This window comes from Pantherophis guttatus, chromosome 3, assembly GCF_059756535.1.
Source record: "Pantherophis guttatus breed Tessera chromosome 3, ASM5975653v1, whole genome shotgun sequence".
NCBI lineage: Eukaryota > Metazoa > Chordata > Lepidosauria > Squamata > Colubridae > Pantherophis > Pantherophis guttatus.
The window spans coordinates 144,054,908-144,199,086 of record NC_142065.1 but is presented as its reverse complement, the minus strand read 5'-3'; the positions used below and the strand labels follow the sequence as shown (position 1 = coordinate 144,199,086).

Here is a 144,179-nt window from a genome sequence, read left to right as displayed (position 1 = left end):
GGAACAGACCTGTGATCTATCTTGGTTTCCACCATGGTCAACAGGATGTCCCTGGGGATTTTACAGCAAGACATGAATGACAGACCTCTGTGTTTAGAGCCAACCAATAAAATACACATTGATGTTTGCAAATAAATCAAACTATACTTCAAAATTGAAAACCTTCAGCCCTTGGACTCTGAAGGAGAAAAAAGGGAAGGGACTTGTGCCAATAAGTAGAAATATTTCAAGGGTGCAAGATGTTACCGTAAAGCTTTGGTTTAACAGACCTTGGTTTATAATTGATATCCTTCTTGGCTTCCTAACTTTGTCTTGCTTTCTGCTCTCCTGATTCTATTTCTGCCAGAGCAATTCCTCCCTATTTAGCAAGGACAAAATGTTTGTGAGTAAAGTGTTCCAGGGTGATATCAATTGTAGAAAATGTCAAACATCAGCAATGTTTTCTAAACAGTCATCTTTAGCTTACCACATTGCTTCAAAGTTTAATGTAGAGCAGGGCTGTGGAAAGTAGCATTTGATGTTGGTGGAATAATCATCTCACTGATCTTTTGGGTGTATTATCAAATGGCGGTAATTGTCCCAGTGGCTATTAGCACATTGTCAAAAATCTAAACAGAAATTTCAAAATGGATCCCATCTTCTTTCTTCTTGTCACTTCTGATTTCACATGTAACTATCGCTTTACTTTTTCCGTGAAAGAAACTTTCACCAAAAGTCTCTGCCCCGTAGCATTGAGGACCCAGTTTGTGGGGGCAATAAGTTGGCTTTGTATAAATATACAAAAGTATGAAGGCTATTGCTTAACGCATTGTAAGCCGCCCTGAGTCTCCGGAGAAGGGCGGCATATAAATCAAATTAAAATAAAATAAATAAAATAAAATAAAATAACTTTAAAATGTATAACAAGTGAAACAATCTACGCTCCCATACATTTTGATTCTTATTATTTATCTATGATTGAAAACATCTCTTTACTATTTAAAATTAAGAAAGTTTTACCTCTTTGAAGAGATACATCCAGTGGGATAGCACTACCCTGCTTTGATTTAGTGTACCGTTTAGGAGAACTTCTGGACTCACAACTCCTGCTTAAGGAGCAGGTGACAGTTATGGCCAGAAGGGCCTTTACACAGCTTTATGTTGTGTGCCAATTATACCCTTTCAGGGTTTGGCAGTCTGTTGATAGTCACTCATGCCTTAGTCATTTCCCAATTGGATTATTGCAATGCATTCTGCTAAAGGTTGCCTTTGAAGAGAACAGAAGCTACAAGTGGTCCAGAATGCAGCAGCACAAGTAATTATACTCATGTGACACTACTCCCAGTTGGCTTTCTCAGGGCAGTTCAAAATGTTGGTGATCAGCTTTAAAGCAATAGCAATAGCAGACTTATATACTGCCCCGTAGTGCTTTACAGCGCTCTCTAGGCAAATTACAATGTCAGCATATTGCCCCCAACAATCTGGGTGCTCATTTTACCAACCTCAGAAAGATGGAAGGCTGAGTGAACCTTGAACTCCATCAGGGTCAAACTCCACTCCAGGATGTGGGCAGAGTTTGCCTGCAATACTACATTCGAATAATTGTACCACCAAGCCCTACATGACCCAGGACCAGGCTATTTGCAGGACTGCCTTCTTCCCAGGGCATCTGCCTGCCCCAAAGGCTCCAACAGAGACTATGCCCTCTTGGTCCCTTCACCAAAACTATGTCGTCTTGTGAGACCCAGGAAGCTCACCTTCTCAGTGGTGCCCCTATCTTATGGAGTTATCGTCCTCCTTACACAGTTGATTCTGACCCTACTAATGTTTAGAAAGGGTGTTTATGATTTCTTCATGTTTATCAGATTATATATTGTAGTTTTGTATTCTTCTTGTTAGCTTTTGACAAGTGTTTTGTAAGCTGCTCAGTGTCCCTTTGGTTGAGATGGGCAGGCACACAAATGTTTTACCAGAAGAGAAATATTGATTAATCTGGCATTCAGTTCTAAATCATTCCCAACACTATATACAGTATAATTTTCTTACTAAGTCACATTACCTGGAACTTTGACTTGGAATTGGCAGCATAGACAAAATTTGAGTTTGCTACTTAAACAATAACTCTTAGATAGATAGATACGTAGACAGACAGACAGACAGACAGACAGACAGACAAACAAACAAACAAACAAACAAACGAAAGAGGCAGTCAGAGGATTCAAAAGGCTCCAAAATCCTTGGAAGAAGAGGTTCCTAATACTATAATGTATATCAGAGAATTCAGAAAAAGGAACAAAGTTACACCCTCCCCAGACAAACTTAAAATATATCAACATCTCATGAGACATTTGGACTCTCATGTGAAATCTTGCTGAAGTCTTATTTTCTGCAATCGAGTTTGGAGCGGTTTACTTTGAGTTTGTATCTACTGTTTGCCCATGTATTATTGCGGTTGAAGCTGAAGTAGTCATTGACAGGTAGGATGTTGTAGCAGACAATTTTGTGTACTAAGCTTAGGTCAGACCGTAGGCGGCATAGTTCTAGGTTGTCCAGGTCCAAAATTTCAAACCTGGTGGCATAAGGTATTCTATTGTGAGCAGAGAATACTCTTCTCGTGAAATACCTCTGGACAATTGTATTAATGTCCGTTATACAGTGTGGATTCTAGGCAGATAAGATTCCTAAATGTTGACTATGGGGGTCTGATGTTAGGACAATTGAGATATAGATGGGTGGGGGTGGAGATTGCAGTTTAAAACTGTAATGCAGCTCCAGAGAATCTTGGCAACTGGTTCTACAGATCAGATGTCCCCAAATTTGGCAGCTTTAAGACTTGTGGACTTTGACTCCCAGAATTCCCCAAACCAGTGCTGGCTGGGGAATTCTGGGAGAGGAAGTCCACTAGTCTTAAAGCTGCCAAATTTGGAGACCTCTGATCTATAGATATTAATATTGGCTGCATATGTTGTTGCCTTCCAAAATCTGTTCTATTATTTGCTTTGTCCAACGGGATGGCAATGCTACATCTTGACTAGCTTATTGTAAAAAAGACATGCTTGTGAGAGCATGTCAGTTTTCAAAACAATGGAATGGTCTGTGACGGCCCCAAATGAAGTTCTGTAGATCTCCATTGTGAAGCTCACAAAGGGGTTCTTATAGTTAGCCTTTTCTCTTTCGAGAAAAATATACAATGGGAGGGAGGGGCTCTCTGGAAGTTGAATTTAGTCTTTACTATCTTGCTTTTATACAACCCAAATTGAAATAATTGTTCAAATTAAACATCGAGGTCCCCTGGGAGACAAACATAACCTCACGCTTTAGGAAATTAGAGCATTTTACTGAATGCAAAAGTCAGTGCGGGTGGGTTTGTGCCTATGCACACACAGGTATTTTCTTACTTTCAAAGTCTGCAGGTTACACCTGTTATGCTTTGAGAAAGGGTGAAAAAGAATCAATAGAAGTCAAAACATAATTCTTTTTGCAGAAAAAGAATCCCCCTTTGACTTCTATTTTCCTTTGGACAAAATTAAGCAAAATTAAATGCTATAATTGCTTGCAGTGGGTGGTCTACAAATTTTCTTTTAACTAGAAAAAGGATCTGAATTGAACTGTTAATGGATATCAAAATATCTTAATGTTAGTTGGGAATTTGTTTTATATGCACAGCTACAATTTCTTGCCTAGGGCCATCAAGTTGAGAATGAAGAACTTCAAAAATATGGAGCATATTAATAAAAAATTGAGGGAAGGACAGAGAAAGAAAATTACTCAGCAAGCAGCTGCTTGTGGAGAATATAAGGCCATTGTAACATAATTCAGTGCCATTTTCAAGTATTCAGGTATATTCACAATGAAATTCATTTTCTAAATAATTCTTCTGACGTTCAGAAAAATGATTCATCTGCCCCTTGTATTAGTTTGTTTCCCCATTTGAGTTCTCTTTAACATTTTTTTAAAAAAAATTAAAAAACCCTAATCTTATGGAATTGTAGACCAGAAAGTTTATTTATTCACTATGTGTACTACAGTCCATTTCATCATGAAAGCAATAAATTGATTAGCCTTTAAGGTACCGCTGGATTTTTGTTATTTTTAATACAACATACGATTGTGGGTGCGTCAATAGAATCTTGTTGCTGAGGTAGTATCTTCCACTGTTAATATTTCACAAGATACTGCATTACTTATATACTTTTAAAACTACATTAAATGCTAGAAGGACAAGAAAATAGCTTAAGAGAAATAATAGTTCACAATATTAACTTCTGGGTCCAATAGCATATTCAGGTGGCCCTAGACATAAAACCATTTATTTAGTGACCATTCAGTTTCAATGGCACTGAAAAAAAGCGATTTATGACTGCTTTTCACACCAATGACCATTGCAATATGCCCATGGTCACATGATCAAAAATCAGACGCTTGGCAACTGGCATGAATTTATGAGTGTTGCAATGTCCTGGAGTTATGTGTTCACCTTTTGCAAACCTTCTGACAAACAAAGTCAGTCGGGAAGCCACTTAACAACCATGTAGTAACTAACTTAATAATTGCAGTGATTCATTTAACAATTGTGGCAAGAAGGGTAGTAAAATGGAGCAAAACTCACTTAATCACCATCTTGCTTAGCAATGGAAATTTGGACTCAATTGTGGTCGTAAGTGAGACCACCATGACCTGAGATGTTTATATCTTAAGGATTATCTTTTGCCCATAAGAACCCACCTGAAGTTAAGATAAGCTTCAGAGATCGATTTGGTAGAAATTTGTATAGTTATCACTTAAGGTCATTTCTTCTTGGTGGCAGCAACAAAATTAGCAAAGTTATTTTTTGGGGAGCCTCCCAAAAGCTCACTTGAGTTTTTATCTTAGATATGTTTCGATGACTTTCCTATTCCAGAAGCTTTCAGCTTTGGACTTCACTTATGTTATTGTTTTACTATTAGTAGTTGGAGCCAAATAAGAGCTTATAGACAGTATGCACAAATAAAGTTGTACACCTTACCTACTTGTGTCCAACTTCCTTTCTCATGGAATGGAATGGAATACTTTGTTGGCCAAGTGTGATTGGACACACAAGGAATTTGTCTCCAGTGCATAAGCTCTCAGTAGACTGAATTCCAATAGACTGAATTGGATATTTTCATTGGGTTCAGCCTAAATACAAACTTGTATATAATACAAGAAGCATTCTCTTCATACAAAACCTAATTTCCATAGATTCCTTTGCATGTGTCAAATGGAATGCCTAAATAAGTTTGAATGGATAGTCTATTAACAGCTGATAAAAGGGGGATGTCTCGCAAAAAGCTTGCAGAAAATAACAGCAGTAAACCAAATGATGCCCATTCCATTAAATTGAAAAACAGTGTTGATATATGATTTATAATTAAGGGAGAGGCTAGCTACTAGGACAGAGTTACTAATAGCTGGCTTTTTATGCAATTTTGCCTGTACTATAGATATCTGCAAATATTTTCACCTAACACAATACATTTTTGTGGCACCAAGGACAGGCTAATTTTTAGCATGGAATAATCCTCGCTCCAAACGAAATTCTTGCCCTGGCTCACTGGAACTTGACAACTGCCTTATGGGTCTCAAAGCCTGCTGTCCATAACTTAAAGAGGAGTCCACAGCAACACCTTCTCAATAGATCCTTGAGCTTAAGCACCATTGCCCAATTGATTTGGAAGGAACTAGCACAGGCAGGGGACTCATCACGTATTCAGAGCACAGCTCAGGTAAGAAATTATCTACATGACATATCCGCAGCTTTCCTCAAGTTCTTTGTAGCAGAGCTCAGTTGAAGCTAGCCATGCCTGTTGGGTGATTTACGAATGTTGAAAAGGAAGTGAAGGAGCGTGGCATTCTCCTCCTCATACAGATTAGAAGGCTGAGCTGCGTGCACCCAGGCGCCAAGCTGAGTTCTATTTCCTCCAGCCAATCAGAAGGTTTCCTTGCCCCTAGTTGCTGGGTAGCGCTAACCCTTCAAACACTGAATAATTTGGACCAAGCAATAACAAGTACAACAAAAACAGGTTGCAGATACTGTAGGCTCTCTTCCTCGGTTGAGATTTTAAATGCCTTCCTTCTCTTTTGGCAAATGGAGTGGCGGGGGGGGGAACCCACTTGCATTGGGAATGGACTGAAAAGAGGAGAAGAAAAGTTGAGGGGAACAAACCTTGATTTGTTTGTGCATTTTGCAGTAGCCTCCGAAGACTTTTAATTGGAAATGTTAATGAGATGCAGGAGTGGAGGGGGAAACTAAAGGATTTTGAAAGGATGAAAAACGATCCCCCCCTTTCTTAGAATTACAGGAAGCTCTGTTGAAGCTGCAGCTGTTCTTATCACTAGCAGCATTATTTCTCAAAACTTGCTAAATAAAACTAGCCTTTAACACCAGCAGAAAGAATCTTGTGAAGCCTTTACGTTTCTCTCCTAAGACAGGAAAAGCTTCCCATGTAGGTTTCTCCTCCTTGCAGAATTTGGCAAGTTTAGATTACAAGCATTAAGAAAACAGCAGCATCAGCAACCCGCTTATGGAAATAAGGAAATTATTTGGTTTCCCTATAGTGGCCTTTGGGTATGTTGAGAGCAACACATAGGAGGAGGGTGGGGGGAGGGAAATCCCATCTACCACAGCCAGGGTTGTAAGCTTTAGAAATGGATGCTACTGCAACATGACTGTGGTTTGAGCAGGTGAGCTGGTGATAAAATTGGCTCTCCCTTCCAAGAGAGGCTTGATCGGCTCCTTTTTGAACATCCAAAGGTAGAGAAGCACACCAGGTAATCCTCTTAATCAGTTGGCAGCTTTATATGCAGCATGGACTGCTAGCCTTTCTGAACTGAGCTTCCTTCCCCTCCAAAGCTATCCAAGACATTCCATAAGGTTATCACTTCTGGGCATGCATATTTTATTATATATTTTTAAGGGGGGGGGAATCCCCACCTTTTGAAATTTTGCTCATTATAAACCATTAAATGAGACTGGAGGTTAGCATTCTCAGTTGTAGCTGAATACATGCTAATGATCAAATGGTAGAGAAGAAATGGAAGCTTGTTAGCTTTTCAATAAGAGCCCAACATGGAATTAAAAAAACCCTAAAATTAGCCTGATTCCATTTTATGATTCTAATAAGTCAAGAGAGCCTTAGACCATGTTCAGTTTTCTGCTTACCTCTCAAGTAAGCCAGACAAATTTTGGAAATAGTAGGACTTGTTGAGTTTTGGAATTTGTCCTTGCTAAGCTTGATAAATCTGGGTAGGATAGGACAGGACAGGACAGGACAGGACAGGATCTTAGGCATAGACAGCATTGTCTATGTCCAAGGATATCTAACATGCAGCAGGACTGCATTACTGTTATCCTTCTCACCTTTCCTATTACCTATTCCTATTGGTATGTTATGACTATCACTTTGTTGGTTGTATCTTATGATTTATGATTGTATCTTATGATTTGTGATTTATCACTTTGTTGTTTGTATGTATACTGAGAGCTTATTTTGCACTGGAGACAAATTCCTTGTGTGTCCAATCACACTTCGCCAATAAAGAACAATTCAATTCAATTCAATTCAATTCAATTCAATTCAATTCTATTCTATTCTATTCTATTCTATTCTATTCTATTCTATTCTATTCTATCATTAGGAAATAGCAATAAGTCTAGAATTCTGTTTGAATGAAAAAAATCTGTAATTGCCTATAGAAAAACCTGAAGTTGTTCCAAAGATCAAACAAGCAACTTTCCAGAAAATAAGGATATGTCACCACTGTGCCACATCTCACTCTTACAAAGAAATCTGTATGTATTAAATTCCCATGACTGCTAATGAATTTGATTTGGATTGGTGAGGTGGGGAGGAAGGAGTTAATTCTTTCCACTTTTGAGTATTCTCCAATGCAAACTGGAGTCTCCTGCCTCCAATAAAACTATTAGACCATAAGGAAAACAATTGTGGTTTTGTTATGTCTTCTTTGAGTTAGTATCATGTACACAGAACAGGCTGTAACCTGTAACTACAACTTTAATAAAACATAATTAATTGCATATTATAGAACAGGCATTGTTTAAAGGGGAAGATGCCATTTTATGTGTTATTAACCTGGTATAACTTTGTTGCAATTCTAGCTGATCATGTTTATGCCTGTTGGTTTACTTTGAGCCAAGTAACCAGAAATAACTTTCTTAATCTTTTAATGTCTAAAAATGGAAGCTTCGTTTAAATATGGTGTCATACATGTTTTAAAAACAAACCTTTATTGCCTATGTGCTGTTCTGTGGCAGACATCTCATTTAAATTGTCACTTTGCCTACATTTGTAAGTCTGTGTGCAAGAAAACTATAATCCAAGCATTGACTTTCTTAATGACTTTCATCTAATAAATAATTAGATGACAAATATAAAATCCAAGGGGGAAACAATGTTTAAATAGAATAGAAAAAGACACTGAACTAAAGAAATCTTTTTTGCAATAGAACAGATTTCATTGCTCATTTCAGGGATGCCTATAAGGGAGAAGAATTCAGAGCAGAAACTCAGGGTCTCATTGGATGGAATGGACAGAGGAGCCATTAAGGCCAACAATATACAATTAACATCTAAAGAGCATCTTTCCTTAAAAAAAAAAAAAACCTCTTCATGTCCAAATTTTAAAATTACTTGTTCAAATAAAATCAAAGGTGGGCTCTTGTTTGGAGCTGTGATTGACTCGATCTTTCAAGCCAAGTGAGAGCAGATTAGCTACCCAGGAATGGTGGAACACAACTTCCATTACAAATGTATGTATTGGGGCAGAGTCATATATGAGAAAAAGATTCTTAAGGAACCCTGTCCAAGGATCATACAGAGTAGCCTTCTTCAATCTGAATCTGACTCAATCTGATATGTGGGCTGCCACCATCCCTTTGCACTGGCCCCATGGGTGACATGATAGCAGTCTTCCAATATTTGAGGAGTTACCACAAAGAAGAGGGAGTCAATCTATTCCCCAAAGCACCTGAAGGCAGGACAAGAAGCAATATGTGGAAACTAATTAAGGAAGAAACCCAACATAAAACTAAGGAGAAATTTTCTGACAGTTAGAACAATTAAGCAGTGGAATGACTTGCCTCCAGAAGTTATGGGTGCTCCAACAGTGGAGGTTTTTAAGAAGAGATGGGACAGCCATTTGTCTGAAATAGTATAGGGTTTCCTGCTTGAGCAGGGGGTTGGACTTGAAGACCTTCCAAGGTCCCTACCAACTCTGTTATTCTGTTATTCTTCAGTCTCATAGTGTAACTTGGCTCTGGGAAATGATAGGTAGTGTTGCAGGTAGCAAGAGGGGAAAAAGTAGCAACTGCTCACTTTAAATAGGTGGCAACTCTATGGATCATTCCATGGGTATTATATATTCAGTATCACATTACACTGAAGCAAAGAGGTCAGGGGGAAAATAACCTTCAAGGTCCGCTTTTAAGCAGACTTATTTTAAGACCAGGAAGGGATACATATACTTGTCTGTTAGAATGAGAGAGGACTGACTTCCAGTAGCACCGCAGGCGCTGACAGATGCTCCTTTTGGATTGTCAGCCCCGCGATTTCGTTAAAACCGCTAAGACAGTGCAAATCAGCTGTCTGGAGGTTTGGGAACCTTCCCCTCAGGAGAAGAGAGGAAGGCGAGCAGCCGGACAAAGGTAGAGCTCCCCAAAAGTCCTAGGAGTAATTCTGGGGCTTGGAGGGTGAGAGCTCCCTGGTAGTCCGACTGAGCTCTGAATCCGGGACTTCTCTGCTTTAAGCAGAACAAGATGCCGCGACCACCCCTGCAATCAACATTCAGATTCAAAATAATTTCAAAGCAGGCAGAACAAAAACAGGAATCCTAGCAATTGCAAGTACTGAACTTTAACTCTGTATCTATATTTCTTCCTTCTAAGACTTTTAAAAACGAAAGGAAAAATGGCGCCTGAATTGTAACAGGGCGTGAAAGTTAAAGTTATAGTGAAAGTGGCTGTTAACATTGTTAGCGCTTCTAAGGCTGTTTAAGATTATTGGATTCTACACCAAAGAAAGAAAGATTTAAAGTGGAAAGATTACAGTTTGGGCTTTAAATAAACTATAATACTTACAAAAGATTTAAAAACATTTGGACTTACTGATTTGGTTGCTGTAAGAAGTATAAATTGAAAGCTAAAAATGGCTTCTAAGCAAATAAAATCTGGCTTTAAAAGTGCTGGAGGATCGCCAGCACAACCATCAAAATTACAATCTTTGTCTACTTCAAACCCTTCAAAACCCTTCCATACTGACTTTGGAAGTTTTACAGGAATCTCTGCAGGAGGCTTTGAAGCAACAAACATCTTTTTTAGAGGGGAAAATTAAGGGAGTGTCTGAAGAGATGGTTGAAATTAAAGAGGTCATTCAAACTTGGAATAAGGAAATAAGAGAAGATATAGTAATGGCATTTCAGGGTCTGGCAAAACACATTGAATTGTTGGATGAAAGAGTAGAAGAGTAGAAGAAATTAATCAGTCTAATTTGAATTTGCTGAGCACATTGTAAGCCGCCTTGAGTCTCTGGAGAAGGGCGGCATATAAATCAAATTTAAAAAAAATGGATGAAGTTCAGACCTGTCACTGCGTTATTTTATTTACCAGCTGAGCTCATTATTTCTGGACTGTCAGACTCTCCGTAGCTTTGCCAACTTCTTATCAGTAAGCTACGTGTTTCCGTATCCACCCACATTCCTTGCTTCTTCACACTCTTTCCTTTGTTCTCTTTCCAGCAAGGTCCGGCTGAAAGATAGCCGGCCCGAATTACTTTCAAAAATGTAACAATTAACTTTTCTTAGTTAGTGAGGTGTTTTATTTTCTTTATAACAAATAAATGAGTTTTATTAGAAACCTTCCTTCGCGTTTCTTTATCAGAATAGTGCAACTTGGAATAAGCCTCGATTCATCTCCTCCTTTAAACCAGGGTAATTAGTCCCAGAGCCAAACATGGGATTAATAAATGCCCTGACATTCTGGTAGCAGAGGATGGTTTCGATCCATCGACCTCTAAACCAGGGTAATTAGTCCCAGAGCCAAACATGGGATTAATAAATGCCCTGACAAGACCAAGGTGGATAGGGCAGACGATGAAGTGGTGATATAGAGCGATGGAGTTTGCCCTGAGAGTAAGAGGTCTGAGAGAACTTGAGAGAGATCTTTGCAGAGGCTTTTGCAAAGATAACTGGGGAGCAAAAAGCAGATCTCTCATTGCAAATTGACAACATATATCATGTCAATTCCTGGTTTGCTAGACAGAATCAATTGCCAAGAGACACTATGATTTACTTTACAATGAGGAGGACCCGAAATGAAATTTTACAAGCTTTCTATAAAAATAAACTTCAAATGGCAGGACAAGAGGTTTTAGTGCTGAAAGAAATCCCCCCCAAAATGTTGAGAAGCAGAAAGGAGTTTGCTTTTTTGGTGGATGAACTTAGAAATCGACAGATTCAGTTTAGATGGGATGTTCCAGCTGGACTGGTGGTGAATTATATGGGAGAAAGGCATCGTCTTAACACAATTTGGAAGACAAGAGATTTTTATACTAATGTATTAAAGGCTGGATGCCCACCATCTCAGGAATTGGGGAGAAGAAAAGAGCTGGCAATACAGGGACAGAAGGAAAGTAAACAGCCTCAAGCTGCAGGAGAGACCTCGCTTATTGAAGAAGATTTATTGCAATTTTTTGGTACTGGTCAATCTTTGGAAGTAGCAGAAAAAAGAGAAGAACCAAAAGATCAAAGGCAGACTCATGCTGCAGCAAAGCGAAAAGAACAAGATTTAAAGATACAGCAAATCCAAATGAAAGTTCAAGAAGCTACAAAAACAGAAGCAGTGGGAGGAGCAAGGCCGAAGAGAAAGGTGCAGGAGGATCTTCAGCTGGCGCTCTTAAAGCTTCAATGTGCCAAGAATGGTAACTAAATTTTTGACTTGGAATGTCAATGGTTTAAATTCACCACAAAAGAGAAAGAAAATATTTAATTATTTGAAACAGTTTAAAAATGATGTAATTTGTCTACAAGAAACACATATTAGAGTGACAGATCAAAAATATTTGATAAATTCAAGATTGGGGACACATTTTGTTGCATCTGCTCCAGAGAAGAAAAATGGTATAGTTATATACCTAAAGACAGATTTAACAGCCAAATTAATTAAGGCAGATGCTCAAAGAAGATATTGTAATTGAATTTCTAATAGAAGGGAAGAAAACACTTTTAATTGGAGTATATGCTCCCAATCAACAGCAAGAAAAATTTTATAAGCTTTTGCATACCAAAATAATACAATGGGATTATAAATCGTCTGATAATAAATAAATAAATAAATAAATATTAATGGGAGATTGGAATGGAGTATTGGATACCCAAAAGGACAAAAAAGGATTACTTCAAAATACCCAAAATCGTGCAGGATTGCCCAAATCTTTTTTTGATATGATGGATGATATGGAGTTGAGAGATATCTGGTGGGAACGAAATGTGGAAGAAAAGGATTTTACTTTTTTTTCTGATAGACATCAATCCTTTTCTAGGATTGATTTTATATTAATCACTAATGATTTCTTTTCTAGGGTAAAGAAGACGAAGACATGTTCAAGAATTTTATCTGATGATAACCCAGTGTGGATGGAATTAGAGCAGGAAAAGGGAGATAGAAGATCTTGGAGGCTAAATGAAAATTTGTTTAGATATGAGGAAAATGTGAAAGAATGTAAAAAACAAATGAAAGAATTTTTTATTATGAATATGCACAAGGGTACACCTATGGAAATGGTTTGGGATGCAAGTAAAGCATATATGAGAGGAACCTTACTACATTTGAATAATAAATATAGACATAGACAAGAAAAGAAACGGAGGGATTTAGAAGAGGAAATAAAAAAGAAAGAGCAAGCACTTGCATTGAATCCAACAGATAAGAAAATAAAGGAAACAATAAATTTGTTGCAAGGGCAGTTTAATATGTTGATGGCAGACCAAGTGGCAACTAACTTACAATATGCTAAACATAATACTTTTTGTAATGCAAATAAACCAGGTAGATTGTTAGCCTACTTGTTAAGGAAAAAACAAAAGCTACGTACTATAGAAAAGATAGAATACAAAGGTAAAGAGGTATATCAACAAAATATGATTAAAAAAGCTTTTTTAGAATTCTATACAAAGTTATATGCTAGTGACAGATATGTATAGGAGGAGAATATTCCTGTAATTACACCAGAGCAAAGGGAAGGACTGAACTAACCAATAACTTCAGAGGAAATTATTTTAGCAATTAAACAGTTAAAGGGGGGTAAAGCTCCAGGCACAGATGGACTGACAGCTGTTTGTTATAAAAATTTGCAGTTAGAAATGGTAGAACTGCTTAAGGAACTATTTTGTAAGATTCAAGCCGGAGGAGATGTACCCCCTTCCTGGAGAATAGCTTTTATTTCATTGATTCCAAAGGAGGATCAAGATCGTAGTCAACCTAAGAATTATAGGCCAATATCGCTTTTAAATACTGATTATAAGATTTTTGCTAAAATATTAGCAAATAGGTTAATGGTAATCATGCAACAAATGATTCATAATGACCAATCTGGATTTATAAGTGGAAGACAAATGAAATGTAATGTAAGACAAATTGTAAACTTATTGGAATATTTGGAAAGGAACAACCAAGTCCCTGCAGCGCTTATCTTTTTGGATGCGGAGAAGGCATTTGATCGATTGAATTGGCAATTTTTATTGAAAATAATAGAAAAGATGCAGTTTGGAGAATACTTTACACAATTTATTAGGGCAATATATCAGAGACAAACAGCACAAATAATAATTAATGGTGGTTTAACAGAAACTTTTAAAATTGAAAAAGGAACAAGACAGGGATGCCCTTTATCACCATTATTGTTTATTTTAACTTTGGAACCTTTATTGAATAAAATACGAGGGACAAATAAAATAAAGGGAATTAAAATTAGACATCATGATTATAGATTAAGAGCATTCACAGATGACTTGGTTGTTACTTTAACTCAACCAGTACAATCAGGTACAGGTTTAATGGATATAATTAGCCAATATGGACAAATGTCTGGATTTAAAATAAATAAACAAAAAACAAAGATAATAACTAAAAATATGACGGTAAAGCAAAAAGAAGAACTAGAAAGATTAACCGGATTTGAAATAGTAAAAAAGGTTAAATATTTAGGGGTATATATTACAGCTTCAAATGTAAAATTATATAAAAATAATTATGAATTATTATGGCAAAAAATACAGAAAGAGATGGAGAATTGGAGAAAACTACAATTATCTCTGTTGGGAAGAATAGCAACAATAAAAATGAATGAGGAAAATTTGGTAAAACAAATTAGAGATCAAGGTCAAATGCATATAAAAAGATTATATAATATATTGATAGAAATAGATTCAGAAACAGAATTAGTTAAGGATTGTATGATAAAATGGGCACAAAATATTCAGGAACCAATAATAATGGAAACTTGGGAAAAAATATGGGTTAGAAATGTAAAATTTACGCAAGCACAAAATTTAAGAGAAATTTTTTATAAAATGTTCTATAGATGGCATTTAGATCCTAAAAAGCTGGCTTGCATGTATCCGAATTTGCAATCTAAGTGTTGGAGATGTGATTGTGATGATGCCACTTATTATCATATATGATGGACTTGTAAAAAAGTTAAAGCATTTTGGATTAAAATATGGTGGATTATCCAAAATATTCTTAAAAAGAAGATAAAGTTTACTCCACAATTGTTTTTGCTGGGCATAATCACAGATTATACGGTTATAGAGACTAAATTGATTTTAAATTTAATAACTGCAGCTAGACTTTTGGTGGCGCAATATTGGAAGAAGGAAGATTTGCCTACTATTGAAGAATGGACATTAAAAGTAGTGAATTTGGCAGAAATGGCGAAAATTTCAGCATATTTGAAAGATCGTTCACAAGAAAGATATATATCGGAATGGAGAAGATGGATTGATTATATTCAAAACAAATATCGGACTAAAAAGTATCAAATAGCTTATGAATGAATAGAAAAATCAAGAGTATTTATATTTAGTTGTAAAAGGGGAGTTAAAGTGTGAAGGGGGGAATAGGAATCTATAGTTAGTTAGCTTAGTTTAGCATATGATTGTTAATTGTTATACCCTGTATAACAATTTTGTATTTTGTTCTGGGAAGTTCGGGGGGTGAGGGGGGTAAGGAAGGGAGTGGGGGATGGGGAAATATTTGTAAAAAAAAATTTCTTTTTTGTAAAACTCTTTAATTAAAAAAAAAAATGAGAGAGGACTAGCTTTCCAAACCTGCACAACTCTTGCATTTAACAATCTGATACTTGAGATGTTAGGCAATGTGAACATTAATCTTTAACTTTTTTATGTTTTTAATTTTTAAATGTTTTTTATAATTATTTTAAATGCATTGTGAACCGCCCTGAGTCTTCGGAGAGGGGCAGCATACAAATTGAATTAATAAATAATAATAAATAATAAATAAATAATAAATAACTTCTATTAAGTATTGGTGAAGATGTGTGTTCAAATAATGGGCTCCAGGTTTCAAAATTTAACTATATTGGTTGATCATCAAGAGAGACAGATGCACAATTGTCATTCATCAGTTTTGCATTCATGTAAATCGTATCTTATGATTCTTGATGAATGTATCTTTTACGTACACTAAGAGCATATGCACCAAAGACAAATTCCTTGTGTTTTCAACCACACTTGGCCAATAAAGAATTCTATTCTATTCTGTGTTGTGCCATATACTAAATGATATGAAACCTTTTTAATAGTCTGCTGCTGTGGCTTTTTAAATAACTAGACATACAAAGCATCAGCCAATGAAGTTTTTTCCTGGGGGTAATGAAGTAAGCCATTCCCAAAACTTGATCTCTGAAGTGTGGTTGCTATCCTAGTCACAAGAGCAGCCATATGAGGTTGGAGATGACAAAATCCAGACTGCTGAAAACGTGTCTTTTTCTTTTCCAGTTGCACAATGCTGATATTCAGACCCTAACTATACTCATTGACTCACAGGCTGATTTGCTGCCCTAAAAATTAAATGAAGACTTTAAAGAAAAGGAGTAGGAGTGACACAATAGCAATCTTCCAATATCTATAAGAGGCTGCCACAAAGAACCTATTCTCTAAGCTTTGCTGGCTGGGGAATTCTGAGAGCTGAAGTCCACCAGGCTTAAAGTTGCCAATATTGGAGACCCCTGCTCCAAAGCGCCTGAAGGCAGGACAAGAAGCAATGTGTGGAAACTAATCAAGGAGAAAGCCAACCTAGAACTAAGAAATTTTCTAACAGTTAGAACAATTAATCAGTGGAACAATTTGCCTCCAGAAGTATTGGGTACTCCAACATTAAGAGATTAGACAACTATTTGTCCGAAATGGTATAGGGTTTCCTGCCTGAGCAGGGAGCTGGATTAGAAGCCCACCAAGGTCCCTTCCAATTCTGTTATTTTGCTGTTGTGTTAAAATGGAAAAGCCACATGTGAAAAAAACAAAAGGAATATATAATACATTGAGCTCTACTATGCATCTAGCTGCAGCTACATCAATTGAAATCAAATGATCAGAAGTGGACCAAAAGGGATTATTTTTCATGGTGAATTTCAGTGTAATTATAACTCCTATATGTGCCATATTATTTATTTATTCCCATGTATGAGACATTCTAAGTAGCTACCATTAAAAATAAATAAATAAATAATAAACTTCAAAAGTGCATGTTAAAAATGATAGTAAAATAATACACCATCAAAAAAGTCAGTTAATTGGTTGCTGGAGGATAAAGAAACCATTGGTCTACATAAGATAATAAATTGTGCCTAAATGAAGAATGGAAGCAAAGAAAGGGAGGGAATTTAAAAACTGGGTACAATTACTGATTCTCACATTACTATTTAGCCATGGTTTCCTTAATACTTTATGACATTATTCTCAAATGCTAGTTATACCAAAATATAAAGCTATGAATTATGGTTTATAACAATATAACAATATTCAGGCTGCTTCAAAGGAAGAAAAGCAATCTCTCAGATAATTTGATTCAAGCTAATTTGTACACACATCCTTTTTCATCTCTTCTTTTTACATGAGAATGTGTGCGCTTAGGGAATAAATTAAAAGAAATTTAATTAGCCAATACTGCTTCTGCATCCGATAGGTCCAATTTGCCTGTCTGCTCATTTCTTCTACTTTTCATCTAAGACTAATCTGATGTAGATGTATCTTAAACATTAGTCATTTTTTCCTCTTCTCCCATCTTCCAGATTTTGGGGAGGGAGGAGAGGAAGAGTCATTCTAACAGATGTTCTCAGAAATATGAACATTTCCATGCTATCGACTGTTGGTCTAATAAATCTATTTCTGTATATTAATTCCTCCCCTATCCCTGGAAGTGGAACATAGCTAACGTTCTTCTACATTTCTGCTGCAATCATATTATGGTAGTTCAATCTGAGACTGATACTTAGCATTTTGCTAAGCATTTATAGCATAATACAAATCTGAGCGGCTGAGATAAATATTTGTCCACAAACAGATAGTCCTCAATTTATGACTGTAATTGAGCCTGAAATTATGTTCATAAGTCACATGGTCATTAAGCAGGTCATCTTGTGACTGACCTGATTCTACTACCTTTTTTTGGGGTCCTTAAGAAAATGCCATGGTTAAGAGAATGCCATGGTTGTTAAGCACCACAGTCATTAAGTGAACATATTGTCTGGGGTTTTTTTTGCCGGAAATTGGAAATCAATGCCAGTTTCAAGCAAAAAGCACCAGAAATCATGGTCACATGACTTCAGGATGCTGCAAATGGCTGTAAAGGCAGGCGAGTTGCTGAATGGCCAAAATGTGATCACATGACCACGGGAGGGAGGGAAAGCAACCATCAGTATTTTAAATCCAGACTGTCAATATTTTGGGGGTGTCCATCATAACTTTGGATGGTTTCTAAGAAACCAGTTGTTAAGCAAGGACTACCTGAAATGCCAAGCAACACCCTCCCCCATTCCCATAAGGTAACTGGCTATAACAGTTGAATAAACCCTGAAGGGAATTGGATTCATGTTTGTGCTCTAACTAGGAGTAAGAAATCCAACACAACTCTCATTAAAACAGAACTTTTAAAGTAAATCCTTGACACTCAAAAGATGAGCTAACAAAATCTTATAACTAGCATGTAGCGCACAAGTCACTAAAGAAATTGTTGTAAATTGAGGATTATTTCTAATAGCAGAAGGCATTTTATTGCAATACATCTGGAGAGCACCAAGCAGAGGCAGGTTGAACATCATGCATGCATCAGGAATTTTGGCTACCTATGATCCTATTTTTATATATTTAAAATACAACTATAATTCAACTTCGTTTTGCAGAGCCCAGTGTTTCAAAAATGCTTTTCAAAGTTACATAATTCTTTCCCCTCCTGTAAAGAATGGACAATCATTTGTGTACAATACTGAAAAGAGTAGACAAGAGCCACATTTCACGTTGTGAGGCTGAGGATTTACAAAGTATATAGGACCGCATCATCCATGTGATTAAAAACGGGGTTGGGGGTAATCAATAAGTATTGGAAATGTAAATTTGTATATAAGAAGATGTAAATAATTTCTATTTTTACTTTCTGATTATTGATGTATATATACATGGATATTTTGGTGATGTTACACCGTGATAGAAAAACTATTATACATTTTGTTTTGTTTTGTTTTGTTTTGTTTTGTTTTTGAACTATAATAAAATTTTATTTAAATTTTTTTTAAAAAACGGGGTTGGGAGAGTTTATATGCTCTTAATTTTGTAACCGATTCATGCCAACTTTAGGATTGTGTTTTGCATTTCAAAATGGGAAAACTGCAATTGTCAGAGAGGTTCCCGAGGACCACCAAAGGGAGGTGTGGGGCTACCTGTGGTTTGGGATAATAAATGATCTATTCTTGGGTGGGAAGCCCCCCCTCTTGTAGGAGGATGAAATACTTTGGGAACTATTAAAAAGGCAGAATATTATATTTCACTAAAGGAGAAATATAATATTCTAATATTTTATAATATAAAAACAGAAAGCAGCCCCCAAGTCTTTCTTAATAGCCCACAGCAGATGCCAGCACTTAAGAGATAAAGAGCTTATTGAAAGACAAGTATCTAGATAGCTCTATTCATAAGCAAAGCAAATACTGCAGGCAGAAATCCATTCAAGACAGGGTATTTCAACATTCCTTGGCCAAATGGTAGGATTAGAAAGCAGCCCCTCACCCAAGATCCAACACAGGATGAAAGCTAATGGCTACAATAGGAATTGCCCAATACCCTTTCAGAACATAAGCCCCTTCATTGCACCATCCCAGGCAGGGGTGAAATCCAGCAGGTTCTGGAGAACCGGTAGCAGACATTTTGAGCAGTTCAAAGAACCGGCAAATACCACTTCTGGCTGGCCCTAGAGTGGGGTGGGAATGGGGATTTTGCAGTATCCTTCCCCTGCCACACCCAACAAGCCACACCATGCCCAACAAGCCACGCCCACAGAACCGGTAGTAAAAAAAATTGGATTTCACCACTGATCCAAGGGCAGTCCAAACTTCAACATCACAGAAACCTGGGAGCTCAGATAAACAATAAGCCAGAGGTTGACCAGATTAGCTCAGACAAACACCTAGAATTTGTGTTTCCTCTTTTGCCTATAGAGCCAGCTATGACCCCTACATAACCCCTACATGAACCCCATAGGAATCTGACAACAGCCAATAGAATATTAAAGGACATGTTCTTGCACAGGAACAGGAAGCTCAAATTCAAAGCCCAAAGAAGGTATAAAACTCCATTTTGTCAGCTGCCCAGAATCACATGTGGTTGGAGGTTCTGCTTTATCAATAAACCATTTTTCCAGTCAGCCTCCATGTTTCTAGTATATTTCTCCCAACATGGAACTGAACCAGATGGATATTTTCCTCCAACCCTTGAAATAGTTTACATTTTTGGCTATATCTGCAAGTTTCAACAGTTCTGCATTGTACCATCATTAGTTCACACCCTACGAATGAATAGCGCTAAGATGTTGGTTGCAATGACTAATAACAATTAGTCATTATCTTTTATTTATGTATTTATCAAATTTAGGTTGACCCTTTAGGTTTTTGTCAAATTTAGGCCCTTCTCCCTCTTGGAGTGACTGATTTATATTGTGGTACAGCATGATGTATATATATATTAGACCATCATGGCTTATGGTGTTGCATTGCATCAAGCCATTATTGTGTGGGCCATAAATTATGCTATATCAGAACATAGTTTATTATGACCAATGACAAATTATTATCCATTGCGATTAATAACCAATAGCGTTAAAGCATGCATTATGGTGCAAACCCAACCAATTATTATTCAGCAATACATGGCTAACAAAATGTGGTTTAGTATATGCGAACCAGCGATTTAATCTATGTATGTGGCTTTGGGAGTACCTTAATTACTGCAAAGCCACATCCCATTTATATTTATTTAAAAGTTCAGAGAGGTTTATTACCATGCCACTATATATAGAATTTGAGTCTTTAACTCTACTGTACTCTTAAAAAAAAAGAAGACAATTCAGTTGCTTAAACCTTCGTGACTTCATTAGAATGTGCACAACCTAGCTGTGGGCAACATTGCAGCTTTTCAATTGATGACTACGCTCATTATTTAGACACCAAACACTGAATCACATTCACCTGTGTAAACAGCTAACAGGCTTCCCTCCTTTTCAGGCTGTCTGAAAGGGAAATCGCTGATAGTACTCACCTTGTAATGATTGGTCTGGCAACTATTCAAACTTACAACAGCACTGAAAAAAGTGACTTATGACCTTGCACTTACAAGGATAGCAGGATCTTCACAATCATGTGATCAAAATTCAGACACTTGCAATGGGCAAATATTTATGACAGCTGCAATGTCCTGGGGTCATGTGATTGCCAGCTTCTGACAAGCAACGTCAATGGGGGAAACCAGGTTCGCTTAACAAATTGTGTGATTCGCTTAACAACCGTGACAAAAAAGATCGTAAAGATTGGTGCTTGACAACTGCCTTGTTTAGCAACCGAAATTCTGGACCCAATTGTGGTCATAAATTGAGGACTACCTGTGTACAAGAAATCAGTATAACCATAGGGATGCCGGGCAAAGAGAGGGAAAAGTCCTATTAGTCAAAAGTAGAAATAGATCTTTGTTTACAGAATACCAAAAACAGTATAAAAGAGTTGGAGGTCTTCTAATCCAACCCCCTGCTCAAGCACGAGATCTATATCATTTCAGACAACTGGCTGTCTAATCTCTTTGTACAAAGTCTAGTGATGGAGCACCTACAACTTCTGAAAGCAAACTGTTCCACTGATTGATTGTTCTAACCGTCAGGAAATTTCTCCTTAGTTCTCCTTGATTAGTTTCCACAATTGCTTCTTGTTCTGCACTCAGATGCTTTGGAGAATAGATTGATCCCCTCTTTTTTTGTGGCAGCCCCTCAAATATTGAAAGACTGCTATCAGGTCAACCATGGGACCAGTGCAAAGTGATGGTGCTTCTCCAGAAAGTCCAGGTTGCTTCTCTAGCCTTTGGAATGGTAAACATTTTAATCAGTAGAGCAGACCGGTAAACTTCCAAGCATTTACAATTAAAACTTTAAACCTCTTCCATAATATGTACCACGCTGACCAGAATTGTTGTAAGCTTCCAGGTCTGGGCTGAAAAATCTGAACAACCAGTAGATGGATAGACCAAATCTGGTAGTCCCTGTTAATAGAAATTGAATCTAAATCACATTAAAGGTTATTGTTTCATCATCCCTGATTAATATATCCTGATCCCTAGATAGCCTGGTTCACAGAATAAGTGAAATACCTGTTTTGTGGGACAAGCCCTAGTGGCTTGATTCACAAACAACAGACTATAGATAATGGTTTCCAAACAGAAATTGCACAGCATGATTATCCAAACAGAAACTCATTACCGCTAAGGAGGCTTTGTCCTAGAAAGCAAAGTGTTTTCTAGCTGAAAAGATTAAAAAGTTCAAAAGGCAATGTATCTTTAATTGTATTTGTGACACAGCTGCAAAAAAATAATAATAATGCAATCCTAGGTTGCATCCATAGAATTAAGAGTATGCAGATCAAAAGAAGCAATTGTTCCGCTAACATTCTGTTCGGAAAGACCAAAACATTCTGAGCATGATTCAGACAATATTCCATTCAGTTCTAGGCACTATATTTTAAGAAGGATGTTGAAGAAGTGAAGCACAAAGAAGATGGCATCCAATCTGATAAGGGGGCCTGTAAGGAACTACCTAGGTCCTTATTTGTTTAGTAATTTCCTCATTTGTGTACACTTTTATAATATTCTCACTTTTTCCCTTTTCCCCCTCCCCCTTTTTCCTTTACCTAGATGGATGCAAATAGATAATCAGGGCTGCTCAAATACCATTCTAGACTGAATTGAAAAGGGAAACAACAAGAGAGAGGGAAAGGAGTAGAGAGAAAGGAAGGGAGAAGAGAAGAAAGGAGAGGGAGAGATAGAAGAGAGGGAAAAGGAGAGGAAGAAAAGGGAGGAGAAAGAGGAGTAGGAGAGACGGTTAGAAAGGGAGGAAGGAGAGGAGTGGGGGAAGGGAAAGGGAAGGAGGAAAGAGAAGGAGAGGAAGAAAGTAGGAAGAGATGGAGGAAAGAAGAGAAGGGGAGGAAAGAGGAAAGGTTGTGGTAAAATAAAGGAGGGTAAATGGTAAAAAAGCAGCCCCGAACAACTAAAAATGAAAGTTAAAAGATAAAATGAATGGAAAATGATGGATAAAAGATTGTACATTTAAATATGTTTATGAGACATAAAAATAAAAACTCTTTGGAAAAATAAAAGGAACCATCTAGGTCTAGGACTAACAATTGGAGGCACTGAGATAATTTCGGGGCGGGGGGATTGTGGAGGGTGGATCTGAAAGGCTGAGATGTAGATAATGGTCTAATTGTTCCAGAAGAAAGGACTAGAAACAATGGGTTTAAAGTGCAAAGCAAGCAAGTATTGATTGGACATTAGGAAGACTTTCTAAATGGTAAGAGTTGCTCAACAAGGGAACAAACTGCCTTGGCAGTAGGTAGAATACTGGATTCCTATACTGGGCCAGCAATTGGACTAGATTATTTCTGAGTTTCCTTCCAACTCTTACATTCTATAATTTGATTTTCTGCTGGAAGAATGGGGCCAGAGCATCTTAGCTCACCAGTCTTGGAAACAACCTTAGAGAATCTTGCCTTGCCTCATACCAATTTTCTCATAATTTTGATTTAAACTGTCAGGTTGGCAAGACATTTTGTTCTATTGACCAAGTTCATGCAGATATTATATAATAGTTTACAATTATATTTAATTATTAATAATAATAGGAAATTATGTTTTAATGTATTAAGAACAAGATGATGGCTTGATCTTAGCATTGATCTTCAAAAAACAACAACAATGATTTCTCAACCTTAATGTTATATTAGATTGCACTTTTATTACAGAGAATGAAATGGTTTGAGTGGAAATGATTAAAATAGTTTTACTTTCAGCAAATTTTGAAATCACAATGTTTTTCTGGAGAAGAAAAATTAAAAGAGTGAATATTGGCTCCATTTTTATTCCTTTAATTACATTTGGTGCATTTTAAATCACCAATAAACAAATTTTTCTGGGCACTGTGTAAAATGCAGGACAACAATAAACCCATGGTGGTAACCCAGGATAATGACGACTAAGAGCACACAATACTGCCAAGAAGAAAAATAGAAAGTGTAAAATAATGCAGAGATTTTAAAACAGTTCCTAAAAGTCTCAGGAAAATAAAAACACCTTTTTTTTTTTACATTCCTAATCTGGAACAAGTACAGTTGATCCTTGATTTACAATCACAATTGAGCTGAAAATTTCTGTTGCTAAGTAAAACATTTGTTGAGCTCTGCCCCATTTTCATGCCACAGTTGCTAAAGTGAATCACTGCAGCTGTTAAGTTAGTAACCACATTTGTTAAATGCATCTGACTTCCCCATTGACTTTGCATGGCAGAAGGTCACAAAAAGGTGATCACATGACCCCAGGACACTGCAACTGTCATAAATGAAATCAGTTGAATTTAATCTGAATTTTAATCATGTGACCATGGGGATTCTGCAACAGAGCACACTTTTCATAAGTGTGAAAAACAGTCATGTGTCACTTTTTTCCAGTTCCGTTGTAACTTCGAACGGTCACTAAATGAATTGTTATAAATTGAAGATTACCTGTAATGAATCTCCCTCTTAATAATGTTCCTGTTCAGTGTTCCATTCCCTCCAGGAGAGTCACTCTGTTCTCCAGTTTTTCCTTTTCTGTTTTAATTAATAATCTGTGCCTACCAAATATGCCCTATCCACTTCTATTGCCCTTGATATGTTCTCTCCTTGCTTTGTTCGTTTTATTATTTCAACCTTAGAAATACCTCCAGAAAAATTGTTAAAACATTCAAGGAATTATATCAAACAAATTATGCACTGAAAAATATAAATTATGGCTGTAAGAAAGATGGCTCACAACACTGGTTATACATCTAACTAGGCATACGGATTTCGCACAATGTGCCTGCAATGTTATGCATATCTGTTTGAAGGTAAGATATAGACGGAATGAGATAAAGTGTACCTTGTTTGCTTTTTTGTTGCTATAGCAGGGTGTGGAAAGGAGAAATTACATCCACCCACTAATACATCTGAAATCTGTTTACTAAATCCAAGCCAAGACTTGAGCAATAACTTTTTTTAAGACAGTCTGACTTCCTGTTTCAACAGAAGAGCTGTGGTCAAAAGCAGCCATTCTTAATCAACTCAGGTCTGTGACCCATCAGGAAATCAGTTATGAGCATTAAAAAAGCAGGTTTAACAGGTTTAGGGATCAGCAACACAATTGTTAGTAGGACTTTCAAAAGCAAACTTTAGCAAAAATCTTATGCCCACCTGTTTTGGAGAAGCCTCCAGTTAATTAAATGAGTAAGGGATCCATAATATTGTGGTACAATGGGAAATGTACAATACAATCTCATTCATTTCCTTAGAAGTAAATTGCCCTGTGAGTTGGCAGTGGTCCCACGGAATGGGACAATTTGCCACAGTCAACTTGCTGCGGCCTATTCGCCATGGCCAACATGCCGCAGCCAAGTCACCACGGCCAACTCGCTGCAGGACAACTTGCCACAGCCAGCTAACTATGGAGGGACAACTCCGTCCCACATTGAGTTAGCCATGGCAAGTTGGCTGTGGAGGCTGTAGCGAGTTGGCCATGGTGAATTGTTATGGACCCGTGGGCCCAATGGATTTTGTTTCTAGGCAAATGTTTTTTGCACAATGGAATTAATTTACACCTTTATAAATAGATGCAAATAAGTAACTATCCATTTATTATTTTGCTTCTCTAAATGGGATTATTTTGTATTAATCCTCCTCCTACAAAAAGGAAGTGATGTCCACAAGAACAATAAAAACAAGAAATTCACCAATCATAAAAGGTATTACAGTGTAGCAATTTTAAAGAGTCTGATTTAAAAAGCTGTCCAAAATCGCCATCTAGTCCAGGATAACTTGTAATACTAACTGGTTTCAATTTAAAATACAACTGTCTTACCTTGATCTTTTAAAACAAGAGAAAGCAGTTGTAATTTCTTCGGAATAGAGTTCCATAACTGGAGTGCTGCCATTGAGAAGATCCAAATCATGGTCCCTGGCTTTGTGAGTTGAGCTCATTGGTGGACCATATATTCATATATTTATTAAAATATATTCTGCCTTTCATTCACAAGCTCAAGGTGGCCTATGCAGTGTTTCTTCCTTTCCTTTTTCTCCACAACAATGGTTCTGTGAGGTAGATCTAAGATGAGAGAAAGTGATAACCCAAATCATCCAGTGGGCTTCCATGGCTGATGGTGGACTCACCTGAACAATACCATTGTACCATATTGGCTCTTCACAAAAGCAGCATCTTTGAAGCTGACGTTAAAATATGTAACTTGGTGTTGGGAAGTGATCTTTTACATGCGTGATTCCAAGCCATTTAGGACTTTACAGATTAATGTTGACGCCCTAATTTGGGATTGGTCACTGACAGATTACAACTCAGTATTTCCATGACTGTGCTATTTGATCTGATTTGCCTGTCCCAATTAAGAATCTGTAGTTGCATGCTGTATCAACTGAAATTCCCAGACACTCGGCAAGAGTAGCTCCTTTATAGTGACTACTGTAATCCAATTGAGAAGTTTTAAAATCATGGATCACCAAAGCTAGCACACCACCGAAGTTGAAGATAGGCTTATTTAGCTACTGAAGCTACTTAGAATCAAGAGGAACCAGGAAGGTGGATCCTGGTTCTATTCTAGAGAGAAAGCTAGGTTGCCCGGGAACAAGACATATTTCTCTTTCTAATAGTTTGATGAGACTTTACAACTTAAGCGCCATCGAGATGAACAGGCATCTCCTTCTGTGACTCTCTGATAATGTGCTGAGAGTATAAAAAGAACCAGTGTTATATAAGCCTCCAATTCCCACTCCAACTATGCATCTTCAGCAGTATTTCATGATCAATAGCTCATGATTAAAGGCAACTGAAACATCCAGAAGAACCAACACAGTAGCATTCCTCTGTGTTCATGCCCCTATTGTAAAGTTCATCAGTCACTTTCAGGGCAACTAAAACTACTTCAATGTAATTTCCAGGCCAAAAGCTAATCTAAAATAGATCTAGATAATTGGTTTCTTTCAAGCATGCCTGTGCTTGAATAGGCATCCCTCTCTCCATTACTTTGTGCAAAAAAGTAGCATGTAGATACTAGTTATCTGCAAACACATGTATAAAGTGTTACAAAGAGACGGGTCTAAATTAAGACATTCAGCATAAATATCTATTGTAAGAAATCATACAGTCAGATTAATAAGAATTTTTAATAATTAATGTGATATCTATGAACTATACAAGAAAGCTAGATTCTGAAAAAAAAATAATCTATCATCTCTCTTTAAAAGATAGTATTTCCTATCTTCTGATTGTCCTTTGCTATCTCTCCTTTGCTATTTTTTTCAACTTCGGTTCCTAGAACACTTAGCCTTTCATATTTGTGACATCCTAAGCAATTTCTCCAACTTCTGTCCATCAATAAAACTAATGTTTGCATAAACAGGCAAAGATGACAGACTCTCCTTGCAAATTGATGCGTAAACTATCAAGAGGCTGGGTTCACACACAATTTTAAATGAGGTTGTTTGGTTTAGGAGTGCTACTGGATAGTGCCAATATGCATCTTGAAGTATTTAAGGTACTTATGTGCATTGTGGCTTATCCAACAAATCATAGTTTAAACATTCTGTCTTAATGTAATGTGAATTATGTACGTACTTTTCAGTAGGCACATAGGCACTGCATAAAACCTTTCTGCACACTTTCCTAAGCGTTAATCCCACCCAAAAAGTATCAATGAGATTTTAAGTACGGCTGCACAATTCTTTGAAGATATGCTTTCTATGAAGTTTCATGCAAAATAGCACTTTGAAGCAGCTTTATGAAACTGCAGAACACCATACTAAGCAGAGAAGGCACTAAGGAAGCACTTTTGGTGTTTCTGGTTATGTAAAGCACTTTGAAAAAGTAAAAGTTCTGGCTCCAAGCCCCATCAAGAGAGAACATATTATCTCTGCAACATGAACAGCCTTGTTAGGTATCATCCATCTTGCATTATTTCTACCTCTGGATTCACTTATATTAAACCCTAGTGAAAGGTCGATATGCAAATCCTTGGAAATCGAAGGTTTTTATTTATTTAATCTTCCACTGAAGAGGAAGCACGTGCAGTGCTGAAAGTCCTTTCACCTATCTAGACAGCAAAGTGGAATGTTTTGCAATGCCTTCCCTATCTCCCTATTTACTTTGCTTCTGCTTCCGTAAGGAAGCCAGAGAGTGGTATTACCCGAATTGTTTTAAGGCAGAACAAGTTAAGGAGTCTTCCCTCAGTAGCTGCGGCTGACTGTAATTGGAAGTAGCATGTGAAGTGAATAAAATAGTCCCACCCCCCACCCCCACCCCCACCAATAAAAATCCTTTTTAAAAAGCCCCTTGTCAGCAGAATAAATAAAAAATGCATTCTGGCAGCAAAACCAACAGCATGTGGCTGGTAGAACCTAGGAGTTTTTTTCCTAGTGGAATTAATGCAATGGAAGAAAATGCTGGTGTTTTTTGTTTGTTTGTTTGTTTTGTTTTGTTTTGTTTTAAACACAGGCCAAGCACTTTCCAAGACCTTTAAACTTGTGTATGCAAGGACCTCCTATGAGGTCTGAAAAGTGCTGGAGTAAAGCAGTATGCACAAAGAGACCTCTGCAGAATCAGGTAACTTGTTTGGTCCTGCAGCCCAAACAGCCAAGAAGGGCAATGTCTAAAGATTGGAGGGGAGAGGCTGTGCCTACAGCATCCTGGTATGGCCAATAGGGAACCCCACATTGACTACCTCATCAACCCTAATATACAGGTAGTCCTCCACTTATGACCACAACTGAGCCCCAAATTTATGTTGGTTGAGAAATTTGTCAAGTGAGTTTTGCCTCATTTTACGACTTTTCTTGCCACATTTGTTAAGTGACTTTGCTAATTGACTTTGTCAGAAGGTCACAAAAGGTGATTACATGACTCCTGGACAATGCAACTGTCATAAATGTGAGTCTGCTGTCAAGCATCTGAATGTAACTCATGTGACCATGGGGATGCTACAACGGTGTGAAAAACAGTCATAAGTCACTTTTTTCAGTGATGATGTAACTGAACGGTCACGAAATGAAATGTTGTAAGTCAAGGATGACTACCTGTACAGGGTTAGGGTCCACAGCAAAAAGGGTCTCTGGAGAAGAGGGAAAACGCTAGTTTTAAAGCTAAAGACCATTTTAAGGTGCCTCAGCTGTGACTGAGACAAAAGACACGGCATTGAAGATGGTTAGAGGATATCAAGATAAACCCCATCAGAGAATTACCTTAAAACAGATTCCATAGGCTTGGGTTACTTTTATAGATTGAGTGCACAGATCACATTGAACTACGACGGGCCTCATCCAGATTTATTATCCCACAATTGGCTAGTTTTCTACATCTTGTCCCTTATATACCACGGATTGGATACCAACCACAGTTTATGGCTTAGCCTGAGGTGTGGGTTGACCCAACATGTTTAAGCGTCAAACAATGGCTTCCAGGTTACAAATACCTCAGCTTCACAAGATATTGTGCCCTCGAAAACCCAACCAAGCCTCGCTGCAGTTTAGCTGGGTGAACCCAAGATACTTTGCTGAGGCGACCGACCTATTTTCTGCCCAGACGTTGCCTATCCAAGCCAAGCCGTCTTTCTCTCTCTCCTTCTCTTTTTTTTTTTTTCCCTCTGGCACTCGCCCCAAAGATTGGCGGGCCTGGCTGGAAACTCTTCCCTGCAGTCGTCGTGCCAAGCGGCCCGGTGTCGACGGCGTCGCGATCGCCTCCTGCAGGGGGAGCCGAGCGGCCGCAGAGGTTCAATACGGCAGGAGGAGGAGAGGCGGCAACAGCAGCAGCAGCAGCAGGTGCGGCGGCTGCAGTTGTTACCTTTACCTCCGGGAAAGGAGGAGACTGGGGCGGGAGCTGGGTCAGGGGGCTGGGCTTGCAGGTTGAGAGCCAAGCGGAGGAGAGCCGCGGCGGGAGAAAGAGAGAGAGAGAGAGAGAGAGAAAGAGAGGGAGGCAAGACGCCGCCGACGCGCCTCCCAACCCCCAACTGGAGAAAGGAGGCGATCCGCAGCCGCGAGAGGACCGGATCCCGCTCTGGCTGAGCGCAGCGAATGCGGCTCCTTTCTACGCTCCGCCCGCTCGATCCTCGGCGAAGGGATATCGTCCGTCCCCCCCCCCACCCCCACTCCCCACCGGCGTGCTTAATGGGCGGTAGCGCGGGCTGGCGTGGGACCCGCAGGAGCCGTGCGCCGGTTCCTCCCAGCTCCCGCGGTCAGAAAGAGATCTTTTAGATCCGATCGCCAGGCTCTCGGGTCCCGTGTGCATAGACCCCGGCTGGCTGGTCGGGCCCGCCGGCGATCGGCAGCGGAAGAAACGGCATCCGCGTGTCCGGGAAGAAGCGGGTGCGGCGAAAGAGACGCAGGAAGGTTTTAAGGGCAACGTGGAAAGCGGGAGTGCTGGGTGTGGCGGCCGAGGCGGGCGGGAAGGCTCGGGAAACGAGGCGAAGCGAAGGTGGGCGGGCGGACGGACGACCCTCGGGTCTCCCGGGGATCTCGCCGCCTCTCAAGAGCTGTTAACACCTATGCGCGACTTAGCCGAGGATCCCGCAGGCGAGCTTTCCGTCCGTCAGCCCGGCCGGCTTACGAAACCGCGGATCGTGCCCCGGGCGCCGCCTCCCCGGCTCCCCTCTATGTGAGGTTGCCTTTCCTCCTCCTCCTCCTGCTGGATGGCGATTGACCGGCGCCGAGAGGAGGGTGGCGGAGGGGGCCGGCCCCTCCCCGAAGAAAACGGCTCTTTGCCTGCCGGGGAGGCGGACCCTGCCGCTGCGGCTCCGGCCGCACCCCCTGCAGGGGGTCTCTCGGCGGAGATCCAGAGCCTGCCTCTTCCCACGCCTCCCTCCGGGTCCTGCAGCCCCCTGCTTCTGGATTACGATGGCTCCGTGCTGCCCTTCCTGGGGAGCCTGGGCGGCGGGCACCAGAAAACCTTCATCTTCCTCACCTGGATCCCCGCGCTTTTCATCGGCTTCAGCCAGTTCTCGGACAGTTTCCTCTTGGTGCAGCCCATCTCTTGGTGCAAGGGGACGGATGGGCAGAGCAACTGGACCGAGTTCCCCCCGCAGCCACCAGCCAGGGCCCTCACCACCAGCCCCGGCTACAACCACAGCACCAACAGCTACAGTAGGGGGATCCTGGCCGCCCCGGAACTGCCCACACCTGAGGGAAAGAATGACAGTTACTGCCACTGCAGTGAGAGGTACCACCGGATCCCTGCAGGCCTACAGCAGAATATCGTGAGCAAGGTAAGAGTAATGGAGGTAGGAGACCGCCTGATGCAGAGTGGGAAATCGCCTTGCCTCCTCTCCAGGGGCAGTATGGGTCATAGGGACTATTGGCCTCTTTCTGGCAGCACAGTAAAGCAGGAAAGGTGGCCCATCCTCCTACCTGTATATGTGGGACAGAGGAGAGGAGGAGTGGACCTTGCAACTTCTGATGAAGTTCTCTGCAGTCCACATTAGCTGCAGGGGATGAATGGATGAGATCATGTGTAGCTTCAGTTCTTTGACTGCAGTTCTTGAGTGAGGTGCTCTTGAGTGGCGGTTTTCTGGTCCTGCAAAGGCTTAATGTATGCCTGCACGGCAGGAAGTAGGGAGGGGGGACAAGATTTAGCACAGGAGCAGGGAATTTACATTTCTAATACCTCTGCATGGACAGGGATGTGTCATCATGGGACATTGCAACAGTGACATTGACCAGATTAGAAGTAGATTAATATAAACCAGTGGTTCTCAACCTGTGGTCTGCGGACCCCTGGGGGGGAGCGATGTCATCCCAGGATCCCTGAAGGCTTGAAGAAATGCTATCATTTAACTCTTGAGTTAAATCTTGGTGGTCCGTGAACATGGTCTGTGGCCACCAAAGATATTTAAAGGGTCAGTGGTGAAGAAAAGATTGATATAATAAGCTATTCAACCACGTTTTCACCTACTGTGTTGTGTGAATTCAGCCCCTTGTAGTTAAATGGTTGGTATGTCAGGTGAACCCAGAAAAATTGGGTTAATGGAATAACTGTGGCTAAATTAATGATGGTAATTAAGCTGTACAAAAGCAGCCTATTTGTATGGGAGTGATGATTATGAGCTGTAATATTTCTTCAGCTGCTTCTCAAACAAAATATTGACATGAACCTAATCAAGAATGTTTGCTCATTTTGGATGGTTTCCCCCCCCCCAAACTTCTGTTGGTTGTGTTTGAACTGTATTCCTATAATACCTTTCCTTTTTCAGGGATATCCCCTTAAGGGTATCCTTTCCTCTGATGACTAAAGTGAAAGGATCCCTTGTTACCTTAGAATTCGTTGACTGCTTTAAATCAGTGAGATAGGAGCATATATTTTCACAATCCTTTTATAACTTATCCTGCTTTAGATTTTTAAGCCAAGAAGACACAAAAAACCCACCTATTTTTCCTTTCTTGGCAAAATCAATAATACGTTTCTAAGCAAAGCTATGATAAGGAGGTGCTTTTTAATAGTGCTGTGAAACAAAATGATAAATGAAGTTTTGGATTCTCAGTGCAATCATTCAGACAAACCAGATGACCCTTAGTACAACACAGGGCAATGCCTGCCCAGCTTCTAGACAAAGATCCCAGGACATGCATGTTTCACCTGGGAATTTTGCTTGTCCTGCTTCATAAGCACTTTTGCCATGTGATGATGATATATATTTCTTGGTGAAAAGCAGGTTGACCCAAAGCAAGCTTAATACATAAGGGGACTAACAGAGCTGCTACCTTTAGACTACAAATCCTAACCTTGCATTTATGAAGAAGTGAAGGTGTCATTGAATTGGCTGGAACACTCGCATAGTACATTAATTCGTAATGTGATAGATGGGTTACGGTGAACCAGTCATTATGTTTTATCAACATGAATTTATAATTAGCCAGTTGCTAGTTTAATAAACCATGGTTAAAGCCAAATAGAACTTGACATGACTGACCCTAGTGGATGGATGGATGGAGCCAGTTAGAGTTATACTGACTACTTCAATATGAGAATGAAGATTTCTATCAAAGACACCAATAAATCGTGTTCCAAAATTACAGCAAAACAATTTCACTAAAATTCATGATATATTGATGCTAATTCGGTATAATCTCTGATATGAATAAATGCTAAATTTATTTAGGACCTTTTATCATATTATGCAGAAGAGTAGGAATTACAAATTACAAATTACAAATGGTGCTCTTAAGGGTGGAATTGCAGTATAATGTTTTGCTGCAGGAGCTCGTTCTAAATATTTAGGATGTATTCCCCACTTGCTTCCTTTAACAGTTGGTTCTTTTTTCTTGGGGAAGAGACAAATATTTGTTTCGGTGTTTTGCATCCTCTCTAGCCTTTGGCATCTATGTTGAGCCAGATCTGTGTAGTATTTGGATGGTAGATTAACTAGGGAATCCCAAAGCTATAGGTTAGAGTAGAAAGTTAAAAAAAAAAATCCAGAAAAAGGCAGTGGCAAACCACTTCCAAATTGTTTCTAAGAAGCTGCATGAAGATACCATGAAGTCATCAGGAGTCATGTTCAACTCAAGAGAGAGTTTGCCTGCCTTTCCAGCGTGACTCAAATAAACAACTACACTGTAAAATGAAACTGTTCATCATGATTGTACTGTAGTTCCCTTAATCCCCAAACACCAAAGCTCAGCAAAATGCAATCCTTCTGGGAACCGTGTTAGAATTAACTGCCTGATGGTTTAGGCTAATCAAGTGAGTGCATTCTTGCTTTATCTTGCAACTTTCACTGCCTGATGATAAGGATTAACTATTGTTTCAGTTCCTCTTGAAAGTAGTTGAGGACCTACCTTAGTTTATTTTTAAGAGGAGCAACGGTGGTAGGTAAAACATGGTATCCTGTCAGAGTGTGATTTGCTTTAGCTGTTACATTCTTAATTTGTTAACTGTGGTTAGGAATACATTTGTTAAAGAAATTATAGAGGTATTCCACTTGCAAAAATGTGACTCCTGGGGGCATACAATAATAAAAATGAGATTAGTGTCCCCAGCAACAGAAGAACTGAAAATCAATAAAGGCAACAAATCCACAGTTGGGGCACATCAACATATATTTCACCACCCAAGATGGACTCATCTAGCATCCTGGCTCAACAACTGAGGTAACAGCCAGTCTTCAAAGCCTTCTTGAAGACTAACAAGACTTGGGGACAATCAAATCTTGAACAGAAGGTGGGAGAGATTCTTCCATAGGGCAGGTACCATAGCAGAAAAGACAGATTCTCCTAAATCCCATCAGATGACATTGTCCAAGGAAGAGACTGGGGCACATTCTGTTGGACCTTTAAAAAGCCCATAACTCAAATTGTTATTTATTTTCTTACTCTTTAGGACACAGAGGGCAGGACAAGAAGTAATCTGTGGAAGCTTGACAAAGAGAGATATAACCTAGAAGTCAGGAGAGATTTTCTGACTGAGAGCAATTAATCAATGGAATAGTTTGCCTCCTGGGGTTGTAGGTTTTCCATCACTGGAGGTTTCCAAGAATAGACTGGACAGCAATTTGGGATGGTAAAAGGCTCCTGCCTTGAGCAGAGGGTTGGACTAGAAAACCTCCACACCCTCATGATTCTAAGTTACTTCATTCCTTCAGGGACAAATAATATTTCCATATGCTTTTATTAATCCTGTAATGCTGTGTTATGATTAAAGTCCCATATATCATTTTTGATCCGCCAGAAGAAATGTAGGCTCCCCAAAAATTGTTTCAATTTCCAGGAGCGCAACATCAATCAGCAACATTTTAAAGCAAGTGTTTTGGGTTTTTTTTCCTGAGAGAAAACTGCATTCTGGAAAATCTTTTGGAAATCAAATTCAAAGCATTGCACAGTATATATTTATTACAAAAAGGAGCACAATTTTACAGAAAAACCATATGTACTGTATGGAATGAAAGTAGGAATGAAATTCCATTATTGAAAAAGGTGCTAATTATTAGAGTAAAAGAAATATTCTTCATTTATTTTAGAGCAAGTTGCATGAAGCAAGTGAAAGATGTGTAACCTGAAAATGATTACTGGAGAATTAGTTTATTAGACTGAAAAACCAAGAATATTTCAAAAGCTTTTTGTGAAGTAGAAGTAAAATAATTAAAAAGTGAGAAGAAAAAATAGGCCGCATTTCTGAGTTGCTGGCAGAAATGGATTTTTCAACGCTATTTTATTTCATGTGGAAGTATCGTACACTGTTTTTCTAGTAATGTTCCTCACTGTAACCCAGATTTAATTAAATGTCTCATTTTGATCCTCTGCCTTCCTGATTGGAAATTCATATAGGAAAGTGTGTTTATTTATTTATTGGTTTGATTTATTCTTCTTGCGTAATCATCAGATACCCATAGCTAAGCATTAGTGAGCCAGTCCAAATTCAGTGTGTGATTTCTTCTGAAAGACCCAAATTGGCACCAAGCTAAATTACTGGTGATGCCATAGCATAATCTATTTTGCATGCAGAAAATCCCAAATTTAATTTTTAATATCTCTTGAAAATGGGTGCTGTGAAAATTCTGAGCTTTAGACCAAGTATGTTGTTGCTAATCAAAGTAAATCAGCTTTCTCCAATGGATAGCCTATAGGACAGGGATGTCAAACTGACGGCCAGTGGGCCAGATGCGTCACATGCAGGCCATGCCCACCCCAGCTCCACAAATGGGAAAATATCGTGAAACATCATGTGATGCGGCGAGTTTGCCACCCATGCTCTAGGAGTTCTAGCACTATTAACTAAACACTATTCAAGGTGTTGGTTGCCACCTTTAAAGTGCTCCATGGCATGGGCCCTGGGTATCTATGAGACCGCCTTCTGCCACCGATAGCCTCCCATTGACCGGTACGCTCCCACAGAGAGGGGCTCCTCCGGGTGCCGTCAGCTAGACAATGCCGGCTGACGACCCCCAGGGGGAGAGCATTCTCTGTGGGGGCCCTACCCTCTGGAATGAGCTGCCCCTGGAGATTCATAGGATTACCGACCTGCGTACCTTTCGCCGTGCCCTAAAAACATTACTATTCCAATAAGCAGGGCTGGTCTAAATAATAATAATACTTTTACTATTGTAATGGGTTGTTTTATTAGAATTTTTGGCCAATTGATTTAATTGTTTTAACTTGTTTTTAATTTTTCTATTGTCATGATTTTATTTCTGGCTGTACACCGCCCTGAGTCCTTCGGGAGAAGGGCGGTATAGAAATTTAATAAAATAAAATAAAATAAAAATAAAAAATATTAGGCTGCATGACAGCTGTGGATAATGAGTATTGCAATCCTACAGCAGTGGGATGCCCATTGCATTGTTTACCAATATATTTACAGATACAGCCATCATACCTAATCATTGATGGGGTTGTAATACAATTTGTAACCTGGATAGCTCTTCTATGAGGCATATGTTTGTGGAAAGCCTTCTTGACTGATCTAGGAGCTTTGTTATATCTTACTCATAGATTGATGATGGTGAGATGGAAAAATTCAGCTGTTGTGATTATTCAGCAAATCATGATTAAACATAGCCTTGACGTGTGATCCCATCCTGTATTCCTGCTTTCTGCTATGGCTGAATTCTGACATTGAACCCATTATCAGATTCAGCTGTCAGTTTTAGCAATTAGGATTTGAAGCAGATAATACAGAACCAAATGCACTGGAAAAAGTAGCTGATGCCATAACTCAGGGCTGCCAGTGAGTGTATTTAATCACAGATCTGGGTTGAGGTCTTGACTCTGGTCATAACGCAGAGCTTGTAATGTTGGGCATCAGTAAATCTCTTTGTTCTAGCTTTATTTAGCTGAATTCCTTTAGCGAATTGGATCTCTAAATCTCTAATTGGATTTATGGTGGCTATTAAAGCATCATCTGATTTTGAAATAACACCACATTGTTAATTGGGCATTGATGGTCCTAGGTGTCCAGTTAGGGGAGAAAACTGCATTAGTGGTAGAGTTATTAATTAGTTGTTTACCTTATTGTTATTTATTTGGGAAAAAAATAATACTACTTAATTATAAAATGTTAATAGTAACCTCTTATTCTTCCACTTTTTGAACTCATATATCTAATGGACCAAGGATATAATTCTTATAAGTCACTTTCTCAATTTCCAGGTTGATTTTATTTTAATGTAGCTAGCAGGCACAGTTATTGAGTGTATTGGCTGGGGATGTTGGGTGTTGGAGGCCATCTGCTTGTGGTATTAAAATAAAACCTGTTGCTCTAAATGGGATTTAGAAAAGAATTGTAGACAGTGATGTGTTTTATTGTAAAATTCACTGTTTAGTAAACCATGACTTAGTGCAATATGTGAACCCACTCCCTATTATTTTGTTCATACAAGGTTTAACCATAATGTTTGGAGAAATCCATAATTGGTTGTGTTCATAATGCAAAAGCAGAAGCATCAATGCAGGGGTGAAATCTAAAAATTTCCCCTACCGGCTCTGTGGGCATGGCTTAATTAGTGGGCGTGGCTTGGTGGTCAGGTGACCCGGTGGGCATGGCTTGGTGGTCAGGTGACCTGGTGGGCATGGCCAATAATAATAAATAATAAAAATAATAAACAAAGTACACAAAACAATAAGAGGTACCAAAAACCAACTTTCACACTTTTTCCACCCAAAATGCCACATACAGCTTTGTGAGATTTTGTGTGTTTGTGTAGTTAAAGTGAAACACTACAGAAACACACCAAATCTCAGAAAGCTGCACAAATATTTTATTTTATTATTTTATTTTATTTTATTTATATTTTTAGATAAAATCAGCTAAATTTAAAACTAGCTCCCCCCCCCCCAAAAAAAAACCCAGTTAGTTACTAAATTGAAGGCACAAGGCAGGCAGATTCAGTTGCTCACTGATTGGATTGATTGCAGGCAGGCAGATTCAGTTGCTAGCTGATGCAATTGCTGATGCAGCAGCTGAAGCAAGGCAGGAAAAGCGAGCAAGCCCAAAAGAAGCAGCAAGCTGCCAAGTGGGCAAATGGGGACTGGGCGATTGGGTGGGCATGGGCAAGGGGGGGCAGGGATTTTTGCTACCGGTTCTCTGAACTACCCACCACCATCGCTACCGGATCGTCCGAATCGGGACCATTTCACCCCTGCATCAACCACATACAATATGCTCAGCTGGAATCAGACAAATCACATTATAGCTTGGTGTGGTCTGTAAGGCCCACCACTGTACATCTGTACATGTTCTCCTGAGTTTCCTAAATTTCCAAATTAATGTTAATTCAGGATTTAATTTAATGGCTTTTCCTTTTCCAGAGATTTGATGTGGTGCATATCACTTTCCTTGTGAAAGGTTGTGGTACATTGTACAGTGAAAGGTACATTGGCATTGTAAAGTAAAGACATTTCTATAGTGCAGCACCTTTCTTGATATGCAAGATAACTGAGAAACTCCAGAACACATGGAAGGAGATAAGGCCAAACTCAAAGAGATTTGTTTGAGGGTTGCTATTGGAATGGAGAGTCCTTGGATCATGGAAGTCCCTTGCATAATCCAGAGCTTTTTAGGGTTATCTCAAGGACATAGGAAGTGGTTTGTGAGACAATTTGGGGCTGTTGTTGATCCTTGAAAGATATAATTATTATTTTTTTGACTCTCTTGTTTCCGTGTATATTTAAGATGGTAGTTTTGCCAAAGAGTAATCAGTTCATTCATAGCACTAGCTTCCAAATAAGCAAAGCTCATAGCAGCTTTCTGCAGCACATGAGCCAGGTCATGCACACTGAATTAATCTGATCTGATATCTAGTTGCATTACTACTAAAACATTACCCTAAAGAGTATCCAAAAACGTCAGCTGGAGCAAAATATGGCAACTACATTGCTGTTGCTAACTCATGTATGATACTGTGATCATCAACTGTATCACCCCAATGCTAAAAGCTCTAAAAGCTCTGATTGCCAGTCATTATTTGTTTGAAACTTTTAAACTCTAAATGACATAGGTAGCTGTGATTTAGACTTTGATTAGGGAGATTCATTGTCTACTCAGTTATGGTTCTTCCTAGTAACTTTGGCCCAATCAGTTGCTTCAGCCCAATCTATTTGATGGTGTTTTATTCCGGTGTGAATAGTGTATAGAGCCTTGACCTGTTAGAGCTAAGGCAGGATATAAGAGAAATAAAGAGAGTAAATGTTTATTGAAGCCTGCTTGGCATAAGAGAAAAAAATATTCTGTGTAGTCTTAGACATGATTTATTGAATGCATCCCAGTGACTGAGAACAGACAAGTTGTAAAGCTTGATTTTATATCACAATGGCTGATTCATACAGCCATCATGCCAAAGCAAAGCACCCCAGGATTCAGCAAGACCTGTGAAATATGCTTCCCTTTGGATCTGCAATTAGTCTCTATTATGATTTTTATATGATGTGTGTATGTGTGTTGCAAGATGCATTTAATGTTTTACAATACAGGTTTTTCTCATTCCTCCTTAAAAAAGCTCTAGCTATGTCAGTTTTGCTTAATATCAGCAAAAACATCTGATAAGGACAATTGCATTTTTGTTTTATCAAGATTGTAATAGTAGAAATAGTAAAGATTTCAGCAGTGTGTAGACATTTCCCAGATAACTTCCAGTCCTTCAAGTCTGCACTTACAACAATAGTGTATACTGGCTACTTACATTTAATCACTCTGTTATATCCTATGATAAGTTCCTAATGGTCTATACATTTTTATATTCACTGAATGGGAAATTTAATCAATTTCATGATAGCATCTATTTATGTAATCAGATTGAAAGTTATTTGTACTGAAAGTATGTCTACGAAAGCTAACGTCTGTAAGACCCAAGCTTTGGTATGCATTTGTGTGTGCGCACGCACACATATTCATACACACACACACACACTCTACAGCAGAGGTCTTCAAACTTGGCAGCTTTAAGACTTGTGGACTTCAACTTCCAGAATTCTCCAGCCAGCTATGCTATGTAATAAATAAGTAAAGTAATATTTCTTTTACCCCATCAGTGAAAAACGGACTTGTTCATAATTTTTACAAGATCCATGGCTTACTGTATTTAGTAAAGTATGCAAGGATTCATGTTACAGTGTATGTAGTGCACATTTTTGTGATTCTTCCCACTCCAAAATTTACACAGCCTTCTCTTTACATTTCTTGAAAATCTTATTTAGTGTGTTTCATTATTTCCACGTCTCTCTGTGTGTGATTTTTTTAAAGCAGTTACAGCAACTGTATAGGTCAACATTTTCTAAATGTCAGCTTGATTCTGCTGCATCCTGTCCTTGTTGTAGAGTCGTGATTCTAAACTGTGATCGATTTCTGGTGGTCCCTGAACTTGGATGGAAGAGAATTACCATTTTATTTTATGCATTGAAGTACATTTTTCTGAGAAGGGTCTTTGTGTTTCATCAGATTCTCAAAGCATCCTGGGGTTCAACAAGATTAAGAACTTCTGTTGTAGAGGACTCTGTGAGATGATTTGTGATCTTCCAGAGCAATGTGAGCAAGCCCTTCACCTAGATTGCGGGGGGGGTGGGGGGTGTCACACTCAATTTCATTGAGGGCTGCATCAGGGTTGTGTTTGACCTTGGGGGGCCGGGGTGGGTGTGGCCAGGGTAGGCGTGGCCAGTTCGACATCACTCATATTAGGGACACCTGTGGTGGCCCGAGCGCTCTGCCACCGAAAACGGGCTCCCGTGATCCGTTTTCGGCTGCCACAGCCACCTGCAATCCTCTGCCAATGAAAATGGAACTCCATGGATCGGTCCTTCACTGTTTCCAAGGTGGCCCTGCAGGCCGGATCTAAGTACTCCGCAGGCCGGATCTAGCCTCCAGGCCTTGAGTTTGACACTCCTGACCTAGATGCTTTCTTCATATTCTCTTTTGAACAATGCAAGACCTGGAATATTTTAACAGAGTAAAACTAATGAGATATACCACATAGTTCAAAAAACAGTAATTGCCATGATGGATTTTCCTGTCCAAGAAAGTCAGCTTGGAAACCCCTTTTTAATATTTAAGAGGTGGTTTTGTTGTATATAGTGGACTTCCTGCTCTTGTGGAGGCATTGCAAAATTGATGGGGATCACATCTCTGAATGAGGAAGGTTACATATAGTTTCTTAGTTTCTGAAATATCCCAAAGTGAAATCCTGCAGCATTTCTTTGTGATGATTTTCTGCTTCTCAGTGAGTATCCTGGACATGATTTAGTGTTGAGATGTTTGTTTGTTTTTCATCTTCTGAAAATTATTTGTTCTTTTGCAAATCCTGGGTTTCCCCAAGATAGCCAATTCTTTCGTGTCATGCATGAGGGTAGTGCTTTGGTTCCACGAACACAGCATCATCACAGCTTAGATTGTAGAAATGTAGGGGTTAACAGAATCTCTCAGATATTTCTTGTCCATGAGTTTGTTTTTTTTTAATGACCCAATTTAACATGAGATGCCAATTTAAGTAATTTTTGCTTAGGGCAAACTCTTAGATGTTTGTATACAATGAGGCAGTTTTTCCAAATTTCATATTGATGCTTTGAGAGTGATCCTTTAACTACCCATTTGTTAAGGAGGATCCAGGAAAGTTACATTTTCTCAGCATGCTGATATTACAGTTAAGAAAATGCATTTACTGACTACTATATTGATTTCAGGACAAAATATAGATTTATCTCTTTTTGTAACAGTGACCCTTTATTCTCTGCTGTTCAAACGAGTGATTGTGATTTCATCTGTGTTTACCCTGAATTTCACTCACATAGGGTGCCCCAAAAATGCAGAATACATACAACACTGTAGGAATCCTTACAATATTTGATTTCTCCGACTTCACAGCACTTAAAATAGCACTTTGCTATTTGTAATAATAGAAATAAGAAATGCTGAGGCTAGTACAGGAAGTCCTCGACTTATGACCAGAATTGAGCCCAAAATTTCTGTTGTTAATAATAATGATAACTTTATTGTCATTGTACGTGTATACACCGTATACCCATACAACGAAATTCACTTAACACCCAAAGACCAGGTCCAACACACATAACAATCCCCAAACACACTCCCACCCACCACAATTCCCCACCCACTTAAGTGAGTTTTGCCCCATTTTATGACCTTTCTTGCCACAGTTGATAAGATAGTAACCCGGCTGTTAAGTGAATCTGGCTTCCCCGTTGCCTGTCAGAAGATTTCAAAAGGGGATCACATGACCTTGGAACTCAGCAACCATCATAAGTATGAACCAGTTGCCAAGCATCTGAATCTTGATCACATGATCGTGGGGATGCTGCAAAGGTCGTAACTGAAAAAGAGTCACAAGTCACTTTTTTCAGTGCTATTGTAACTTTGAATGGTCACTAAATGAATTGTTGTAAGTGGAGGACTACCTGTATCTTAAAGTAAGCATATCTGTGATAGATGAACAGAGCCTCATTGAGCATAGTGGGACTAAATAAGGTTGCCTAGCAACATATGTATACATACATACTCATCCAGTGAGTTTGGGGTTAGTGATTAAGACATCAGGATAGAAATGGAGGGACTGTGACCCTGAGCCAGTCATTTTCTCAGCTCTAGGAAGGAGACCGTAGCAAGCCACTTCAAAAGAAAACTGCAGAACCTAGTCTAGGCAGATGGCAGGAGTCAAAATTGATTCAAGGACACCAGTAGCTTATTTCTTTACTTATTTAAGGTAGACCATTTATATTCCTTGCCTCACCTTGGGTACGTTTGAGATGCCTATCTAAGATTCAGAGATTTGTCTAAGGTCACCCAGCAGCAAGTATGGCTTGGCAGCTATTTGAACCAGTGTGCAACTTGATCTCTTAAATACCATGCTATAGTTCACTCCAAGGGACACGGTGGCTCAGTGGCTAAGATGCTGAGCTTGTCGATCGAAAGGTCAGCAGTTCAGCGGTTCGAATCTCTAGTGCCGTGTAATGGGGTGAGCTCCGGTTATTTGTCCCAGCTTCTGCCAACTTAGCAGTTTGAAAGCATCTAAAAGTGCAAGTAGAAAAATAGGGACCACCTTTGGTGGGAAGGTAACAGTGTTCTGTGCACCTTTTGGCATTGAGTCATGCTGGCCACATGACCACAGAGATGTCTTCGGACAGCGCTGGCTCTTCAGCTTTGAAACGGAGATGAGCACCGCCCCCTAGAGTCGGGAATGACTAGCACATATGTGCGAGGGGAACCTTTATCCTATAGTTCACTCCTTGGATTGAATGCAGACTGACTTATTCACTGGGTCACAGGAAATTTCTCCTGCTGGTCTCTGGGAAGAGTTTGCCAAGCCCTTTGAGAACAAAGGTTGCAAGATAGGTGGAGTCTCACAAGATAACAGGTAAATGCCTCGTAGCACCATCTGGGACTTGTTTTTGCTTATGAGCTAAGTGTGTTGGCAGGATCCTCTGTGGCCTATATTTATTTAAACTATTTGAAAGTTTTACATGGCTGCCCATGCTCCTTCTGGTGAGCTTACTCAAGGAAAGGGCAGAAAACAAGAGTGGATATGAACAAAATGGTAGCTGTGAGGTTTTCCCACAGGAGAACACTGCATGACCAAGGTATTTCCCTAGGTAAAGATCTTGGACATCATTTTTGCCCTTTTGTGCTGTTACAGTCATGGCCGTAAATGTTGGCACCCCTGAAATTTTTCCAGAAAATGAAGTATTTCTCACAGAAAAGTATTGCAGTAACACATGTTTTGCTATACACATGTTTATTCCCTTTGTGTGTATTGGAACAAAACCAAAAAAGGGAGGAAAAAAAGAAAATTGGACATAATGTCACACAAAACTCCAAAAATGGGATGGACAAAATCATTGGCACCCTTTACTTAATATTTGGTTGCACATCCTTTGGAATAAATAACTGAAATCAGTCGCTTCCAATAATCATCAATAAGCTTCTTGCACCTCTCACCCGGAATTTTGGACCACTCTTCCTTTGCAAACTGCTCTAGGTCTCTCTTATTGGAAGGGCGCCTTTTCCCAACAGCAATTTTAAGATCTCTCCACAGTTCAATGGGATTGGGATCTGGACTCATTGCTGGCCACTTCAGAACTCTCCAGCGCTTTGTTGCCATCCATTTCTGGGTGCTTTTTGACGTATGTTTGGGGTCATTGTCTTGCTGGAAGACCCAAGATCTCCGACGCAAACCCAGCTTTCTGACACTGGGCTCTACAGTGCGACCCAAAATCCGTTGGTAATCCTCAGATTTCATGATGCCTTGCACACATTCAAGGCACCCAGTGCCAGAGGCAGCAAAACAACCCCAAAACATCAGTGAACCTCCACCATATTTCACTGTAGGTACTGTGTTCTTTTCTTTGTAGGCCTGATTCCGTTTGCGGTAAACAGTAGAATGATGTGCTTTACCAAAAAGCTCTATCTTGGTCTCATCTGTCCACAAGACATTTGCCCAGAAGGATTTTGGCTTACTCAAGTACATGTTGGCAAACTGTAGTCTTGCTTTTTTATGTCTCTGTGTCAGCAGTGGGGTCCTCCTGGGTCTCCTGCCATAGCGTTTCATTTCATTTAAATGTCGACGGATAGTTCGCGCTGACACTGATGCTCCCTGAGCCTGCAGGACAGCTTGAATTGCTTTGGAACTTGTTTGGGGCTGCTTATCCACCATCCGGACTATCCTGCGTTGGCACCTTTCATCAGTTTTTCTCTTCCGTCCACGCCCAGGGAGATTAGCTACAGTGCCATGGGTTGCAAACTTCTTGATAATGTTGCGCACTGTGGACAAAGGCAAATCTAGATCTCTGGAGATGGACTTGTAACCTTGAGATTGATGATATTTTTCCACAATTTTGGTTCTCAAGTCCTCAGACAGTTCTCTTCTCCTCTTTCTGTTGTCCATGCTTAGTGTGGCACACACAGACACACAATGCAAAGACTAAGTGAATGACTCTCCTTTTTATCTGCTTTCAGGTGTGAGTTTTATATTGCCCACACCTGTTACTTGCCCCAGGTGAGTTTAAAGGAGCATCACATGCTTGAAACAATCTTATTTATCCACAATTTTGAAAGGGTGCCAATGATTTTGTCCAGCCCATTTTTGGAGTTTTGTGTGACATTATGTCCAATTTGCTTTTTTTCCTCCCTTTTTTGGTTTTGTTCCAATACACACAAAGGGAATAAACATGTGTATAGCAAAACATGTGTTACTGCAATACTTTTCTGTGAAAAATACTTCATTTTCTGGGAAAATTTCAGGGGCCAACATTTACGGCCATGACTGTATTTATAAAAATTACTATGGATGAGTTTTAAGTGAATTTATGTTGCCTGTTGTCTTTCCTGTCAAATTCTCACAGAACCCCAGGGTTTCTTTGGAGCGTCAGCCTCCAAGAAATGCTAATCTTTTAATGGACGTTTTTAGTTTTATGTATTGTAAGCTACCCAGTATCCTATCAGTAGGCAATATTTAAATGGTAATAAATCAGTAACGAATACCATTATCTCAGAAAATTCTAGTACAGTATAGTAGAATAAATCAGATATTTGGAATATTTCCTGGTTAAGTTATAACTAAGTTACTTTCCCCTTCTTCCTTATCCTTGAAGCTAAGGCATATTTCTACTCTCTTATCAGAAGAAATTTAGCAACAAATACCTCACATATTTTTATCTTCTGATTCCATAACTGTAAATGCCAAAGTTAAGGCCTGCCCTTTTTTTCCCCCCCATTACACACTGACCTGGGGGTAAGTCCCAATAAATGCATTGGAATGCATTTGTCTGTGCCAGTTAAACTTATAATTGCACAAAGTCAACGTTCCTAACTGGATTAAGTTACTAGTTCACAATGTTTCTGTGAGGCTGATGGTTCAAAATAAATGCTTCTTATCTGTGTTTTTGAATGGCTTCCTCTTCTTGTTCTTCTGTGGTCAGGGCCAATTATTTACCTCAAACCCTGGTATCTTTAATTAAGAGTCCTGCTCTGATGGAACTATCACTCTGAGAAAGGAGCGATGAAATCCCACCGCTGCACTGATAATATGCGGAGATGGCAAATCGTTAGTACAGTTAATAGACTTACATTATAGCCCAGTGATGGATAACCTTTTTGCCATTGGTGCCAAAAACGGGGGGAGCGCAGGGGGCGCATGTGCCCATACCCATAATGCAATGCCCCCCACACCCCTCCCCCCGCACATGCATGTGTGACCCCCCAACCTCCCCCATGCATGTGCATGTGACCCCCGTGCTCCCCCCACCCCCGCACATGCGCGTGTGATCCCCCCGCACTCCCCTTTCCCCCACGCAAGCGCATGACCCCCTGTGCTCCCCATTCCCCCACACATGTACGTGTGACCCCCCCACGCTCCCCCAGCCCCCTCCGTGCATGTGCGCATTACCCCCCCATGGACTGTTTTGGGCCTGGCAAGCCTCCCTAAAGCCTTCTGGGACCAAAAATAGGCTACTGGGGGGGGCGCCACACACCCCTGCAGCATGTTTTGGGCCTGGCAGGCCTCCTTGAAGCCTCTTGGGACCAAAAACAGGCTGCGGGGGAGGGGGGTGCCGTACCTCCCTGCAGCCCGTTTTGGCACAGGGGGCGCCCGTTCCCCCCTGCACTCCCCCCACTCCCTGCACATGTACGCAAAACCCCCTTCCATCCCTGCAGATGTGCGTAAGACCCCCAGAGCATGCGCATGCATCTCCCACATGCGCCCGGCCCCCACACCAGAGACCCAAAAATCAGCTGGCTGGTGGGAGGTGCACGCGCATGTGTGGTGGAGCTGAGCTGGGCGACGGCTTGCGTGCCCGCAGAGAGGACTCCATGTGCCACCGGTTCGCCATCACGGTTATAGCCAGTTCTTAAACTGGGATTTTTACTTGGAAGTCATTTCATGAATGTGTAATTTGATAGGTGTTCTTTCTCTCCCCTCCCAAAAAACCCCCAAAAAAACCTATAATGTAGCATAATAGAGCAGTGTGTGTTTTCAGGGCGCTGGATTGTCACGTTGCAATTACGGTAAATTTACATTTTAGCGTGGTACTTGTATATAGAGGTTTTGAGGACAGGCAGTAATTTTGATCTTCCAAAGAACTCCCAATGAGGACCTAAATTTAGAACATACTTAAACCAGTGCTTTTTCTCCAACACATCTTTTTACCTTTTTTTTTTTCTGACCGCTTGGCTGTGGTCTTTTGAAAAGTTGGCTGTGCTTATTCCTCGTACAAAGCCTACACGCAAGCTATATTCATTTATTGCAAGAATGCCAGACTCCTAGCATTAATGCAGCTTTTCTCTTTTAGAGACATCCTAGCACTCTAAAGGCTGCTTTCTTGGTTAAAAACAACCTTCTCCATAATAGCTTTGCACATCTATTGAGACTGCAAAAAGCAGAAGGAAAATCCTCATTTCCACTACCAATGTATGAATTGTATTCGTTCCTTTATCTAGCCTCTAGATCAGAGAGTGCTAGAAACAGGGAGACCATGGGTTCTAGTCCCATTTTGGGCACAAAGCCAGCTGGGTGACCTTGCGCCAGTCATACCCTCTTAGTCCTAAGTAGCAGGCAATGGCAAACCACTTCTGAAATCGGGCCAAGAAAAGTGCAGGGACTTATCCTGACAGTCACAAAGAATCAGCATTGACTCAAAGGGACGTACGGTACAAACAAATGAGCATCAACACGATTTCCATACTTAGCCTCTTTTTTAGGTTTTTTTTTAAGCGCCCAGTGGTACTATATTTATCATCCCAATTTTGTGTCTAACTTAATTGTGCTTTCTCGGTAAGCAATTATGTTGTTAAGGTAAGGTAAAGTACAATATTAAGGGTAAGGTAGATAGGCAAGATATACCGGTATTTCTAGAGCAGGAAAGGTGTCAGATGAGAACAGGGATATATAATATGTTAAATATAATCCAAACTCTTTGTTTCATTTCATTACACGTTCTGTCCTCAGCACAATTGCTTCTCGCCCAATTATTCTTCCTTTGTGCTCCTTTCCCTCTTTCTCCTACTTAAATGTTTCCTGTGGAACAATCACAGTTGTTTGATGGCTGATTTACAAAGTGTTGTTGCAGCAAACAATTGTCTTGTCTTGTAGTTTATGGACAATGGAAGGGCAAAGGTAAATTTTGTAGTGATCTACTGTATGTTTTTGTTCTAGCAGGTAGTCTTAGGGTGGATCCCTTGTCAATTAAGGATACTGCATCCCATTTTGGTTACCACAAAAAAGATGTTGAGACTCTAAAAAGAGTGGAGAGAAGAGCAACAAAAATGATTAGTGTCCTGGAGACTAAAACATGATGAACAGCTGCAGGAACTGGGTTTGTCTAATGTCTAATGAAGAGATGGACTAGGGGTGACATGATAGAAGTCTTTCAATATTTGAGGGTCTGTCACAGAGAAGAGGGGGTAAATCTATTCTCCAAAGCACCTTGAGGGCAAGACAAGAAATAATGGAGAGATCAAGGAGAGCTCCAACCTAGATCTGTGGAGAAATTTCCCAACGATGGGGATAAAGTGGGATGAATTGCTTCCATAAGTTGTGGATGCTCCATCACTGGTGGTTTTTAAGAAGAGATTGGACAGCCATTTGTCTGGTATAAGGTCTCCTGCCTGAGCAGGGGGTTGGACTAGAAGAGCTCCAAGATCCCTTCCAACTCTTGTTATTCTACATTCTGTAAGCAAGTAATGAAATATCCACAAGCAAGCAACCAAGCTCAGAGAGCACCAAAGACTTCACAGTTATTGAAAACTATCCAATTCTAGCTAATTTGACAAACCATGACCTAAGGACGATAATATGACTTCTGCCGCTGCTTAAGCCAGACCTGTAAAATATTAAGATAACCCAAGTGCACCTCTTTGAATGTAAAACATGTGATGCAAAATAGAAGCTATAATTAAAACAATCAAACCATCTAATGTTGAAGGAAACCTATTTTTGGTTATTGATTCATTCCAGAATGGACAATAGGGCAGATCAGCAACTCTAAATAACTTTTTGTGAACCTGTGGCTGTGATGCTTCTGAACTATATATATTTCTGTCTTGTTAAAGTAGTCTCTAGCTTTCTATTTCTCTTTTACAGTAGGTAGAACTGCAACATGGCTTTTAATCCTAGAGGACAGACCCAAACAGAAGAGTACAAAAAGGTCACAATGCACATAAAAAAAAGGATAGGATTTTTTTGGCCATTGTCTTTTTTTTTACCCTTCCTATGAATACTCCTGAATCCAAGCAAGACTTGAGTAATTGGGTGTGAAGCAGTGTTTACTCGTGTTCCTGTGGTTTAAATCAAGAAATGCACTCAGATAATGAGCATTGTTCACTGCCTATTCCAAGTTGAGTCTTGAATCGGGTACTTTTCAATAGGTTTCCCAATATTTTCAGCATCTGCATTTGTTTACTGTAGGCCTATTCAAAATATAAATGTTGAATGTAGAAAATCTTCAAATATGACAAGTTTTTGGAAGAACCTTTCATCCTTGTCAGATCTCAGTAAAAAGTACTATATTTTTAAGAACCAGTAGTTTATGGTAATTGCTTTGTGATGGCACTTTTCTCTTGTCCACTGCAGTGGATAAGATGAATGGCTTTTGTGCAGCTGCCTATATATCTCTGTTATTTTATTGTCTTGAAATATTCTTCCCAGCCATCTTATTGAAATTATATTCACCACAAATGGTAAATTTTGTTGCTGTTAAAAGCTCCAGAACGCTGAAAATGCCATTCTGCATTCACCACCAGACACTGGATTATATGGAATGGAGCAAGAATTCATTGGCATTTGGGGTGGTTTTTAATTTTTTCACTTCCAACATTCCTTTATTCAGACTAGGAAGAAACACATACATTTTGCAAAAAGCACATTTCCTTTCTGAGATGGTTCCATAAAGAATAAAGAATAGAAGGAATTGAATGTAGATTTATGACAGTTTTCCTGGGATTTCTGTTTTTATGGAGAGGATGTGCAGATGGATGCTGGCTACCATATATCCTGATTGATTGATTAATTATATGCCATCAGGTAGTTTTTCAACTCCTAGCAATCACATAAATAGATTTTATCCATGATTCTGAATTGATATCTTTGTCATTGTCTAAGTGATCATCTGCTTCAAGCATCTTCCTTTATTGCTGCTGCCCAATTTGGGGCCTGCTTGCTTTAATTGAGCAGTTGGGATGTCCTTCACACCTAGGGTCATCTTGTTAGGAATATACACTCTTTGCATACACTAGCAATGTTCTTCACTCATTCCCCCCAGGAACAGCCTCCCACCAAAATGAGGCAGCAATATTATGAGGAACATAATATTTTTAGTAATGACCGTTTACCCATCATAAACTGTCTTGGATTCCTGGTTATTGCATTTTGCCATTATGCAAATGACAACTTGGTATACACCCTGTTTCAGTGATTATTAGGCTTTAAAAAAACTCTGATGCATCTTGCATGTATTTCTAAATCTAGAAACACAACTGGCAAGTTAGAAATTAGACCTTGGAATTAGGTGATGATGCTGACTGGTGTGGGTTGACATGTCAAGGCCCTGCTGAAAGACTGTGCACTCAAATATTTGGGTTGAAAGCATCCTTCTGCCTTTTCAGTGCTGAAGCTTTGTGGTCAGGGAAGTTCTATCAGGTACTATGTTATGAACTGTAACAACAATTTATATTATTCGGAATGACAGAATGTCAAAAGGGTAGGTTATCTTAGTAAATTAGTTTGCCCAATCAATAAGTAATATGAAATGGCAACCGACTTCAGTTTTGCTTCAGCTGGTTTATAGCCACTGAAAAACAAGAGAATATGTAGGAATCACAATCTTGGGGACTATACTATTATGGGATATGCAATGCATAATAATAAATAGTTACCCAGAGGTAGCTGCCAAGTTTAATGAGCATTCCTTCCAGTGTATGTATACACCTCCTGTGTCTTGAGCAGTGGCTATCTTGATTATACTGAAGCGTTAAACATTCACGCATTGATCCGATGAGTCAGAAGTATTTTTGAATCTAATCTATGAAATTAATAAAGTAGTTATATACATACAGATTTAGATCTAGATTCTCTGCATCAGTTCTTGGCAGTATCAAGGGGCTAGATCTGCAGTTTTTAAACCATAGGTCATGAATCAAGAAGAGATTTGAAGGAGATCAACATCATTTATTGTTTCTGGGGGTCCCAACACTACAGTTGGGAGTGTCATGGAGAGGATTGTTCTCACACAGTTTGTTATTTTAAAGGTTCCCTGCACCATAAAATGTAAAGACCCCTGGGCTAGTGAAATTGACAAGAAAGAAAAAAAGGGTCAGGTATGGATAAAAGGTAGATGGGAAAAAATAAGAGTTAATAGTATGAATAGTGATATGAGTAATGACATGAATATATGGCAAAATTACCTTCCTCTTTTCACATTTCCATGGCAACAAAGCTATAAAATAAAGAGATGAGAATTTTGTTTAGAATGCACGAGCAGATTCAGTAATGAAGCTCATGCTAATTAAAGCTTCTCTGGAGTGTATGAATCAAAGTTTGGGTGCTACCGCAGAAAAGTCCTAGTTTCAATAAAATCCACGTCTGATAGCTCTTTGAAGTTATGCTTATAAAGAGATAACGACCTGGTTCCTGCTTTACTGAAGCCTGCAACATATTTCTCCACCTTAGATTCATGCATGTAAAGGTATTATGTTTTGAGATGTTTCTAAATCTCGAAACTTCTGGGTTGACTATTCTATAAATAGGTAAGGATGACTTCGATAGTTTCCTCCAGGAAGGTGCTACATCTGGACAGAGGAACCTTTGAATCATTGGCTCATGCAGACCAAGTCAGTGAGGAAGATTGGAGGAATTAGGAATGTTTCGTCTGGAATTAGGATTGATGAGGTGTGAGATGTCAGCTGTCTTCATACATTCGAAGAGCTGTCATTTATATTAGTGATGTACATCTTGCATCTGTGGCCTGTAAATACATGGAAAGTGTAACTGCAAGCTTTTAATGGCTTGGGTGATCCTAGCCATCAAAAAATCACCTAGGCTTGAAAAATAATTAAGCACAAATAGAGAAAAAACTCAACTCTTGGGTTCAGATTATAAGGAAAAAAAGGGTAACAAAACATTCAGGAAGTATTTCCTGACAGTGCAGCATACTGTTGAGAAGGGAACTGGCTGTCTTGGAAGCTGATTAAATGTCCTCCTTTATGTTTTCAAGCCAAAGTTCAGGCCAGGTTATTGGTAGCGTTTTAATGGGGTTTTTTTTCCTGCCTGGAGGTGGACTAGCTGACTTTGGAGGTACCTTTCAAATCTATGGTTCTAATTGACGTAAGTATTTTATAGCAACAGTTTTGATTGCTACGCATTTCACAATGGCCAGGGGAATTCACAGTAGATTCCTAGAAGCTCAGCCCTCTGATCCTAGTAACCTCAAGCTGGACAATTCCAAAGTTGCTTTTCCAAAAGGCAATTGGATTTTCTTGGTTTTTTCCTGAACTAAAGTAGTTTCTTGGATGAGAAGTGAAATATTTTCAAGGAGAAACTCAAGGAAGTCCAGTTGCCTTTACGAAAAGCACCTTTGAGAGAACTGACCTGGATGATTGAGAATCTCCTTAGACTTCCATCTGGGCAAGCCTCCATCCAAGCTAATGATCTGCTTTTAAGAATGTGAGCAAATATAGTTTACATGTAATTACTGTCCAGAATTACTGCCCACCCCATGTATATAAAGCAATGGTGCATTTATTTAAAAACAAAGATGTTGGTATCTGCTCATGAATCTGTTCCTCCAGATGAATCCATAAAAAGCCTTTTTTCATGGCTTTACTTTTTCAAAACATTCTACATAGTAGCTGAAGCGTCAATTAACAATTGAGCTCTTTTCACTTAAAAAGTGTAAATGTAAGATTTCACACTCCTTTGGTGGTGAGAATAGCAGAGCACAGAATGCCTGGCATTCTTACCAATGGGACTGCCTGACCTGACATTCTTGGGAATATTTTTTATCCCAAAGAGTATAAAAAAAATAAAGGAGAAGAAACACAAAGACCTATCTAAATCAAATTAGTACTATAGTACCAATAGTAATAGGTGCCTTGGGTACAATTCTAAAACATCTGGACCCCACTTGAGCATTGATAAAACCACCATCAGTCAATTGTAAAAGGCAACTTCACTTGGAACAGCTTACATTCTGCAACAATACCTTCAACACCATCAAACAACATCTGACTATCCCAGATCCTTGGGAAGGACTCAATAAAAATATCAAAGACAGTCTAAACATCTGGCGACCATCTACCGGTATAATAATGAAACATTAGCTATCCTGAGGGCACCATTCAAACAGCAAGAGGCCTGCTTTAGGAGCACTTGAGTCAGACATTTGGGGTTGTCTTCCTGGGTAAACGAGGATTGGTGAGGGTGCTGGGAGCAGTCTAGAAAAAGGGAGATATTGCGAAGCTAATACACTGTCACACTCAAGATGCATCTCAGAATTATTGAGATTGGCTTATGGATGAGTTTTGAGCCTGATGATAGGACTCTGAATGTTTGTATATTGTAGCTGTGGTGCCTTCAAAATCTGGTAAATAAGCATTGCTTGCAAAAGGAGCTATTAATTAGTAAGATTGATCACTGTCTATCTTCAAACATTTTAAAAGTTAAGACTAGCCTTTTCCAACTTGATACTCTCTAAGTAGGAAGTAACTTCAAGTCAGCACATTTCTAGGCTGTAGGGCCATTCTTCCTGGAGACTCTGGTAGTTACAGTGCCATGCATGTCAGAAAGCAGCAGGTTAGGAAATAGGGAATTAGGACATTGAAATAATGTCTTTTTAGTAAGATAAAGTAGAGAGGCATTGGATAGAAGAATTTCCGAGTGAAAGATTGGAAATTAACTCTGGCTTTTCACTCTGCCCAAATAACTGGAACAGAGTCTGTTACTTTGTAGTAATTGATAAAATAATGTTCCAAATAATATTTCTAAATAATGAAAACAATTTGATATTCATAATCTGGTACTGTTTGTACCTGATGGGAAGAGAACAATTAAATAGTAATCATCATCTTGATATTTAGATTTGATCCCTATATTGAACACAACAGCTCCATTTCATTACCTATATGGACTATTTCATATATGGACAGGCAAGGACCACCAGGCATAGATTAGCTCATGCATCCTTTAGGATAGCTTCTTTGACATTAGAAACCCTTATTTTAAAACTGCACGTACATTCTTTGCCCTTTTGCCTGACCCTTCCCTATCGTATTCACTTTATTACTTTATTCACCTGGATAGCATTGATGTCAAGTTGCGACTTTGGCCAATACTTATATTTTATTTGGTCTTTCATGGTAATACTCCAGTTGAGACTAAGATCTTTTTGCAATCTATTCTCTGACAGCCCCAAGATGTGGATCAGAAATCAAGTCCACATTAAAACTCAAATTATTTTTTACTATGATTGGCCATGGTATCAGAATCTTGCAAATATGATTATCCTTTACCTCCTCTCTTTGTTATACTCATGTGAATTAGGGGAGTGTCTTTGATATTTATTCATACTTTCTTCATTGTTTGGGCATAAGCTATGTTTCCCTTCCTATTGGTTTGATAATAAATCTCTCCTCTTCATCAAGGCCATCTCTATATCCTCCATCTTGTAGGAGATCAGTAAAGTAGAGGTATGTAATTTTGGGGGCACTACCAGGCAGGGTGGATAAAAATCAATGATTTTTTTTAAAATAAAAAAAATGGATTTTTAAATTTTAAATCGGATTTTTTTATTTTTATCAAATTTATTTTAATAAAATGCTTTTGGAGTAACTAAAGATAGTTTTCTATTTAAGGTACATTAATAATTTAGTTTATTTAGCATGAAATGGAGCTTAGTTATGTAGCATGAGGCTGTATATTCTGCAATATTGGGACTGTCAGTGAGTCAGCAGTGGGTCAGAAGAGGAGCCGCTGCAGGACAGAGATGACAGTTGCTCTTTAAAAATTATGATTTAAATCGACTTGATTTAAATCAAATCCACCCTGCCACCAGATATACCTATTGTCAGGTAAATGTACAATGTGCCCTGCCTACTTAGATTAGATTTGAATCAGTAGTGGGGTCCACTTACCTTCGCTACCGGTTTGGAACTGTGAGCGTGTGTGTGTGTGCGCTCGCTTCGCTTGCGTGTGGCACTTCTGCACATGCGCAGAATGTTCATGATGATGGGCAGAGCCTCCTGCTGCCGCTACTACCAGTTCCCCCAAACCAGGGCAAACCGGTACAAACCCACCACTGATTTGAATGCTGTTTTTATGACACCTTTAAAGGTAGTCCATTGCTGAGCTGAATTTCCTTATTTGTGAACTGATCTCTGAGTGAGATCTTTAGGGTTCATCTTTCCATTGCACACTGTATGACACCCAAGTTTTTCTGTTTCACACCCTTCACATTATGGCTAGAAAACCCATGGTGTTGAAGGTGCTTGCTGTTACCCTGGCATTGCCCATTTGTTGGAGTATTGTTTTTACACAATTAAAGCTGAGCCATGCTGCTGTTCTATGCAATATTTCTTTGTCAATTTTGTGTACGGTATCGATTTTATGGTCAAGATAGATGTAAAAATTTACCTCTTCTATCTGCTTCTTTCCAAGTTTCATTTCATGGTATTGGCAGAATGAGTTGCAGATACATTGCTATGGCAGATAGTCCTTCACTTATCATCATTCATTCAGCAACTGTTTGAAGTTACAACAGTGCTAAATCAATTGTGATTATGGACTGGACAGTCTGGCTGTCCCAGCACCCCTGCAGTCCCAGCACCCCTTACAGTCTAGGTCCTTGATAACCAGCTCACACATGTGACAGGCTGCAGTGTCCCATGATCTCATGATCACCATTTGCGACCTTCCCTGCTGCTTCCCCAGACCATAAATAGGGAAGTCAGCAGAGAAGGTCACAAGTCTTTCTCATTTGTGTACCTTCCCTTTTGTGCTTTCACCACACTGGCCATATGTGTACCCTTCCTCACCTTTCCCTTGCACCTTCCCCACCTGACAGCAGCCACCTTATCTGCCTCTGCTTGCTTGTGAGTCACCTGGGAATTGCAATTTCCTGCTAGCTTCCCCACTGACTTGGCTGTCAGTGGGAAGCCAGGAGGAAGTTATCTTCCCTAGCAACTGTGGGATTTGGTTAACCATAGCAACTGGAACTTCAGGGAATGCCATCACTAAGCGATGCAGTTGTGCTATAACTCAGTGGAGCAGCGCATGTGCAGAAGTTACAACAGTGTTCTGATCTGTCTAGAGGACAAAAAACTGCTCGTCTTTTGCACATGGCTTGAATCCTCTCTGCAAAATCTCTGTTGATGAACTTCCTTCATGAAGAAAACTTTGGTTAGATTGTTCTTGCCATGAAAGAAGCCTTTGTGGAGAAATCTAGGAAACCCAGTTTGTCGTGGTATAGCCACACTGTCTCCTGATGCAGCAGCGAACATGCCTGCTAGCTAGCAGATGTGCCACGGAAATATTATCTCAACAAAGGGATCAGATGCTGGTGCTCTTGTCTATATTCCTGTCTGCCCATTTTGTCTGACAGACCTTCTCTAAACAGTTCATTGAAGAGATTTGGATAATGGGGCAGTTTGTTACATTTGTTTATTGTGCTGGTTTGGTTGAACAGCTTTCTTGAGTCGTGCAATGAAGATTTTTCGTAGCAGGATCTCAAGCACCCCATTCTCCAAAAAATAGTAATGGGTTTTTAAATGAGCAATTGTTTTTATTGGCATTTAATGAAAGATAGGGCAGAATTGGTATCTAGTTTGGTTGGCATTGATGCTATGTAAAATTCATTGCAGCAAATTTTGCCTGAGATTTCTGCTTGTGTTAGTTAATCTAGTTAATTTCCTTTCCTTTCTGCCTCCGTCCTCTTGTGACGTGGGAACACTGAAAATAGTTCCTATCAAATTGACTATTGGTTGTCTGAAGTTCTATCCCTTGCTGCTTAGCCTAAAACCATTACTAAACCACTAGGATTTGGGGGGAGTCCTGAAGGAACTATCATTAAACAACTGCACTTAAATATGTCTTTTCAGTCTGAACTGACTGTTCTGAAAGAGCTTCCAGGATTAAAAAAATATAGATAGAAATCTTCTTGAATGCAATTGTGATTAAACTGAAGATTTGTTTGAGTTAAATATTTGATCAAAGAAATGCTTTTAGATTGCTTCCTTTTAGATACTGTAATCTTTATTTAAATGGCTCAGAGATGTGAAACTATCTTTAAAAATCCTTAAGTAGTTAACAGTACAAACTGAAATTCTTCCCATTTTTTTCAAGGTGAAGACTAGCTATAGAAGATGCCAGAAAGGACATTTTATCCAGTCATTTCATGTTACTGGATATATATACAAGCTTCCCAGAACTCTCTTAACAGCTTAACAATAATTCTTCCTTCTCTGATTACAGATGATCTGGCGAAACCTCTGCTAATACTTGCTCTGAATACAGAAAAATAATACGGTTGTTTACCATTCACTTACATGACCTTAGATATCGACCTCCACCGAAGAACAAAAAAATGAGTTCCGGGTGCTGTTTTAAAGAGTCATTAGAATATTTTCTTATGGGAAATAGAAAAAAGAAAAAGAAAAGGGCAAACAGAGTGATGGAAATAAACCAATAAACTAGTTCAATAGACAAAGGAGACACTTCTTTTTGGCACAAGTTAGTGCCAAAAGCAGACAATGTTAGTAAATACATTGTCTGCTTTTAAAAATTAGACAGATTTATTATTGATATATTTACCACAGAAGATCTCCATATTCAGAGAATATATCTCAAAACTCTCAAAACGCTGCCAGAGGGGGAAGGAAGAGTGAAATGACTAGAATTGTAAAATCTTATAATGGTCTGGTTATCAGCTTCTGTAAATTTTTAACCAGCTGCTTCTAGGGAAAAATCTTAATTCAGTAAGAAATAACAATTCTTAGCCTTTGGTAAACATGACAACACCAAGATAAAATTATTGATAGTCACTGTAGTCAACATACGGGTAGTCCTTGACTTACAACCACAACTGAATCCAAAATTTATGTTGTTAAGCAAGAAAGTTGTTAAGTGAGTTTTGCACCATTTTACAGCCCTTTCCACAGGTATTAAATGAATAACTGCAGTTGTTAAGTTAGTAACATGGTTGTTAAGTGAATCTGGCTTCCCCATTAATTTTGTTTATCAGAAGGTCACAAAAGGTGAACACATGACTCCAGGAGACTGCAACCATCATAAATATATGCCACTTGCCAAGAGTCCGAATTTTGATCATGGGGATGCTGCAGTGGTCATAAGTGTGAAAAATGGTGAAAAACTTTTTTCAGTGCCATTATAATTTCGAATGGTCATTAAGTGAATGGTTTTAAATAGAGGACTACCTGTACTAGATAGTTTTATGTGATTTTTTGCTCCAAGTATATGAAAATAACCCTATCCCTTTTAAATGCATCATCTTTCCTTTCTTTTTTTTGTTTCTTTTAGTGGGATCTGGTCTGTGACTCTGCCTGGAAAGTTCACATTGCGAAGTTTTCTCTGCTTGTAGGATTAATCTTTGGCTACCTAATAACAGGATGTATAGCTGATTGGTAAGTTTAACTAAAACCACTGCAAAATTGCTCTCCATGAGGAAATGACATTTTCTCACCTCCGATGATGTTTGAATTTTTTCCATACGTTTCCATTTCAATGCACAAAACCCCAATATTTCATACCCACAATGGAGGAATGGATTCTAAATGTAGTAGAATTAGCAGAAATGAGAAAAACCTACCTGTCTTGTTCAGGATAAAACCACAAGTGCTTTTATAAAAGACTGAAAAATGTTTATGGACTTTTTGCTGAAAAGGGGAAAAAAGTGAAATGGTGATTTTTGTATTTTCTGATTGGAAAAAAAAGGGTTGAACATGCGATGGAATTTCTGCAATATAATTTTAAAGAGGGACAAGGGATAATAAATTCATTTGCAATTGTGAATAAGATCAAAAGTCACTTCTTTATCTTTTTCTTTTCATTCTCTAATTGGTTCTGCACATTTTTTCTAACTGGTTTATATATTTTTACATCTAACTTTTATTAATATAAACAACTTCAATAAAGTTTATGCACACATACACAAGCATAGTATTTCACAAATGATTTGCCATTTATTGATATTGTTGCTGTGCTAAATAAAGTAATTTTAAAAAATAAAAGAAGCCATTTGAGACAATAGGGATGGCTTGAATTAAAGCTATTTTCAGCTCCATTTTATGTTTAAATTCAGCTTCCAGTATCTCCCAGGTAGTTTAGAGAAAATGACAATACTTCTTACCTAAAATATTCTATCCCTCTATGGAATTTTAATGCAGCTAGGTATTTATTTCACTATAGCCACTGAGTTCATTGCTACTAAGAAAAGAACTAGGAATTTGTAGGAGTTGAACTAGGAATTGTAGATAAAATTTGTCAGATGTAAATGCCTTATTCTCTAATGTGTAAATAATATATGAACGGGGTATCAGGGGTTAACTTATTCTTCACTTCTTAATGTATTCATAATTCACCACTCCCACTTATAGCTCCACCCATTGTATATATAAGGAGCCACCTACACCCTTTTCCTTGCTTCTATCTGTGAATATTCAGTGAATATAGAATGCCTATTGTAAATAAAAGGAAATATATTTAAACCTTTAACTCTTACTAATATTATTGAGTCTGATCCTGAAAATATTGCAACAAAATTGAAAAGCAATATCTAATAATAAAGACTTAAAGAAGGGATTACTTTCATTCTTAAATTTAGAAAAGCACACAATAGAAATCTTTCATTCTATGGACATAATATATATATTTCAGCCATTACTTGTTTGGGAACGCAGAGAGAGTTGTACATTCATACATGTGTCCATGCAATTCAAACAGCTTTTATACCATAGGCTGCTATGTAATCAAGTGCATTCCGGATTGACATTTGCAGCTCCTAATGCCAGGAGTCCTACCTGGGCAAAAAATTGCCAGCACCAGCTTCACGTATTTCCATTTGCCTTGATGTCATAACTTGAAATTTCCCCAGATAGGTTTTTATAATTGATAATTTGGTCAAGCAGCTTTTCAGTGAGCTTGTTTTGATCAAGAATTTAATGGGAAAGGGAGGGAAGGAAAGAAGTATGAGTGTACTATTAACTGAAGCCAAACAAATGTGCCTTATACTTATCTTATTTACTCAGAATTATATATTCATCAGCAATCATCAGGAAATCATCCAAATAAGATGCTTGTATTTTCTTCAGGTTTTATAGGATTAATATGGTGATTAACCTAATGGTGATTTTGTGATTTGAATTGGGTAAACAATACCTTGAAATAAAATCATGATTTAGAGGTTTGATAGGAGCATTTTATAGTTGCTTGGTAACCGGCAGAGACTGCGACTATGTTTTATTAAGCATGCCAGGTACCTGAATCTGGATTAGACATCGGGGCTTTTTATCTGGATAACGGCTGCAGTCTATTGCAGGGTTATCATAAGTGTCATTTCTACCTGGTTCTGCTTCCTAGCTAGATTTGGCTGATTTGGAAAGCAGACTATTTTAGGGACTAGGTATTTTTTATTTCCTTTAAAAAAAAAAAAAACATCAACCAAAACAAATTATTTTCTAAAAATCCTTCTAGAATTGTCATTCTGTGGGTAGATTGGGGTAATTATGTGGTGAATGGACATTTAAGAAACTATAATGTTAAGTAGGTTTATTCTAGGATATTTTTAAAAAAATACTACGAAGTTGATTATGTGAAATACACCAACACAATTCACTGGCTGCTTGATGCAATTCTGTAGGTTTTTTTTTTTTTTTTTAATTTGATTTATATGCCGCCCTTCTCCGGAGACTCAGGGCAGCTTACAATGTGCTCAGCAATAGCCTTCATCCTTTTTGTATATTTATACAAAGTCAGCTTATTGCCCCCACAACTGGGTCCTCAATTTACCTACCTTAGAAAGGATGGAAGGCTGAGTCAACCTTGAGCCTTGGCGAGATTCGAACCTGCAGTAATTGCAGGCAGCTGGTCTTAATAACCAGCTTAATAACAGGGTGCCTTAGACCACTGTACTACCAAGGCTCTTTTGGAAGAACAATACAAAAATGTAGTGGTGAAATGTAAAATGTAAAATTTGTTACTACCGGTTGTGTGGGCGTGTCTTGGTGGGGGGTAATGGGTGGGCGTGACCAACTTTTTTTTTAACTTTTAAAAGCATTTTTTCTGTAAAAAAAATGCTTTTAAAAGGCTCTGACAATCCCAGCTGAGTTGCCTGATCATCAGAAGCTTTTTTTTTCTTTTAAAAGCTTTTTTTTTTTGCTTTTAAAAGAAAAAAAGTCTCTGTTGATCAGGCAACTCAGCTGGGATTGTCAGAGCCTTTTAAAAGCATTTTTTCTACAACCTCTTCGGCCAGAGAGATCGTCGAAAAAATGCTTTTAAAAGGCTCTGACAATCCCAGCTGAGCCGCGCGATCATCAGAGGCTTTTTTTTTAACTTTTAAAAGCATTTTTTCTACAAACTCTTCAGCCGGAGGTTGTAGAAAAAATGCTTTTAAAAGTAAAAAAAAAAAAAGCCTCTGATGATCGCGCAGCTCAGCTGGGCATGGGGGGAGCGCAGGGATTTTTGCTACTGGTTCTCCGAACCACCCGCCTACCGGATCAGGCGATCTGGTCTGAACTGGGAGCATTTTACCCCTGCAAAAAGCATATTACACAAGCATAGTGTCTATGTCTGTTTTTATTTTCATCTTGTTGCAGTACTCACTAACATATTTTGGTTTTTTTTTTTAATGTTTTCATTAAACAAGACACATTCACATTGTATTTCATCTTTTCATCTTCCAGATCCCAACTCTACAGTACTTTTCAGTTGTTTAAAGGCTTGTTTTAAATAAAATTAAAAGGGAAGCCAGCATGTTCTAAAGCAGGGCTGTCAAACTCGTGGCCTGCAGGCTGGATGCGTCACACACTGGTCACGCTCATGCCCAGATTAACAAAGGGGGGAAAAAAGTCCTGATACATCACGTGACGCCATGAGTTTGACACCCCTGTTCTAAAGCAAGAACCAACCTCCAATTATCTTTATTTCAAATAATTCCTTTGGATTCTACATAGGTTCTCATAGGTCCAGGTAATCCTCATTTAACCATAATTGGGCCTGGTAAATCCATTGCTAAGTGATGTGGTCATTATGCAAATAGCCGTATGACTTATTGTATCATTTTGCTGTGGTCATTAAGTAAATTACCTGCAGTCGTTAAGTGAGACATCTTGTGACCACGACTTAAGATTTTACTGCTGGCTCCGCTACCAACTCTGCTTGTTGGAAACCAGCTGTGAACCTTGCAAATGATGATCACATGACTGAAGAACACTACAGTGGTTGTAAGTGCAAGGACTGTAAAGTTACCTTTTCAGCATCATCATAACTTTGAACAGTCACTAGACAATGCAGTTGTTAAAGTAAAGACTGTGTTTCTTAGAAAATAAAAATGTTGAATGATTGATTATCTGTAAATATACTCACTAGCTCCCCACCAAAAAAAGAAAAGAAAAGAAAACTTTTTCTTTGAGTGCCCCATAGCATGATCTCAAAATGTGACATACAGGTAGTCCTCAACATATGGACTACAATTGAGCCCCAAATTTTTGTTGCTAAGAGAGGCAGCTGTTCAGTGAGTTTTGCCCCATTTTATATCCTTTCTTACAATAGTTTGTGAAGTGAATCACTGCAGTTGCTAAGTTAGTAGCACTGTTGTTAAATTCCCCATTGCCTTTGTTTGTCAGAAGGTCACAAAAGTTGATCGCTGACGGTTGCAGTGTCCCAGTGACTCTGGGACGCTGCAACCGTCATAAATGTGTTGCCAAACATCTGAATTTTGATCATGTGACCATGGGGAGGCTGCAATGTTTGTGTGAAAAATGGTCATAAACCAATTTTTTCAGTGCTGTTGTCACTTCAAACGATCATTAAATGAAAGGTTGTACGTCAAGGACCACATGTAGAGCAAGAAGATTGCAGAGTCCTGGTCTTGATTAGAGATGGAGAAACTCTGGCTTTCCAAATACCACTGAGTCACAATTCCTCAAATCCCTTAGTTTTAACGATGCTGACTAGAACGCCTGAGAATTACAGTTCATCAGCATAAGAAACCTGCAGCATTTTCATGCATGTTGCATAAAATGAGGGTGAAGCATCAAATAAAAACAATCGTGCTTTTAAAAAAATATTATTGTTGTAATTATTTGGAAAGAAAAGAGAAAAAGAGGGAAGGGGAAGGAAGGAAGGAAGGAAGGAAGGAAGGAAGGAAGGAAGGAAGGAAGGAAGGAAGGAAGGCTCACCAAACATACATCTCTTATACCAAATAAATCTAGTTCTATGTACATAATATATTTTAGAATTAAATTATTAAATTTTAAGTCACACAATGCCTAAATATTTAGGTAATTCTCTCGGGGATAACCCTTTGGTGAAATGGTTGTTGTATAGAAGGAGAGGTAGGTTTCTCTGACCTTTTGTATAACCAAATAAAGAGTGGAAGCCCTTTCACTCTTTCCGTATCAATTATTTTGCAAATTTAAAAGCAGAGAATATTCACTTCTATTGTCCTCCTGTTAATTTACAGAGAGTTAGAATAAAGTCCAGAAGATTATAAACATCTATAAACAAAACTAAAACACACACACGATTCTTCCAAAACAAAATGGATTCACGTATCTATTGTGTGGAAGGCCACCATACTTGTAACATTATTTATTCCCAGTTGTATTTGGTGACATTCATTTTTGTGGGCCAGGAAAGCTTGGTTTTGAACAGACGCATATAAACTTTAAAAATAAATACATAGAAGCAATAGAATATCAGCCAAAGTGTAACATGATTTTAGCCAGGATGAACTTTTTTTTATGCAGGTATTTTTCAAAAGAAATAGGAGGGAACAAAGTCTTCAGACATATTCTTTTCCTCCCTCCCCTTTTTGTATGATGCTTATTTTTCATAGCACAATTTATATTCTACATACAGAATATATATTCTACATCCAAAATCAATATATATAATTGTTGTTTTGTTAAATACACCCGATCTGAATCATGAATCTCCAGTGACATACTGTTTCCAAAACATTTTGGGAATGTTTTGACAAGAGAGTGTTTACAATCATGGATTCTTTGAAATTGGCTGGGGAACATTGCGCCCAGTGCAGAATTCTAATTTGCAAATGGATAATATGGAACCTATAACGCATCAGTGCATACATTTCCTTTTGTTCCTCTTTTATTTTGACAGGGTTGGTCGTCGTCCAGTGCTGCTCTTCTCAGTGTTGCTCATCTTAATATTTGGACTGACAGTGGCCCTCTCAGTGAATGTGACCATGTTCAGCACACTCAGGTTTTTTGAAGGGTTTTGCCTGGCTGGAATAACCCTTTCCTTGTATGCACTACGTGAGTATTGTCTTCAGAATACATCTTGGATATCTTTCTAAAAAATATTTGTGTTATAAGCCTCATGTCATTGTTGATTGTGTTTTCGTATGATTATGCCAAGAAGATTGAATGGCAATTCTACACACACACACACACACACACACACACACACACACAAATATATAAATATATATCTCAAATTTATATTTCGCTGATAAAGAAATAAAGGGAGACTAGTATAGATCTATTTCAAGCTATTTAGCTCTTATCAGCTAGCCATACCCTTACTTGGATTTGAACTTGGGCTGCCTGCATGTTAGGCAGTTGTATTAACCTCTGAGCCACATGTTCTCCTCTCTTCATCAGCTTGAGCCAGGAGAGAGATTAAGTGTTTTTCTATCGAGACACCTGGTCTACCCCAGCATATGGGAGGGGAGGGAGCATATTGTATCCCTTTCGCCTTTCAGCTCCAATCCAGGAGCCCTCAAGCAGTCGCATTCACGACAAACCATTTTATACCAAATTTATATTTCGCTGATAAAGAAATAAAGGGAGACTAGTATAGATCTATTTCAAGCTATTTAGCTCTCATCAGCTAGTAATGATATATATGTCATTACTCAATTTCTTCTTGTGTTATATTACTGAGAAACTAGTCAAACTGGCTGGTGCAGCTATGGTGTTAGACAGAACACCAGAATAAGTGATGCAGAATGAAGATAACCTAACAACAGGGTAGATACATTCTCTTGGATCACATTTAATCTAACCAGCCAAGTGTGGCAAATTAGATGCTCTGTGAAGTATGTGGGTAGGGCATGATTATATAGACTACATAAGATGCCTCTTCCATCTCATCATTAAAAATAATTACGCACTGAAGCCAAATGCCTTTTTCATTGGCTGCACCAAAACATATTTCGATTGCAAGTAGGCTCAAGGCCAACATTTCACATTAAAAATTATCTTCCCCTTCCCAACCTACTCAACCTACAAAATACTATGCACCCAGATCTCCAACCAGACTTCAGACAATATGTGCAGAGATCAGAAGAGGCTATTTTTCTGATAGTAGTTGTTAATCTGTCCAGAGAAAACATTGTTTGAATACCATCTATAACTGATCCCATTGAAATCAGTGGAATGTTCATTAAACCAGTTTATGGTTATGTCCAGCTAACGTACTAATACAGTTTGCCTGGATATTACAATCTTCAATTTTTTCTCTCTGTCCCCTTCTAATGGGATAAAATTAAAGATCCCCTCAATTACCAGGCTTGGACATATATACTACTATACATACTTATCGGCAATGGTAAATTTCTTGTCAACAATCAAATTAGATTCCTATGGTCTTTTTTTTTCCTGCGCTCCCTAATCTAACCAAATACTAATTTTAGTAAGATTGGCTAAGGTCAGCTAGATGGTCTTTAGAGGAATACAAATAGCATGTCGTCCATGCAATGATGTAAGTTTGTTCTGCAAATCCATTCCTATTTTTTTTTGCTGAATCTTTTTCCTTTTACTATTTTCATTATGGTTACTCTAGGCTCAGGGAGAGCCCAGTTAAGTAAAGTTAATAATGCAAGTTCATGTGGCAGTTAGGATAAGGAAATATTCATCAATATTGCTCTTATCTTCATATTTCCACCGCATAGGGCAGTGATGGCTAACCTTTTTGCCATCACGTGCCAGGAAGGGGGGGCAGAGGGGTTGCGCACGTGCGTGCCCCCACCCATAATTCTATGCAAAAACCAGCCATTTTTGGCCTCCAGAGGGCGTCCTTGGGGGGGGTGGAGAAGGCCATTTTCGCCCTCCCCAAACTCCTAGAGAGGCTCTGGAGGCTGGGGACAGCAAAAAATGGGCCTTCTGGTCCCACTGGAAGTTGGCAAATGGGCCGTTTCTGGCCTCTGGAGGGTGGGGAAGGCTCTTTTCGCCCTCCCCAGACTCCTAGAAAGGCTCTGGAGGCTGGGGACAGCAAAAAATGGGCCTTCCGGTCCCACTGGAAGTTGGCAAATGGGCCGTTTCTGGCCTCTGGAGGGTGGGGAAGGCTCTTTTTGCCCTCCCCAGACTCCTAGAAAGGCTCTGGAGGCTGGGGACAGCAAAAAACGGGCCTTCCCCACCACCACCCTGAGGCCCTCCGGAGGCAGGAAACAGGCTGTTTCCCTACTTCTGGTGGGCCCAGGAGCTGAGCTCGCGTGCCCACTGATATGGCGTGCCATAGGTTCGCCATCACGGGCATAGGGATAGGATTTGCCAAATAGACATGCTTTATTTACATTTTTTCAAAGTTTTCTTAAACACCAACTCCTTTTCTTGATCAAAGAGGGAAGGGAAGAGGCTCACTTCAAAAGAATTCAGTCAGAAAACCTGGTGCATGAATCAATTCTAGCAGTTATACCTGAAAATTAAGTACAGAATGTACTGCACTGCCTAAAAGGTCATAATAATGGCTTGTATCCAAAATTCTCTAAGCAAAGGAAAATAGTGTGTTAGAACTGTTCTGGGGACACTGACGAGATAAAGAGATGAGGCAATTGTTGTACGTGTTAGTTGCTATCGAATTCTTATTTTCCAACTGGTAAACCTCTTCTCTCTCATTTTCTTCCTCATTTGCAACTTAAGCCCATGTTAATGTTTACATGCATATTTGCTTAAAAGATCAATATAAATCTGTGGACTTTTTGCAAGCAGTGTTCTTAAAAGTAAACCTTTTGGAAGATTCCTTTTCGCAAATGTAAACATCTGGGTCACACATCCCTCTAATGACTACCTTGCTACATACAGTATACTGTTTGTGTATAAAATTTTGAAAAGTGCAAATGTTTAAAGGTTTTCAAATCAGTATAGGAAGAAATCACTTCCTATCATTGAGATAGGCCTGGGAATATTCCCTGAAACCATAGAGCAATTCCCCTCCCCCACCTGGGCACATCTGATCATCTCTCTCTGCTGCTGTGCCCAAAGTATATCCCTCTTAGGAAAAGAATACAACCAGTCATGAAAACTGTCAAAATCTGGCCGGAGAGAGCACTCAGCCAGTTGCAGGATTACTTTGAAACCACTGAGTAGAGTATATTTGAACATCTAGAACTTCACAAATACACTGGCACTGTACTCTCATATATTAAAACATGCACAGATAATGTAACAGTGGATAAGTGCATCAGAGTCTATGGAATTGTAAACCCTGGATGTCAGCAAAGGTACAGATACTTCTGAGAGTCCGGAATTCCGCCTTTAAGGCAGGTGACAGAGATAAATATAACAATATTAAATAACAATAAATATAACAAGGACAGGGCAAAACTAAGGAGAGGCATTAAGGCAGCTAAACAGAAATATAAATAGAAGGTGGAGAACCATCTAGCAGACAACAATCTGAGGCAGGTGTGGCAGGGATCTAACCAATTACAAGGGCAACCCAATGTAGACAGTCAACACCGATGCCTCATTGGTGGAGGAGTTGAACATCTTTGCCCCCTATGAGGTCAAAAGACCTGACCCTGCGGCCCCAACTCACCGGCCCTCCAACTTCCAGCTACTCACCCTGCATGAAGACCAAATGAGAGCTGTATTGAAGGCCGTGAATCCCAACAAAGCTGCAGGTCCAGACAGGGTGCTGGGGAAAGTGGTAAAAACCTGCGCTGACCAATTATCAGAGGTCCTAACAAGGATTTTTAACATCTCCCTGCAAACGGTCAGTGTTCCATCATGTCTGAAAACAGCCACCATCATCCCAGTCCAGAAGGAGACAGCCATAAACAGCCTGAATGACTACAGACCCATTGCACTAACATCTGTAGTGATAAAGTACTTTGAGAGACTGGTTCTTCAATACCTCAGGTCATGCCTTCCATCAACATCAGTTCACCTATAGAGGAAATAGGTTGACAGGCGATGCCATTGCCACTGCCCTACATACTGTATTGAGACACCTAGAGAAACCTGGGAACTACAAAAGAATGGTCTTCATAGACTACAGCTCGGCCTTTAACACAATATTGCTGGGCATTCTCATTAAAAAGTTGACTGATTTGAATACCCGTGCTGGGTATTATTACATGAGGGGACGAATCAGCATACAGGGAAGAAGTTCAGAAGTACTCTACATGGTGGTCAGAAAACAACTTGGATCTAAACACCAGCAAGACAAAGGAGATGGTGTCTGCCTCAGCTACAGACCCCAAAGAACGCAGCACACACAAAGTCTGTACAAACCTTAATTTACTAATTAAAGACTACTAATGAGCTGTCTTAGTAGTTGTTCAACACAAGTACAATAAATCAGTCTTTTCTGAACAAGGGCTGTTAATTTAACTTCATTAACAGCCGACAAGAATTCAAAGAATAATAACTCAGTTCCTAGGCACAGTATTTCAGATAACCATAATCTTACTGTGGTTGGCAGAATGCCCAGAAGCAATTTGCAGGAAAAATGATAAGAGCTAAATCAAACGTTTTCTGTAATCAAGACGCAAAGGAATTTGAACGAAGGTGTTTCCTGCAAATTGCATCAGTCGTCGTCCTTCCTTAAATAGGCTGGGGAGGGGCCAATTAGTCCCAAGCCTTACTCTCGAGGAGACGTCCTCCTGATGAGCCACTCCTGCCTTTTCGCAGCTCTGTGCGCTTGTGCATCGAGAAGAGGCTCCTCCTCTTCTTCCTCTTCACTTATGGGAGCTTCTGGAGGTTCTGAAGGCCCTGGCTGAATCCCTGCCTCTGGCACCACATCTTCTCCAGCCTCCTCATTGTCTGACTCGAGTGCCAACTGCACAGGCTGATGGCGCAGCACCACACCAGCCTCCTCGCTCTCGGAATCAGCTACTAATTGCACAGGCCGCTGACGGGCCACAACAGATGGTGTTGGACTTCTGGAAGCAGAGAGAGGAACCTGCCCCATTCTACATCAAGGGGGGCTGTGTGGAGAGGGTCTCCTCGTTCAAATTCCTGGGAGTGCACCTTAGCCAAGATCTCACGTGAAAAAATAACATGTCCCAGGTGGTTAGAAATGTCCAACAGAGACTCCATTTCCTTAGGGTCTTGCGGAAAAATCAGGTGGAACAATGGCTGATGACTTCCTTTTACTGGTCCATAATAGAAAGCGCCCTCACATATTGTGTTATGGTATGGTACACTGGCTTAACAGCCGTGGACAGCAAGGCATTACAGAGGGTGATGAGCACAGCACAAAAAATCATGGGCTGCCCCCTAATCCTACTGGATGACATCGCCAGGTCCCGCTGTCTCAGCAGAGTGAGGAAAATCCTTAGGGATGATTCACACCCTGGACCATCAGGCAGGAGATATAGAAGTATAGTCAGCTGAACAAATAGCCTGAAAAATAGCTTTTATCCATGGGCTGTCACTCTTAAATGCAACGTAACACCACAATCATGTTTAATGTGATAGACTTATAGTGCCAGTGCAACATGTATATACATGTATGTATAACATGTATATTACCACAATATAATATTGTGTGTGTGTGTGTGTGTGTGTGTGTGTGTGTGTGTGTAAATGTGTGCTAGTTTATTACTTTAGGGATTTCTTTTTCGTCTATTGATTTATTGAGATGTATTCTGCATTCTTGGATGGGCTGCCCCAAGGGAGACTCATTCAATTTCATTGTACACATGTTGTGTATTGACAATAACGGTTTGAATTGAATTACGGTATGATTTAACTAAGGATAGTTTATTGGAAAACACTTTTTCACAGTTGATTGAGTTTATGGAATGCATTGAGCTGTAGGCCATGATTAACAAACTACAGTGACTATGTTTATATAACTCCATCTCGTCCCCAAATCACACTGTGTTTACTGAGTTGGATGAACCAGGAGATAGTTGATAATTCTGAATCTGAGTAGATTGGATGTCCACATATAGTACCCAAGACAGCTTCCTTTGATATTTTGGTGAACTGAACAAAATTCTCAAAATACATAATACCGGGAACATAGGAATGGAATGTAGGTCACAAGATACAATACCATATAAAAAGATACAGGCATGCCATTTATAATGTGACGCAAAGGATTTTTAGAGATTATCTTGAACAATTAGACTTTAGGATTTGTGGTCCTTGTTTTGACACAGTGTAATTTCACCTGATCAGAAATAGCTCTTCTAGGAACAGAATATCTTTCTGCTAGCTAAACAACATTGTTGGAACCAAGCCCACTTCAGTACAATATTGCTTCTTTTGTTTAAAGTTGCATACTCTGCTTTTTCACCATAAAGCCCTTGAGGGGACCTTCAAAAACAGTATTACATCATGTTTAAAGTGTTATAACCAATAGAGAAATCTAATGAATGGTGCTTGCCAAGTTAAAAGAAAGTAGGAAGAGTGTCAGGGGGAAATGTTTAATCATTAAGAACCATGCAATTAATCTAGATTACAGACGCAAAATGCTTTATGCAATCGTATCATCTTCAGAATCCATCGTTTAACTGCTCAAAAGTGGAATGTTGTTTACAATTTTAATATGAATACTTTGCCAAGCTAAGTTCCTCAATCAGTAGGAAAGGAAACTGAAATTTCATGGCCCAGTGGACTTCAAATTGATTGACATCTGTGTTGAGTAATGTGCAATCCTTTTGGCACATAGCACTTCTTAATAGAATTCAAAAAATTGTGATTTATGGTATGAGTTGCAAGGAAAGGGAAGGAAAGATGACTCCCCACAAGTTGGATTGATTTAATTACAGTTATGATGATTTTTTTTTTTTAAATTTGATTTATATGCCGCCCTTCTCCGGAGACTCAGAGCGGCTTACAATGCGTTAAGCAATAGCCTTCATACTTTTTGTATATTTATATAAAGTCAGCTTATTGCCCCCACAAACTGGGTCCTCATTTTACCTACCTTAGAAAGGATGGAAGGCTGAGTCAACCTTGAGCCTGGAAGGCTGAGTCAACCTTGAGCCTGGTGAGATTCGAACTTACAGTAATTGCAGACAGCTGGTGTCAATCACAATGCTTTTAGTCTGCTGAGCCACCAGGCCCTGGTGTACCATTGGAAGGCCTGGAGGACCAAGTTGAGAACTGTTTGTCGGGTTGAAAATATATCTGGGTGGTTATTAAGAATCAATATTGACCTGATGGCACATAATCAGTTAATTCAGTCAGGGCATGAGCTGGTTAAAAACTGCCTTTATGAATGTAATTCGCTATGTCTTTGTTCAGAATCTGAAGTATTTTTCAAGACAAACTAAATATTTCTTTTGTAAGGCTTCATGGTATAGTATAACAGTGAAGTCACACACTTCTGGAAAGAATGTTTATAGAATCCCCCCCCCCCCCGTTTTGCTTTATTTTTAAGAATTAAATAGCAGGAAAACATCTGTGAAACCTAGCTTTCCAACAGGAGTAAATGTCTATCAAAGACTTCGCTCTTCTGAAAAAGTGCACATCTAGGTGTAATCTTTTGGAGCGGGGGAAGAATGTATAAATTAGTCTTGAATAAGTTATGAACCAACTAGATTCCCTTAGTTATAAGAGATAATAGCTATTTCCAAAGCACTTTATGGAACCTGATTTTTTTTCTTCCCAAACAAAAGTAAAAATGTACACAACTACAAGCAAACTTTTATTTAGATTCAAATGATATCTCCATGGCTAAGTTGAGTAATGGGGCATTTAGTAACTGCCCCATTTAGTGACCATTCACAGTTATGACAGTGATAAAAAATAACTTTGCAACCAATCCTCATATTTATGACCTTCACAAGTCTATAAACCAAAGAAAAGCTGAGGGGAGGTCATAAGCACAGTTGTGGTTTCACTTAGCAACCACTTTGCTTAATGACTGAGTTGCAGTAGCTAAATATATGGGCAGATAGCCCAAGAAGAAAAGTAATATTCCCAGAAAACCTTGGAATCTATTAAGTCCCTCCCTCCCTCCCTCCCTCCCTCCCTTCCTTCCTTCCCATAATGTAACCATATAAGAAAGTAATGCAGTTAAGCAGGTTGAGAAGTACTGACTAGCTGCATTTATATTCTGAATTGTTATGCAAAAGTTGCTTATTTTCTATAGGGTTTTTTTAATACAAAAAATACATTTGGGTATGGCTATAGCAGGCGTGAAATTAATTGTAATTGAAAATGAATCTGTCAGAATGTGATAAAATCATACAAGCTGGAAGGAACCATTAGGGCGTTGAGTCCAACCCGCTGTTTAATGCAGAGATTGAAATGTAAACATTTCTGACATATGGCTGTCTAGTGTCCACTTAAAACAATTTCCGATGAAGGGAACCTACTACATCTCTGGGGAATTGACTCTACTTTCGAACTACTAAGCAAAAAGTAGCTCTAGAATTATGTTCCAGGTTACGAATTTCTCATTCTGTTCAGCTTTTACCTGACTGTATTTGTCAGTGCTATGATTTAACAATTATGACTTGGCAGTTATTTTCATTCTGTGTACCATATCACCACAGAATTCAGTGTTACACACCCCTTTAATTGTATCCTGCCAATCTATAATAATTAAGCTTTCACCTCTGTGACACAGTGTTTTTTTGGTATTTTCAGATTGTATGTATTCTTTTTAGTCTTTTTTTTTTAAAAAAAAATCAACTCAAACCACAATAGGCCTCTTTAAATCTCCATAAGCATTATGGATTATCATTAGGGGTATGAATGTATTTTGCTTAGTGCCTCAGTCCTGCTGAAATCCTGTGATCACTTCCTTGGACCTAAGTATCACTTCAGAATTAAACTGATCTTTATAGTCCATATCAGTTTGACGTATGTTCATTTATAAATCCATTTCATCTAATTTCTGTTATGATCAGCAATTTTTTTTAAAAAATCCACACAACATTGTATTTCTCTATAGAAGTATTCACACCTCCCTAATTGCCAAATGTATTTTTGTCAAAGTTTATAATTGTATGTATTTTATCCCCAATTTCACAAATATGTGTATTCTTCACACAGAATTTCCTCACTATATAGGAGACATTGACAATCATATAATACCTATGTTCTTTGTTAGTCCGGGAAATTAAAAACTTAGACTGAATAAAATATTCAAATATACCTCTTTCTGAATAGACAAATGTAAGATTATTACCCTATTAGTTACTGTGATTGAAGTAAAATTACTCATCAGCAATTGAGCAGTCAGGAAGGCTGGAGGTAATAACATTTGATTATTTTCAGTGCTGACTAACTCCTATCTTATACTGGTCACAGCCATGCTATTAATTTTAAGGATAGTATATGTTCGCTCTCTGAATACTCAATCTTGAATACTGGCTCCCCATAACTGTGCTAAGGAAGCTTTGGTTTTTTTCAAATGTTCTCCAAAAATAGCTCTTCTTATTCCTAATCAATTAGTAAGGTGCATGGGATTTATGGGAGTTGGAGTCCAATAATACCTGGAAGTTCACAACTGTTCTTCATTGTTCTACTTGTTGTGGCTCCGTTACCTGAGCCTGTGTCATCGGCAGGAGAGGACTCCGAGAGTGAAGGAGAGGAGTTGGCAAGGCCTCCCTCTCCAGGACCCTCCTCTCTGGCAATGCCTTTGGTGTCCGCCGAAGGTCAAGAGATAGGTCCGGGGCCAAGCACGTCCATGCAGCCACAGGTGGACAGTAATGAGGGAGATGAGTCTTGGCTGGATCCTCGGTAGCGTCGCAGAGATAAGCGCGCGCAACAGAAGAAGAGGCATGCCAGAGATTAAGCTGAGTCACTGGACCACACCCCACAGGGTATAAAAGGGGGTGAGGTGGCCATTCAGACTCTGTGACGGACAAAACTAACTACTATCGAGTCACATTGCATCTTTGGAAACAACACTATCTGCCTTGGATTTAATTACAGACTGGACTTGACAATTCTTGAACTGTGTGTATTTTGTTTATGAGTAAAGTCTTGGCAAGCAGCTACTGGGTTGCTGCCAATCCGCTTATCGAAAGAATTTGATTGTCTGCCAGTTTATTTAATCCCCGGCTGTCTGTTTGTGTGCGTGTGTGAGACGGGGACAGAACACTACTTCAATAAATGTTTCTTCTCTCTTTCCTCTTTTATTGTTTCTAAAGTTTCCAAATCTAAATAGTAATAATTGCTAGCAAAAAAGATAAATCTTACATATATGTGAAAATAATTTTCCATTTTTTGGTGAGGGTGCTCCTGACAGCTGTAATAGTAGTATGGTTATTACAGATAAATCTTCGAATTACGACCACAATTGAGCCAAAATTTCTGTTGCTAAGCAAGACAGTTGTTAAGTGAGTTTTGCCCCATTGTACAACATTTCTTGCCATAATGGTTAGGTGAATCACTACAGTTGTTAAGTTAGTAGTAAGGTTGTTCATAAGTAGTAGTAAGTAAGTAGTAAGGTTAAGTGAATCTGGTTCAGAAGGACACAAAAGGAGATCACATGACCCTGGGACACTGCAACTGTCATAAATACGAGTCAGTTGCCAAGCATCCGAATTTTGATCATGGGGATGTTGCAAAGGCCCTCAGTGTGAAAAATAGTCATGTCACTTTTTCAGTGCCTTCAAGCAGTCACTAAATGAATTGTTGTAAGTCAAGGAATACCTGTATTTATAGTGTCTATTTATATATCAAACTTTTGAACCACCCATCTCTCTCTCTCTCTCTCTCTCTCTCTCTCTCTCTCTCTCTCTCTCTCTCTCTCTCTCCCTCCCTCCCTCCCTCCCTCCCTCCCTCCCTCCCTCCCTCCCTCAGAGATGAGATCCCTCATTTTCTGGTTAAAATTGTCATATTCATTCTGTGTCTAATATGACTTTAACCTCAGTGTGCGAGACATAAAAAGCAACGGCACATATTTACATAGAGTTTAGAGGATTCAAAAAAATTGGCTGCACTAAAAATCACGCTGCAGAATTATGAAGCACAAGCGAGAATAAGCAGGTGATTGGGCTCTAAAAATAGCTTTGTTTGTGTAGAGAATAAGCCTCTTTGTGTTGGCACAAAGTAACTGGCATATCTCTGGACTGAAATACACCCAAGGGAAAATGGAAGGGCGCCATACAGGCAAGATACAGGTAGTCCTCAACTTACAGCCATTTGTTTAGCACTGGTTTGAAGTTACACTGTAGCTGAAAATAAATGACCTATGACCAGTCTTAGTAATTTTGACTGTCACACCATTCCCATGGTCATGTGATCAAAATTCGAATCCGTGGCAACCAATATATATTTACAACTGTTGCTGCATCCTGGGGTTATGTGATTGCCATTGGTAACCTTCCACCCAGAATCCAACAAACGAAGTCAATGGGGGAAACTGGATTCACTTAATTATTTTTTGATTCGCTTAACAACCCCAGTGATTTGCTTAAGAATTGTGGCCAAAAAAAAAAAAAAAGGTCCTTAAATCAGGTGCAATTCATTTAACAGCCACCTTACTTAGCAACAGATATTCCAGTCCCGATTGTGGTCGTATGTTGAAGACTATCTGTAGACTTGGTCTCAGTTGCAGTGGTGTCATTCACATTGCTGTAAACTTTCTAGTGAACAGGACAAAGGGAAGAAGAAAATATACCTGCACTTTAATTGCTAAAAAGTTACACAAGGTGAATCCTTTTCCTGGACTCGGAATGTACTAAAAACAAACAAACAAAAAAAAACAGACTTGTCAGACATTGGCATTAGCAGCCCAATTCGTCCTTCCTTGTTGTTTGTAGATCAAAACTGATATAACACAGAATGACAGAGTTGGACGGGACCTTGGAGGTCATCTAGTCCAACCACCTGATCGAGCAGGAAACCCTACACCATTTCAGACAAGTGACTGTCCAATCTCTTCTTAAAAGCTTCCAGGCAAGGCACTTCACTGGTTAATTGTTCTCATCGAAATTTCTCCTTAGTTGCTTAGTTTCCATCCATTGTTCCTTGTCTTGCTATCTGGTGCTTTGGAAAATAGGCTGACCCCCCTCTTCTTTGTGGCAGCCCCTTACATATTGGAACACTGCTATCATCTCTCCCCTAGTCTTTCTTTTTACCAGACTAGACATAACAATAGACCACAGGGTAGAAAGATGGACATGCATGCAGGGATACACACAAACATGTGAAGGACAGAAATGTATCAATGTTTCTGGCACATTTTACAGTTTTTTTTTTCAAGGAAGGTGCAGGAATGTTGAAATGTGCACAAAGAGACATTTTGATTGCCCATTTGTTTTTAAAAAATCTTATTATGATGTAGATGGAAATGCTAGATAGGTGAAACCCTCACGTTTCAGCAAAGATTCAACATAATATTTATGGTGGCTGCCATTTTATGAGGCTGTTTACCTGGTATTTCAACTGTGCTAAAATGGTAATGTATCCTGTGTTTAAAATAAACATTATGAAAACAACTGTTAAATCAAATAGAGTTATAGTACTACGATAGAATGGCTGTAATTCAATGTTTTAACAAGGCAGTGTTTTTTTCTAATTCAGCCAAAAGAAATTAAATTAAGATGACAGTAACCCAGTAAGGTTATTAAAGAGCTAAAGGAAAAATGTGATGGCTTTAAGATGGGGGAAACGAATCTAGCAATTCATTTTTATTTATTTTTTTATTTTATTTTATTGAATTTCTATACCGCCCTACTCCCGAAGGACTCAGGGCGGTGCACAGCCATGAAATAAAACACATAGATATACAAAATTTAAAATCGAATAAAATGAATTAAATAAATTTGGCTGAATTAATACCCATAATTTAAAATACCCATATTTTAAAATACATTAAAAATTTAAAATTTACACTTAAAAGGGAGAAGATTTAGGCGAGGCCAGCTTGATGAAATAAAAGCGTCTTCAGCTCGCGGCGGAAGGTGCGCAGATCCGGAATCATCCTCATGAAAAATATGCAGATTTTTCTCCTTCAACAATACCATGTTTTCCCAAAAATAAGACAGGGTCTTATTTTCTTTTGAACCCCGAAATAAGGGCTTGGCCTTATTGGGGGGTCTTATTATTTTGGGGGTGCAGGAGGCCCCGGATGGCCTGTGTACTCACAACCTGGAGTCCAGCAGAGAGAGGCTCCCTTCGCGCGCTGCCATTAAGCCCCTCCCTCCCGCGGTATGTGTGTAGAACGCGAGCAGCTCGAAGGCACCAAGCCTTGAGCTCATAGCCAATGCCGCCGCCGCTCACCACCAGCACCCGCGTGGGAGCCATGGCCTGGTCCAGCTCCCCTGCAGGGTCCAGCTCCAGCCATTACCATAGAATGGGAAGCACACTCCCAGAGCGGCCGCTGTCCTGGCTGGGGTTTGGAAGCCACAGAGGCAGAGTTTGGGGGAGAGAAAGAAAGACTTCTGCTGTTTCTGCTGCTTTCCTTGCATGCAGCCAAAAGCAGAAGCAGAAGAAATCTTTCTTTCTCTCCCCCCAAACTCTGCCTCTGTGGCTTCCAACCCCGCCAGGGCAGCGGCCGCTCTGGGAGTGTGCATCCCACTCTATGATGATGGTGGCCGGAAGCCTCCCCTTCCCCCCTGCTCCTCTACACTCCGATCGTCCCACAGTCCCCACACCAGAGCGCTGACCCACTGGAGCGCCCACTGGAGAGCCTGGGAAGCCTCTCTGCCTCGGCAGTCACTGGACTGGATGGCGATCAGGCCAGACTTCCTGGGGAAGGGAGCCTTGGAGGACACTTGCCCGCCTTCCCTTCCTCCCACAGGTCCAGTTTACTCTTTCCAGGTGCTGGACAGCCATGCCGAGGGCAGCCCCAACAGACACAGCTCAGCCGGCCCAGCCATGGCCAACGCTCCTCACCCACGGCTGAGCTTGTAGGCAGCGGCGGCAGCAGCAGCAACACCTGCAGCGCCTCAGCCATCCCTGCCGAGACCCGCGCCCAGCTGCAAGATGCGCCAGGCCTGCCATTGTAGTCCTCCGCGACTGCCCACCACGCATGGAGGCCTCTCTGCCACCGGTGGCCGCCCTGCCAAGGAAGCCCCGGGGCAGTGATGTTTGCGCTGGGGATGTTGTGGTGGGTGCTCAGTAGCATGGGCTATGTGGACATGGCACCTGGGTGCGGGGGAGAGAGCGGGTGGGTTGCCACCATGGCGCAGGAACAGGCACTCGAGGTCTACGGTCAGTGCCGCGGGGGGGCAAAAGGGGCGGGGGCTGCAGGAATTTGCAGGGATGTGGCTACCTTGGGAGGGTTGGGGGGGTGAGGGACCTGTGTGTGCGTGTGTGTGAGAGGGGGGGCTTATTTTGGGGGGAGGGCTTATATTTAGGCCCACCCTAAAAATCAGGCTTGGCCTTATTTTCGGGACATATCCTATTTTCAGGGAAACATGATATGTAACTTATGAAAACTACCAAGATGTTTTCTACTATATGTAACACAACAAATTGTTGTTATAATAAAATGGGAACTGAACTGATCCATAAATTTCGAAAGCCACAGGAAATATTACAGAGGTTTCCTTGAAGCTTTCAATAAAGATTTCCTCTCACAAGTTTATGGAGGAAAGGAAGTTCTCTAAAGAACTCGGAGTGGCTGCAAGTAGCAGCTTTTTAAGTAATGTGCAGGAATAACCTTTGATTTTTCAGTTCAGTGAGACCACAATGTAGACATACCCTGTTTCCCCGAAAATAAGACCCAACCAGAAAATAAGCCCTAACATGATTTTTCAAGATCATGGTAATATAAGCCCTACCCCAAAAATAAACCCCAGTTAAGATCATCAGCCAGACAGACGCAATTAGTACCATATTTCCCCCAAAATAAGACCTAACCAGAAAATAAGCCCTAATGCAACTTTTGCATCAAAAAATAATATAAAATCCGGTCTTATTTTCGGGGAAATATGGTAGAATTCAGGCATAATATTGTTGGGGGTTTTATTTTACCATTCCATTGTTTCTTTATTTGTTTATTTTTAATTATTACTACTCCTTATTTGTTGACATTTTTGGACCATTTACTATTTTGTACATCTGCAGAACGCAGATCTGATGTCTACATCAATAATATGATGTCAGAAATTTGCCTCAAACGGATTTGCTCTGAATTTTTGTGTAGAAAGTTTAGATGCGGTCTCTTCTGACCTATTAGATCTTTGCAATTCTAGAATTGCAAGGGGGCGGGGGGGTAACCATCCATTTTTTATATCTCCTAGACATTTTGGAAGCAAACATATGTATGGTCTACAGCAAAGTTAGGGGGGGAAAGCAAAATCAGTTAATGGCAAGGCATTGTGCAAGTTGCATTTTTAAAAAGTCTATACAGGTAGTCCTCGACTTACAACCATCATTTCTATGCGACCATTCAAAGTTGCAGTGGCAGTGAAAAGTGATTTATGACCGTTCTTCCCACTTACGACCATTGCAGCATCCCCATGGTCACATGATCCAAAATTCAGATGCTTGGCTCATGATGGTGGTATTGTCCCACGGTCATGTGATCACCTTGTGCAACCTTCTGACAAGCAAAGTCAATGGGGAACTTAGATTGACTTAACAACCATGTTACTAATTTAACAACTGCAGTGGTTCCCTTAACAACTGTGGCAAGACAGGTTGGAAAATGGGGCATGACTCATTTAATAACTGTCTTGCTTAGCAACAAAAATTGGGCTCGTAAATCAAGGACTACCTGTACAGGACAGAAGATTAGCTTCCATAAAGACCCATTGTTGATGACATTATCTCCTTGCATACTTGTGTCTTTTTCACCACTAGGGATACAATAGATGAGTGGAAGAGTCTTCACACATGCCTCTCTGTTTCTTATCTGGTCTATTATTAATTAACTGAGTCACCATGTTTACAATACAAAGGGATTTCTCTTCCTCTCTCTCTGTCTCTCACACAAATACACTTTCCTCTCTCCTCTTCAATATATTATTTAGTTATTTAGACAGACATGAGGCTTTACTATCCTCATGTATTTCTTAATCTATCTTTTATTCTACTATAGCCACCTATTTCGTCACAATGATTTTGAGTGTCTGATGATTTATAAAAACATAGCAAAGCACCATATAGAATGGGAAGCTGTTGGTGGGGGCCTTTGAGAGGCCAAGCCTCTTTCTGAAACAGCTTATAAAAGCAAAAAACCCTTATTCCACAAGGACTTTCCCAATGATGCATCCAGGCCAGTACCTTTATATATTGAAAAAGTATAATAACTGCATTAAGCTCTTTTTCTCCCTCGTTCAAGGAGGACTTCAGTTTTCCCTATTTTGTTATAAAATTTTGTCCTTCCTCTCCCATCTCTCTCTTTTTGGATATACTGTATACATTATACTGTATACATCTGTATACTGTATATGGATGATCATGAGAATAGAATAGAATAGAATAGAATAGAATAGAATAGAATAGAATAGAATAGAATAGAATAGAATAGAATAGAATAGAATAGAATAGAATAGAATTCTTTATTGGCCAGGTGTGATTTGGACACACAAGGAATTTGTCTTTGGTGCGTATGCTCTCAGTGTACATAAAAAGAAAAGATACATTCGTCAAGAATCATAAGGTACAACACTTAATGATAATCATAGGGTACAAATAACCAATCGAATCATACTAGGAAACAATCAATATAAATCATAAGGATACAGCAACAAGTTACAGTCATACAGTCATAAGTGGGAGGAGATGGGTGATAGGAACGATAGGAAAACTAATAGTAATAGTAATGCAGACTTAGTGAATAGTTTGACAGTGTTGAGGGAATTATTTGTTTAGCAGAGTGATGGCGTTCGGGGGAAAACTGTTCTTGGTGTGCAGTGCTCTATAGTCTTGTTTTGAAGGTAGCAGTTGAAACAATTTTATGCCCAGGATGCGAGGGGTCTGTAAATATTTTGACAGCCCTCTTTTTTGACTCGTGCAATGGAGCAGGCATGTGCAAAAGGGGAAAAATTATTGATGTTCAAACTATAATTCTGGTTGGTAGATCTTGGAAGTAGAAGTAAAAAGAAAACAGCTTCCAGGAGCTCATCCCTGGATTTGCAGAATAAAATTATGCAGGCAATGTATTCTGGCATGCCGTTCTCTGCCATGTTATAAGTGGCCAAGACGTTTGCCAATAATATATATCTTCCAGAAAACCTTTTAGCCAAGATTTGTGTACGTATCTTGAAATATTAACTGGATGTGGATTGACATACTTCTTAAATTATCTGAAATAAGATATTTGTTTGGTTATCTTAGATGGTGACCTTTTATTCCCTTCAATGACTTTTCCTAACAGCCTATTCTAAAGAGTTGTTGAGATTATTGATGACCGAGAAATTCAAGACGGATGTGGTTCATCTTTCTGAAGTCCAGTTTTCTTAGTAGTGAAACTGAAGTAAGATTTGGCACAGACACAGGAGAAATTAGGTCATTTATACTTCACTTCACTTCAACTTTTCGGGCTAAGAGCTGTATGTAGCCTTTCTTTAAAATACCAGGATACCACAAACACACACACACACACACAAATATGGGATAAGGAGAAAAATATTTTTGGATTAATCAAAATTTAATTAATTTCATTTAATTAATTACTTGTGAGCAAGCAAGTTGGGAATGTGCAACGGGAAGAAAAGCACTTTCAGGCGGAAGCGCTGCAATCCCCTCCCCGAATCCAAAACGGTTCCCAGTTCCCCAATGCACATTGCAGGGGAACTGGCCGCACGCCACCTGAAACGCGGCTCTGATTATTGCGTTGGGGAATCCGGGCAGCGGTGGCTGGAAAGGAGGGGCGTTTTTCTTTAGGAGCTCTCGTTCGGCTCGCTCGGCTCCTGGGCACAGAGAGCTTAGGTGCAGCTCCTACATTGCAGGGGAGTGAAGTCATTGTGGCCATTGCCTGCCCTAAGCTGCCTGCTGGGCGACCAGAGGGGTGACCAGGCGCAAATCGTGGCACCCGCCTTGTTCCCTGAAGCTGCCAGGTAGATTCCCCCCAGACCGTTCCAAAATGCTGGTAGGCAGAGGTAGAATTCTTGTTTTCTTGATTTCCTCCCCCAAAATTAAGGTGTGTCTTATACTCCGGTGCGTCTTATACACCGAAAAATACGGTATATTGGAACAAAGACTTTCCTTTAAAATAGTTGAACTTCTGTTACGTTCAGCCAGATGAAAGTAGGTACTGTATGTACAACTGTGCGAAGCTCACTGGTTCTGGATAGTAAATATTTTCATAGCTACTCATAAAATTTATGATATTCTAAATGAAAATTTAGACTATGTTTTGTTTGACAACGTCTCTCTTATGCTCAGTTTATTTCTGAACTTGATTGATAAAAAAATACAGTCAGCTCTCAAGTTCTGGCCTTTGATCTAACTGTATGATAAAGTGAGCTTTTGCTAACAGCCATTAAGGAAACACAGCTGAAAATAAATAAAAGCCTGATGTATATAGATATTAATAAATAATCTGTCTCCTGAAAGAAATAATTTTGTCCAGAGATTTGGCAGTATTCCTACTCTTGGGAACATTTAACCCACCAGTTTTGCATTACAGCGCTGAAGAAAAACTTTGTTGAATAGAATTTTAGAATCAGGTAATTTTACTTCACTGGGCTGAATTACATAGTATAAAAAACCTACATTGGTAAATATGCATTGAGTAAAAGATATATATGTAATACTGCTGTTTTTATTACTCTAGAGGCAGAACAGTTGTTGACTGCGAGTCGCTGTTTGCAGGATGGGCCTGCGGGCCAGATCTAAGCATGCCGCGGGCTGGAGTTTGAGTTTGATACCCCTGATCTAAGGGCATCATTATGTCAGAGTATTCCATTTTGTGTAATGCTAAATAGAGAAAAGTTGGTAATATTTCTGAAATGAATACAATTGTATACTTCTTCTTCTTTTTTTTTTTTTACCTTTGAATCAGACTTGACTTCTGGTGATTATCTGGACACATCTATACAATTTTTAGGTAGCATTTTCAGAAGTGGCTTGCCATTGCTCTCATAAGGATGAAGAAGGAATAACTGATCCAAGATCATCCAGCTGGTTTTTGTGCTAAAATAGGAATAGAACTCAAGTTGTTCAACTCCTAATCCAGCACTTTAACTACAAAACCAAACTGGCTCTCAACTATATACAGAGTATGTAGTGTTATAACTACATAGCCTTCCGCAGTCTGTTGACCAAGTGGACCTCAGTCATGGACATGTTATTCATATGGTGCTGCTGACCGAGGACTTCCACATACCTATGATTTGGAAACAATAGCAATCGGTATTTGTTGGAGAGACAGTCTGTTAGATTAACGCACAGAATTTCATTCATATATGAGCTTGGGCTTTACGTATTTCTAATATTGACTGAATGGAGTTTTCTGTGACTATTTTAAATTGATTGAACTTTTTCTAAGTTCAATCAACTAAAGTCATAGTTGATGCTCTCTAGAATAGGAAAGTGAAACATGTCTTTGTGTCATATTTTCATAAGTTGGCTGTATGAGAGGATCTTTTTAATATAATAATTCAAATGGACTTGTATTTTTCAGAACACCCTGCATGTAGGAAATTACAGAAAGCAATTTTCTCTTTTAAGTCTCCAGTATTGTATGATAACTTATAGACATAATAATTCAAACACTTGGATTTCTCTCTCACTCACTCTTTCTTCTCTCTCACTCTCTCTCATTCTCCTCCTCCCTCCCTCTCTTTCTCTCTCTCTCTCTCTCTCACACACACACACACAGAATAATTGATAAATTTTATATGAGCTTTAATACGATCTCCTGTAAAGTAACAAAGTAGTTTGAGGCTGCAGATGTCGGTGTGCTGTGTTAACATTTGTTCTTTGCCCAATCATGTGTTGTGGCCCTCCAGCGGCCTGTGCAGCTGGTAGCTGATTCCGACAGCGAGGAGGTTGGTGTGGTGATTCGCCAGCAGCCTGTGCAGCTGGCACCCGAGTCAGACAATGAGGGGGCTGGAGAAGAGTTGGTGCCAGAGGCGGGGATTCAGCCAGGGCCTTCAGAACCTCCAAAAGCTCCCATAAATGAAGAGGAAGAAGAGGAGGAGCTTCTTCTCAATGCATGGGCGCGCAGAGCTGCCAAAAGGCAGGAATGGTTCCTCAGGAGGAGGTCTCCTCGAGAGTAAGGCTTGGGGCTAATTGGCCACTCCCCTAGCCTATTTAAGGGATGATGACGACTGAGGCAATTTGCAGAAAACAGCTTCCTTCATATACCTTCGGGTATTGACTCCAGAAACGTCTAATGGGCTCATGCTTCTCTCTTATCATTTTTCCTGCAAATTGCTTCTGGGCATTCTGCCAACCACAGTAAGCTTATGGTTAACTGAAAGACTGTACCTCAGAATTGAGTTATTATTTTTTGGACTCTTGTCGGCTGTTAATGAAGTTAAATTAACAGCCCTTGTTCAGAAAAGACTGATTTAAACTATACTTGTGTTTGAACAATTACTAAGAAAGCTCATTAGTAGTCCTTAATTAGTAAACTAAGGTTTGTACGGACTTTGTGTGTGCTGTGTTCTTTGTGGTCCGTAGCTGGGGCAGAACAGTATGGGTCATAAATTTGCTTTGTTCTGTCACATTTCTTATGGCATTAGGTTATGAAAACAAACGTCACTGAAATCAAATAAGAATTCTTAGTTACATAGGTCATTTGAGGTTTCATCTGGAATCAAAAAGGTCTATCCTTAGAAAAGAGTAGGGGAAAGCAATCAGACCGGTTTCTTCAGAAACCTTCAATCTTGAAGATCTTCACCTTACCTTAAGCTCTGTTTATCTCCTGTTAGAACCACAGAAATAAGAAAACACTCAGCTCTGTCATTATCCCACCCCCACTCCTTCTGAAGAAAGCACATGAGGCCCTCCAACGTGTTACAATATAAACTGTGCCAGACGGTTCTAAACTTTTGCTTGTTCATATATTTTAAATACTGATTATATGGATTCTTGCAGATTTGTTTCCCCACCCCCAAATTAATTTCAGTCACTTTAATTACATGGTTGTTATTTATGCAGATTATCTAGCAACATTTCTGAAAATAATGATTATTCCCTAAGAAATTATTCCAAGAAAGAGATCCTCAACTAAGAAATCTCCATAAATTTAAGAACTAAGTCTGAGTAATATTCCCTCTCTGAGATACCATTTGTCCGATGTGATCTTCTCAAAAGTTGATGGCGTTGGATGAATAGCACTTGATTCACCCCCTCTAAATCATTAAGTACTGTGTCCTATTAACCTGGCTCAAAGCACCTGATACAGGCCATTAGTATCTATTAGGGAGATATTTAGGTGAGTAAATTGACTAATTTGCAAACAAGAATTTTCAATGACTGTGTGATTGAGCTAATTGTCCAGGACTGTGATGGCGAACCTATGGCACACGTGCCACAGGTGGCATACAGCGTCCTCTCTGTGGGCATGCGAGCTGTCACCCCAGTTCAGGTCCGCCATGCATGTGCATGTGCCTCCCACTGGCCAGCTGGTCATTGGGTTTCTGCCGCGCATGCGCAGAGGCGGGGCACATGCGGGGAGCACGTGCACATGCGCAGGGGGGGCCATGCGAGGGGGCGCATGCACATTGCATTTTGGGGATTAGGGCATGCTTTGGGCACTCGGTCTGGAAAAGGTTCTCCATCGCAGGTCTAGGATAATTTTAAACAGGAGTATGGCTGATCAGCGTCCCTTGTAATTTTGGCATTGGACCTTATCACAAAAGATGTCCAACTTAAAATTTCTGGACAAATATTGAGGCACACTGTCTGTCAATGGGGAAGGCATATTACTAATTGCAGTGATTCACTTAACAACAAGGTAGGTCATGAAATGGGGTGAAAGTCACTTAACTGTCTTGCTTAGCAACAGAAATGTTGGGCTCAATCACGGTTGTAAGTCGAGGACTACCTGTACTTAAATGTAGCAATTTCCCCCCCAAAAATATACCAGAACCGGCCTTGTATGACTTTCTCCACCTTACTTGCTTATCATCTTAGAACCAAATTGCAGAATGCTGGTGTGCATTCTGGCATGTCAAACAGCTATGAGCTTGGAATGAGAAGTACAGTAATCTTTGTGAAGCTGAATTTAAATGACAAAATCCCGGCCCTTCATTATGAAAAAAGCTGCAACATTACTGAAGCATCAGTGGGACTGTGTAATTAATTGAGGCATATCAGAGAAGATGAGTGGGGTGGAATGGATCATTTCCATTCCCAAAAATTTACACAGTGGGAATATTTTATATGCAGCAGTGTCAAAGAACTAGCTGAGATTTTCTGTTGGCTTTACAAGCTATGCTGTTTTCTGAAAACTTGGGAGAAGGATGAAATATTGTGTACATTAGTAATTCAGTCAAGATGGGAGCTATAGAAGCATAACTTTTTAGGCCACTCTTAAAATTCTTTCGTTTGGGTAGCTGGAAATAAAACAGTAAGAGCATTTCAATTTGTTTATGTGTCTTCTAGTCTCTGCCAAGCACCAAGAAAATACACTCTGATTGATTATTTGTTCATTGAATTGCTTGGGGAGTTTCTCACATCCAGGTTTTTCTTCTTAAATAGCAGATATACTTCAGAATAGGATGTGAGGAGCGATCAAATTCTCTGGATCCTCACTAAGCTATAGGAAAGAATATTTTAGTAAAGATTATAGGCCATGCTGGTAGAAAATCCTTGCCGCTGGAATTCTAAAATATCTTTAGAAACGCCAGATAGATAAATACATCTATAGGATATAGGAAGTCCAGGATGTTGATAGTTGAGTGAAGCAGTCACCATGTGACCCCCTTTGCTTAATAACCACAATCCTGGCTCTTCCCATTGTCATTAAATGTATGGGTCCTTAAATGGGGCACCAGGAAAAAGGGTTCAGGCCAGGGATGAAATCCAGCAGGTTCTGACAGGTTCTGGAGAATCAGTAGCGGAAATTTTGAGCAGTTCGGAGAACTGGCAAATACCACCACTGGCTGGCCCCAGAGTGGAGTGGGAATGGAGATTTTGCAATATCCTTCCCCCAGAAGTGGAGAAGGAATGGAGATTTTGAAGTATCTCTCCCTCAGGAGTGGGGAGGGAATGGAGATTTTGCAGTATCCTTCCCCTGCCACGCCCACCAAGCCACACCACACCAGGGGTGGGTTCTAAATTTTTTTACTACCGGTTCTGTGGGCGTGGCTTATTTTGTGGGCATGGCTTGATGATCATGTGACAATTCTTTAGGATTTAGCAGAGGTACTGGTCTACCAGGCTTTTAACTGCTTGCAGAGCTGTACCAGTCTACTCATTTGTTTTTGGAGGCATCGGTCTACCCATTTGTTTTTGGAGGCACCGGTCTACTCATTGATTTTTGGAGGCACCGGTCTACCCATTTGTTTTTGGAGGCACCAGTCTACTCATTTGTTTTTGGAGGCACCGGTCTACCACCACACTGCCTTTTAACACTGATCAGCTGTAGGGTGGCCCTTTGAAGCCCCGCGGCAAGAGTTTAAACAGTTTTTTTCCTTCTAGCCGATCAGCTGTGACTCGGGAGGCAGCAATAGATTGGGGGTGGGGCCAAATAAAAGGTAATAACGCAGGGGGGGCGGAGGGGGGCGGGAGGGCCCAGCTCCCGAACAAAGAGAACCGGTTCGGTGACGACATATCGTCACCGCTACCGGTTCGGCCAAACCGGGAGGAACCCACCACTGCACCACACCCATCAAGCCACACCCACAGAACCGGTAGTAAAAAAATTTGAATTTCACCACTGGTTCAGGCTTCCTGGGCATAGTGTGGTGGGGAGAAGGCTGGGCCATGTTTTTCCCTCCCTTCCAGAAGGGAAAAAGCTAGCGAACACCTGAAAGGTTTAGAAGACTGGTTATAATTGCAAATATTCATTAAACAACCGGTCATAAGTCAAGGAACTGCCTGTATAGCTACTTGTTAAGATATGATGGTAAGATTTTGACTATTGAAGGTAATTTATTTTTTCATATAGTCCACTGTTGCTACCGTTCTAGCTGATCCTAGGGATTTTTTCCTTTAGCTTTTCAAATATGAATTCAAATAGCTATAGATCTAAATTTATACCTTATCCGAAATAGAAAAGCAGATATAATTAATCTGGGTACTTTTAAGATACAATACAGGTAGTTCTCGACTTACAACAGTTTGTTTAGTGACCATTCAAAGTTACAACGGCATTGAAAAAAGTGACTTAAGACTGTTTTTCACAGTTACAACCTTTGCAGTATCCTCATGATCATGTGATCAAAATTCAGACGCTTGGCAACCAGTTCATACTTATGGGGGTTGCCATGTCCCGGAATCATTTGTTCCCCTTGACAAGCAAAGTCAATGTGGAAGCCAGAGTCACTTAATAATTGGTTTACTACCTTATCAACTGCAGTGATTCACTTAACAACTGTGGCAAGAAAGGTCGTAAAATGGGTCAAAACTCACTTAACAAATCTCTCACTTAACAACAGAATTTTGGGCGCAATGATTCACTTAACAATCACTGTAAAAACGGTTGTAAAATTAAGTCAAGTCACATGGTGACCTGTTTAATGACCAAATCACTTATGACCAAAATGTCAGGCTTAGTTGTGGTCATACATTGAGGACTCCTTATGGTTACTTCTTATTGAAAAGAAATGTGTTACTTAATCATTTTTGGGATAGTAATAAACATTTTATGGCATGTTGATGGTTGCATCCGAAAAAGGGGATGTGAATTACTGAAGGTCAGGTTTTTTAATAGTAAAATGCACAATCTGAGCTCTGCCAAACTCCAGAGTTGTGAAAATCATGATAAGCCATACATTTTGTGCTCCTAGAATGCTTTCTCAGAAATATTACAGATATTTCTTTGTGAGGTCATGATTGTTTGCCAGTATTAAAGATGCTATGATTAGAGCACTGCTGTTTAGTTCAATTTCCAATATTTAATGCAGCCTTGTGACATTTAGATGCATTTCTGGCTGAATATTCAAGATATTGTATTTCCAATGTACCTGGAAGGCATTTTATTAGGAAAGTCTATAGCAAGCTCCCTTAATCCACTGGGCTATTGGAGCCCTTGGGAGAATTTGGAAATTGAGAGTATACTTATTTATTTATTAGCTATTTTGATGCCCATCTGGCTTTCCGGTGACTCTGGAAGGCTTACAACAATAAAAGCCAGTAAAACCATGAAGAATAAATATTTCTAATAATAGTAAAGATTCAATTAAAGAGATAAGGAGAAAGGGAACAAGATGCGCAGGAGGAAAAGGTGGTGTCTTCTTTTAATGCGTCAACCAGTTCCAGCATGGCACCCACCCCCCACCCCCCCAGGCAGCTGGCAAAGCCAGGACTTCAGACCAGTGGTGGGTTTCAAATTTTTTTATTACCGGTTCTGTGGGCGTGGCTTGGTGGGTGTGACATGGTGGGCATGGCAGGGAAAGGATACTGTAAAATCTCCATTCCCACCCCACTCCAGGGGAAGGTTGCTGCAAAATCCCCATTTCCTCCCGATCAGCTGGGACTTGGGAGGCAGAGAATAGATGGGGGCGGGGCCAGTCAGAATTTTTTTACCGGTTCTTCGAACTACTGAAAATTTCCGTTACCGGTTCTCCAGAACCTGCTGAAACCCACCTCTGCTTCAGACCCTTATGGAAGGTCAGAAGGATGGAAACAGATCTCACCTTGGGGGCGGGGGGGGCATGATGTTTCAAAGGGCAGGACCACAGCAAAAAAGGCTCTTTACCTGGACCCCACCCACTGAAGTTCTTTGACTGATGGGGCCTGCAGCATGCCCCTTCTGCTAGCACAGGTTGGGCGAGGTGGTCCCATTGGAGTGAGATGGTTCCTCAGGTAGCCTAAACGTTACTGAATTTTTTGTTTTCATTGCCATTTGTTTTATCGGCATATAATTCTGAAGAACAGTCCCTAGTTTCAATGCTTGTTATGAGATTAATAAGCCAGGGATTAATAAAATAAAATGTTAAATAATGGAGCCATGGTGGTGCAGTAGTTAGAATGCAATATTACAGGCTAACTCTACATTCCACTGCCAGGAGTTCAATCCTGACTGGCTCAAGGTTGACTCAGCCTTCCATCCTTCTGAGGTTGGTAAAACGAGGACCCAGATTGTTGGGGGCAATATACTGCCTCTGTAAACCACATAGAGAGGGCTGTAAAGCACTATGAAGTGGTATATAAGTCTAAGGGCTATTGCTATTACTAATGAAAGACATAGATTTGATTTGTGCAGTGTGCTAAAATTTATGACATAGTAATCACAGTGTGGTTTGCTAGATTCCCCTGATTCAAAGCCTACTAAAAACTGATTGTATATTATTTTATAGCCTGCTTTAGGCTTTGTCATAAGTCTGTTTACTTGGATATCAATTTCTCTTATTTGTAGATATTTGTACTACTTTTTTTTTTAAGGAAAGGATATTTTTTTTAAAGGAGTCTGCAAAAGAGTGTGTTTTATTGATAATTCTAATAATGGAAGGAATAGCAAGATCATAAGCAGAAAATAGTACTTTGATATATTGTTTATTGATACCATATGTTGGTGTTTAATTTATGCTTTCCAGATGCCAGGAATTCAGTGTTGCCAGGAAGAATTATAGGATAAGTACTTCATTCCTGTATTGTTCAACCTCTAGACAGGAATAACTTCTATAGGAATCACAGGTTGAACGTAATTATACAGATGGTACAAAGAGCTCCCACCTGTCTACAACTATAATGATTGTACAAAAATACTTTTTTCCCCTAAGATTTCAGTTAAAAAATCTTTTTATAGATAGCTTTCAGCAGTCTTCTCCATTCTGGTATTGTCCAGACCCTCCAGTTTTAAATTTTCTTTGTAGATCTAGACATTATATCAGATGAGAGAACACTGCTGAAACAATCTGAGCTGGTCTCTGCTGCTTCCAGAATTTTAAATCTTATCTTTCAACAGGAGGTTTTAGTACAGCTCTTATTTTAGCTAATTTTTAACTGAATTCTAATTTTCAGAAGCAAACTGCCAATCATAGATGGAAGACAGTTGCCTTGTTTGTAAGCTTCTCGGAAACTTCACATATTTAAACCCGTAAAAACCTCTGAGGCATTTTGCTTCAAAAAAGACAAACCTCAGAATGTTCCTGTACCTAATACAACACCCTAAATAAAGTGTATACATCATTTTAAAAAATCCTTGTAAAAACAAACCAACCTAGGCACAATTTAAAATGCAACAGGTGTGTGAGAAAGAGAGCTTTTGTATAAGAAAAATACCAATAACAATGTCCATTATCCCCTTTAATGTTCATCCAGGATGCTCGGGGAGTTTCCCAACAAAGCATTGCAAAGCAAAACTACCCATCATTTTTATTTTATCAGATGCCTTTTAGAATCAGTCTGGGAGCAAGGAATATTACTGAAAATAGCAGTGCTAGGGGTTGATGAGGCATTTTGAGTCCTGCTGGGAGTTCAACTCTTTTGAATTGCTTTTAAGAAAAGTTGTTGTCGGGTGTTGGTGAACTCTGGCAATCTGGCATGTCACTGAAAACATATCACCTGTACAGTATGTCATAGGTTCACCATCATTGGCTTAGAGCCTCTAGGAATGAGCATCCTACAAATATAGTACAGTGGTACCGTGGTACTCACCCTTAATTGTTCCAGGAAGCACTTTGAGTACCAAAAACGATTAGTACCAAACAAATTTTTCCCATAAATAATGTAGTAAGTCACAAGGCAGCCAACAATGACAAGTTCTAGCTTGTGCATTGAATACCAAACAAACGATTAGTACTGGGACAAAATGTTTACATTAAAATGTGTTGAGTACCAAATTCAATGAGTTTTAAAATAGTTGAGTACCAAGATACCACTGTAAATAAGTAAGAGCTGTTACTGTACATTGAAACCATCTTGTTAAGAAATAAAGCAGAGCACATAGCTGCTGGTTTATAAGTTCTAGCCCAGTATCTAGAACTTATATGAATATTTAAGAACTACTGATTTACAATAATGCATAAAATCAAAATTTGAAATTAAAAGCAATTAAAATGAATGATGCAAGGTTTGTTATAGTGTTTTTTTTAAGATGCCCAAGGAAGAAAAAAGAATTCTCCACAGATGGACAAGCTAAGCTAAACTGGATCTAGAATAAAAAGGCAAAAAACATGGTGAGGCAGATGGCTTGTTCCTTGTTGTATTTATATTCCATAACAGGCATAGAATATCACAAAACTATTTATGGATACTTGAAATGTTGTGGGGGCAGGTTCCCTCCAGATTTGTTGCCTACTTGTTCTGGAAATGTAATTCCCTCCTCCATAAAAGCACAGACACTGTCTTGCTCACACACACTCTTCAAGTGCTTAGCTGCTGTAAGAACTTATTTATGTTCTAGTGAAATGTCAGAGGTGCAAGGCAAGACTCCAGCAAGTGTATATTCAGAAGGAAGTCCCAGTGAGGCTTACCAAATACTTTGAGTTGAGATGCACTTCCCCTTAGTTGTTTGCTATAAACACATCAAGGCTGCAGTATGGATTTACCTGGTTTTGGTTTCCCCAAGTCAATTGTGAACCCAGTCAATTGTGGTTTTCTAAGTAACCTATAGTCTATTAAAACAAAAATAAATACCTTTAATATCCTGTAAATATTATAAAAGGATGAAGAAAATGAAGAAAAAGTTCACTAAAAGAAGGGACATTCCTATAGAAAGGAGGAACAGCTGATAATACAAGCTCTAGAGTAAAAACAACGGCAGCACAGACTTATTTTCCTGCACTGAGTTGTAATTACCTATAGGAGTTGATCTTCTCCTGTTTATCCGTTGTCTACTTAAATTACTGATTCTCAGAATTAGTGGCTTCTTCAACTCAAAAGTTTGTCCAAATTATTGTTGTTACAAGTTCAGAGGAAATCCAAGTGTAGGCTCCAAATCCTATAGGTCAAGGATTATCAGCATTTGGAGACCTCTGGACATCCTGAAGACCCTTCTAGATCTAGGAGGGTCTGCAAAGACAAATAATAAATATTATTTGTTTTCATTTTCCTGTTTTAACTTCTAATACAGTACATATCAATAATTACAACCCACATATATCAAAACTGTTTTGAGATCCTCAATGATTTTTAAATATGTAAAGGGATCCTAAGGTCAAAATGTTTGTAAATCACTGCTGATTTATTAACAAGGATTTAGGTATTAAATGCAAAGTTGGAGGAATCTGAAAGAATGAAGTTCAGTTTCCTGTCCTAATTTTATTTTTTTTTAAGAACGTTCTTGTGCTTCTTGGTGCAAATGATTTTCCCCTCCTCCCTTATATTAAATTTTCTATACTCACTGCTTAGGCCATGAATTTTGTTGTGTGAAGGACTCATGTCAGGAGCAATGACAGTTTGCATGACCTGGGGTATTATTTATTTGTTTGACAAGTTCATATGGCCACCCAACACACACAAAAGTAGCTTACAATATTTTAAAATCCACCATATAAACCCCCTACCCCCACCCCATCCCTTGGCACTAGGACAGATATTCATTCTTGCTGACTTTTTCCATATGCAAGAATCTCAGGCAAGAATGCACGGAAGTTCTATTTTGGAACAGTGATTTAAGTGCTACCTACTTTGGAATAATTCCTCTAGTTGTTCACAGCAACTAGAGGACTTTGTTGTTGTTGTCCCGTCCCACCCCCCAAGCAAATATTTAACTGAGATAACACCTGCCTGTGTTTTTTTTCACTAAGAATGTAAAGGGCAAGATAGATTAAAAGACAAGATGTTCCAGCAGAAGGTGTATATCAAAAAAGAAACTGAGAAAGGAAAATAAAACAAGAGGGAGTAGTTTGCCTTATAAGAGACTCATATTCTCCCTTCTCTTTTGTAAGAGGTACAGTAGAATCATTTATTTATTTATTATTTATTTATTAATTAAATTTCTATACCGCCCTTCTCCAAAAAGGACTCAGGGCGGTGCACAGCCAAAGTAAAAACAGAGCATACAAAATTTAAAAACAGTATTAAAATAATTAAATATTTTGGCCGTAAATTAAAACAACCCAATTTAAAATCAATTTAAAATTAAACTCAAGCCAGCCCAGCTAGTTGAAATAAATAGGTTTTCAGGGCCCGATTTGCCTGAGATGCTTCTGAGGTAACTTCAAAAGGTGTGTTTTCTTCAGCTGTGTTCACAAATGTTGCTAAAATATGGTTTGATTTTTTTTTTTTTTTTTTTTTTTTTGCGGTTTGATGAATCAACCATAGTTGATTGGATTTATATCTTACATTGAACCATAAACCAAATCTATTTCCTCAAAGATATCTCGGGTTTTTTCAGTGGAGAAGAAGCCTGTAGAATGTTTCCATAGACAGGCCATACAGGGGAAAGGACTGAGGAAGGACACTCTCTCAGACCCCATATAGTCAGCAATGTGTCAGGAATAGGATTAGATTAAAGCATTTTACCTGCTGGTGCTATAGAACACACCTCCCTCATCTGTAATAAAACCCAGACATTTTATCTTTGCAATATGACCAAGAATGAATATTCGATCGTGGTCTCATGACATCATTATTGATATCTCATGACATCACTATTGAGTCATCTCCTCTCCATTCCTGCTGATCTATCCTCTTGCACCAAATGGCATGAACACGATGGCTTGATCAGTTTTCTGCCAGCCGGTTTTTTTAGCTCCCCCAGCTGGTGCAAAATAGACCAAAAGTCTGTAGCTTCCTTCCTTTCTTCTTCTTTTCCCTTCACAAGAGTAGATTTAAAAAAAAAACACACACACAGTCAGGGCCATCACAAACCACGGACATTGTTGGAGGATCATACCAACCCATCCATTTCTGCCACTTTTTAGCCCTTCATGTGGCGAGTAAACTAGATTAAAACAAAATTTATATCTCCATAAACAATACATATTTCTGAATTTCTCTGAGATGTTTTTTCTCCATTCAGGACCCTTAAATTTATTGCAAGCTAAGCGTTCTGTTCTGTTCTGTTCTATTCTATTCTATTCTACTCTATTGCCATTCTTTTAAAATATGCTTAATCTTAACTTGCATGCTCAATTTACTAACACACTCTGCTCCAATATCCAATGCTGGATAGATTGAAAAAAGCAGTAGCAACATTTAACATAATAAGGGCAAATATGTGGTTTCCTTAAACATATCTGAGAGCAGAAGTTCTTTAAAAGTATACCAGAATCCCTATTTACATTTAAGGATAACCATGTTGGAGGTTATCCTTACTAATAGAATCAAGTTCTCTCATCTTATCCTTACCAGAAACTGGAAGACAGAAAGAAGACATGTTCAAACTAGAAAGCTGCTGATGTGATACAGTTAAATTATAAATTATTTTGGCCTTCAGGTGACCTTATGTATTGCATAGATTAGGAGCACAGAAAACCAAGCTATTTTACAGTAGGTTAGCTTACATCCGTAGTATGAAATCTGTCTGGTGTTCTGATTTCATACCTACCTGTCTCTTTCACTGTTCTTTTTGTGTGCAAATCAATATAGCAGAATGCAACAGCCAACGAACTATCTCAAATGTGTGATCAAATTAATAGCTCTGTTTCAGAACTATACTGTATCTTGTTTACCAAAGTGATAGTCTACAGAAATCCAATTGACCACTACACAGCAGCAAAGAGATGCCAAAATGTTAACTCTTTGCTGCCACATACTGTTTGTCCAGATCTTTGCAGTCAATAGATGCTTTCCTTCCTTCTGATAGTGATAGATAGATCTATCTATCCATAAGGAGGTTTGTTCAATTCCCTCGTTTTATTAGTTGAATTTGCTTTTATTTTTGAGACAGAAATCAAGACTTATGTTTTAATAAAAGCCGCTAAAAGCTCCTGAGTCAGCCGCTATGTTCTCTTTCTGTGCATGTACAACACAAGAAAAAAACTTCAAGCAACTGGCATTTTGGTCTAAAATTCAAATGCTCCAATTAATAACTCTATATTTAGAACTTCTTATACCTGCATATTGCCAGACAGAATTTTATTTTGCTGGCAAGAATAGAAATTGTGGGGGGGAGAGGGGAGTCTTTTTGAGTTGGGCAAAATATGTACCTAATAGCTTGAATATTATTTCCCCTTGGAATAAAATCAGAAAGCTCTGATTAAGGTATCATGGATAGGGAAAGGGAGGTGTGTGTTTAGTAGCTTGCTGCTAAAAATAGTGGGTATTATTGTAAGAATGAAAGTGTGACTAGAAACGGAATGTAAAATGTTAGAGAGAAAATTGCAGTAATAAATTAATAGTGCTGATGATAATCCAGGTCTATTTTGAGAAACATTTTATTATAATTACCTTCTCTTTGCTGTGCAAAGTCTAGCATGGTTTTATTTGACTAATTTGCCTACTAATAACTCTATGGTTTCTGATATCTTCTTTCCATCTTTTCCTCTCTTACTTTTTTACCACAAACCATTTTAAATAAAGCATTAGGGAATTGTAGTTTGTAATACAGGTAGTCCTCAACTTATGTCCACCATTGAGCCCAAAATTTATTTTGTTAAGTGAGTTTTGCCTCAACCTTTCTTGCCACAGTTGTTAAGTGAATCACTGTAGGTTGTAAGTTAATAAACAGTTGTTAATAAACAGTTTGTTAAGTGAACCTGGCGTCCCCATTGACTTTGCTCATCAGAAGGTTGCAAAAAGGGATCACATAATCTTGGGACACAGCAACAGTCGTAAATATAAACCAATTGCCAAGCATCTGAATTTTGATCAGATGATCATAAGGATGCTGCAAAGATCATAATTGTGAAAAACGGTCTAAGTCAAATTTTTTCAGTGCCATTGTAACTTCGAACAGTCACTAAACGAACTGTTGTAAGTTGAGGACTACTTGTACCTCCTGTCCTCCTCCTTTGACTCTTCTAGATTGCCCGAATGATCAAAAGACCAATGTTTAGCTGAGCATGATCCTGCTCTCTAGCATCTTGTCTAGATTTAAATATATATTAAATTTTGCAACCGAGTTCAGCCGAACCTGTTTACCGTGTGATTTTAGACTTCCTGTGTCAGCACAGAATAGATAAGATTGAGGAGATGGAGCTGAAGCAATATTGTAACCCCTGAAGACAGTTTATGTTTCCCAGGATTCAGAAAGCAGCTGTCATATTTCATCCGAGTCAAATCGAAGTGGGAAATACAGGATCTTAGTTGCTCCCGTGATACATTTAATAGGTGGATGCTTTCTTGTTGTAATTTGATGGAGGTTGTTCGTTTAGAATGTAGCAGTGAGAAAATGAGATCCTGCAAAGGAAACTGTGACAGCTCAGTTCTGTGATTTCCCTAGAGCAATATACGGTAACTTGGAAGTTTAGTTTATGAACCTACTATTACTAAGTAAATAGCTACAGGTTGTAGAAATATCAGGCTGGCTAAAGTAGATGATGGTAGTAATCATGAAACAGAGGAAATATCAGTGATGCCAAATACAAGATTCACATTGGGATGACAGTCCTGTTCCTTACCAAAAGTGAATAATAGAAGTTAATATCAGCTAGGTATTCCCCACCGAAATAATGCATGCATGCCATAGAGACACTATCCTGTACCAGAATGGGACTTTTTGTCTCATACCTTTGGCCACCACTCCTTCTCCTCCAGGGTTCCTCCCTTGGGCGATTCTCCACTGACTATTCTCCTTGGCTGACACGCCTCCATCAGGGTGAAATGCTCCCAGTTCGGCCTGGATCGCCCGATCCGGTAGCCATGGTGGCAGGTGGTTCAGAGAACCGGTAGCAAAAATCCCTGCCCCCACCCCCATGCCCAGCTGAGCCGTGCAATCATCAGAGGCTTTTTTTTTTTAAAGCATTTTTTTCTACAACCTCTTTGGCCGAAAAAATGCTTTTAAAAGTTTTTTTAAAAAGCCTCTGATGATTGCGCAGCTCAGCTGGGATTGTCAGAGGCTTTTAAAGGCTTTTTTTTTTACAACCTCTTCAACCGAAGAGGTTGTAAAATAAATGTTTGTAAAAGAAATAAAAGCCTCTCACGATCAGGCAACTCAGCTGGGATCGTCAGAGGCTTTTAAAAGCATTTTTTTTACAACCTCTTCGGCTGAAGAGGTTGTAGAAAAAAAATGCTTTTAAAAGTAAAAAAAAAAGCCTCTGACGATCTGGCAACTCAGCTGGGATTATCAGAGGCTTTTTTTTACCTTTTAAAAGCATTTTTTTAACAACGTCTTTGGCCGAAGAGGTTGTAGAAAAAATGCTTTTAAAAATTAAAAAAAAGCCTCTGATGATGGCGCAGCTCAACTGGGCATGGGGGGGGCAGGGATTTTTGGTACTGGTTCTCCGAACCACCCGCCACCATCGCTACCGGATCAGGCGATCCGGTCCGAACCGAGAGCATTTCACCCCTGCTTATATACATCAATACACACACACATACATATACACCCCGAGGGGTGTTAGGGGTGTCTTACTCCCACAGTGTTTTTTTTCCAGAGAGTAAGTCATCTGTGTATCAAGTTTGGTTGAAATTGCTCAAGGTGTTCCTGAGTTATGCTGGAACATACACACTCACACACAAACACACACACACACACACACATCCTTTTTATCCTTTTTTAAAAAATAAAATAAAATGTTTATCCTGATTTCCTTCAGTTGAGAGTGCAATAAGAACCAAAATATCACAGATGCCCAAATGTCATTTACTGTATTCTCCTTCCTCCTAACTCACATTCCTTCAAAGTAAGGCAATGTTTCTTCTCAGTTTGAATTGACTTAATGATGTCATATTTAGCCATCCTGATTGATCTGGCTTTATTGTACCATTATAACCAATCCTATTTGCTGAAATACAATATCGCCAAGCCAATTAATATCAAGGGCTGAAAACTCTACCCAAAATCTAAAAATGGTTGTCATATAAATTGGTTTGATAGAATTATTTTCTCAGACACTTAGTGTTTTAGTGATACCTTTTCCCAAGGAACAGACTAGCCAGGAGGAAATAGGTCTGGCTATTAAAAAGAAAAATTAATATGAGGGGAGGGTGAGGGGAGTCGGTATGTGACTTCCAAGAAATATTTTGGGTGCCTCAAATTTTGGGTGCCTCCAATCTGTACCTTTGTGGAAAAACTGACAAAATATATTAAATACAGGCTGAATTTTTAACTCCAGTCAGAGATGTACGTATCATGTGTTGATAGCTGGTGATTGGCTGTTGTTTCCTTCTGTTGCTAAACCCTTGGCTCCTAAGTTATCAAGTACTTAGGAGCTGAGGGCTTGGCAGCATGAAGAAACAACAGCAATCGCCAGACATCAACACACCAATCAGCCAGTAGGAAGGCACCACATAAATATGACTCACAGGATAGCCCAAAGCACATATTCCAGTAGAGAGAAGTTATCTGAAGATGGCTCCAGCATGAGTCCAAAAGCTCGGAAGAGTAAATCTCTGGTCCCAGTGACTGATCCAGATTCAATCTTGCAACATTATCTTTGGACATGTATATTTGCCTTCATTCGTAAACTAATTTGGAATAATTTATTGAATACTATTACATTCCTCCTGTGTTTTTGTTACAAAGCAGTGTGAGATTGCTTGGCTTTCTTTGATTTCGGTTTTTTTCCCCCCTTTTACATTTCTTTTTCTTTTTTTATCAAAGGGGAAAAAATAAAATCAAAGAATGAATGCCAACCAATCCTTTATGCTGCTTTGCACTGCAGCATGTGTGAGCAATCTTTTCCATCCAAGACCGTTTACATGCATCTTATTATAAGCAGAATGGACAATACAGCTCTTTCTTGTTGTTCCCTGCTGGTAGCAGAAACAACTGTGCATATATTATATTTGTAGATTTTTTTTTCTCTTTTGTGAAGAATAAATAACAGTGCAGCCAAACTGAATAACAGTTGAGCTTGGAAGAACCATCAATATTTTAAACTGGAAACAATTGTGTTTTTTTTTAAAGCCAGTGTTATCTTTCAATACAGTCTGACTGATAAGGTCTAGAGCAAAATAATGCCTTCAACTGTGTTTCCAAAACACAGAGTAGAAATATTTTCTAAATATGTTGGGTGCCATTTAATTTGGTGAACTATGGTACATCCAAATGTTTACTTGTTGACAGCCAAATATTCATGCCACTAACGATTTTCTGGGATGATCAAATGGGAATAGGTATCTTATGATGCCAAGCAAATATTTGGTATTTGTGGTGGCTATTAAAAACCAAAAACCAAAAACAAATTACTTTTTTTCCTGTGGTAAAGATAGTCTGGATCCAAGTGAGAAGATTATGACTAATTTGATTGAAAACAGTGACTCTTGGTTAAGTCAAGTCTAACTGGTTTTGATGTGATTAACTATTATTAACACCTATCATCATCATCAATGCTGACAGACATTCAGTCATGGCCGACTGTCCGCCACTCTATGGATCACCACTCTCCATGCCCCTCTGTCTTGCACTGCCTCCTTCAGATCCGCCATGGTCATCTCAGTGTCATCTTTTACAGTGTCTAGGCAGCGGGTGCTTCAGTGGCCCCTTTTCCTTTTTTACACCTGCATTCATGCAAATAAATTGTAAAATGCAGACTGTCACTCTGAGAGAGGTTCAGGGCAGCAGCTGAGTAACTTTACGGTTTTTTCTCATGCCCTGAAATAAAATTTGTGGTGTAGAATATTTCAAATAGGAATTATTGTATCCTCTCTGAATGTAGAGTTATTTTCATAAGTACTTGAGAGTGACTGTTGTGAAGATTTTGTCCTTTTTTTTCCTTTTTGATTGCTATTGCTCTCAAAAATGTTCTTTCTATTTTTCAGGGATAGAGCTCTGCCCTCCTAACCAACGTTTCATGATCACAATGATAGCAAGCTTTGTAGCAATGGCAGGACAGTTCCTGATGCCAGGGTTGGCTGCCCTCTGCAAGGACTGGCAAATTCTCCAAGCCGTGATCATCTGCCCTTTCCTGCTGATGTTACTGTACTGGTTGTAAGTATCTGCGATTCTTTACTTTCAGAAGGGGTTCATTAGTAACAGGCGAATGTTTGGAGCCAAATGCTATGAGAGAAATGAGGTGTTTGATCATAAATTTCCATGACACCAGAGGTGGTATTCAGCAGGTTCTGACCAGTTCTGGAGAACCGGTAGTGGAAATTTTGAGTAGTTCGGAGAACCGGTAAATACCACCTCTGACTGGCCCCTCCCCCATCTATTCTCTGCCTCCTGACTCCCAGCTGATCGGGAGGAAATGGGGATTTTTCAGTAACCTTCCCCTGGAGTGGGGTGGGAATGGAGATTTTACAGTATCCTTCCCCTGCTACGCCCACCAAGCCACATCCACAGAACCAGTAGTAAAAAATTTTGAATACCACCACTGCATGACACTCTTTATATGGAAACTGAGCGAAATAGTGGGAGGAGCAAGTGCCATCTTTTTTCCTCCACCATTTATCTTCCAGCTGTGGTCTTTAAATCACAGGCAAAGTTAAACTAATGAGACAACAGAGACAGGAACCATATTTCTATCAACCATATTTTTATGGTTTACCTCAATAACAGTAGATCACAACAGGATAATACTTTAATGTATGGTAAGTACATGTGTAGTACCTGTTTCTCTACTTAATTTTTAGTAGATTTTTTTTATTTAGTTTCTATTTAGTATTTATTTAATATTTTTATTTAGTATCTTTTTTCTTTATGCATCTTGGATTTGGGTTAATTTAGCTACCTGATAATATTTATTACTCATAGTTCAATTAAAAAAAGAAAACAAAATACATCCAGACAGAAAAAGAAGATGCTATTAAAAACTTTTTTTAAAAATAAAGGCTAGCGACCCTTTAAGAATCTTCACTAACACATTCTCCCTCTTTGAAGTATTTTCCCAGAATCTCTTCGCTGGCTGATGGCCACACAGCAGTTTGAAGCTGCAAAGAAGCTCATCCTTCGTCTGACTCACAGGAATAGGATGAGCACGGAGTGTGATATTAAGGGAGTGATGACTGGTAAGTGAAGCTATGGGAAGTGGACAGTGAAAGTACACAAAGATGGTTTTATAGATTGTGGATTAAAAATTGCAATTTTGCTTTGGGAAAAAAATTGGTTACCAAACTCGTGCTATTTTCCTTCAGATTATTTAACCAACAAAATGGTGAAAAGAATTATTTGGTTCACAGGAGAAATTTTTGCCCTTCAGTTAAGTTCCATATCTAAATATGAGGTAAATTCATTTCATTTCAACTCAATTCAATTCAAATTTCATTCATACTAAGAACTAAATTATTTTGGAATAACAGGTAGTCCTTGATTTATGACCACATTGGAGTCCAAAATTTCTGTTGGTAAGCGAGACAGATGTTAATTTTGCCCCATTTTATGACCTTTCTTGCTACACTTGTTAAGGGAATCACTGCAGTTGTTAATTTATTAAGACATTTGTTAAGTGAATCTGGCTTCCCCATTGACTTTGCTTGTCAGAAGGTCGCAAAAGGTGATCACTTGACCCTGGGACACTGCAACTGTCATAAATATGAGTCAGTTGCCAAGCGTCTGAATTTTGATCATGTGACCATAGGGATGCTGCAATGGTTGTAAATGTGAAAAATAGTCATAAATCACTTTTTCAATGCTGCGGTAACTTTGAACGGTCACTAAATAAACTGTTGTAAGTAGAGGACTACCTATAATCCTCTAAATGAGCTGTGTACATTACTTCCAAGAAAGAACAATCAACAGCTTCACAGGTCTAAAGGCTTAAACTATCTATGCACACAACATTAGCAGAGATATACCACTATCTTACCTCTTGCAAGTTTTGTTTAGCTAATATTAGAAAACAGGACACATCTGTTTCTGTAGTTGTACCAAATAAATTTGTGTTCTTTTTCATCTCTGTCTCCCTCTCTCTCCTTTTTGTTCTTATCACAACACTTTTTTTTTCTTTAAACTATCTCAAAAGTCCATATGTTAAGTGCTTTCCTGTGTGCACATGAGTTTGTCAAGGACAAATATGTCAAGAAAGCACATTTTCACAATAGATTTTACAGAAAATGTCTCTCATTCTTCCTAAGTTAATTAAATGTACTGAGAGAACAACCATTAGGAAAAAGTATCTTAGAAAGCCAGAAAGAGACAAGAGAACAAACAAACTAGGAATATCATTTTGTGGCAATGGGTTCTTTGCTCAAGATGGTGGCCAAGGAATGCTGACCTCAAAATATTTGGACAACTGCAGATGGTAACTTTGTTCATTTTTGCACAGCAGAATTTTAGAAATCATTGACTATAATGTTCATTTATCCCAGAAAGTTACTTCGTCTCTGATTATCCAAACTGAAATGTGTATAGCAGATTCAAGAATTACAATAGAAGAAGCATCATCTTGTCCAAACCTCCCTATCAATATACTTTAGTTTCCTTCCCACCAAATGCCATATGTATCTCAGCTTGATATTTTGTTCCGTACTGTGAAATATAGAACAGCACTTGTCACTTAAATGACCTTGTTCTCTATTGTAATTTGACCCTTGTGTTCCCTTTAATTCACATTTTGTGTGCTGCCTTGAACTGGATTTTGGGAGAAGTATGCTTCTGAATCAGGTGACCAGCTGGATGTCTATAAAAGCGAATTTGTAGCCACATTACCATTGGCTGCTTTAGAATAAAAAGTAAATACACAATGGACTCTCCTAAATGTAATAGGTAGAGTGATTTGTGCTGTGCTCTGATACAGTGTATTTGGATTATCTATTTGAACCAATAAGGAGATATCAGTTTCAATAGCAAATGTATACCGTATAGCAAGGTTGGGGAACTAAGGTACTTCTATTACCTGTGGACTTCAACTCCCAGCATGGCTGGCTCAGGAATTCTGGGAATTGAAGTCCACAAATCAGAAACGGGTCATAGTTCCACACTTCTGCCCTAGAACATCTCTGTGTTATCCTTATTTATTACATGCATATAATGCCCTTTTTTACGCAGCAAAAGTGACATTTATGATGTTCCAGATGATCTGACATCTGAATGCTGGAACTGCTGTGTTTTGCTCCTTCTTTTTGTGCCATATCCGTTATCGGACATTGGCAATCATGTTGGCGATCCTATTTTTATCAACAGCTGTACGAAGAAGTGCTGCTGAGTTTTATCCAAACCAGTCCCTTAGATTTTGAAGCCATGATGTTCTTCTTCTGCCTGGACCTCATTTGCCTTCAATCTTTCCCCGAAGGTTTAAGTGCAGTATGGTGTATTTTTCCAGGTGTTTTACTCCAGAGATGAAAATTCACAAGTTTTTATATATTTTTCTGGATATACAAATGATCCGTGGAGCTAGATCTATTTTTCAATACGACTGTTTTCTTAGCCTTTGTTATTGCAGTCATAAATTAAGAAAGTTGCAGCAGTATAGATAACATTTAAATAACTAGCTATGTTAAATCCAGTCCATGACTTTGCAGTTTCCTGGATGATTGTCTATCGGCCTTTTGTTAGCTGAAGCTTGTATGCTGGCCTTGCAGGTCTGTTTTATCAGGCTTGCTACCTATGAGAGTCCTGACTCTATAAAAGCCATTCTTCCACTTCTATCCATTATTGCAAAAATGGGCCTCCTACAGAGCCTTTGTTTCTGTTTGTATGTGTGTAGCACAACCTGGCTTGAACTGCCAATATTCAGTGCTTTGTTTTTTTCTGGAAAACAGAAGGAAAATAGGTGTATTGAGTACATGTTTGATTTCCATTTTTACTTTATTTGTGAAAAAGGACGCAAAATTTTTCCTCAAGTACACTCCGAGAGACCTGTGCAGTGTATACACATACTCCGTTAGTCTTTAAATAGTAAAACTCTGCAGAAGGGAGATAAGGATGATCCCTTCTTGTAAATGAGCTTGGTTGCCTGGAAGTCAGCCTAGTTTATGCATGCATGAATGTTCTATACTTTTGAGGACAATAGTTTATCTGAACTGGAGGGTCATGGCTCCTAGGAAAGAAAATCCTTTACACGGATGTGGTTTATTTAGGGAAACACACTGCTTTTAATGTTCTTTTGCTAGACTGTGACTTAGACTAAGAGAATGCTGTTTTTGTTTCCTGATATTGTCAGTCAAACCGTGCTTCCTTTACCTGTTTGATTGGCTCCTTCTCACAGGCCACAGGTGGTTGCCCACAGCTCTGTCAGGAAGTGAAGAAAAGGACAGCATGTCATGGAGCTCTAATGGCTTTGTTGCCAGAGAGTGCCAGATGGGGGATATGGGAAGCAGCCAAGCTGGAGGTAATGTATGAGCAGGCTGCCAGACACAGAAGTTCCATACAACTAACTCATGGAGAAGCAGAGACTGGGATTAGCACACTCATACGATTAGTTCATGGATGAGCTACAGATTGCTCTTCAAATCAAATATTTGAATGCATACTTCCATTTTAAAATACACGTGTGGAAAAGGGAATTCAGTGGGAAATATAGTTACATGATACTGTTCTTTGTATATTCGAGATAAAGCTGTAGTGGAATCTTTCTTGTGTCACATTAATTTCATGTGTGGAAAGCTGGGTTGCTTTCAGTTTGAAGACTTAATGATGGATATTTCGTGTCCAACTGCCAATCTCATGGCATAGATGTCAGGCGCAAATGAGACAGACTTACGACCACAATTGAGCCCAAAATTTCTGTTGAGAATAGAATAGAATAGAATTGAATTGAATTGAATTGAATTGAATTGAATTGAATTGAATTGAATTGAATTGAATTGAATTGAATTGAATTCTTTATTGGCCAAGTGTGATTGGACACACAAGGAATTTGTCTTTGGTGCGTATGCTCTCGGTGTACATAAAAAAAAGATACATTCATCAAGAATAAAAAGATACAACACTTAGTGATAATCAAGGTAACTAATAAACTATCAAATCGTACTAGTGAACAAATAAAAACAATATAAATTGAAAGCTACAAGCGACATGGTTATAGTAATAAATGGGAAGAGATAGATACTAGTAAGGAAGAGAAGAGAAGGATAATAGTAATACAGTTTTAGTAAATTATTTGACAGTGTTGTGGGAATTAGTTGTTAAGCAGAGTGATGGCATTTGGGGAAAAACTGTCCTTGTCTCTAGTTGTTCTGGTATGTAGTGCCCTATAGCGTTGTTTTGAGGGTAGAAGTTGAAACAATTTATGTCCAGGATGTGAGGGGTCTGTAGACGTTTTCACAGCCCTCTTTTTATTATGCAATAGTAGATTTAGCCCTAAAACAGCAACAGTGTGACCTCTATGAGCAAATTGCCTAATTCAGATATACCTCAAACATTCAGGAGAGGGCTTAGAAAAGGTTCTAATTTAAGCGATTTCTGGCTACATTTCTTTACCATTGGCTGGAATCTCTCTCTCTTTAGTGTGGTTTCCAAGTTGTTATTTACAACAACGATGTGATGCTAGCATCTACATAAAATTGCTGGTCACATTTTATTATTTATTGTGACAGAGGTATTATAGAACTTCCTGCCTGCTAGATTTTATAGTGCTTGTTTGTTCATATGTATATATGTATATGTATATATATATATATATATATATATGTATATATATATATATATATATATATATATATATATATATATATGAAAAGAATGCAGGTACCTTTTGGAAGAAGTCATTATGTTGTTTGTGCATTGATTAGATGATGGATTTTGCCATGTTTGTTTTATATCCCACCTTTATTATTATTATTTTTACAAATAACTCTAGGTGGTATCCAACACGCCTTCCTCCTCCTGTTTTCCCCATAACCTCAACCCTTTGAGGTGAGTTGGGCTGAGAGTGAGTGACTGGCTCAAAGACACTCAGGGCCAAGGCAGGTCTTGAACTCATGGTCTCTTGCTTTCTAGCCTGGTGCTCAACCACTAGTCCAAACTGGCTCTCTATAATGTTTTTGCCAGCAACCTCTTGATAAGCCTAATCAGAAAATCATCAATGTCCAACCCCTCTGAAAATAAAATTACAGATCCTTGTTCCTTTTCACAAAAACTTCTGTGAAGGACTATCACACTGAAAACCTACAGGTAACCTAACAGGTATTTCAGTTTTTTCAAGTATATATATCCATAAACATAGGGTTTTTTTTTTTGAAAAACCAAGAAAAACCAGTTCTGCAATGGCCTTCTGTCTGATTGTTTTGTTGACTCAACCCTATCTTATCTGTGCTATCTAAGAAAGTCAGTAATGTTTACAAGAAGATGAATTGAAAAATCTTTTTTTCTCTTTTGGTCTTTTCTTGATGTTATATGGGATTTCCTGTGCTTGAGAGATGTTTCACTAATTCAAGGATTCTTGAACTTTACAAAAATTACAAAGATTCAAGGGAATGGGGAAATAAGTCTACGCGCATGCCAAAGCAATTACCAATATCTTTATTTCACTTGTGTTTATGGCTTGGTCATAGAAGTTTTAAAGCTAAGCAGAAGTCTTCTTAAAACTGATATTTTTATTTAAAAAAATCAAAGGGAAAACCATTTTTCTATATAGGGTCAGACTAACAATGATAAAATAGAAAAAAGATGTGAAATTATTCAGTTAGAACTAGGCAAAATGAATTAGATATGAAAAAAGCATACTAGAATAATAAATGGAAAAATCCTGTTTCAAAATATAAAATATCAAGAAGGTTTTATCTCCCTCTTCTTCTATTGTTTGAGAACATGGCTTGGTGGACACTGAAATCTAATTGTCTGTTAGTGCTTTTATGGTTCCTGTGCTAATTCAGGTGGTTATTGATCTGTACTTTCAAGATAAGAGCCATGGTGGCAATATTACAGGCTAATTCTGCCAAATGCCTGACTGGCTTAAGCTTGACTCAGCCTTCCATTCTTCCGAGGTCAGTAAAATGAGGACCCAGATTGTTGGGGGCAATATGCTGACTCTGTAAACAGCTTATAGAGGGCTGTAAAGCACTGTGAAGCAGTGTATATAAGTGCTATTATTGCTATTGCTGCTTCCTGGTACAAAAGTTGAATCTCTTTGTATTCTTGGTTGTGAAAGGAGAGAAAGGAAGGAATTATCAACTCCCAATAAGTAGATCCAAATAATTCTTCTACACAGTTTCCCCCCCCCCATCACAGTCTCAGAGTATTGTGTTATTCGGTTATTCCTTCCTGTATTCAATGAATATTAATTCCAGCTTGAATGGACACATTAATATCAGGTAGTTCAACACAGTGACTATATAGTATGTAGGAACATAGCCTTGCAAATAAAACTTAGAAGAAATGCTAAACCTCAGAACATTTTCAGTAGTTCAACGGTTCTCGTCTTCAAATAAGCAACAAATACATATTTTTTAAAAACCCATCTCCCTACTCTGCCTGGTCAACTGCTGGCATTTCTAATTTGCCAAAGGCAGTGAGGTAATTGACTGTCTTTATAAGCTTGCCCCAGTTCTAAATCCGTGTCCATTTCAAAACATTTTTGTGGCTTCATTCATTTTTAACAGGGTTAACAACTCTCTGAAGACAAGATAGAATATTTAATCCAAGGATGGGCAGAACAGAAGGGAATAACAGATAGATTCTACATTGCCAAAACTTATACCAAGTTGAAATAAGAAATCAGGAGTAACATTTTTGTGAGCATATGAGATCTATTCCTTTCTGGTAATCGAGCTAAATGACTGGGTTAAGAATTCTTTAATTTTATCTTCTCCCAGCTGCGGTTGTGGAAATCACAACATAATCTTGAAATTTATGCCTCATTAATCTAATCGTAAAACTCTTCAAGTGATAGCTCAAAAAGAAAACGGGAATAGGTTCAATTAATTCTTAATTCAGAAATGAGATCAAGATTAGAGGAGGCATATTACTTTCTTTTTTCTAATGCAAGGTTCCCAAACCTCAGAAACCATGGCTTGTGTGGTTTAAACACAATTCACTGTCTAACGGAACCTTGGGAAAAAAGGAGACAAGGAGCTTTAATTAGAACGTCCTTCTTTCCACTGGGTTGATCTGCCTCGTTCCCAAATGCCTACCTTTTAAATAATAAAATGTTGTTTTTATTTCAGAACTAGAGAAAGAGCTTGCCAGGAGACCAAAAAAAGTCTGCATTGTTAAAGTGGTGGGAACAAGAAACCTGTGGAAAAACATTGTTGTGCTCTGCATCAATTCGTAAGTATGAACGTGCCTCCCAGAAGGATTATCAAGAGCATCTCCGTAGGCAATGAGGAAAATAGGGGAAATGTTTTACCTATTAGCACCAGAAACTCCTGTAGCTTGGATGTTAGACTTTTGATTTGGAGTTGGAAGGTTGATTTTGGAGACAGGTTGCCCCCAGCATAATATTTTTATGTAAGGCATCTATTTATCTAAATAGTGAGGATGTTAAAAGTTCTTTAGGACCCATATTAGGAATGATTGCATACGCATATTCATCGTTTGGTGACCATGGCATTAAATGTTCTACCAACATGCCTGATGCAGATCTCATATCACTCAGCGGTACCTCAAATACAGTCTTTTTTAAACCATCAAACTGCCTGAGTTGTTTGAACAAGGGGTGTCTATGGAGATATCAACACACTGTGACAAGTCCCTGATTTCAGGAATTATCCAAATATTTGTTGCTCTTTTGATTGTGTTAACTGATGCGCTAATCTAATGTAAATTGTTCATTGTGGGAAAGACAAACTGTGAACTATGAAATGAAATAAAATTCTGCACCATCTAATTGTACATGACTTCTTGTTAGCCTTTAGATTCTGCAGTTCTTTGCTAGAGTAGAAAAATGTCTTTTAGTTTAGTATTAAACAGAGAATTTGTTATTTGAGTAGAATAGAATTCTTTATTGGCCAAAAACTGCTTTTTTAAAAAAAAAAGTTAAAAGTAAGTTTATAATCCTTCTTAGTTGTGACCATTGGCTTCCATGATTTGGTCCATGATCAGTGAAATAATGTTGAAAAAAGCAGCTCGTTTCATATGGACAAGAATGCGGTTTCTTTATTCTGCACTGTTTCTTGTTCTTTCCCTAGCTAAGGAGGAGTACAATAGATTATGCAAACAATGCAGTTCACTTTATCTGCCTAACATAAGCAGATCTTAGAATATTTATATTTTAATATGAGTTTTCACAGATTTGGATATTTAATACCAGCAGATTTTAGACACTAAAAATTAAAAACAAAAGATTCCTATCAGGTACTACTAATTGCAAATTACAGCTACTCCATGCCAAGATTTGCTTAGATTCATGATGGAACAATAATTTTGCTCATTATAGATATATTGAGCAGAATTAATGTTCCATCATGAATCTAAGCAAATCTTTGGGAGTGCATTCATGTATAGTTTTCTTGTTGCAGGTTGCTTGGTTATTGCGACTGTGTCTTTTTTCACAGGAGAGAGATTTCTCATGTAGGGGGTTTGAACTGTATGGCGCTGTAGCTTGCGTATCAAGTCTTGTAGAGGTCCACATACCAAGCTCTCCTAGTTGGTTCTAGAACAATACTGGTATGATAAAGCTAAATTTGGTCCTGATATCCAAGCAAATGGGAGAAATACATCATTTAGGGTCCTCCCCCACCCCATGACTCTTAAAAAGGAGACCTAAATGCTCCCGGATCGGACCGGATCGCTCGATCCGGTAGCAATCTTGGCCGGTGGTTCGGCGATCTGGTAACGATGGCGGAGCAAAGCTCCACCCACCTGCCCAGGTGTCATTACTTCCTGGTTTTAACCAGGAAGTAATATGTTTTTTACCTTCTGCACATGCGCAGATGGTTTTGCGCACGTGCAGGTCTGTGCATGCCTGTGATGCACGCACACGGTATGTGCGCTTCCGAACCGGTAAGGAAGGTAAGTAGATTTCACCCCTGGCTAAATCCCACCTGATAATCCTAAGTAATCATTTACTGTGCAGTCATAAAAGGAATGGTTCCTGTTATTTGTCTCATGTTGTCTCCCACAGGCTGACTGGATATGGAATACACCACTGCTTTGCAAAGAGTATGATGGGTCATGAAGATATGATGTCCTTTACCAACAATTTTTATGCGGACTATTATACCATGGCCAGCATCACTCTGGTGTCCTGCTTGGCTATGTGCCCAGTGGTTGGTTTTCTCGGAAGAAGAGGGGGTCTCCTGCTCTTCATGATCCTCACTGCTCTGGCTTCTCTTTTACAATTGGGCCTTCTCAACTGTGAGTGTCAGCATCGAACTGTTGCAAAGCTTAGTTCAGATTTGTTCTAACCTAGGCTCCCTTAAAAAGCAGGAAGCAGAATCTTGGTCCCGGCAAAACCTCTTTTATTTATACGACTGTGCATTACTTTCATTCACAGTCAGCAAGGCTTGTCCAAACAGTTTTTCAAAGGAATATTTATCAACACACCTTATCTCACTTGGCAAGCTGCCATGTAACTTGTTTCCAAACGCAGTATAAGGCAAAACTTGGCACAGAGTCTCTTAGAGTCACGAACAGAACTTTCCACTCTTGAAATGACTGAATGAACGAATTGTTTCCTGCAAAAGCCCACTCCCTTGTTCCTCTTTTGTTTCCTATGGGAGGGGCAAATTACCTCCAAGGTGTGGCTTTACTCCCAAGTCGACCCTGCTTTCTGAGTTGTTCTGAGTTGTTCTTGTCTTCTGGCAGCTCTGCACATGCACACACTGGGAACGAGCTCCAGCTGTTCCTCTGCCTCACTGCTGTCTATCTCCCTCTCTGCCTCCAACGCAGAGCCCTCATCCGAGCTTTCCCCAGCCCCCAGGACTGGCCCATGTTCCTCCCCAACCTTCTCACTATCTGACTCTGCTGCCAGCTTCGCTGGTCACCAGTGGGCCACACTAAGATTCACCAGGCCCTGACTTTCAGATTACCACAGGGTTTCTGATTTATTAGTACCCTTAGTTAGGTAGAATTACTTCCGGTTTATTGCTACCCCGTAGAAAAATAAGAGAACCATCACAATGGGCAGTTAGAAGCCCTGATTATGAATAAAGGGGGGTGGGGAGAAGGAACAATGCAAATGTGCACATATCTTTAGACCTTTCTTTTTGCAAAGCTTAATAGAGTCCCTGTATAGTACCTTGTCTTCTTGATTGTAGCTGATTGCCCATCTTCCCAATCTAACTTCTAGCAAGGCTATAGAGGGCTCTGTCATTAAGCAAAGTGAAGCAGCTGACTCTGATGACAGATGCTGGAGAAAGGAGTGAGAAAAACAGCACGATGTTCGAAGTACTGTGTGCTGTGCAGTTTACCTTGGATCCTTTAAGTCCATGTTAGCCATCAGTTGCGTGGAGGATGCTAGTCCATTGCTTGTGTGCTGAAGTAAAGAATGCCTTGCATCTGACTGGCTACTGTATTTGGCAATGTGCCTCAGACAGTCTTGGGCCGTCCTTGCTGTTTTGCTATATAACTTCCGCTGCAAGTAATCCTCTTTTAATAACTACCTCGTTCAGTGACTGTTTGCAGTTATGTCAGGGATGGAAAAGTGACTTAATGAGCAATCTAGCATTTACAACCTCTGCAAGTCAGTAAAGCAAAGGAAAACAGAAGCAACATCATAAGCACAGTTATGGTTTCACTTAGCAACCGCTTCACCCAACAACCAGGTTGCCAGCTCCAATGTGGTGGCTAAACAAGGAGTACCTGTATCAAGTCTCCTCCAATGGAGACTTCCCTCATCTTGTATTACTGAGGCTGTTATCCATATGCTACAAAGGAAGTCACACTGTAACCAGCATTAGATGTTATAATTAAAGGCAGAAAATTCCATCACCTTTGGAGTATGGATAACAGGTAGACTGGATCTCATTATGACAAAACAAACCAGACCCTTTTAGTCCTTCTGATTTCCCCATTTGCTTCCTATGCAAACACATTTTCAATTACAGAGCCTTTCATATATATCTTGCCCTTTGGGGAAAGCACTATTATGCAAAGCTCAGGGGAAAAAAGAGTATGAATTATTGAACAACACACATTAAAACTATGAAGAAAATGAAAAGAAAGGGAAGCATAGTTAAATTATTGTACGCTGAAGCCATTCCCTGCATTCCTCCATATCTATGACTATCATTAAGTGTTATACCTTATAATTCTTGATGATGTATCTTTTCTTTTATGTGCATTGAGAGCGTATGCACCAAGACAAATTCCTTGTGTGTCCAATCACACTTGGCCAATAAAAAATTCTATTCTATTCTATTCTTTCTATCTTTGCAAACATTCCTCACTTCTACCAAATATCCATTCACTTCTTCATACTTCTTCCTTTTGCTCCTGAAATTTCTCACCTCTCTTTTCTGAAGTCCATGCAAGCATGACTTTCTTTGGTTTCATTTTGCCCTCAATCCATCACACTTTATATATTTCTTTTGTGATTTGATTTGCATTCTCTACATGGCCAAACCATCAACATACTTTTGTCATGATGCTCATTCACTGAATACACATTCAGTCACTACCCACTCAACCCTGACTCAGTCTCTTCTTCTTTTGCATGCATTCTAAGAACCCTATTTCCACTGCGTTCAATTTACATTGTGTTTCCCTTGCCCTACCCTATTCTCACATATAGCAAAGCAGAAGCAAGTTCTAATATGTAGCCATTTTTTACTTCTTTTGATAGCCTTTCATTCCTCACATCAGAATGCCTATTACCAAATACTGCATCTCTACACTTGTATATCACAGTGTTGCTTTAGATATTTTGGTCAGGGTATCACAAATGCCAGTTTTATCCCAGGTACGGCAAACTATTCTATGCAGGCTAGGATCTCTGGATATCTCCTTACAAGCTAATATACTGACATCCCACTAGCTCAGGGATCTGCAACCTTAAATACTCAAAGAGCCATTTGGACCCGTTTCCCACAGAAAAGAAAACACTGGGAGCCACAAAACCTGGGTGGGCGTGGCCAACTTGATGTCACTCACTTCCACCAGTCACATGACACACCCCCTAGCCATGCCTACTCATTAGGGCAGAAAACCCATTGTTAAAGAACACCGGGAACCACAAAATCCTTTTGACATATCTCTCTCTCCTCTCCCTCCCTCTCTCTCTGTATCTCTCTATGTGTGTGTCTCTCTCTCCCCCTCTCTCTGTATCTCTCTGTCTGTGCCCTGACTGCTTCTCCCATCCCCCGCCATCGCCCTTACCTTCTCAGGCCAGGCAAGGAGTGACTGGGAGGGCAGAGTGAGGGGCGGGGCCAGCCACTGGTGGGATCACCTGATAGGGAGCCACAGCAGAGGGCCCAAAGAGCCGCATGCAGCTCCAGAGCCGCAGGTTGCTGACCTCTGCACTAGCTAGAAGGCTCATGCAGTGCGCTGACAGACTCCAAATGCTTTCTTCTGAGAGAAAGAGCAAAGTATAAACTGATAGTTGTGCCCTCTGTAATTGTGGTTTGTGGTATGTCATGCAAGCTGCTAGTTATAACCAACCATTTTTTATTCAAGGTTATCATTTTCTGTAGGGTTTAGGTTGCATCACATATATAGTAGCCAAATCTTGGATCTCTGCAAGATTCATTTTCTATAGTCTGTGTCTAGTCTGGATAAATTCAGAGATTGGGGAGAAAGAAAACATTGGCTGATGACACATTTCCATTTCTGCCAGAACTATCCTGGGATTTAGAGATTATGCTATTTTTAATGGAAAACATCTCAACTCCTTTTGTGTTAATTTGAATTTGGCTGAGAAGAGCCGATGCTGAAATCACAAGATCCCACAAAACCCTCACCTATAAATTACCATTAGCAGATCATAGTGACCAGGATTCATCTTTGACCTCTACTTTTAGTCCAATACCATTTTCTCTTTTCAAAGCCTAAATTAATGTTGGCCTTGTGTGCCTTTTAATAACGCCTCTGAGATTGTTATGATCAGGTGATTCTGTCGATGAAATATGGCATCAAGCTTTTGGAAGGCATATTCTAGCAGAATTTCCACATGAGTTATGCCTACATCAAACTTTGAACATACCACATACAGCTCTTAGCAGATGGATAAGGATGATTTTTCCGGATTTGGAAGCTAAGCAGGATTGTAGACATTTCATACATGGAAGGAAGAAGAAAGAACAGTAGAGAGTCTCAGCCTGTAGGGGAGACATTTCTTTGGAAGAAGACAGTATAACAAATAATTTCCATTCTATTTCTCAACTCATGGGTATTATCCATGTAGACCAGTGTTTCTCAACCTTGGTAGCTTGAAGATGGGTAGACTTCAACTCCCAGAATCCCCCAGCCAGCGCTGCTGGCTGGGGGATTCTGGGAGTTGAAGTCTACCCATCTTCAAGCTACCAAGGTTGAGAAACACTGATGTAGACACACAGGTCAAGCTTAACTCCAAGGAAATGTTATCTTCATATAAATGCAAATGACAGCAAAGCAGCTTTGTAAAACTTTATATCTGGTTATATTACATAGCGATATGTAATATAATATATCTGTACACATTACATATCTGTATATAACATACATAGTGTTGCATAAAATAATATTGAAATAACCCAAAGATGTCTTGGAAAACAGGAAAAGAAATGGAGATCATGTTTCCACCTGCAGGCATTCAAGAAGGGTTGAGTCCTAAGATTTACAATAACTGGATTTTGTGGGCGGTCCCTTCCAGTAAAACTTGCCTAAAAATCTCAGAGTTTTGTTTTTTAATACTGAATCTGTTTCTGTCTGGTATTCTCTCTCTATTTTCCCTACATTATCAATATAAAAGCTTTTGTTGAGCCTTTGCATTAATTCTAGGCCTGGAATCCTTTACCATTATGCAGTTCATTATTATAATCTCATTAGAATTCTATCTTTTTATTGGGAATTGGAGATTAAACGGCAGGGCAGGCTGTCTTGGAAAAGGATATATTTCCACTTTATCAAATCATTAAACAACAAATGTGCTGGGGTAGTTAGAGGAGCAATTCTGCACTGTAACTTTTCAAAACAACTGCTATTGGATGTGTGTTTTTCTTCATAAGTTCTTTTTTCTTTTTTTGTTTCCTATGTTTTAATCATCTTCTCGTTCGGAATCCAGTGATAGGAAAATACAGTCAACTTCCAGACTCAGGTATAGTTTCCAGATCAGTTTTAGTATATGGATTTATTTAATGTTAACAAACTTTCTTGCTCTCGGGGTACATTTCAACTATTTTAAGCACTGTTAGTCAGCTTTGAGGGAATCCTATTTCACTCATATCTCCCCCTTATTTCAGCATAGATTTGTCCCTTGGTTCCATTTAATTTCTATTGTTGTTGTGTTTTAACTTCCCCAACAAGCATGCTTTTAAATCGGGGGTGAACAGGCAGAAATCTTGTTGGTCAAGGCACTCCCCCAAAACTCCCACAAAATTTCAGGTAACAAAATGGATGAAAACATCAAACATATGGGGAATAACTACAATATCTGTAATATTAATGCATAATAAATTTTAATCTAATGTAAATTTAATTGAATCAAGTTTAGACTTTCTCCTGGCTGTGTCTCCTTTTTGGAGCACATCCTTGGGCAGCTCCACCTCCTAAATTTGCACCTCCTTGATTTTAATGGCATGGGAATATCTATTTTTTGAGCCCAAAGGCATATTTTACCTGAATGTATAACTATGTCCTGATTTTTCTCTTGTTAGACTAATTATAATTACATACGAATGGGGGGTCACTTTATTTTCAGTACCATGCATGGTAAAGGCAGGTTTATCTCTCCATACTTCAGATGAGAGATAAGAGAGCCAGTTTGGTCTCATGATTAAGGTGCTGGTGTAGAAACCAGGACACTGTGAGTTCTAATCCCACTTTAGGCACAAAGCCAGCTGGGTAATCTTGGGCCAGTCATACCTTCTTACGCCCGGGAAGAAGGCAATGGCAAGCCACTTCCAAAACCTTGCCAAGAAAACTGCAGGAATTAGTACATGCAATCATCAGCAGTCAACACTGATTCAAAAACACCAATTCACAAAGGCAAACGAACGTGCATAATGGCCCTCCTGTTGCCTTACACTTCCTCTTCATTACACTCTCCTAAATATGTACAAGAGCCAACAGCTGTAGTTGGTAGAGGGCACTTTGAACAGGGAGCTGTCAGTCCTTGAGAGCTGAATACAAATGACATATTTGCATGTTTCTAAACAGGTATGAGTGACACTGTAAAGGACAAATTCTCCATTACGTTTTCCATCGTGGGGATGTTTTCATCGCACGCAGTTGGAAGTCTGAGTGTATTCTTCTGTGCAGAGATCACCCCTACAGTAATAAGGTATTTCAATATGAGTTCATTCTACGAAGAAAACACGTTTTGAAGTTCCATCCTTATATAGACTCTGGTCCTCTGATCAACTAGTTTTAGGGTTAGACATTTTGGGGCAACTAAGTCTTATGATTGATATGTAAACTTCCAAAAACTAGTAAGGACATTGTTTTGTTGTTTTGTATACCACCTGTGATTAGTCCATACAGTAACTTTGATCCTTAAAGCTAATGAAAGTAAAGCTGGCTACTGTTTGCTATAATTGGAAATGATTGTGGTTATTCTCCAGTTGTCCTCTGCATTTCTGTTTTATTTCTGTTTAATCTATATTCCAGTCAGTGTACATAGCCCAGTGTCTCTTTGAGCCTCATAAAATGATTTGAGCTTGGGGAATACCAAAGATTTCAGTTATCAATGAATTAACAGTATAAAAATTATAAAATAGTCAGGGAGCTTTTTAGTTTAATGGAAATTTTAATGTGTCTCTCCTTAAGCCTTGTCTTCAAGTCCAATCAAAATGCTGGTTTTGAAGGGATTATCACAACCGTATACTTTTTGAAAGGTCTTCGCCATGCCATAGTGTTCTTCAGAATATTGCCAAACCAAACAGTTAGCTCATTATTGTTCTTTTTACCTGGTTTTGTGGTCAACCATTACAGGAGTCTGTACGTAAGAAGCAATATGTACACTTTTAATCAATTCATAATGATGAAATCAAATTGCTGCATACATTATCCTAATATTCTCTTATCAGTACATTTTAAAATAAAAAAACTCCCTCTCACCATCATATGATTTGAAGAGTCATTGAGTTGTTGCAAGGCATAGGCATGAGGCATGAGGCATGAGGCATAGTTTTTTGGAGGGCTATGTGATGGCTTGAACTCCTTAGACAAAAATAGGATTTTTGTATAAAATAAAGGTGGATTTCATAATTTCATTGCTAGTAGTTGAATGCTCTGTCCAGTTTTGGTGGCAGCTCCTGGGTGCTTTGTGATTACCATCAGCTTTAGTCAGATCTTGCATTATCTAGTGGGTGTAATCTGCAGAAGAAGCTTCACTGAAGGAGAGCCAATGTGGTGTAGTGGTTGAGGGACTAGCTAGGCTTGGAGAGAGACCCAGAACCTTGTCATCCCATATGCATGTAAGCCTTAAGGGTGACATTGGACCAGTCAGGTCTATGACAGTTCGCAACAGCCAACTCGCCATGGCCAACTCGCTGCAGGACAACTTGCTGCAGGACAAGTGTTCACTAATATTGAAGAAATAGTGGAATAGAAGCATTAAAGAAAGGGTGCCAAAGGAGGGGCAAAATTAAATGTGAATGAGAAAAATTAAAAGAATTTTTAAATTATTTTAAATAATTAAATTGAATTGTTGAATTGTCCTGCAGCAAATTGTCCCATGGCAAGTTGGCCATGGCAAGTTATCTGTGGTGAGTTGGCCTTGACAAATTGGCCAAGTTGTCCCATTCCAGGACCAATCATCCCACTCAATCTATTTATCCCTCCAGATATCTCTGACTGGATTTAGTACTTTTGACTATCAGATCTTTCCTAAAAATTTAGGATAATAAATTGCATAAAGAAATGATAATGCATGCATTGTTCCAAGTAGTACCAGTGTTCCTGCTAATACCGATACTGTTATTATTGTCACGCAGTCAGCCAAATGTTCAGAGTGGATTTGGCATTTTTATCCATCTATCAAGTCTTTTCCAAGGACCTGGGATAGGCAAATATGAGTGTGCTAAAGGTATTGTCACAGAATGTAAGCTGTTCCAATACCTTTAACGCATGTATTATTGCTGTTATTTTGCCTGCAGCAAATGAGATATTAGCAATTATATTAGACTTTGCATCTGTATTGCTATCATAAACACTGTAGTCACGGAGCATTGTAAATATTAGTGAGAGGATGGCTATACAATTTTTTGCATACTGTTATTATATAACTTTGTAGTAAATCAAATTAATATTGGAGGAGAGAGGATTAAGCTCCCCTTAGCTCTGCTGATTAAAGGAAAACATTGAAGGGCATAAAATATTAAATTACTTTCTTGCTAAAGTTATTAGGAAAATATTTTTAGGTTTATTTGGGATATAAACCCAGTTGATTTTCAAGAACAGCATAACTCAAGTTGAAGTAATATAAAATCTTCTCAATACCCTATCCTTTACAATAAACCTGTGTCGTTAAAATTGTGTTTCTGGGTCTTGATTTTTCCTGTTCATTTCCCTCAGCTGTATAATTTTACTGGCTCCAAATTTGATGAAGATAAGCTCATAAAAACATTTTTAAACTTTCAAAAATCAAAGGTATTGACTAGAGGGGCAATTAATGACATTTATTAAAACCTGAGTTGTTACAAGAAAAGGTCTGCTGTGAACAACTTCAAACTGAAATGTAAAGAGAAGTGGAGATCCTTTGATATAGTCTCATTCATTCAGATAGATCAGAGGTGAGGAACTATGGCCCCTTTACGATTTGTGGACTTCAATTCCCAGAATTCCTGAGCCAAATGGTTGGCTCAGGAATTCTGGGAGTTGAAGTCCAGAAGTCATAAAAGGACCATAGTTCCCCACCCCGAGATAGATACCGTTCCCTTAATTCTGGTTGCCTTTTTTTTTTAGCTTCTAGCTGCTAAGCAGTTAAACATCTCTGAAGAATCCTAATTCCACATTACAAGGGATTGATAATAGATATGCGTTCAAGCATTTAGCAAAGTGAACACTCTAAATCGCCTGTAGTATTTTTTGGTGTGGAATAATTATTTTGGTTACTGAAAGCAGAATTCTTTTTAATAGGATGAGACTTATGAGGGAAGAAAAAGGTTCAGTGAGGGTACAGGTGCTAAGAAGCTGTTCCCCTTTGAAACATTTCTCAATCTCTTTACCCAGATCGGAATGTGGGCAAAAGGAACAAAATTGAAATTGTCTCAGCTAAGAGTCTGTTCTTCTTAGCTTCACTGTTGTTTCAGTGAAGCTTATCAGTGTGTGCTGTGACAAAGACTGTGCTTTTCATCTAGCTTGCTAATTTAGATGGAGAGGATGATTGCCCAAAGTCATCCAGCTGGCTTCTGTCCTACGGGAGGACCAGAACTTGACTCTCCCTGTTTCTAGTCCAGCACCTTTATTACTATTCCACATTTTCTCTCTTCATTCCAGATAGAAAAACCTGGATTTATTTTGCCCTTTTCTTGATTGCTTCTGTAAAGAGGACAAGGAAGCTGAAAGAGAATCACCCCCAATAATTTCAGAGATTGAGAGAGACAGCATTCAGAATGTGTGAGAGAGTAATCCCTGAAATTATTTGGGAGTGATTTCTCATTCGTATTCCATGTTCCACTGAAGTATATGTGTATATTCCATGAAAGTATAGGAGCAGCTTTTAGAAACTCCCTAAAGTGTGAATATATAAATAAAAACATTTTTCATCAAAAAAGCCTATCTTAGAATCCTGACAGAGCCAATATATTAGTACAGATTCCTGATTTTAAGCACTACTAGAAGTCAGTGGATAATAAATTCCACAGACTGAATTTTAGGAGATGAAACAGTGATCACTTGATCTCAAGAGGGCTGTTATAGAAAGATTTTTAAAAATATGAAGAAAACGGCAGATACATTTATTTGGTACCTTCCTTACCAAAAAAAAAAACAAAACACCTTTGGAGGCTGACAGTAGATAAGTAAATGTGGATGCAACAAAAGTATCTGAATTCATGGATAGTATGGAAAATGTGGATAGAAATTGTTCTGTCTTCCACTGTTTGATCAAAGGATGGTTTATTCTGAATAATGTGTTAAATCCAGAGAGTCAGACTTAGAAAATATTTTTTTTAGAAATCAGTGAGAGTTTGCTTGTGATTAAAGCCTCTGTCATTGCATTTGTTATATTTGGATCTAAGCCAGTATTGTCATTGATCTACTTAATTCATTAGCTAAAAGAAACATTTTTTAAAAAATGATAGTTCCTGAAGGACTTTCAAATTTATAGTGGATATAAAATGTGACAATGAAAAGTGAGCAGGCATGCCGATTAAGAAGCCTGTCATCAATATATCTTTTTCAGTAATCTGGCTCCTTGCTTTTATATTGCTTATAAAATAAATTTGAGGAAAGCTTGCTCTCTAGTGATAACATGAAGAATTACATAAGTTTCAAGTTTCTGTTTTTGGTAGGATAGAAAACAAAGATTGATCAGTGAAATAGAAGAATAGTTAATGCATGTCCACGTACAAATACACAGAAAGAGGGAGGGCATTTTAAGTTATTCTATTAATTTTAATAACATATTTTACCTATTTTTGGATTGTACTTGATGATAAATGCAAATTTAAAGCAGACAGCGGAACACTTCATTGTGATATTTCCTCATTTCTGCTGATTATTGCTAAAACTGAGTTATGAAATAATTTTCACCTATATGCAACCATTCGGTTTTATGTGTTTTATGTCTGCTTTAAATTTGCATTTACTCAAAGATGTGCAAAGTATACATATACAATAAATCACAGGAATAGAGAGTATTAAACATCTAAGCAACAGGCTTGGCACAATAAGACTTTCTTGAGTAAAAATTGATTTGATTTCTGAAAATATTTCTTGAAGGAAACGTTCAGATTCCATGACTGTTGCTATTGTCAATTGTTGTCACTTACTGTCACTTATTAGCCAATCAGATACTCCTTTTGCTTTTATGACCCATGCCAACCTTGGCAGAAGGAGACCAACAAGTGAACCTAAGTCCTCAGTCTTGGCTATGGTCCATCTTTGGTTCTTTCATGTACTGTGTAACCAAATATTTTAAAAAGTGAATAGTAAGAGGACTATCTTGGCTTCTATTGGGGTCAAGGATATAATTGGGTGGACTTTTATATTCCGGGCAGATGCTGGAAAAATTGTTTGGGACGACTAGTTGCCATCATTATTATAATTCAGTTAAGTAATTAAAGGGTTCTTTTCCATATGTGTTCCTCTTATACTTTTATTGTAATCCTTCAATGGTTGCAAATTGTGATGGGTTTTTTAATGTTAAAAAACATTTTTATATATTTGATGTTAAACAAAAGTATTAGATAAAGTAGCCGAATTGAGAAATAAGGAGGAGGGGCTGTGTACCATGAAAGCAGATGCTCAAGTGCAGCTGTTCTAATGTTATTCCCATATTGCATGGACAGTTGGCCTCTACTGAAGAACTATGCTTGCTTCCACAGGGGTGGCGGCCTTGGCCTCGTCCTGGCTAGTGCAGGCTTTGGGATGCTGACAGCACCCATCATGGAACTTCACAACCAGAAAGGCTACTTCCTCCACCATGTGATTTTTGCTTGTTGCACCCTCATCTGCATCATCTGCATTCTCCTCTTACCAGAGAGCAAAAACCAGAACCTGCCAGAGAACATTCCAGCTGGTGAACATTATACCCGGCAGCCTCTCATACCGCATAAGAAGGGGGAGCAGCCCCTGCTGCTGACGAACTCTGAACTTAAAGATTACTCTGGCCTCCATGATTCGGCAACCGTGAATGATGGGGTGACCGAGACCGTCACTGCCAACGGGATGAAAGCAATGTAGGAGGAGGAGGAGGAGCATTTAGCTGTGTGTTTGCTTCTCGTCCAAGATTTAAAAACCATTGAGAAGAAGGGATGGATATACAGGGAAATTAGACTCTGCTGCTAAAGCCACTTCTAGAAATCTGTGATGGGGATACAAATTGCTTTGAGGCACAGTAATGGGGGGAAAATGCATCTTCAGAAAAACTGGCTGGAGATCACTGTCCATTTTTTTTTCCTGCCATGAAATAGTTCTATTTATTTTGTTGATTTTCCCCATGAAAGCACTTTATTCTGTTCTTCTTCTCTTGTTGACCATAAATATGAAGCCATGTTACTCTCAAGAAAAGCAGCCATTCCAAGAAAGAAATCATGAGGTGGTATGATTTTGGTTTCATTTTATTGTTTATTTTTGTGTTTTTACTAGGGGTATGAGGCATCTCTTACTGCAACAATGAATTTGTTGGCTACTGACATTTTGAGTCATCTTTTTTTTTCCTTGATCTCTCCAGATAATTTAATATTTCCTCCTTCCAACCTCCTAGTCCTACCTACTGTGAAAGTGTGCACATAAAACTAAATTCCAACTGTGTTTTAAGTAGCAGAAAGAAAAGTTTGGATCAGAAGCCCTAGGGTATTTTTAACAGCTCTTAATTTAGAAGTTGAGGAATCCACATGTAAATTGCTGTTTACAGTAAAAATAAAAAGCACTGCACAAGGAGGTAATTTCTTTTTCAAGAAGTTAAATGGATAGGGTTTTTAAGTGGGAAAGATTTTTATTGATGATTCTTTCAAGTGTCTGCTAATTAAAAACAAGAAGCCATTTCAAAAAGCCCTACTCGAAAATAAACACTATCAAGAATTATTTTTTAACTTCAAAAGAAAGAGGTAATGCTTTTTAGAAAATTACCTCAAAGCTGAGAAGGGGAGAAATGATGGCAAAATCTGGTTGCCCCAGAAGCCATGGGCTGGAATTCTAGGCAGCCCCAACATCATCATCCTTGTTCTAAGGAATGTTGGATGAGTGCAATGACTTAAAGATCAAGTTTAGGGGGGAAAATACAGGCAAAAATGGGAAGCAACTGATTGAAAAGGCCCCTTTAAGAAGATTTTGGAGCACCCTCCATGTGACATCCAAAGTAATCATTTTTCTAGGTTGCATATATTGTCAGCCAGCTACCCTTTTTATTATTGAAACCTTACAAAACAGCCGCCATAAGTGCACCAACACAAAATCCAAAGTGCTCTTGTAGGATTCTTCATTTTTTTACCCTACAATAAATAAAAGCCAAGACCCATATGATCACTGGGGCTGAAAATAGATTCTTAACTCCCTGGTCCTAAGTAAACCTGAAGGTAACTGCTCTTGAAACTCAGCTGCTTCTCCATCATCTGTGTTTAAGAGCAGGAAGCTAATGAAACAAAACATCTCTTCCTTCCTCTTCCCCACAGATTCATCAATAATATCTGCTGGCAATTTAAATCTCTGCTCTTGCTCAAGCCTTGGCTGTTTCAGCAGTGCTTCTTACGCAAGAGTCACCCAAAGTCAGCTTCAGGCAAGAAGATCTGAACTTGTGGCTAGTTAAACTATTCCTACTTCCCTTTTTTTTTTTTACTAACATTGCCATCATGAGACTTGATTGCCCAACAGGACTGCCACTTAAATCAACGCAGCAGCCAATGTGGTGATGTGTAGAGCTCGTCCCTTGGTGGTCATTTTGTTTGATGTATATTTTGCATTTGTGAGTAAAGTGTTAGGGACCCATTTTTGTGCACCCTTCCTTGTTATGCCCCTTCTTTCTTTCTTTCTGTATATCATCTGTTGACTTCTCTGTGTATCTTCTTACTTCTTCTGTCAGACTTGTTTTGTGTAGATCAGTGGTGGAGAAAGATGGTCCCTTTATGATTTGTGGACTTCAACTTCCAGAATTCCTGAGCCAGCCTTGCTGGCTCAGGAATTCTGGGCGTTGAAGTCCACAAGTCATAAAGGGACCATCATTCTCCATCCCTGATGTAGATATAGACCTGCATCCAGTAGCAAGTATCACACAGCTTCCAATGTTGATGAGCAAAATGGTTCCGCAGAAGAGATGAGACTTTTGAAATACTTGAAAAGAGAAATAATGTCATAAAGCTGCTAACTCTCATACACAGAATGAAAAGCATGGGGAAATCCTTTGCAAACTCAGATGAGGAGGGAAACAAAGCAACTGGTTTGTTCAGCTTCAGGACTGTGGGTTTCCCCGCTCAGTTGCTACTGCTATGTTCACCTCAGTAGAACTTGTTTTTCCAGCCCTTTTTTTTTTTGCACACTCTAGTAAACTGTCTGGTTTTAACAACATGACCACCCCTCCTCCATTAATCTCTTTGACATCACGTTCAAAAAATAAGGCTCTTTGAATTGTGCAGTATTCATGTGCCAAATTTGTGTGACGCCTTTTGCCTTTTATATGATGCTTGTTATTAAGTGATATATCAGGAACAGCGAGTTTCTAGTATAAATTTATTTTTCAGTGGAGTGGGGCCTTGTGTTTTTTGGGGGGAGGGAGATTTATTATTGACATCCAGGCTCCAAGTAAACACAGAGCACTTTTGCAGTCTGTATGCTGTGGAGTAGCTTTTTTTAATTCCCCACTCCTGTACATATAGTCTTTACTACAACCATGCACTAATATAGGGAATTTCTTGCATTTTACCACGGTTCAAGGTCCCCGTTGTGTTCATTCTGTCACCTACAATCCTCACCACTTTCTGATGTGACGCTCCTTAACTTTACAAACAAGCAGAGAAAGAGAGCAAACGGTTGGAGATTGTATATTGTAAGAAGAGAGGAGCACTTGATTTAAAAAAAAATATATTTGTTTTCAAGATGTGCATTTTTATTATTTTGATCTGAATCTGGTATTTGGAATTAATGTATTGTTATTCGTGCCCAACGTCCCTTGCAATTTGCCTCCCTGAAGACTGTCAGTTGAGTCCTCACAGCATTTTTGTTGAAGACGGTTTTGTAGAACATGTTTCTAATAAATTATGTTGCACGCCTAAATTTAAATTATTTTTTGATGAAGTAAGTGGGCATAAAATTATCCACTGGACCACAGGATTCTACTGAATGTGCTCAAGTGCAACCCTAGATTCTGAAGGCTACTCATAGAGCTTGACCTACCTGAACTTCGATCCATTTTCAAGGACTCACAGAAGTTTGTTACAGTTGTTGTGTGGTGGGTCTCTGCTGCTATCTCCTCCAATAATAAGCTGCATGTTGCTGGAGGCTTGCTCACAGCAAACCATTGGCAATATTTTTCCATACCATCCCATTCAAGTATTCTTCTTAAGACTGGACTATTACATACTTGGCCCCCAGGTTGTTTCTGGAAAATCAACTACTTATTGCAGATTATCAAGCATTTGGACAGGTCTATTGTTTTTTACAGCTTTAGCATCGTCCATAGATGTTGGCAGAGGTCCCTAATATAGAGCTGATTGCACGCACACCACCAGAAGTCTGTAACTTTGACAAACTGTCAGGCAACCTCACAGGACTTGGCTATATTTATTTATTAGGCATTATTGATGTTTTAGTTTTTCCAGTGTGTGAAACGTTGCAGGTATGTGGTGTACAGCTTCATTCTTCTTGTTAAGTCTGAAAAGCAGGTTTTATGGTCTTTCTGCTCTTCAAAATTGAATGGAGGCCAGCAAGTAGGAGCCATGTACCACAAGGATCTATTCACACCTTTTTAGCACAACACTGTCTTTAATTGGGTGGTGTCTGCCCCCCCCCCCCCCGTTGTTTTGAACTGTAAGCCAGTTTGAATGTTCAAGTGGGACAGAATGGCAACACATGTATTAAATCTAAATTTTAAAAAAGAGTTTAAAATATTGTTCTCTAATAGGAAAAGGTTGATCAACAAGAACACTGTCACCCATTGAAAATGGGAATGGGAGTGTGTCATCTAGCTGTTCCTTTCAATGGGTTCAGCAGAAGTGGTAGGAAACTTGTGTCTGCAAATATACTGCAGCATCAGTGTAGTTCGACTGCCACTACCATACTCATTGTATAATGTGAGGATGGCTTGAACGCTCCATTAAAAATGAACATTTGAGACTGATTTGTGTACCTGATGCCATTTTGTCCTATGGAGACCAAGCAACAACACACCAGTGCCACTACGGCCTTTCCCTGCAGCAGCCTTGAAGCTTAACCATCTGCAGAACCACAGAATGTGCTCGTCAGATAAAGCTTCTGCTGCATCACCTACAAGCTGTTGCAATGGGGTGTACAAAAAGGAGAGCGATGCTCTCTAGTTGCACAGATTTCAAGACCAGCTTTAGCACAAGAATGCCTGAAAACTGACTGCTGCAGAACACAGATCAAATCCTTGGTTCTTGCCAAATTAAAAAAAAAATGGCATATCTTGTTTGGCAATTTCATAGAAAACCAAAGGAGAGAGACCTTAAGAACCATAAATCAGACCTTCCAGCTATGAAGCCCTAGCAGGCTGCCTTGCCCTGGAAGAGAAAAAATAAATCCTTATATTTATCCAAAACAGGGAGACCATCAGTATCTGTTCTGTCCACTTCCAATTTTTCTACTTCTGCTTTCGGTAATTTGAGTTCAGCCATTTTTTTTGGGAGGTATATTTGAAACTAATTTATTAGAAACCTTTTTAATAGCAAGAAAGTTCAGATCAAAATTGAACATTCCAAGACTTTCTGTGCCATTTGGTATCAAAGCATTTTGAAAATGGTGCAGAGAACCTTGTTATGGGTCATTGTAAGAATGAATTCTTAAGAGTATTCTGAATTGTTGGCTCGATTTTGTTTTCGTGTTGTTGTTTAAATTACCAACTATTTATGTCGCAAGATCCTAAAGCCAAACTAAAGAAGAAAAAAAAGTCACCAAATTCAGAAGTGCCATTAAAATGAACTCTGAATGTCATATCAAGTTGCATCTATAGCTGGGACAGAAAGACAACAAGTGTTGAGTATGTTTCACACTTGATTTTTAAAAAAATAAAGTTAACAAAACCTCATTTTTTTTCAATGTACTGTGTGAAAACTTTTTGGAACAGAGTAATGTGCTATGTCTGTAGTGGATGACATCCCCACCCTTTCCCTCAATTTCTGATGATGTTTTCTTGACTAATCGTTGTTACTGTACTTTTTTTTATCATGAGTAGTTGGTGCTTCTTCATAGCACAAGCTTAACAATCAACTACTGGAGAACAGTCTTAAAAGCTAAATGTCTGCATGATGTTACACCCGTTGTACCTATTGAACAACTTTGTATGTAAATGTACAGGAATAAAAGACGTTGCTCCATTATTGCTGGACTCAGTGTTCATCTGTTCTACTGGGATTACCCCATTTTGCACTATTACAGATGCTGCTTTGCCCAAAGTTCTTTCCATGAAGACCTCCCCACCCCTTACCTTTCCAAGAATACCTCACTTTTTTCTATTCGGGGTAGAACCATGGTGACTGATTGAAGCTGAGCATTTACTGGCCGGATGCCCCTCCTGACACCCATGTGGCGTTCGCAGCAGATATTTTGTCTTTATGCTCTAGGAGAGAAATATCTGCCACTACCTAAGATTAAACTCTCAACCTTCCAAGTGCAAGGTGAGCATCTTCATCTTTAGGCCACCATGCCACTCCTTGCCTTGCTAAGAATGCCCTGTTAAAATCAGGAGCTGGAGGATTATGTAAATAAGAAGGAAAATGGCCATTGAAGCCTTCAATAGCTTTAATACAGCTATTAAACTTCCAGAGAAAACTCCTAAAAGCCACCAAAAAAAAAGTTCTTATTTAGAGCAACTGATTGGCAGCTTGAGGCAAAGAATACTGGATTAAATAGACTTTTGCCATTATCTAACAGGGTAGATTTGAATTTCTTAAGTATAGGTTTTAGAGATTTGGAAAGCAAAAAACAACAACACAAACTTGTCCTCCAAGATTAAATCCTGTCCCCAAACCGTAAATAGCCTCTAGGAATTATGCAGCATTTATGTAAAAATAAGAGTTAAACTTGCTCTCAGTTGCAGTGAACGTTAGCCAATACGACATAAGGAGCATAATTTCCTTACAAGCCTTTCACTGAAATTTCCACTGTAAACCAGGGATTCTTAACTTAGGGTTCCAGAGGCCCATTGGTGGTCTGTGGATAGATTTTAGGGAATCCATGGACCTGGATCAGCAAAACATTCTAACTTTATTTCACTAAATTTACCTGAAATGTAGCTTGTCTTGTTATTGATTTAATGGATGAATCACAAAGCACATACAGTAAATATTACATATTGGTTAATTTTTTAAATTTGACAGTACAAGTGGTTTTCTTTGTAATACAATCTACATCTAGCTATTTTACTTTATACATTGAAATTCATTTTTCTGAGAAAGAGCCTGTGACTCCTTTTCTGCTTCATCTCACAGATGTTCTTCTACATGCTTCCCCATTTCTTGAAAAAAAATGTAAGCCTGCTCACCACTTGTGCTCATACAATGGGAAAGTAGTCAATCCCATTGCACATCATTCCATCAAAAATTGCTAGGGAAGCTGGTAAGACCACACTTATTGAGTAAGTTTTACCGTATACTGTATCAGCTGTTCCAGGCTGCAGGGATCGCCACTGCCCATCGGTGCCATTGGTGCCGCTGCCACCTATCACCGCCTCCGCACGTCCCATTTTCAGCCTCCACATGTCCCATTTTTGGCCCATTCCAGGCAGCCTATCCCTGCCGCCTAGAACGAGCCGAAAACAGGACGTGCGGAGTCCAAAAATGGGGTGCGCGGAGGCCCAAAAATGGGGCGCAGGAGGTAGTGATAGGTGGCAGCAGTGATAGGTGGCAGCAGCGATGGACGGCGCCATAGGGAGGGATCCCTGCAGCCTGGAACAGCTGATTGGTGGTATTCTGGGAGGCAGATCCAACCGCCAATCAGCTGCTTGTGCTAAATCAGGCTATGCTAAAGCTGACCAGCTGTTTGCTGCAAGGAGGCAAATTGCTGGGAGGCAGAGGCCGAAGGCTGGGGGCTGGTGGGTGGGCGGGGTTTTGGCAACATTCGCTCTATAAGACGCACAGACATTTCCACCCACTTTTTGGGGGGGGAAAGTGTGTCTTGTAGTCTGAAAAATACAGTATTTTGTTCACTATGAGCATATATTCTGCAATGAATCCATTTCAAATCTGATACATTCCACTGAACAGTTTTGCTTTATCATTGATTGGATGCCACAGAACTAGATTGCATAAGAATGGAAAATTCAAAACAGATCTATGTCATATCAAGCAGAAACAGTAGGTGGCAACATCTGTCAAATATTGCAGCGTTTATTCCAGTTCTATGTTCTCCCAACCAGAATATCTGAAGAGCTGAATACTTCTTTCCTTTTCATTATATATGTAGATTTATTCATTAGTTCAAAAAGAAGCTCGATTAAACTGAATGCATTTTGCCATCCCAAATATCTCAGTGACATTTTTTTTAAAAAAATCTTCTTTGAAAAAAACAAATATGAACAAAAAAATGTGACTATCCCAAACTAAAATTTGTCTGGGAAAGTTGCCATTTCCTCCTTGATACGATTTTCCACAAGTAGTATAAAGCCACTGTCAGTATTTTGAATGTTATAGCTGACAAAAATCTGTTTTTTCGTCTTGCTGGCTAAAACATAAACAAAGCACAAGTCTATCAACCTTTGAAGGAAGGCATAGCAGAAATCAAATATTGTCATGTGTTTTCCACAGTTCCAAGCTCACAGTTACTGACAAAAAAAAATGGGTGTGAGTTGCTTTACATTTCCTTTACATTTGGGATAAATTCTCCACATAAAGCTTTGGGAGTTCTTCGGGATAAAAAGCTTACTTTAAACAGGAATTGAATTGCTTTCAATATCCCCAGGGAATATCTGGGAATAACTTTGAGCATGTTTATTATTATTATTTTAAAGCAGAGATGGAGAACTGTGGCCTCTTTATGACTTGTGGACTGTAACTCCCAAAATTCCTGAGCCAGCATGGGAATTTAGGAATTCTGGGAGTTGAATTCCACAAAGTCATGAAAGGGCCATAGTTCCTCATCCCGATTTAAAACAATAAACGTGCTCAAAGATTGCTTAAAGCTCACAAGGTTTATAATGATGCCATATAATTTGAGCCATTAGGGTTTTTTTAACTTTTGCATCATGGTGCCCAGCACATACAAAGGCTGTCAATCAAGCCAAACCTATGTGGTCATAGATTTTTTTCTTCCATTTCCCTGTGTTAATTTTTAAAAATCCATGCACATACATACCTAGTCTTTGAGCTAAAGAATTTGAGGTATTGTCAGAAGCATTGCCAAAAAGTAAGGTAGTTGCTGGAATGGAGTCCTGGAACAAAGAAAAGGTTTTAGGAGCAATTCTATGCACTCATACATACATAGATCCTCTGCTCAGGAAAAAAAAAAAAATTATTTATTTATTTAGGGAATTTATATTGCCGCCTATTCGCACATGGTAACTCAAGGTGGCTTACAGAATATAAAACCCCATATAAAAACAATAAAACTAACAAAAGAAGTCATATAATAAATTAATATACTAAAATTACCTCCCACCCACCGCCCCGGCGACAGCACCTCACACGAGCCATTTAATGGGCTCCATCCCACTCTGGGTTTCCCAGGCCAGCTGACAGAATCAGGTCTTCGGTGCCTTCCGGAAGAGTGCTAGAGTGGGGGCCATTCTAATCTCTGTGGAGATGTTGTTCAGAGAGAGGGGGTCACCACGGAGAAGGCCCTTCTTCTTGGTCCCACCAGGTGTATCTCCCTAAGGGATGGGACCCACAACATTCCCTGCCTCCACCCTCTAATGGGTCGGGTAGATATAACCGACAAGAGACGGTCCCTCGGATATTTTTATTATTATTATTATTATTCATATTTCTACGTCGCCCACTCTCCGAGGACTCTGGGCGGCTTAGACCAAAGACAGTATACTAAATAGCATATTGCCCCCAAAATCTGGATCCTCATTTTACCCACCTCGGAAGGATGGAAGGTTGAGTCAACCTTGAGCCAGTGAGATTTGATCCACTGATCTGCTGAACTAGCAGTCAGCTGAAGCAGTAGCAGTACTGCACTCTAATCACTGTGCCACCTCGGCTCTTGGAACCTGGTCCCAAGCCATGAAGGGCTTTAAAGGTGACACCTTGAATTGCACCTGGAAGCAAATTGGCAGCCAAAGCAGCTCCTGCAGAAAAGTGCTCATATATGTGAGCACTGGGGTCTGCACAAAACCATGTGGGACGCTGCATTTGCACCAACTGGAGCTTCCGGATGCTTTTCAAGGGCAGCCCTTCAAGTGTACAGCATGTTTCAATAGTCAAGACGGGAAGTGACTAGGGCATGAGTGACTGTGAGTAGAGATTGTTGGTATATTGGTATATTTATTGCTGTAATTAAGGAATTTCCCCCAATGTTAATGCCACTGAAGATACAAATTTTGCTTGATCCTTTTACTTAATATTTCTTTTCTAAAAATCTCGCTCCAAAGATGTATGAAAATACGTTTTTTGTTTATAAAACATATTACAATATCATGATGCACAAATTCATCTACCTGCCCTGGTTTTTCACTATTTCTGAAATTCTTTATTCCATTTTCCCTGTCAAATGCAACCATCTTGGGTTTTGATACATTAACCACATGTTCCTCACTGCATCACGCAATCTAGTTAATATTCTCTGCAATAGTTCAGATTCTGTCAATTACAAGGTATCATCTACATTCAAATGTGCACATTCATTTATATCCTTTACCAATACACTTTTGCCATCTATAAATGTGTGCCATGGGAATGAGGGATGTAAACCTTATGCATGTGCCTACAGTGTCACAATGCAAGTACAAAAGGCCATCGTGGCACATGATTCATCATTTTAGCACTATCATAATGAGGAGCAGATGCCTATGCCATTGTAACAACAGGCATTCCTTACACATTTATCCATTAATACTTTTATTCCTAGGCATAATCTGCTTCCATCCTACATATATATGCCAACAATCTTTAGAAGCTCCTATAAAAAAACTACAAAACAGTAGCCAAATGGAGTTTCTTCTGGGCAACAACAAAAAAAAAGCTGTACAAGTACTGTGAAATCATAAGCACCAATTGTAGGTAATTAATTGGTACATCAAATGTTGTACAGCCTTTTTTGACACCAATAACAACTCAACCCTATGGCCTCTAGGTTTCAGAACCAAAGATACATTAGAATCATATGGCTGGAAGGGACCATGAGGTCTTCTAGTCCAACCCCCTGCTCAAGGCAGGAGCCTTATGCCATCCCAGCCAAATGGTTGTCCAGTCTTGAGGTTTCTTGAAAACCTCCAATAATGGAGCACCCATAACCTCAGGAGTCAAGCTATTCTATTGACTGTTCTCACTGTCAGAAAAATTCTTTCTTCTACATTGGATCTGTCTTTAATAAGCTTTCACCCATTACTTTTTATTTATTTATTTATATGCCGCCCTTCTCCGGAGACTCAGGGCGGCTTACAATGCGCTCAGCCTTTATTCTTTTGTATATTTATACAAAGTCAGCTTATTGCCCCCACAACTGGGTCCTCAATTTACCTACCTTAGAAAGGATGGAAGGCTGAGTCAACCTTGAGTCTTGGCGAGATTCAAACCTGCAGTAATTGCAGGCAGTTGGTCTTAATAACCAGCTTAATAACAGGGTGCCTTAGACCACTGTACTACCAAGGCTTCTTGTCCTGCCCTCCGGTGCTTTGGAGAATCCCCTCTTCTCTGAGACAGCCCCTCAAATCATGGAAGAGTGTTAGCGTGTGCCCCCAGCCCTTCTCTTTGATAGATTAGAATACCTAACTCAACTGTTTCCTGATATAAAATGAACATAGCCTGAAAATTAGGATAGCAACAGATTCACTGATCTTAATCAATAAGCATGCCAATCTATCAAGTTACGACTCCACCAAGATGAGAAAAAGGTATCTTGCATCCCCAAATGGGACAGAACCATAATGCAGTGTAGCTCTGAGTGACGCACAAACCCACAGCTTAACCTCAATAATGATTGCTGAGGCTGTCAAAGAAAACTATCTCAGGGATCAATCCCAGAGTCCCATCCTGAAAGGAAAAATAGAAACCCCCATCATTTATTTTGCTGCCGGAAACTTGGGAAACAGACTTCCTGAAGAATCTGACTGTGTTCCATTCAGATAAACCAGGAGCTGCATTAGAGAAAACAAAAATCAGTGCAAGAGGCAGGAAGATGGCGTGATGGCGAACCTATGGCCTGCGTGCTGTCACGCACGCATGCATACGCTTTCGGCACACGACGAGAAAAAGGTTAGCCATCACTGTGCTAAGGTGTATCGACTCCCTAGAGTCGAGCACCAGACACAGCACAAGTCCTTCTCTTAACAAGAATTTGGAAGCAGGTTGTCTCTGCTCACCTATACACAAATGATTCCAAGGAGTAGGAATGATGTGTCTCTCCTCAGAACCCACTTGGGTTCTTTAAAGATTAAGAGGAGTGGTGTGTTTTTCTTATAAGAATAGTTTAAGGCTGCAATGTCCTCTCCTATCTACTTTCTTGTGACTAAGCCTTGTGAAATCATGGGATCAACCTCTGGGGATATACAGGTTGTCCACAACTTACAACACTTGTTTAGTGACTGTTTGAAATTACAACAGCATTGAAAAAAAGTGACTTATGGCCGTTTTTCACACTTATGACCCTTGTAGCATCCCCAGGGTCACATGATTTACATTCAAATGCTTGACTCGTATTTATGACGGTTGCAGAGTCCCTGGGTCACGTGATTTCCCAGTTTGCGACCTCCTGACAAGCAAAATCAATGAGGAAGCCAGATTCACTTTTAACAACTGTGTTGTCATTGAACCACTGCAGTGATTCACTTAACCAACATGGCAAGAAAAAGTCATCAAACGGGCCAAAACTCACTTAACTAATTTTCTCACTTAGGAGCATAATTAGTGGGGCGGGGGGGGGGGGTCAATTGTGGTCGTAAGTTAAGGACTACCTGCACCCACACAGCTGAGCTGCAGCACGAGTTCGCCTCCTCATAGCTCTGTTAAAAAAAAAAAAAAAGACAAGACAAGACAGACCACGGCTTGCATCTGCGGAGAAAATGGTTGCTAACTGGGTCGGGAGCCAACCGGCAGCTACCCCACTTTTGCAGTACGATGTGCATCGTCTCCTACTTCCTTTACCCCCCAAAGCTGCAACCTCAGATGGGCAAAAGGTCCGGAACTCACGCGGGGGGTGCACATGGCCACGGCCAAGTTGCTGAGCTCCGGGGCGTCCCCGACCCAAAGGAAGAGCGAGTCCTGCAGGCGCATGGCGTGGAAATGCACCAGCTGCTCCGCTAAACGCCCGCAGAAATTGTGTAGCGAGATTCCCCCTTCCTCGGCCGGCGGGGCGGGAGCCGAGACCCGCTCGGCGGTGTCTCCTCTTCCCGGCTCCTGCGCTTCCTCCATCGCCGCCACTAAGCAGCCGCCGCTGGCAACGGTAGGCCAAAGCAAGCGATCCCCGATCGCGTCTGTCCTTCCCTGGTTGTCAGTGGGCCAGAAGCGGGCGTGGCCCTCGCTTACTTTTTAGTCTTTCTTCCAAGCGGCGTCTCGGCTTCCATGACTGCCTTTATTCTTTCTTTCTTTCTTTCTTTCTTTCTTTCTTTCTTTCTATTTTAATACACGCTGAACCGTAAAGGAATGGTTAGATTGGATTCAATTCACGCATCGCTGGCCATAACCACAGTTTGGTTAACCACCTTGTTGTGCAAATTTAGCTGAAAGAAACAGCAGTTACTTCAAAAGAGTGTTGGCGTTTAAATTGCACTCCTGTCCATTCTTCCTGCACAAGGAATCTATGATTAACTTCTTTTAACCCAATGCTCTGGAAAATTGGGATCCTTAAAATGACAAACGAGCAGATCATAGAAGAAACCGAGATCAAGAAAAGGATAAGAATTTAGCTGATGAAATGATTTTAATTTCAGTCAAGGTTTCCAGATGTCTGACAAAAAGAAGACATGCCCTCCTTTTTCTCTTCAGAAAAGACATTGCCTTGCAGGCAACGTCTTAAAATCAAACATTGTCCAGCCTTTTGAGTATCTTGTTGCTTGTTGTTGGACAACAACATATATTGACTATAGTATATGAGTATATTGACTATATACTCAGACAAGCAAAAATAAAGATGCTCCATTCAAGTCAGCAAAAACCAATCCCTTGTGGTGACTACAGTTCAGATTGCAAGCTCCTTGCTAAATTATAATTAAAACAAATCAATAGAATCATCAGCCCCATAAAATATAATTTCACCAATATTCCATATTATTGTGCAATGGAGAAAAGGATTAGCTTCAATGGATTAAGTTTGTTAAAAAGAATGCCTGAAGAATTTGGGATTGACATTTGTGGTAATCATTGAAGATAAAGCAAATAAAATACTAGTACCCAAAACGTAGGACAGAAAATAAATAGAGCAAAATAACTCTGTTGATATATTGAAAATATCTAATATAAGGCAGAATGCAAAAAGCAATAGAAACAGACAGAATTTTGCCTCAGTAAATCTTTTCAGGGAAAAACAAAAAGAAAGAACAAATTCTATAAATAATGCAAAGAACAAGCAAATGAATAATAAGAGAGATGAAAATTAGAAAAATATCTAGAAATATATTTAGGCAAAGATGAGCATGAGAAAAGACAAGGCAAAGATTTATTGGAGAAAAAAAACATGGTGCAAATATATGGAATAACTATGCATAAATAATCTCCCAGTCACTGATATATACAAGATTTGGTCACTGAACTACGGCCAAACACTTTGCAAAGATAATCAAAAGGGTCCTATAAAATATTACTAATAACAAAGCTGCAGGTATGGAATAATTTTACCAGCTGTACTTTTATAATCCTACAAAAGGGTGATACAGGTAAAGTACTACTTGTGGTTTGTAAGCAGGTATAGAAAGCAGAGCAGTGGCCAAGGGATGGTAGTGCTAAATTATTTATTTATTTATTTATTTATTTATTTATTTATTTATTTATTTATTTATTTAAATTTATATACCGCCCTTCTCCCAAAGGACGCAGGGCGGTGAACAGCCAAAGGTAAACAAAGAATACAAAAATTTAAGAACAGTTTAAGAAACATATTAAACAATTTTGGCCCAATAATTAAAATACCCCTTTTAAAATTAAAATTAAAATTAAGCAATTGGAGAAATTAGGCCAGCCCGGCTTGTTGAAATAAAAAAGTCTTGAGGGCCCAGCGGAAAGTATGTAAATCCGGAATCCTCCGTATCTCCAGGGGGAGCTCATTCCAGAGGGCAGGTGCTCCCACAGAGAAAGCTCTCCCCCTGGGGGCCGCCAGTCGACATTGTTTGACCGAGGGCACCCTGAGGAGCCCCTCTGTGTGGGAGCGTACTGGCCGGTGGGAGGCTCTCGGTGGCAAGAAGGCGGTCTCGTAGGTACTATGTTCATAGTACATTTATCTCATCTGCTGGTAAACTAATGTTTTTGCAATCCAGATTTCAATAATGCATGGAATGAGAACTGCCAGGTGTACAAGCTGGATTCAAAACAGACAGAGGGACCTGAGATCATATTGTTAACATATGGTGCCTAGAAAAGAAAAGGGAGTTCCAAAAAGATGCCTAATTTGCTTTATGGATTTATATTAAGGCTTTTGATTTTGTAGACCATAGTAAATTGTAGGTACTTTAAAAACATAAATATTCCAGTCATTTTTTTAAGAATTAGTATCATGACCAGAAAGCCAAAATTAGAATGATATACAGGTAGTCCTCAACTTACAACAGTTCATTTACTGACCATTTGAAGTTACAATGACACTGAAAAAAGTGACTTATGACCATTTTTCACACTTACAACCATTGCAGAATCTCCATTGTCACATGATGAAAATTCAAACACTTGGTAACTGACTCTTATTTATGTAGGTTGCAGTGTCCGACCTAGGGCCATGTGATCACCTTTTGCAACCTTCTGTCAAGCAAAGTCAATGGGGAAGCCAAATTCACTTAACTGTGTTACTTACTTAGAACTGCAGTCACTCACTTAACAACAGTGGCAAGAATGGTCATAAAATGGGGCAAAACTCACTTAACAACTGTCTTGAAACAAAGAAACATTTGCACTTGGAAGAAAGGCAGACATTTCTACAAAAAAAGTGCAGAAACATCACAATGACTATAAAGATTTATATTGTCGAGACCACTGTTTTTGTATTTGTAATATGGGCTGTGAAAGCTAGAACATCAGAAAAGCTTAAGGAAGAAAATTTGAATTATGATCCTGGAGATTATTAAATATATCATGAGGAAGAAGATATTATTCAGTACTAAATGAAGTAAAACCAGACCGCTCACTAGAGGCACAAATAATAAAAGGGAAGTTTAAATATTTAAATATTTATTAATAAAGTTTAAATATAATATGAATGCAGGTTTTATTGGAGAAGACATTGAGTGCTGGGAGAATTCAGTGACAGAATAATCCTAGTGCAATTACATCTGTCAGGTGATGGAGAATCAAGAACAGACACTAGAGATCTACTAGCAGATCTCTATCTGCTTATGCCCACACCTATTTACAGTTACGACTGCAGTTTTACTTTCTATTCCATTAATGGGCATACTAGTCCATCTGGGTTCAATTCCAAGTGAGAAGAAAGACACTGGAAACATGTAGACTGCTTGGAAAGATAGTTTAATGGTAGACAGGACCACATGGTTTGAGATCCTGGGCAAAGAGAGCACATGGGTGAGAGAGGGAGAGAGATTTATACCCTCTCTTGGGCCTCGCCTTGGAGCTTCCTGTTCCTGTGTAAGAAATGTACTCTCATTGATTATCAGACTCCCATGGGGCCATGCAGGGGTAACTTTGTAGGTTGTCTTGAGTCCCAGTCCTGGTTGAATCTTGCTAGGTGATAATGTAATGAAGAGGCTTTGGGCAATTCCTATTATGGCTTAATGGCTTTGTCCTGGTTTGGATCTTGAGTGAGGGCTAATCTTATCATGTCCTGAGGGCCATGTCTTTTGTTGTGTAGATAAACTGGCCCAGCTTTGTCTTGTAGAAAGGTTGGCACCAAAATATCTGCTGGGGGGAGGGAGATGAGGCTCTGAGTTTATGTGTATAGAAACATGTTTCTCCTTTAGGGAAAATATAATATTCTGCCTTTTTAATATTTCCTAGAATATTTCATTTTTCTAGGAGAGGGGTAGGTGCTAACTTCCTATAGGCATTAGGAAAAAATGACCTGAAAGCACAGAGATTTATGAACATGTGCATTGATGTGGTCATGTCTACTATTTTAGACTTAAATATTGCATAAATGCCAAAACCTGGTTTTCAGGGAGAAAAAGAGCTAGGATTAATCAATATATAATGCTGAATCATAATGTTCCTAAATTCTTACAAAAAGCATTTCATGTTTATCTGCAAAACTCAAGAAAACCCAGTGCAAATTGTGAATGCTGCTGCCTACATTGTTGTTAATACTGACTTTGAAGCCTTTCATTTATTAAAAAACTGCAACATCATTGCTGCTTTGGATTATCGCAGCGTAAAGGTCAGCCTTATACCCAAGACCAGAAATGTGATAGTTCATCTGTCCACTAGATGGAGAAATTTTATTATTCCTATCTGGAGTCTCTACCTGTTGTAAATATTTTGATACTGGTTTTTTTATTACTATGGAAAATTTTATGCTGAATTTAAATGGAAATTGTATATATTTAGGAAATCACATTTGCATGGTAAAAGAATAATATAAACTAAGCAGTTATAAATATCAGCTATTCCCACAATTTCAGTCAGCTTTTTACAGAAGTGGTTGTGGATGTCAGGCTCCAAAAACCAACAAAGACACAACAAAGTTCTTCTAAGCCATGGTTGTCAAACTTGCCATGTCACATTGCCGTCACGTGACATATCGTGACCTTTTTTCCCTTCGCAGAACTGGGGTAGGCGTGGCCTGCGTGTGACGCATCCAGCCCACAGGCCGCCAGTTTGACACCCCTGTTCTAAACAGATTCTTTTATTGTTCCTCCCATAGACAGAAATATTGCCAAACTAAAACAAACTACTTACACCATTAAACATAAACTCTGAGAATTCCTAGGGAGGAGCTGTTCTGGCTGTCTTCCTCCCACTCAGACTAAACTTCGCTGGCTTTTGTTCCTCTGGAATGTACTCCCTCTCTCCAGACTACATTCCTCCACAGTGGAAAGTGCTTTGTCCATATATTGTCTCATTCATAAAACAGAATAATGGAGTTGAAAGATCGTTTTCAATCTTACTACTAATGCAGGAAATCCTTTACAACCCTTTACAATATGAAGCTTCCCTTCATATTTTTAAATAGCAATAGCAATTCTATACCATTCCATAGTGCTTTACAGCAGTGGTCCCCAACCCCCGGTCCGCGGACCGGTGCCGGGCCGTGGAGTACCTGGCACCGGGCCGCGCAGTGGCCGGGGGACATGAACGCTGCAGCGCAAAGGCTCCTGGGCCGTGCGCAAAAGCTCCTGGGCCGTGCGCAATGGGCCGTGCGCAAAAGCTCCTGGGCCGTGCCCCCACCCCTGCGCACGCTCAGCGGGCCGCGGCGATAAAAAGGTTGGGGACCACTGCTTTACAGCACTCTCTGACCAGTTTACAATGTTGGCATATTGCCCCCCCCTCAACAATCTGCCTCCTCAGAAAGATGGAAGGCTGAGTCAATCTTATACTCCATCAGGATCAAACTCCAGGTTGTGGGCAGAGTTTGCCTGCAATACTACATTCTAACCGCTGCGCTACCAGGGCTTAAATGAAGGAGAATCAAGCAGTTTCCATACAACAAACAGTTGGTATCACTGGAAAATCATTTGTAAGCTCTAGATCCATGATGGCGAACCTATGGTACGCGTGCCACAGGTTGCATGCAGAGCCCTCTCTGTGGGCATGCCAGCTGTCTCCCCAGCTCAGCTCCACAGCGCATTTGCATGCCTCCCACCGGCCAGCTCGTCTTCGGGTCTTTGCCATGCATGAGCGGGGGGTGGAGCACATGCATGGGTGGCAGGGCGCATGCACGGGGGCGCTCACATTGCATTTGGGGGGCTTGTGTACGTGCCCACCAACCCACCCCCCCGGACCCCATTTTGGGCCTAGAAGGCCTCCTGCACCAACTTGGAAGTCAAAATGGGGCACAGGGGCATCATGCGAGGCCTCCCCGCACCTCATTTTGGCTTCCAGATTGATACAGGAGGCTTTCCAGACCCTTTGCACTGGCAAAGAGGCTGCGGCGGCAGGCCGTTCATGCCAGCAAAGGGGCTGCGATGGCAGGCCGTTTGCGCCAGCAAAGAGGCTGCAGCTGTAGGCCGTTCGCACCGACAAATAGGCTGTAGCTGCAGGCCATTTGTGCCGGCAAAGAGGCGGCGGAAGGCCTGTGTCTCGGGCAGGGATGAAACGCTGTTGGGCGATCTGGTAGCGATTGTGGCAGTTGGTTCGGAGAACTGGTAGTGATGGCGACGCGAGGCTCCACCCACCCGCCCGGGTGTCATTACTTCCTGCTTTTAAAAGGTAAAAAAAAAGGCTCTGACGATTGCGCACCACAACTGTGATTGTCAGAGCCTTTTTTTTACTTTTAAAAGCTTTTTTTTACAACCTATTCGAATAGGTTGTAAAAAAATGCTTTTAAAAGTAAAAAAAAAGGCTCTGATGATTGCGCGCCACAGCAGTGATCATCAGAGCCTTTTTTTTTAACCTTTTAAAAGCATTTGTTATAACCTATTCACCCGAAATAGTAAAAAAATGCTTTAAAAAAGAAAAAAAAGTTGGTCGCGCCCACCCAGTCACATAACCCACCACCACCAAGCCACGCCCACAGAACCGGTAGTAACAAATGTTGCATTTCACCACTGGTCTCGGGGCGGAGTCATGCCCAGCTGATCAACAAAGGCCCAAAGTAGCCATCCACCATGTTTTGGCTTTCAGGCTGGTGCAGGAGGCTTTCCAGGCCCAAAACGGGGCACGCGGGATGCTGCATGAGCCCCCCCCCCCCCGTGTCCCATTTTGGGCCTGGAAAGCCTCCTGCACCAGCCTGAAAGCCAAAATAAGGCGCAGGGGGGCTGGATCATAGATGGGGGGCACTCACATTGCATTTTTGGGGTTCAGGCATGCGCACATGCATTCGTGCATGCTTTGGGCACTCAGCACCAAAAAGGTTAATCATCAGTGCTCTAGATGAAATGTATTTTGCATTTTTTCAAAAATTGGCACTAACTGAGACAACTCATTCCTGGAGTGACAAGGAAGAAAAACCAAATTGCTCCATTGTTGTAACAAAACCTCATACATTTTAAGACAACTATTATGTGACTTGCAATGGTCCCTTTTCCAAGATAAACATCTACGTGCTTCAATTCCAGAAGAATGGGAAAGGGACCGCTTGGATACCCTGAAATGGAACCTAAATTCTCGAAATGTTTTGAAGGCTGGAAGCAAATGGATTTTTTTATATTACCTAATGGATTACTGTCATATCTAGAATCTATCAGATTCATGTACCAGTGGATATACGTCAGAGGAGAGAGTGAGCCCAGCCAGCTTATGATTAAATGAGATGTTGCAGGCAATTGGGTGAAGTAAACGATAATTCTGTTAACCACAAGTGAATGTGTTGTGCATATACTGCTGCATAGAGACAGGTAATAGTTTGTATTGAAAGAGGGAGCCAGTTGTTTTCTGGAAATACGATAGTTTTCCTGCATCTTTATACTTCTATTATTCTCTATTAAGGTAAAGGTTCCCCTCACATACAGTCAGGTCCAGAAATATTGGGACATCGACACAATTCTAACATCTTTGGCTCTATACACCACCACAATGGAGTTGGAATGAAACAAACACAATGTGCGTTAACTGCAGACTGTCAGCTTTAATTTGAGGGTATGTACATCCAACTCAGGTGAACAGTGTAGGACTTACAGCAGTTTGTATATGTGCCTCCCACTTGTTAAGGGACCAAAAGTAATGGGACAATTGGCTTCTCAGTTGTTCCATGGCCAGGTGTGTGATATTCCCTCAATACCCCAATTACAATGTGCAGATAAAAGGCCCAGAGTTCATTTCAAGTGTGCTATTTGCATTTGGAATCTGTTGCTGTCAACTCTCAAGATGAGATCCAAAGAGCTGTCACTATCAGTGAAGCAAGCCATCATTAGGCTGAAGAAACAAAACAAACCCATCAGAGAGATAGCAAGAGCATTAGGCGTGGCCAAAACAACTGTTTGAAACATTCTCAAAAAGAAGGAATGCATTGGTGAGCTCAGCAACACCAAAAGACCCGAGAGACCTCTGAAAACAAGTGTGGTGGATGACCGAAGAATTCTTTCCCTGGTGAAGAAAACACCCTTCACAACAGTTGGCCAGATCAAGAACACTCCCCAGGAGGTAGGTGTATGTGTGTCGAAGTCAACAATCAAGAGAAGACTTCACCAGAGTGAATACAGAGGGTTCACCACAAGATGTAAACCATTGGTGAACCACCAATCTAACAAAGCCTTCACAGTTCTGGAACAAGATCCTATGAACAGATGAGACCAAGATCAACTTGTACCAGAGTGATGGGAAGAGAAGAATATGGAGAAGGAAAGGAACTGCTCATGATCCTAAGCATACCACCTCATCAGTGAAGCATGGTGGTGGTAGTGTCATGGCGTGGGCATTTATGGCTGCCAATGGAACTGGTTCTCTTGTATTTATTGATGATGTGACTGCTGACAAAAGCAGCAGGATGAATTCTGAAGTGTTTTGGGCAATATTATCTGCTCACATTCAGCCAAATGCTGCAGAACTCATCGGACGGCGCTTCACAGTGAAGATGGACAATGACCCAAAGCATACTGCAAAAGCAACCAAAGAGTTTTTGAAGGGACAGAAGTGGAATGTTATGCAATGGCCAAGTCTATTACCTGACCTGAATCCCATTGAGCATGCATTTCACTTGCTGAAGACAAAACTGAAGGGAAAATGCCCCAAGAACAAGCAGGAACTGAAGATAGTTGCAGTAGAGGCCTGGCAGAGCATCACCAGGGATGAAACCCAGCTTCTGGTGATGTCTATGCGTTCCAGACTTCAGGCTGTGATTGACTGCAAAGGATTTGCAACCAAGTATTAAGAAGGGAAAGTTTGATTTATGA

The 144,179-nt window shown here is 39.5% G+C and overlaps 2 protein-coding genes across 3 annotated transcripts; one reads left to right on the top strand and one right to left on the bottom strand.

The window, feature by feature from the left end:
* The first annotated feature begins 29,625 nt into the window (after window positions 1-29,625).
* Window positions 29,626-128,259, top strand: SLC22A23 (solute carrier family 22 member 23). Of its 2 annotated transcripts, XM_034429078.3 has the most exons (11): window positions 29,630-31,102; window positions 58,340-58,443; window positions 64,163-64,317; window positions 100,975-101,143; window positions 102,035-102,162; window positions 105,300-105,422; window positions 109,198-109,300; window positions 111,096-111,328; window positions 116,172-116,204; window positions 117,266-117,389; window positions 122,599-128,259. In XM_034429078.3, the coding sequence occupies exons 1-11, from the start codon at window positions 30,530-30,532 to the stop codon at window positions 122,954-122,956; spliced, it is 2,103 nt and encodes a 700-aa protein (XP_034284969.1). In that variant the 5' UTR covers window positions 29,630-30,529; the 3' UTR covers window positions 122,957-128,259. The 2 variants fall into 2 exon arrangements, with proteins under 2 accessions (XP_034284970.1, XP_034284969.1); XM_034429079.3 differs by lacking the exon at window positions 105,300-105,422 and having other exon boundaries at window positions 29,626-31,102.
* A 914-nt stretch (window positions 128,260-129,173) lies between these two features.
* Window positions 129,174-135,510, bottom strand: PSMG4 (proteasome assembly chaperone 4). The gene is made up of 3 exons (XM_034429077.3): window positions 135,226-135,510; window positions 131,231-131,306; window positions 129,174-130,600 (listed from the first exon to the last, which is right to left on the bottom strand). Exons 1-3 carry the CDS (start codon window positions 135,445-135,447, stop codon window positions 130,479-130,481), a joined length of 420 nt encoding a protein of 139 aa, XP_034284968.1. The 5' UTR covers window positions 135,448-135,510; the 3' UTR covers window positions 129,174-130,478.
* Window positions 135,511-144,179: the final 8,669 nt, after the last annotated feature.

Bases quoted from the DNA above. Each gene is read 5' to 3' on its own strand.
- SLC22A23 (XM_034429078.3), top strand. From the start codon at position 30,530: ATGGCGATTGACCGGCGCCGAGAGGAGGGTGGCGGAGGGGGCCGGCCC. The intron at 31,103-58,339 runs GTAAGAGTAATG...TGTTTCTTTTAG, and splicing joins AGCAGAATATCGTGAGCAAG to TGGGATCTGGTCTGTGACTC. The intron at 111,329-116,171 runs GTGAGTGTCAGC...TTCGGAATCCAG, and splicing joins ACAATTGGGCCTTCTCAACT to TGATAGGAAAATACAGTCAA.
- PSMG4 (XM_034429077.3), bottom strand. From the start codon at position 135,447: ATGGAGGAAGCGCAGGAGCCGGGAAGAGGAGACACCGCCGAGCGGGTC. The intron at 131,307-135,225 runs GTGAGTTCCGGA...TCTTTGTTCCAG, and splicing joins TGGCCATGTGCACCCCCCGC to GACTCCATTCCAGCAACTAC. The intron at 130,601-131,230 runs GTATGTATGTGC...TTTATGTTTTAG, and splicing joins TTCTTTAGCTCAAAGACTAG to CCAGCAAGACGAAAAAACAG.